We start from the raw sequence: 144,179 nt of genomic DNA on the forward strand, positions 1-144,179 counted from the left end.
GGTCCTAAAATTTCAAGTGAGATCCTTGGGTCACTCTTCTACTCACCCATAAGGCTAAAAGGACTGGACTCCAATATCATGGAAGCATGTAAAAGAAGGATCCTAGATCCTCGAGAGAGCCACCCAACTTGCATGGAACTGTGATGTGAGTGGGAAATAAATTTTTATTGTGTTAAGCCACGTGGTCATTCAGATTGTTTCAACATATAACATAAAGTACTATAACTGATACAGAGAGATCTGCTGTGAGGGCTTCTGGACAGGTATTCAGCTCCTAAAGAGACAGAAGAGGGGGGCACCTGGGTGGCTCTGTTGGCTAAGCGTCTGCCTTCAGCTCAGGTGATGATCCCAGGGTCCTGGGATCGAGCCCCATGTGGGGCTCCCTGCTCAGCAGGGAGTCTGCTTCTCCATCTCCCTCTGCCACTCCCCCCACCCCACTCGTGCTCTCCCTCTCTCAAGCAAATAATCTTTTTTTTTAAGATTTTTTAATTTATTTAACTGACAGAGAGAGACAGCGAGAGAGGGAACACAAGCAGGGGGAGTGGGAGAGGGAGAAGCAGGCTTCCCGCCAAGCAGGGAGCCCGATGCGGGGCTCGATCCCAGGACCCTGGGATCATGACCCAAGCCGAAGGCAGACGCTTAACCAACTGAGCCACCCAGGTACCCCGCGAATAATAAATCTTTTCAAAAAAAGAGACACACACACACAATGAGGAGAAAGTCCCCTTTCTGGCTCTGGACCCTAATGTCTCTAGACGTCTTCCAACCACAAAAGGGAGCTATAGCCCCTGTGCTGAAGAAGGCAAAGCAAAAATGTGGGAAGAGACTGAATATTTGATGATGCTAATGAGCTGCTGAATCAACCAGCCCTCTCATCGGATTTTATGTGAACTAGTAAGTTCATTACAGTCTAAGACAGTGGATCCCCATTTTCTGTTGTTTGCACTCAAAAACATCTTCTCTGATACTTAAATCAAAAACTCATCGGTTTTCCCCCAGCCTGCTCCTCCTCTGGTGTTTCCTATTTTGGTAAATGGTTAACACCATCCAACAAGTTATGTAAGCCAGAAACCTGACTCAACCCTGACGCTTCCCTCCATCTTACTGTTTTCCCCCTTGTGTCTAATCCATTACCACCTGCTGTTGTATCTTTCTACTTCATCAACACCACACTGATCGGAACCAACACCATCGATCTCCCAAACCACCCCAGTAACCTCCTGGCTGGTCCACCTGCTTCTCCTCTGGCTCACCTCTAATCTTTTCTTCACACCGCAGCCAGAGCAGAGGTTTCCAAAATTTTAGTCTGATCATATCATCCCTCCTCTCTATTGCTCTCTGTTAAAAAATATTTGAGGGACTTCATCTTCCCATTGCTTATAGGATAAAGATGTAACATCTTAAAAACCCTGGCGGTCAGGCCCCCACCTGTCTCACTGGTCACACCTTACAATGAACACCTACCACACGGGAGCTTCTACTGGCCCCTCATCCTTGTCTCACTCTCTCTGGCCCAGGGATCTTTGTATATGCTGTTTCCTCCCTCTGGAAACGATTCTCCCTGCTTCATCCCCCCGTTAACTGCTTCTATCACTTCTCCAGGAGGTCTTTCCTGGTCTCCAGTGTGGCCTCATAGCTTCACGTACCCTCTTTTTAGCACTTGTCACTTGTAATTTTACATAGATTCTATCTGTCTCCTACTAGCCCCTAAGCTCTATAAGACAAGGACTGTATTTGCTTACCTTGGTGTCCTCAATAGCTAGCAGAATGCCCAGCACACAGGAGCTTCAATAAATCTGATCAAGAATCAAGTGCTATATATGAAGAAAGGGTAAATATATGATACAAGATGCTCTTAAGTGTCTAGAACACTGACCCCTGATCTTGTCTAAATGGTTAGAGAAAGTTTCCCTGTGGGAATTACTGATTGAATTTTTTTTTTTAAAGATTTTATTTTTAAGTAATCTCTACACCCAACATGGGGTTCCAACCCACAACTCCAAGATCAAGAGTCTCATGCTCTACTGACTGAGCCAACCACATACCCCTGAACTGAGTTTTGAAGGATGACTCGGGAGTTAACTAGATGAAATAGGAAAAGAAGCCCAGCAATGGGTATGCACATGCATGTGATGCAAAGGAGCAGGGCACGCTCAAGCCACTGAATAAAGGGCAGAATGGGTGACGCTTACTGAGTGAGGCAGAGAACAGAGTGGGAGACCAGAGGGCCAAGCAGAACCAGACGACATAAGGAGTCGTGGGTTGGATAACCACATCATTTAATGTCAATACTGGAGCACTTGCTTTTTCAGCCTTTTACATATTAGTTTCCTACGTTTTCATTTTCATATCATTTCAAACAATGAGAAGTTACAAAAATAGTTCAGAGAAGTCCCATGTACCCTTTCCCAATTTACTACTTATTTACCTTTTGTCTTATTTGCTTTATTATTCTTTCTCTCTGTTTATATAAATTTTTTTTCCCCTGAATCATTGGAGAGAAAGTCAGAGACCTCCTGTCCCTTTACAAGGATATTCTCGTCCATAAATAGTGATCGAATCAGGGACTTGAACATTGATAAATCGCTGTTATCTAGTCCACTTTGCAAATTCACCTTGGTCAGTTGTCTGTTTTGTTCATTATAGCTGTTTCTATCCTGGTCCCACACCCAATCCCGGATCTCACACTATCCCATCAATTCATTTTGATATTCATCCAGGGTCGTCTTGGCAGTCAGACTCCTGTCGATAATTAGGCGGGGCCAACAGGCACAAATCTGGACTCTATCAGGCAAACCTAGCCCAGGGGTCATGCTACTTGCAGGATATGGTGAGGATTTTAAACTTTATAGCTTGTGGGTAATGGGAACCATTGAAGTGATTGAGCATAAAAGCAAGGAAGAAACTTGAGTAAGTTCATGTTTCAAAAAGACTACTTCCACTCCATTGTGAAGAAAAAATAACATGGGGGGCGCCTGGGTGGCTCAGTTGGTTAAGCAACTGCCTTGGGCTCAGGTCATGGTCCCAGGGTCCTGGGATCGAGCCCCGCAGCGGGCTCCCTGCTCGGCGGGAAGCCTGCTTCTCCCACTCCCCCTGCTTGTGTTCCCTCTCTCGCTGTATCTCTCACTGTCAAATAAATAAAATCTTTAAAAAAATAAATAAATAAAAAATAAAAAATAAATAAATATTTTATTTATTTGAGAGAGAGAGAGCGCACTAGTGGGGTGAGGGGCAGAGGGAGAAGCAGGCTCCCCACTGAGCAGGGAGCCTGACACGGGGCTCGATCCTGGGACTCTGGGATCATGACCCAAGCTAAAGGCAGACGCTTAACCGACTGAACCACCCAGGCGCCCGGAGCATGCAACTCTTGATCTTGGAATTCTAAGTTCAAGCCCCACATTGGGTGTAGAGACTATTTAAAATCTCAAAAAAAAAAAAAAAAAAAAAAATTATATACATATATGTATATATGTCCACCAATTATTTGATACCCCACCCTTCAAGAAGTGGAACTTAATCTTCCTCCATCTGAGTGTGCACTGGACTCAGTGACTTACAACAAATAAAATGTGGCAGAACTGATGGTGCGTCACTTCTGAAACTAGCTTTCTCCTCTCTCTCTCTCGGATACTGACTCTGGGGGCAGCCAGGTGCTATGTCATGATGACACGCACAGTGAGGAACAGAGGCCTCCTGCCAACAGCCATGTGAACGAGCCACCTTGGAAGAAGTCTTCCAGCCCCAGTCAAGACTTCAGTTGACTGCAACCGTGGCCAACATCTTTACTGCAACCTTGTAAGACCCTGAGGAAGAACCACCCAGTTAAGCTGCTCCTCAATTCCTGACCCAAAGAAACTGAGAGAAAATAAATTTTGTTATTTTAAACTACCAGTTTTGGGGTAATTTGTTACACAAAAGATAACAAATGCGGTGCATTTAGTTGAGGAGTCTATGATTCTCAGTAAAATTAATGACCTGAAAAGGGTAAGAATTACTACTGTAAAACAAGTACTGGATTTTTAAAAAACTTTGGTGCTCATCCTATAGCTTCTATGGGTCTATTTTTTATACAAGTTTGGGATTAGGTTCAACAAATGAGAAGATTCTATTCTCCAAACCACTGGAAGACTCCAAAGAACATTTAAAAATGCTGTAGGGGCGCCTGGGTGGCTCAGCCGGTTAAGCGTCTGACTCTTGGTTTCGGGCTCAGGTCATCTCAGGGTTGTGAGATGGAGCCCCACATCAGGTTCCACGCTCAGTGGGGAGTCTGCTGGAGACTCTCTCTCCCCCTTTCCTTTTGCCCTTCCCCCCACTCAAGCACTTTCTCTTGCTCTCTCTAAAATAAATAAATAAATCTTAAAAAAAAAAAAAAATGGAACCAGCTGAGAAAAGCAAACTTTACCTCAACCTATCAAACTAAGATCAAACAGAATATCCAGTAGAAATGAAGTACTTTTTCATTTTATAAGAAGAAACATCTACCGTTAAGACCTAACCATGATTCTGACATAACAATATATCCATAAATTACTGTTAAAGAAAAAAATCCAAGTTATAGAACATGATGTTCCCATTATAGATACAGTGTATTCATATATGTTTAGATGGGTAAGTCCAGAAAAACTTCTAGAAAGATATAGTATTAATCAGGGATTTTTCAGCTATAACCAGCAAAAACTCATCATGGCTATCAAAAAATAAAGTTTATTATAAAATTCTAGGGAGGGTCACAAAATTGAAGAGAGGGGAGGAGGATCAGGTTCTGCAAGTGGACAGGAAATGGCAGACAAAGGGCACCAGGGACCCAGGGCAGCCACAGGAATGGTCTAAGAAGAAGCTGCCCCCAAAATGAAGACACCATTTGGCCACAGGCCTCTTGATGCCACCACAAATATGCAAACTGACCCTTGACATGTGTTTGGTTCCACACCATTCTAAGTCCTTTGGCAGAATCATCCAAAAAACCAAGACTTTCTTTGGTAACAGACACTATTGGTATCATAGTCTACTTAGAAGACTTATTTCGAAGCTGTAAGAGATGATGACAGACATTCTTTCGGAGGAGACAGATTGTATGGATTAGATAGGTACGAGAAATCCATATTTTATAAAAATAAAATGGCAGAGAAAGGGAGTCTTCTGCCAAAAGTGGATATTTAAAATACTATAGAGCAATTTTACTATTGTTGCTGAAAAGAAAGAATTTCTGGATATTGTGAAGTGAGTTCTAAAACTGCTCATGTCCTACATATTGGTTAAATACAATCAAATACTGGTCCATGCAATTTTAAAAAGGCAGGAAGCAAGCCTACAACAGAACTGAGTGAACAGGACTGCTGAAGAGATAAGGACCCTTCCCTATCTTGACAACTCAAAGGTATTTCTTTGAAAGGCTAAATAAAAGCAAAAGATAAAATTGCAAATAAGGAAATGTAATTAAATGACTGATATTTCAAAATCAATTATATCATGGGGCGCCTGGGTGGCTCAGTCGTTAAGCGTCTGCCTTCAGCTCAGGTCATGATCCAGGGGTCCTGGGATCGAGCCCCGCATCGGGCTCCCTGCTCTGCAGGAAGCCTGCTTTTCCCTCTCCCACTCCCCCTGCTTGTGTTCCCTCTCTCACTGTATCTCTCTCTGTCAAATAAATAAATAAAATCTTTAAAAAAAAAAAAGTCAATTCTATCTTAAAATAAAATGAGTAGTCCCCTCCCCCCCAAAAAAGTTTAAAAAATGAGAAGTAAAGCAGTGATTTTTATTTCCTTGGGCAAATATGCCATGGTAGGTTGAATACTTAAAAATACCTCCTAAAACAAAGGATCTCACATGAGTTCATACTTCAACACTTAAAATAGAGCAGAGAGCCCAATGCGGGGCTCGATCCCAAGACCCTGGGATCAGGACCTGAGCTGAAGGCAGATGCTTAACCGACTGAGCCACCCAGGTGCCCCCAAATAAATACATTTTAAAGATTTTTTCCCTACATTCTTACAGGAAAAAAAGGTTCTATTATACGTGCCATGAATAATATTCGCGTGATCTACTGAGCTATTATGTAAACAGAGTCATAAAGTATATTTAATCTTTTCCTATCTTTCCCTGTTGTTTGAATAGCAAAATTAAATGTAGCAATATAAGCCAAACTATCAATGCCTCAAAGTCTAAAATTTCTGGATTTCTGGATAGCATATTTTCTTCTTCTTCTTTTTTTTTTTTAAGGGAGTAGGCAGGGGGAGGGGCAGAGGTAGAGGGAGAAAGAGAATCTTAAGCAGGCTCCATCCCAGTGCAGATCACGATCACGATGCAGGGCCTGATCCCACAACTCTTGAGATCACAACCTAAGTCAAAATCAAGAGTTGGATGTTTAACTAACTGAGCCACCCAGGCGCCCCTGGATGGCACATTTTCAATGTAAGAATTCACCTTCTACTATTCTATAGGACGATTCTGAATTCAACAACTGCTTTAGAGGCTGCTTAATGAAACAGAAACTCGCTAACATTTATTCATTCAACAAATATTGTATCAAGAGCCTACTAGCCCTGTGCTAAAACCGGAAATTTTATTCTTCTTGAAAACAATTCTATTCTCTAAAAATCTGAAGCAGGGAGAACTCTGAAACTTTTCTTCATTGGAAGAATCCTTCTCTCAAAACCACAACGGGATACCACTTCGCACCTAGCAAGAAACACTATTATCAAAAAGACAAGAGATAACAAGTGTTGGCGAGGATGTGGAGAAAAGAAAACCCTTCAGCACTGTTGGTGGGAATGTAAGTTGGTGCAGCCAGTGATGAAAACAATATGGACATTCCTCAAAAATTAAAAATAGAACTACCACATGACCCAGCAATTCTGCTTCTGCGTATATATCCAAAGGAAACTAAAACACTACCTCAAAAATATACCTGCACCCCTCATGTTCATCGCAGCATTTATGACAGCCAAGACACAGAAACCACCTAAGTGCCCATCAATGGATGAATAAAGAGTAAACAGTGTCTGTACACACACACACAATGGAACACTATTCAGCAACAAAGAGACAGAAGGAAATCCTGCTATTTGCGACAATATGTACAGACCTTGAGGACATTATGCTAAGTGAAGTAAGTTAGAGAAAATCAAATTGTGTATGATCTCACATATACAGGGAATCAACAACAACAACAAAAAAACCAAGCTCATAGACACAAAGAACATACTGGTGGTTGCCTGAGGTGCATGTCGGGGGTGGGTGGGGGAGAAGGCAATATGGGGGAAAGGAGACGAAAGACACAAACTTTCAGTTATAAGAAGTAAGAGATGTAATATACAGCATGGTGAAGACAGCAATACTGTATTGTATATTTGAAAGTTACTTAAGAGAGTCAATCTTGAAAGTTCTCATCACAAGAAAAAAAACACTTAACTGTGTGAGGTGATGGATGTTAACTAGACGAGAAAGGTCTGGGTATTGGGCCATTTAACAGGACAACTGGGATCAACTGTGGGAAGATTTGAAAATCTTCATTGACAACTCTTCCGATCAAGCAAATGCATGGACAATGGAGCTGGTCCAGGCTCCCCACGCCCCCCTCCCACCCGCCTCTCAGACAATGAGGTACTGAAACTCCCCCACCCCTCGCTCCAGCTGTCACCCTATTAATGCAAGGACATTGAGAGTAATGCTGGAGATTCTTGCTGTCAGTCTTGTTTTTAGTATCTCCCATATAGTCAAAGCTATATCCGTTACCAAGTGAAAAACCCAGAACAGGGCTATCTGGGATTTTTAAAAAGACTTTGTAAGACACAAAGCTTGCAATTAAAAAGTTATTTATTAAAAAATATTTCCTTCTAATTCTGATTCCACATCAAATTAAACATGGAGTGCTGTTACAAAGCAGTAAGTGATCAGCTCCGTTTGTACGGAGGCTGACAATGACCTCACGAATTCCTCAGAATATTCTACTAAATAGTGGAATACAAACTCAACTCATTCACTTCTGCACAAAGGGGAAATGTAATTGGTATACTTCATACCAAAAAACTTTAATAAAGCTTGTTTTCATATTTCAGTTTAGAGATTTAGCTAATATAAAATGATGCTTGCTAGCTTTGGCAGCACGTATAAAATGATACTTGCTTAAAAGAGCATCCAAGCAATGCTTTGGATTTTCCTTTCCTGCAAAATTCAAGGAAAACATGATTGTTTGGGAGGTTCTTTGCTGCTCACGAAGAACCACCTGAGATTCCTTTCTGTTTCTACTCTTCCACTCTTCATGTTTCCAGTGATTAAAACATGCTGGAAACATAATTTAGAGAATACTAGAAATGCCACAGAGATCCCACGGCTTAAAAGAGTTTCTGAGAGGTTTTGAAGTTTTTATAAACTTCAAATGAATGTACAGGATACGGGGATTTAAAAAATGACTTTTAGAAACACATACACTCCAAGGAAATACTTTAGTACTCTTTAGCATTGAACACTTGGGGCGAGAACTGGTCTCTCTCAATGGTTCAAGTAGTCAGTCTTTTCTCAACAGTTTCTTGATAAGCGACAAACCTTCTCAAATTCATCTTCACATTGTCGAGAACACACAGCTGATCTGGACTGTATTTACCTCTCCCTTCTTTTCGTATCTGCCAAAAAATCATACGTGATTTGGTATACATTACTAATTCCTTTAGATAAGAAAGCATTTGATTTGGGGCGTATTCTTTTCAGAACAAAGAGCTGCCAGAATTTGGTGAAAGATTTTCGCTTTCCAAGGTAAAAGAATACAGAGTGTGAGCCCTAAAGATAAATTAAGATTATGCACCTTTTAAAAATGATCGTTCCAAGAACGGCTGAATTGTAGACTTTAAAACAGTAAGTTTTACGCTATGTGAACTAGACTTCACCTCTAGTCTAGAGCAGCAGTTCTCAGATTTTAGCAACAGTATCATCTCTGGAAAGCTTGTTAAAAAACAGGGCCCACCCACCATTTCTGATTTTCAGTAGGTCTGGAGTTGGGCCTGGGCATTTGCATTTGTAACAAGTTACCAGGTGATCCTGATGCTGCTGATCACAGGGCATTCCTGAGAGCCAGTGCCCTGGAGAAGTTCTTCAGTAAAATGCATTGTATCATATTGAAATACAACTTGGGGCTAAAAATATACCTGACAGTCTCTAATGCAATTGTGGCTTCATTCACAGAAGAACATACGAAAAACTACAAGCTGCCATTCTGGCTAACAAAGAAATTTCATTAGGGCTTTAGACCTTTGAGAAAAGAAAAACACTTAGTGAAACATCATTACCATAGCAATGCATAGTAAGTAGGCAAATCAATCAGAACAGCCCTCCCAGTGGTTAGGGGTTGTTTTGCTGGTTCATAGTTTACATAACTCCTCTCCGAACACTTGCTTCTGCAGGCTGAATTCTCAACTATATCTGCTTTCCCTGCAGCTGCAGAGAAATAGGGCATATTTTCTCCTTACCGTGCAGACTCCTTTTTCAGATGTTCCAAGGGCCTGCCTGCACCCTTTAAGAACACTGTGGATACCCACCACGTACTGGTATGGAAATATCTCTAGGAGATAGTGTTAAGAGAAAACACACTAAGTACAGGATTGTGAATATATTAGGCTACCTTTTGGATAACAAAGGGGGGAAATACTAATGCACGTCTGTCTTTACGTGGAGAAACGTCACTCAATTTGGTTACCAAGGAGACAGAAAATAAAGGGAATAAAACCTCTCACTTCTTAAAGAACAGACAAACATGGATGAACAGAGAGTCAAAAGGCACAAACTTCCAGTTATAAGCTAAATAGGTCATGGGAATGTAATGTTCAGCATGGTGACTCTGATTGTATATTTGGAAATTACTACGAGTGTAGAGCTTAAAAGTTCTCATCACAAGAAAAAAAATTTCCAACTCTGTGTGGTAATGGATTTAACTAAACTTACTGTAGTAATTATTTCCCAATAGGTACATGTATCAAATCACTATGAACCACTAAAACTAATATAATGTAATATGTCAACTGTATCTCAATTAAAAAAAAAAAGCAAAAAAAAAAAAAACCTACAGGCTTGAACAAAGCGTAATTAAGGGTAAACTGTTCAATTGTTTACCCTAGACTTAAGTTACCTATTGGTGAATCTTAACTCAATAAAGATTAGCCACTATGATTACATTTTTTAAATATAAGACGCCCAAACATGAAAACATTAAAAACAAACCAATACTGATGTCCTTAAACCAACACTGACTTTAGATGTAACTACGACATGGAATGTTTATGGTTTGTGTTGCTAGTTTTCTAAAGAAAATTATTTCGTCCTTAAAAAAAACTTCAGAAAATTTAAGTTACTAGACATACAATCATATTCTCCTAAAAAATTATCACAGAGTTCTCTCCTTGAGAAATCAATTCTGCATTAGAAGCTTGTTAGATAAAAGAAATACATATTGGGGGCGCCTGGGTGGCTCAGTCAGCTAAGCTTCCAACTCTTGGTTTCAGCTCAGGGTTTTGAGATTGAGGCCCGTGTCCAGCTCCGCACTCAGCAGAGTCGGCTTGTCCCTCTCCCTCTGCTCCTCCCCCCGCTCTCTCTCTCTCTCTCAAATAAAACAAAAACAAAAACAAAATATACATATTGGAAAACAACAGAAGTAAGCTAAGTTTTCATCCAAACCTCTATTTTCTTGGCAAAGATTTAAAAACAAATGTTTAATTTGAAATCTAAAAGCAAAAAATACAAACATTTTTATTTCTCAAAATGACATAATTTAGAAATGGAAATTTTGTTTGTTGGTTTGTTTTTTAAGTAAACTCTATGCCCAACATGGGGCTTAAACTCATGACCCGGAGATCAAGAGTCATATTCTCCACTGACTGAGCCAGCTGGGCGCCCCTAGAAATAGAGATTTAGATAATTGGAGAATGGTAAACTTATAGACATAGGATTCAAGGCTGTTTCTAAAATTCCTGGTGCCTTCCCCTGGCCACCAAGTTACTGAAAATTACTTTTTGACTCAAAGTTAGCTTTGATGATTCTGGTGAAACAAAAAAATAAATAAAAGGGTAAATGAAGGGAGCTACATTCTCCGACAGAGACCAGCCTGGAGTTTGCCCTTTTTTTCAGAGCACCAAAGGGAAATATTCATAACACTGAAATCAAGCTGTAATGTATTAGCTGTAACGACATAAAATAAATTCACAACGTATACGAAAGTGCTTTGTAGGCCACAGACTGCGGTGCTTCTCCACAAGCACTGTGAGCATTACTGAACTCTTCTAGAAAGGGGACCGTGCCCACACCATTCTGGCCCAAGTCACAGTGATTCAACAGAAAGGCCTTAGCTCTGACTCAGCCAACAAGCATTCTTCAGTTCTGGGGATGAAGCGCTCTATGAATCACAGAGATTGCATGGAAGAAACTACAGGCCCCCCTTCTCGGAGGATGGTGAGACCTAAGCATTTACGCACAAAACAGCTACATACCTTCATTTTGAAGACTGGCTGGAATTCCTTCAGAGCAGGTAACAATTTAATCTGAACTGAGGCCCTTTCAGCTTCTTTACCATCTGCAAAAACATCGAAGAGAGCATCCAAGGCTTCTCCTGCCACCACAAGGGAGGGATCTTTGGTGGCAACTTCAAGCAGAAAGCACCCAATGGTCTGGAGACAACAAGGCACACTGTTATGTCCAATAGTCTAACATCAGTTTCCAAAATAAGTACTAACTTTAAATGTGGCAACAATTCACACATGGTATTTTAAAATTTAGAAATGCCAGAGACAAATTAAAACTCTGAAAGAACTAGGGGCGCCTGGGTGGCTCAGTCGTTAAACGTCTGCCTTCGGCTCAGGTCGTGATCCCAGGGTCCTGGGACTGAGCCCCGCATCGGGCTCCCTGCTTAGCGGGAAGCCTGCTTCTCCTTTTCCCACTCCCCCTGCTCGTGCTCTTTCTCTTGCTGTGTCTCTCTGTCAAATAAATAAATGAAATCTTAAAAAAAAAAAAAAAAAAAAAACTTTGAAAGAACTAAAGATTAAAGACTTCACATATATTTATAAATACACCAAGTATAATATCAACAAGATAAATTAATTATATTAGAGTTTATATTCCTAAATAAAATCAATTAAAATTCATAAATGATATATGAAAGATTGGTTTTGGAAATTAAAATTTCCCCTCTATCTCCCTCAAAAGGCTTTCCCTGTGGTGTCAAAATACAGATGTATATCTGCAACAAAAAAAATATGCTTTTAAAATTATATGAAAAAATAAAATTATATGAAAAACACTCTAGGACAATTAAAAAAACAAAGAGCACTTAATCTCTTTCTGATTCCCTGTGATGATCTTTAACACCCATCCACCCTGTGATGATTAGCTAGCTAATGAACAGGCCATTCCCAATCTGTGAGGAACTGTTCAAGAGTGAACTTACTTTGTTTTGGCTGTCCTGCTCCACCCTTTATGTCTTAAGGGTGATGTGCACATCTGGTATTATCGGTGGGAGAGTGGAAATGCTAAGAACAGCGAGTCCAAACTCCAGCTGTGACATAAATAACAGGCTGACCCTTAGAAAGTCCATTACCCGCTCTGGACCTCTATTTTCTTATCTGAATTTAAGTACTCTAGATAACATCTAGGATAGTATTTAGAGTTAATAACTTATAATAAAATACGAAGCACATACTGTCACCTATGAACTAGTCTTATTAAAAAAATTAACCTGAATCTGAATCTGATCCAGCCTTTAGATCTAACCTCCAGTTTGCAGAAAATACAGAGGATAAAGGAACAAGCTTAACACCACAAGGAAGCAATCAGACAAATCCAGAGGGTTGGATACTGTGAGACAACCACCCCCAGGAGTTGAGGAAAAAACAGTTGGTAGCAGAGGTGCCCAGCTGGCTCAGTCGGTGGAGCACGTGATTCCTGATCTCAGAGTCATGAGTTCAAGCCCCATGCTGGGCATAGAGCTAGGAAGGAAGGAAGGAAGGAAGGCAGGCAGGCAGGAAGGCAGGCAGGAAGGCAGGAAGGCAGGGAGGCAGGCAGGTAGGCAGGCAGGGAGGGAGGGAGGGAGGGAGGGAGGGAGGGAGGGAAAAAAAAAACAGGTGGTGGGAGGTAGTGCTAGGGAGAGAAGTTTCTAGATTGAGAAAAGCTTAGACGATCCAAAACCAAACATAACATGTAGACTTGACTTAGATGCTCGTTTAAACAAACGATCTGTAAATAGATGTTTTTGGAACAACTGGAAACACTTGAGGATGGGCCATGCAGAAGACATATTAAACAATGAGGGGGCACCTGGGTGGCTCAGCCAGTTAAGCGTCTGCCTTTGGCTCAGGTCTTGATCCCAGGGTCCTGGGATGGGGCCCTGTGTCAGGGTCCCTGCTCAGTGGGGAGTCTGCTTCTCTCTCTCCCTCTGCTCCTCTCCACCCAGTCCTCCCCTCCCCCCAACCCACAGCTTGTGCTCTCTCTCAAATAAATAAATAAAATCTTTAAAAAAAAAAAAAAATGGGGTGCCTGGCTGGCTCAGTCAGTTGAGCGTCTGCCTTCAGCTCAGGTCACGATCCCAGGGTCCTGGGATCGAGTTCTGCATCGGGCTCCCTGCTCAGTGGGGAGTCTGCTTCTCCCTCTGCCTGCTGTTCCCCCTGCTTGAGTGCTTGCGTTCTCTCTCGCTCTCTCACAAATAAATCTTTTTTAAAAAATTAAAAATTAAAATTAAAAAAAAAAGACATTAACAATGATGATTGATTGTATAAGGGTGATAATAGTGGTTATGTAAGAAACTGTCCTTGTTTTTTTTTTAAAGATTTATTTATTTATTTGAGAAACAGAGTGGGGGGAGAGGGGCAGAGGGAGAGCAAGAAGTAGACTCCCCACTGAGCAGGGAGACTGACAAGGGGCTCAATCGCAGGACCCTGAGACCATGACCTGAGCCAAAATTAAGAATCTTGACACTTAACCGACTGAGCTGCCTAGGTACCCCAAAACTGTCCCTATTTTTAAGACATGCATACTGAATCAACAGGGCAAAATACTATGCTGTCTTTAATACTGAGCTTTAACTTTAACATACTTTAACATACCCAGCAAAGAAACTGTGTGAAGTGCATATGATAGAATATTAATGATTGTTAAATATGCTTAACTAGTATACAAAATTCATTGTACTTTCTACTTTGCTTGGAAATGTGACTAAATAAAAACATTTTAGGGGCACCTGGGTGGCTCAGTCGGTTAAGCGTCTGCCTTCAGCTCAGGTTATGATCCTAGGGTCCTGAGACTGAGCTCCACGTTGGGCTCCCCGCTCGGTGGGGAGTCTGCTTCTCCCTCTCCCTCTGCCTCTCAACCTGCTTCTGCTCTCTTTCTGTCTCTCTCTCAAATGAATAAATAAAATCTTTACAAAAAACAAAACAAAAAAACATTTTTTTTTTTTTTTTTTTTAAAAGGTCGGTTCTCCATGGAAATAGCCATTTGATTTTTTTTTTTTTTAAGATTTTATTTATTTATTTGAGACAGAGAGAATGAAAGAGAGAGAGAGCACATGAGAGGGGGGAGGGTCAGAGGCAGAAGCAGGCTCCCTGCCGAGCAGGGAGCCCGATGCGGGACTCGATCCCGGGACTCCAGGATCATGACCTGAGCCGAAGGCAGTCGCTCAACCAACTGAGCCACCCAGGCGCCCCAACAAAAAAACATTTTAAAAATCACATGCTATGCCCGAGAAAAACTTGCGGCTCCTAAGTGGATCTTGGAAATTATAGTCTTAAGGGGCAGGAAGGGATTTAACATGCACATGCTCATCTGTATATGTGTACACAGACAGCAACACGGCGATATTCTCTCTCACTTATGTGTCTTTTCTTATCAAAAATTCCTAGAGTAATAGAGAAGAAAGGAGTCACAGTGGCTGTCTCTCTAGAGTCAAAGTGGGGGGCTGGAAAGCTAGCAATGGAGATGAGTCTTTCATTATATATTCTTGTCTACTTTTGTGAATGTTTTGTTACATGCAGGTATCATCTTTTTAAAATAAGGTTCTTAAGATTTTTTTTTTTTTTTTTTTTTGATGGAGAGAGAGACAGGAGACGGGGAACACAAGCAGTGGGAGTGGGAGAGGGAGAAGCAGGCTTCCCGCCGGGCAGGGAGCCCGATGTGGGGCTCGATCCCAGGACCCTGGGACCATGACCCGAGCCGAAGGCAGACACTTAATGACTGAGCCACCCAGGCACCCCTAAAATAAGGTTCTTAAAAAACATCAATCATTGGGGCCCCTGGGTGGCCCAGTCTGGCTAAGCATCCAATTCTTTTTTTTTTTTTTTTTTTAGAGAGACACAACAGGGGAGGGGTAGAAAGAGACAGGGAGAGAGAAGCAGACTCTTCGCTGAGCCCAACAGGGCTCGATCTCATCATCCTGAGATCACGACCTGAGCTGAAATCAAGAGTTGGCTGCTTAACGGACTGAGCCACCCAGGTGCCCCAAGTGTTCAACTCTTGATCTCGGTTCTAGTCTTAACCTCAGGGTCGTGAGTTCAAGCCCCATGTCGGGCTCCACACTGGGCATGGAGCCTACTTTAAAAAAAAAAAAAAAAGGGCGCCTGGGTGGCTCAGTTGGTTAAGTGACTGCCTTCGGCTCAGGTCATGATCCTGGAGTCCCTGGATCGAGTCCCGCATCGGGCTCCCTGCTCGGCAGGGAGTCTGCTTCGCCCTCTGACCCTATCCCCTCTCATATGTTCTTTCTCCCTCATTCTCTCTCAAATAAATAAATATAATCTTAAAAAAAAAAAAGTCATTGTTGTAAAGTTCTCAGCAAGTCCAATAGTCGGTTTATTACCCATTAATTAGTAATCAATATTTCAGCCATTATTATTAGCACAATGAAGGGTAATTTTACTACCACGGTCCTTTTAGTTACTAGTGATGCTGGGTCTCCAGCAGTGTAGTTCCTGAGCAACTGTGCTGAGATAAAGTGCTGGAAGTAAATATGCTGAGTGAGTTCCTAGGGCGTTTGCTGCTTAAAATTTACAGAGTGATAGTAGAGCGGACTGTGCAGTGTTGTTCAGAATGCACTTTAGCCTGGTGTACTAAGACAACTGGTGAGCTGATCCTTCATCAGTAGGAGCAGAGAATATGCACACAGTTTATGCAACAGCAAACGCAGAGGTACCTGGGACAATTCTGAACTTGGCCTTTCACTAAAGACAAATTTATATCTGAAAAGGTACCTCAGGAATAAAGTGGCAAAATGCAACTCAATTTTTCAAGTACCCACCTAATTCCTATAGTCAGATCAAGCCAAAGGGCATATTTTAATAATGTACCTTAGTAAGCAACTTCTCGATAGAATTTCTTCTTCTGATGTCCATAGAAGTTTTTAAAAATCCCACACCAACAGTTACTCTTCCCCCTGTTTCTAATGATTTAATGTTTTACATTGGAAGCATATAGTTTTACCTTAAGAGTTTCCAGTGTTCCATCTTCTTTGGCAAGGACGCTGCCCGTGATTCCTAAAATACTAACAACATTTACTCTAACCCCAGTATTACTACTATGAATGCCGGCTGTGCATAGTGTCATCAGCTGGTTGGGAGTCATACACTGTTGAAAAGGAAAAAGAGTATTTATAGTGTTAAACTCAACCAATTCCAAGAGCATGCACAACAGGACTGACAGAAATGTCAACGACAGAGAAGTTATTATATACTCTAATCACTCCTCAGTATAGCTGGTAATCCTGAATGAAGATGAGGCCTGTTCATGTCACTGTCATTACTCACTCTACCATAGCTGTTAAGCCTAGAAGAGGGGCTTCGTTTCCTATTAGTTTCATTTAAAGAAGACTTTTGGGAGGTACGTGGGCAGCTCAGTCAGCTAAGCGTCTGCCTTCAGGTCAGGTCACGATCCCGGGGTCCTGGGATCGAGCCCCACGTTGGGTTCCTTGCTCAGTGGGGAGTCTGCTTCTCCCTCTCTCTCTGCCTCCTCTCCCACCCCACTTGTGCTCTCTCTCTCAAATAAGATCTTAAAAAAGAAAAAGACAACTTTCAGTCAGATGTACACAAACTAAAGAGATCCTAATTTCTTTTTAACACTGATCATAAAATGTTTTGAAAATGTACAAAGAATATGTGGCTTTAATAAAAATTGGCTGAATCTGTACAAGTTAAGAACTCACCCTCAGATGTCATGCTGTTACAGTAAATTATTAGAGCTTGTAGAAACCATTAAATTATAGAGTGCTTCTGCTGCGTAGTGATAATTTTCATTCTAAACTAATCTGAACACACACATGGGTGCAGGTATCACCAGAGAATTCGAATATCGTGTTGCCAGGCTATCACAGTGTGGTGACGAAGGGCTTGGGATCTGACATCCTGGGTTCACACCCTGGCTCCTCTCCTTACCCCTCAGCAATCCTGCGTAAGACACCCCCCTGACAAAGGTCTCTCCATTTCCCCATCAGTGATACAGGGACAACGGTCACCATGCAGAGTTGCTAAAGGATTAAATAATGCATATCAAGAACTTAGTAAATATTAGATATTATTACATATAGAAATACTGAACAGTTCTAAATCAAACTCATTTCCGGATCATCTGCAGTGCTTCTGCCAATCGAAAGGTAACAGCTAATATGTGCAGGTTTCTTAGGAAATACTCTAATGGAAACAATCCCACCAACCCTGGCATTCCTCCCAGCCAGAACAAGGCTGCCAGGAATGCTGGAGGCATGCTGCTTTACTACCAGTATGAGTCACAAATGCAAGCTGCCCAAGGTGCACACACCGACAAGGCAGAGAACTGGACAGGGGAGCAGGACAGCTGCACTCCACTGTTGGTGCTGTTACTCAGCATCTCTGGTCCCTGGTTCCCTCTCCTTGTAAAGTATGAGAAAGCTAGGGTCCTTCTAATCCTCAAATTCCATGCTCATGCCCAATACACAGCCAACCTGAGAATTCATGGTCTTAATATATATGAATGCCCAGACATTAACTGAGCATGAGCTGGGAATAATTCTCTTTAAACGTCAGGCTGATCCAGTTAGCCACTGCTGAAGATCATGGAAAAATCAATAAAAATACTTTATATTCCCATAGGCCCTACGGTATAGGGTTTTCTAATCCTCCCATCATTATTACCATTCCCATGTCAAAGAAACTGAGGGTCAAAAGTTACGTTCTTGAAAAAAATTCTCAAATATACAAAGAAAAAAAATCGAAAGAGTATAGACTAGACGCCAACAGTACATACTATATTTGATAGTAAAGTACCAGAGGCATTCTCGTTAAACTGTGGACAAGATAAAGTTTGGGAAGCACTGCTCCAGGGTGTGGCCACGGAATGACTAAGGTAGAGAAGGAAGACCAGACCGTTGGAGAAAGGGAGGTCCAAGAACTTCAAAGCCAAGGGACTGGGGGGAGCATCTATGTGGATCTTGAAGTCACCTAGAATCATGACAGGACTGGTGAAGAGTAATAATGCCCAACAGCAGGAATCTTCAAGGAACAAAGAGTGCCCCAGGGCATGGTAGATGGCTATAACCAAGAGAAGTGGGTGGTACGGTCTAATGACATGTTAATCAAAACTGGAAGATTTTAGAAAGGAAGGAGCAAGGATGGTTTAGCACACGGGTCCCTCAACTTGGTGTGCATGCCCATCACCCAGAGAACTTGTTAAAATATAGATCACTGGGCCCCTCCTCAAAGTTTCTGCCTCAGTGGATTGGGGGCAAGGCCCTAGGATTTGCTCTTATATACAAAGAAAAAGACCACCAACCCAATAGCAAAACTGGCAAAAGAACCGTTACAGAAAAAAAAATGCAAAGGCCCTTAAAGCACATAAAGAGACAGACATCCAATCTCATATTGTAAGACAAATGCAAATTAAAATTGAGATATGTCTCAACTATCAAACTGGTAAAAATCTAACATTTTGACAACTCTGCTTCTGAAGCTATAGCAAAACATGGCACTCTCAAGCAATGCTGTAGGAAATTCAAAATGCCTCAAATTCTAAGGAGGGGACCACAGCAATTAGCAAAAATCACCAATCCCATCTATTCTCCAACTCAGCAAGCCCACTTCTAGGACTCACTCTCTCGAAGACACAATGGCAAAAACACAAAAAGCATCTGTAAAAAGGCTGTTCACTGCAGTTCTATTTTAATAGCAAAGGACTGGAAATGAGAACACCCATCAACAGGGCTGAATGAATAAGGAACACCTACACGATGGAGTAATAGAATGTGAAGCTGTAAAAAAGAAATGAGGAAGATACCTGTATACTACAATGATTAATAAGGGAGAAAAAGAAAGCAAGGTGCAGAAGCACTACTTTTAACAAAAGGGGTGAAATACACATGCCTACGTATTTGCTTATGTTTTCAAAATAAGAACAATGGAATGATAAATCAAAACACAAAAAAGGACGGTTACCCGAAAGAAGAGGGGCAAAGGGACAGAAGCTAGACTAAATATAAATAAATAAATAAAATTGTTTTTGGTAAAACTTGCCATTTTAACCTTTTTTTTTAAAGATTTTTATTTATTTGACAGAGAGAGATACAGCGAGAGAGGGAACATAAGCAGGGGGAGTGGAGAGGGAGAAGCAGGCTTCCTGCTGAGTCCGATGCGGGGCTCGATCCCTGGACCCTGGGATCATGACCTGAGCCGAAGGCAGTCGCTTAACCGACTGAGCCACCCAGGCGCCCCTCATTTTAACCTTTTTAAAAGAGATTTATTTATTTGAGAGAGAGAGAAAGCAAACATGAGCCAGGGTGGGGATGTGGGGGTGTGTGGGCAGGGGGAGGAGCAGACTCCCCACTGAGCAGAGAGCCCAGGAGCCCGGGATCATGACCTGAGCCGAAGGCAGATGCCTAACTGACTGAGCCACCCAGGTGCCCCTGAAATACCTTTATTATTAAGCCATTCTTAGCCACGATCTCTTGCCTGCAGCTGAAAACATTTTTAAGCGTCCAGTTCAGTGGCAGTAAGTACCTTCAGACTGTTGTACCACCAGCCATCACCACCATCCATGTCCAGAGGTTCTTCATCATCCCATACTGAAACTGTCCCATTCAACAGTACGTCCCTACTCCTCCCTTCCCCCAACTCCTGGCAGCCACTGTTCCACATTCTGTCCTTATGAATTTAACTATTCTAGGTCCCTTGTATATGGAATCATACTGTATGTCTCCTTTTGTGCTCGGTTTATTTCACTTAATGTCATGTCTTCAAGAATTCATCCATGTTGTAGTATGTATTAGAATTTCCTTTTTAAAGCTGAATAATATTCCATTGTATGTATCTACCATATAGTTCCCTGAATATATCTTGTTTCAATTTTAACTCTGAAACTGTGTAAATATTTTATATAATTAAAAAATAGAAATTAAAGCAAAAAAAATAAGTTTCTTAAAAAAAAGGAAAGCTAAAAAAAAAATGAAAGCTAAAACAACTGAAGCTAACTTTATAACAAGTCACAAAGAGAACTTTGTCAAGTAACTTTAAAACACAGCAATTTGCCTATACAGTCTTAGAGGGGTTGTGAGATCGAGCCCCAAGTCGGGCTCTGTGCTCAGTGGGGAATCTGCTTGGGATTCTCTCTCCCTCTCCCCCTCCCACTTGTGCTCTCTCTCTCAAATCAATCAATCTTAAAAACAAAACAAACAAAATAACCCCACAAGTTCATAATGATATTTTAAAAAAACCTCACTGGAAAAAAAAAAAACCTCACTGATCACTTTTAGAGATTGTTAAGGGCACTAATTTATTATTCTGGAAAAATCCTATCTTTTTGGTATGAACTTTATTTCAAAGTTACCAAATAACTGATGAGACAGAAAGTTCTTACTTAGAGAAGAATCACAGCTAATAAACGTAAAAGAAATGACAAAATTAAGATGTCTCCATTTTGCACCACTGATAAAATGGTGAATCCACTGATTAATACTTTTTTTTAAAAAAAGATTTTAGGGGCGCCTAGGTGGCTCAGTTGTTAAGCATCTGCCTTCGTCTCAGGTCATGATCACAGGGTCCTGGGATCGAGCCCCACATCAGGCTCCCTGCTCCGTGGGAAGCCTGCTTCTCCCACTCCCCCTGCTTGTGTTCCCTCTCTCACTGTGTCTCTCTCTGTCAAATAAATAAATAAAACCTTTTAAAAAATAAAAAAAGATTTTATTTATTTACTTGAGAGAGGGAGAGAACACATGAGTCAGGGGAGGGGCAGAGGAAGAGGGAGAAGCAGACTCCCTCCTGAACACAGAGCCTGATGAGGGACCCAATCCCAGGACCCCGAGATCATGACCTGAGCCGAAGGCAGCCGCTTTACCGACTGAGCCACCCAGGTGCCCTGAATCCACTGATTAATCTTAACATCACTAATTTATGAAAATATATAATTTGTGATATAAAAGTAAAAAATATATACAGCACTGTGAATTATTCTTGCCAAAAAATCTGATCCTGTTCCCAGTTTATAGGATATATGGACAAGACAGGGACATGTCAACAATACCATCGTGAGAAGCTAGCCAAATCTCATAATGGGAAAACTTCTACAGGACAAATGACAGCTTCTTCAATGAATAAATAATACAGGGAAAGGGAGGTTGGTGGGGGGAATATTTTAAATTAAGAGATTTAAGAATCTGTGAATATACTAAAAACCACTGAGTTGTGCACTTTATTTTTTTTTTAAAGATTTTATTTATTTGAGAGAGAGAGAGTGAGAAAGAGCACAAGCGGGGTGAGGGGCAGAGGGAGAAGCAGACTCCCCACTGGTCAGGGAGCCTGATGCGGGACTCGATCCCAGGACCCTGGGATCGCAACCTAAGCAGAAGGCAGAAGCTTAACCAACTGAGCCACCCAGGCGCCCCTGAATTGTGCACTTTAAATGGGTGAATTGTATGGTTGGTATGTGAATTAAATCTCACTAAAGCCGTTAAAAAATTTTTTTGGGCGCCTGGGTGGCTCAGTTGGTTAAGCGTCTGCCTTCAGCTCAGGTCATGATCCCGGGGTCCTGGGATGGAATCCCACATCAGGCTCCCGGCTCAGCGGGGAGCCTGCTTCTCCCTCTGACCCTCTCCCCTCTCATGCTGTTTCTCTCTCGCTCACTCTCTAATAAATAAATAAATAAAATCTTTAAAAAAAAATTTTTTTTAAACCAAAGTATCAACCAAAAGCATTTGGATTCTGATTTGAATAAAACAACTGAAAAAGACATTTTTGTGGCAATCAGAAAAAACTGAGCTTAGGCTGTATATCAAATGATAATTAAGCAATGTCTGTTAATTTGGGAGTAATGGTACTGTAGTTAAGTTTTTTAGAAGTCCATTTTCTGTCACAGACACATAATGAAGCATGTAATAAAATACTTATGAGTGAAGGAACATGATTTGCTTTAAAGCAGTCCAGGAAACAAAAACAAAAGTGTAAGGGAGATGAAGAGAACAAGAATGCCAGGATGTTGCCAACTCTGTGACCCTTGTGGTTCATGATACTATCATCTGTGCTTTTAGAGACGTCTGAAAATTTCCTTAATAAAAAGTAAAGAATACAAGTGGGAAAGTACCTATCACAGAGATGCCGATGGATCACTGTGGAGGGTCAGTGGGCATGCTTGATAATTTCTGTAAAATGTTACTGAAGAAGACAAGTGACATTCAGAGAAAATATTTATGACAGGTATGTCAAGATAAAAAAATCTGTGTGTTAGTGGCAATGGTGGGAAGAAGCAAAATATTTTATTTTTTATTTTAAGCATTTTTGCTTTCTTTTTACAAGGATCATACATTACTCTTATAATAGAAATAAATACTTAAAAAAAAAAACAGTTAAGTAATGAATTTTGCTTCCATAATACGGAATCTTTGCGGGTTTCATATAAAATTTTTTAAAAATCTTACCTGAGAAATGTTCTTGGAGGCCATTGTTTGCAAAAGGGCCCTCAAGGCACTACTTATGGCTTCTAGAAAGTCAACATGCTTAGCAAAATCTAAAACACAAAAGTGAAATATAAATTTGTCTTTCTCTAAGACAAGTTATTTTGTAAAAAAAAAAAAAAAAAAAACACCGCAATGTTAAATGTTAATATATGCTATTATAATTAAAACATTTTTTTTAAAGATTTTATTTTTATTATTTATTTGACAGAGAGACACAGCGAGAGAGGGAACACAAGCAGGGGGAGTGGGAGAGGGAGAAGCAGGCTCCCTGCAGAGCAGGGAGCCCGACGGGGGACTCGATCCCAGGACCCCGGGATCATGACCTGAGCCGAAGGCAGTCGCTTAACCGACTGAGCCACCCAGGCGCCCATAATTAAAACATTTTTGATGTTAAGCCAAGACTTCTGGTTAACAGTCTCCTGTGAACTGAATACTTGACTTTGAAAAGATGTCCACAATTGAAATAACTGTAACAAGGGAGCGTTCTGCAGACAGTCCTTGCCTTCTAGGCACTGGATTTTCATTTACCTCGCTTTTTTTTCTTTTTAAGATTTTATTTATTTATTTGACAGAGAGAGAGATAGCGAGAGCAGGAACACAGGCAGGGGAGTGGGAGAGGGAGAAGCAGGCTTCCCGCTGAGCAGGGAGCCCGAAACAGGGCTCGATCCCAGGACCCTGAGATCATGACCTGAGCTGAAGGCAGACGCTTAACGACTGAGCCACCCAGGCGCCCTTTACCTCGCTCTTTAGCACATGATACACCTGAGCTAGCTTGCGTAGACAGAATTCAGCTTTTCACAGATTGCCATCACGGTGCTGGGCAGACCTCACATGGCAATGTCTCCCAAATCAGAGTTCTTCCTGGCCAACCCAAACCCACTGCCTAGCCAAGAACTGTTGCTTGCGCAGGGCTGGGCCACTATACCTCCGTGGTTTCAGTGGCTTCTACGGTTGTATTTACTGACCCAACTTCCCCTTCCCATTCCTGCTCATTTTTACTCTTTTCTTTCTTACCCCTTTGGTGGGAAGGGAAAGCAATGGACTTGCCGTGGTAGATTATATTGTCCAAAAATAACCACAACAGTCTATTTCCCCACCCCTTGAATCTGGGGGTACTTTGTGACATCAACCAACAGGACACATGAACATGACATGCTAAGTCATGAAAGGCAACATGATTCGCACCTAACTCACATGTGTTTGCTCTCTTCTCTCAACTCTTGCCCTAGGTCACATGGCAAGGTCATCTTGTTCTGGCTGACAGCCCCTGTGAGCCAACCATCAACATGAACAAGACTTCAGATGATTCTGGCTCCTTGTTTTCCAGCAGAAGCCCTAGGGTAGAGTTTTCTCAACCCTACCACTATGGGCATTTTGGACAGGTAATTCTTTGGGATCCCCTGTACACTATAGGATATTTAGCAGCATCCCTGGCTTCCATCCTCTAGGTAACAGCAGCAACCCCGAAGTTTTAACAACAAAAAATGCCTCTAGACATTTCTAAATGGCCCCGGGGGGGGGGGGGGTTGCAGTGTCGGAGGGGGGGTTGCCCCTAGTTGAGAACCCCTGGCCTAAACATTGTGGAGTAGAGACAAACCATCTCCACTATGCACTAAATTCCTGACCTATAGAAACCATGAGAAAACACATGATTATTGTTGTTTTAAGCCTTGGCTTTCTGCCCCCTTGGTGCCTGGGGCCTTATGAAGATTCCAACGCCCCTTTTGGGGCTGCCTGCATGAGAATGAGGCAGCTTCCACACAAATCTAAATCAAAGCTTATTATATTTTTTGCCTCTCAGGACCAGATATACATTATGTACTGAAGTAGGGAATTCCTGTAAATTTCACAGAACGGATACTAGGATAGCTTTAGGATCAGACAGACCTGGGATGGAATCCTGCCTCTGACATTATGTGACCTCTCCTTCTGGCCTCTGGTCAAATGTCACCTCTTCAGACAGCCCTTTCCACATGAACCCATCTAACAGGCCCTTGGAACCAGCCACCATGTCAACCAATTCTTTTATTTTTTTCTTCCTAGACGAAATTACATTTACATCTTTATTCATCTGAGATTGTAAGCTCCTGAGCATTCCGGTCTTGCCTATCTCATTCGCACCTGTATCCCTTGGACCTAGAGTGGTGTATGGCATAGAGTGGTCAATAAGTATGGGCTAGGGGTGCCTGGGTGTCTCAGTTGGTTAAGTGTCAAGCATCTGCCTTCGGCTCAGGTCACAATACCAGGGTCCTGGATCGAGGCCTGCATCGGACTCCCTGCTCAGCGGAGAGCCTGCTTCCTTCTCTCCCTCTGCCTTCCATTCCCCATGCATGTGTTCTCTGTCAAATAAATAAATAAAATCTTAAAAAAAAAATATGGGCGAGAGGAATGAGTGCCCCTGAAGGAGTTCCTCAACCTCTTTAAATGCCAGCTTCCTTACCAGGAAGCTGGAGTAATAATGCCTCACTCATAAAGCCTAGTACCCAAAAGTACTCAAAAATTGGTGTGAAGTTGTTACTACTAAAATTCAAAAAGTAGGTTATATTTATATTTATATTTGATTACAGCTATGAAGTATAGCCCTAGAAATTCATGAAGTGCACATAAAACAATGGAACTATATCATGAAGAAATCATTCAATACGAAATAGAACACACTCAGAAGCATTTTTTTGGTCTTGCATTCTTAGAAAAATAACCATTACCTTAGATTCAAAACCCTAATCTAAATCACGTTACTGTTTTACATTATGTGTAATTCATACTCTCCCTAAATTAAGGAAAACATTCGGGTGATTTTTATTGAGTTCACATTTCTGGTCATTTATCCAAACTTGGGAAAGAAGCTTCAATCTACCCTGCCTTTCTGACAAATTCTCACTAAAAGGTCAACACATGTGGTACTGTTAAAGAAATTAAGTAAATGTCAACAGAAGTTAAACAAAAGAGGTGACTGAAAACATTTTTCCCCTCAACAACTTTGTACAGCATGTAAGAATCTGTAGCACACCTAAATGTAGGTAAACAGTCAACCCACAAGTAGCCAAGCAGCAAATTTTTATTTAGGTGACTTTTTCAGACTGATTCCAATGTTCTGATATAGAATAGGAAACATATTCCAGAATGGGTGCTACTATCATCCTAATTATAGTGAAAAAACAGCTTTCTGCTTTCCCAAATGTGGGAAAACAGGGAACCCTAAGTGATTATAGAACCCATGCAATGGAGCAAATGATAGACTGACCCAATCTGAAAACACAACATTGCTAAAATTTTCTTGATGGTTTGAAGATCCATAGTTTTTAATGAAGGAGACAAAGATATTAATGTACTGAGAATGCAAGGACCAGAATCTACTAACAACTTTCTCCTTTTATCTCTGATGGCAGCCACAAACAAAATGTATCTCAAATTTTATAACTATTCAGAAAGAGATTTATTTATACTTTTAATTTATTTAATTTATTTAATTTAATTTATACTTTTTAATTTTAGCATTAAAATACATTAGCATTAAAAGTAAAGCAAGTTAGGCAGAGTTGTACGATCCTCATACATTTAACGTTCAAACATGGTAACACAAAAAGCTAGAAAAATTTGGCCCCATCCTCCCCAGAAAGTTCTCCAGTAACAGTTCACACTATCCACATAGACCCCACAAGATTACGTTATTTAATAAATCTCAATGTGCCAAAGGAATTTTAGAATACCATCTCTAAATATAAGCAATTCTCCTTTATCGAAAATTTCATTCTGATAAGAAAAGGTTCTCTCAACAATACCCATGAACTTGGAATTTACGTAAAGTGTTTAATTATATGTTCCCACAATTGAGAAACTTTCCATTATTTCTCCAAGGCCGAGCGTGGTATCATTTTCCTGTGATCATCCAGGTGATAAATGTGCAAGCATCAGTGACCACGAAGAGCCAGCTGAACCGGGAGGAACACACCCACGTGTTTTCTGTACAGCAGAGGCACAGAACGTGTGCGCTTTCCTGCAAGTGCAACAAACTCTATGCTGGTTGGAGATGGGAGCTTCTGGTACCTTGCCTGGGACTCCCACCGAAAAATGGCGATTTGTTCTGCCACTGAGGCAGACAGGATTCCCTCAGGGTAGGCACGTCCTGGAAACAGTGATAGGCTAGGCCTGCTCACCTAGGGGCCTGGCTGTGCACAACCCCGTTTGGCCCAGCAACCTACCGGGAGCCCACGTGAAGGGGTGGAGGGAGTGGGCCTGAGCAATAGCAGCCCTCCCCCTCCTCCACCATGGACATTCGGCTGGGTTGGTGGGAGCCAGAATGTTAGCAAAAGTCAGATAAAACATCCCCTCTCCAGTAACCGCCCCATCCCCCCCATGCCATCCAGATCTCTGCCTAGTTTATAAAGCTGGGAGACAAATACATAAAGCTATAGTTATCGGACCGGCTCACAGCAACAAGCCACCTCTGTAGCCAGAGCTTGCCCAGTCTTGTCTATATCCTGTCTTAGGTGTGGCTGGGCACGGTTTTCACATGATCACACCAGCTAAAGAATGCACAGTCTGAGATCACTGGAAAACTGTATCTGCTGACGGACAAATGCTGGAAGGTTGGCAGAGACAGAACAATAACTATATATGGGTTTCTGAACATTTACTTCATTTTTAAAAACTGACCTAGAACTTCTGAAACATGCACTATTAAGTGCACAGTACCTTGTATTAACTTGGTAAGAGTGCAAAATAGGGATGCCTGGGTGGCTCAGTCAGTTAAGTGTCTGCCTTCAGCTCAGGTCATGATCCCAGGGTCCTGGGATGGAGCCTCATGTTGGGCTCCCTGCTCAGCAGGGAGCCTGCTTCTCCGTCTCCGTCTGCCCCTCCCCCCTGCTTGCTCTCTCTCTCTCTCTCTCTCAAATAAACTCTTAAAAAAAAATAGGGCGCCTGGGTGGCTCAGTCATTAAGCGCCTGCCTTCGGCTCAGGTCATGATCCTAGGGTCCTGGGATTGAGCCCTCCATCAGGCTCCCTGTTCTGCAGGAAGCCTGCTTCTCCCTCTCCCACTCCCCCTGCTTGTGCTCCCTCTCTCGCGGTCTCTGTCAAATAAATAAATAAAATCTTAAGAAAAAAAAAAAAAGATGTCTAGAAGAACTGGGGAGTGGGGCACCTGGCTGGCTCAGTCGTTACAGCGTGCGACCCTTGATCTCAGGGTCATTGAGCTCGAGGCCCACACTGGGTGTAGCGATTACTTAAAAACAAAAAAAAACACTTAAGGAAAAAAAAAAGAACAGGGGAACAACTCCTGAATGAATATTTGTATAGAAGCTTGTATTTAGTCAAAAGCGACCATATTTTGATCTTTTAAGAGTTTCAACTCTTTTTTTAAGTTTTATTTATGTAAGTAATCTCTACCTCCAACATGGGGCTCAAACTCAGGACCCTGAGATCAAGAGTCATGTGCCTCTCCGTCTGAGCCAGTCATGTGTCCCCTAAGAGTTACAACTCTTGACTTAATGTGGCGTCTTAGAAGAAGAAAAGTTAAATAGTTTACAATGAGATATATGAATACTACGCTGAATGTTACACAGTGGAGTTATAGCTTATTTGGTGATGAAATTTTAAAGTTAGTGCAGAAAGCAAGTATTACATATCTTCAAGCTTACCTTCAAAAACTCCCTGAAGACACTCTGAAATTGAGGAGCTGAGAGCAGCAGATTCTTATCTCTCAATTACCCTCACTGCAGACATGCATGCTGGGTAGGTAATGTGGAGAATTTTCCTTTACTACATAAAATACTATTTTTCCCTCCCTCTCAGTCTCTTTCATTTGGTTTGAGCTGCTATAATTCGATGTGGCTAAGTCAAATGAGATTCTACTACCACAAACTATGAAAACCTGGTAGAGGAGCACGCAATAACCCTTGTACAGCTAGGCCATTTAGAAAGAATAGTTAACTACATATACTATCTAAGTTTCTGTGTACAAATGAAATTAATCCATATTAGAGACCTTAGTAACATCTCTTACCATGCAAAGGTGCTTGAAGAAAGAAATGTTAGAAAAAAGCAGGGTACAATACTCTATGTCTGGTAGTCTACCATCTGCCTTAAGAACACACATGCATACTTTTTATACTGAGAATCTCTCTGGAAGAACACACAAGAAACCGTAACAGCGACTGACTCAGGGAGAGGAACTGGATGGTATGAGGAAGAGGAGAGAGGCTTTCCACTTTACACCCTCTAATAACTTGTGAATTCTGTAATACATGTACGGATTAGCCAATCAAATGTAAATCAAATGGTTTTATGTTTAAGAAGAAAAATAAAGACTAGAGAATTAAGCAAATATCTTCATGGGGCCTAATACTTATGATAGTTGTGATTCAGCCTTATTGGCCTGACATAACTGGATGCAGTTTTAATAAAAAATAACAGTATAACCCACAGACCAGCTTACGTATGTTGTTTGGACTCAATGCCACTGGCAACTATAAATCTGACTCTTAGTGCTTGGGAAAGGTTTCTGCAGGCTGGATGACAAGCACGACACAATGCCAAAGTCCAAGTTCCTCACCCTTCAAAACTCTGCTCGATCCAAATAGTCTTTCACAATGAGGCCTAAATGTTTACCTGGCTGAGCAAAAAGCAGCTGGGACAGATGTTGTGCAAGTGTCTGCAGGGCTGCAGGTCCCCCGAGATGGTCCACATCCAGGAGGGATACAAGACTCTGGAGACACACGAGGGCTCTGCACTGAATAGTGTTCATTCTGGATAGGAAGGCAAAGAATGCGGTGTGTTTCTCTAACAGTTACCCAACAGAATTCAGTATTCACTTTTAACCTAAGCTTCAGGCTCTGACTGGGGATATCTGAACGCAGAAGATGTATGGCTATTAACAAAGAATCTTAAGGTGACCTGATTATCTACCTCATCAAAATGCTTGAGCACTCAGGGCCTGAGGCACAGCTCACTTATGAGTCATAAGGAATTTATTTAGAAGAATTTTTATGCATGGCGACATTGGCAAAACAATTCTGAACTGTGAAATAGGACATTATACATAAAGTGTTCAACGCACATACAGAGTTTCATAGTTTATAAAGCGAACACCGTGCCCCAAGATAAGAAACACGGCTAACACCCTCACAGCGCATCTATCCCTTCCCTATCTTGCCCCACCTTTCCGACCCCTAAAAGTCACCACTATCTGGACTTTTATGGTAAACAGTTCCCTGCTCTACTACCTACCTATGTATCCTATTAACTACCTATGTATCCTAAAACAAAATAGTTAAGCGTTGCCAGTTACTGAACTTTGTAAAAACAGAATCAGTGTATATTCTTTTGTGCTTTGCTTTCTTGCTCAATGTTCTAGCTCAGATTTTTTTTTTTTAACTGCTGTATATATTCTACTGTGTGATTATGTCAAAATTTATTTCTCGACTCTGCCACCGATGGACACTGAGGTTGCTTCCTGGTTGGGGCAACTAGAACCACATTGCTATTCACGTTCTCATGGCTTAGTGCACATATGCACACATTTTCCTAGAAAATATGCACAGGAACAGAACTCTTGAATCTGGGGGAAGTCAGCTTCTTCTAGTTAGTGGTCCATCCTTTCATGTAATAACAATGACAAAGAGTTTTGAAAACAGAAAAGTTCTTACTTTCTGACCAAAGATTTCCAAGTGGGACTCCTAAAACATATGTCAACTGCAGTGCTGTTTGGAAAGGCAGTTTTCTCAAAAATCTAGATTCAAGAAAGGCAGTAAAGCAAAGGTTAACGACTAGCATCCTTTTACACACAATCCCTTTATCAAGCCCCAACCTACTGCCTCTAAGTGAAATGGTTAGGCTTGGGAAGGATCTACTTTCCAGCGTACTCCCACTACTGTTAGTTCTAGCTTCTTTCTTACCAATTACCCACAGTCTGGAAGTGCGAGCAAACCTCTTTTGCATACACGGTGAATAGCTCTCTCAAGCCCTTCCCATGCTCCACAATGAAGCTGGACTTGAAACAGACTACCTTCTTTGGGATGAGGTAGTTGGTGAACGCGGTGTGAACCTCATGGGAGAGGCAAAGGGGAGACAGCAGCTGCCCACCGCACTCACTGAAGGAATTCTCCATAAATGCATCGCTCTCATCACTGCTAGAAAGCTCTTCCCACTCATCATCAGAGGGATCTGGGAAGATTGCAAACCACATGTAAGTGGAATATTTAAGAAAACTCATGGAAGCTACCCTTTCAGTCCAGGGGGAGAATGTCTAAACGTATAAACTGGTAACAAACCTTCACTGCAGCACATGTTGACGACAATTTCCAGAGCAGTCTGCTGAGCCGTCAACAACGCTATGGTCTCTCTCAGTTCCTTGTCAGTGGGCTAAAAAATAAATAAATAAATAAATAAACAAACAAACAACTAACTCTCAATGTTTGGGAAAGTATTTTCACGTGAATGTCCTTAGCTAGAGCCTACTGGATGATTTTTACCCTTGGAATAGAATGCATGGGGGATGGGGCAGCCAGAAGAAAAGTCATAACGTGCTGAAGCACAAACAAGCATTATGATTGCTCCTGGCACTGAGCAGCAGGCCGCGTTAACTGGGCTTCCATCTATCTGCACAGTTATTTTAGGTAGCTGGAGAGAAAAGATAAATATTCCGGAATTCTGAACTGAATTCACCCTGAAACTTAATCCAGTGTGTTAAGAAGTAGCTCAGAACACTAAGATTAACACAAGAGCTCATTTCAGAGACCAGCCACTTATACACAACAAACCAGCTTTTAGATGCTTAGACGTCTCGTTGGAAAAGACTGCATTAACAAGAACTACTAACGAGCCCTTATGTGACCAACAGAGCTTGGCTAAGGTGCAGACAGGCTTGGCTTCCTGGCTTTCTCTGAACCCTGCAAGAAAGCATTTCTTTGGGGTGCCTGGGTGGCTCAGTAGGGTAAGTGTCGGCCTTTGGCTCAGGTCATGATCTCAGGGTCCTGCATCGGGCTCCCTGATCAGCAGGGAGTCTGCTTCTCCCTCTCCTCCCAGCTTGTGCTCTCTCTCACTATCTCTAACAAGTAAATAAAATCTTAAAAAAAAAATAAAAGGCATTTCTTTAAGACTGAAGAAAGGGGCCTTCGGCTCAGGTCATGATCTCAGGCTCCTGGGATCGAGCCCCGCATCGGGCTCCCTGCTCAGCAGAGAGCCTGCTTCTCCCTCTCCCTCTGCCTGCCACTCTGCCTACTTGTGCTATCTGTCAAATAAATAAATTAAAAAAAAAAAAAAAAAAGACTGAAGAAAGGGGAGAACTTCCTTCTCTGGAAATAATTAACATGAACTTAAAATGGGTTGTAGAAATTCACATAACCTTAATTCTCAAGTTACCTATGAAAAGTGAAATAGCTATGTTGATATTCCAGAATAGTTCCTAGGCTAAAAATAATGCGTATTTTATCATCTGAATGTTTCCCCCTTTCAACAAGCTTCTAATTGTCTTTTAATGCCTGTACAATATTCCATTAAATGGATACACTATCATTTAATTTGGAATATTTCAAATTACCTGGATTTCTCATTTCCTTAGATTTACTGGGTCAAAGGACTACCTATAGATCCTGTGACATGTTCCTATTTTCCTTTCCAGAATGTTCATACTGATTTATAATCCTCCAGCAACTTCTTGTGTAACAATTTGACTGCAATTTTGAACCATGTTCAAAGTTATTATTAAAAAATAATAAGGGTTCTAGAGGGGAGGGGGGTGGGAGGATGGGTTAGCCTGGTGATGGGCATTGAGGAGGGCACGTTCTGCATGGAGCACTGGGTGTTATGCACAAACAATGAATCATGGAACACTACATCTAAAACTAATGATGTAATGTATGGGGATTAACAATAAAATAATAAATAAATAAATAAATAAATAAATAAATAAATAAATAAACAGGGGCACCTAGCTGGCTCAGTCGGGAGAGCATGCGACTCTTGATCTCGGGGTTGTGAGTTCAAGGCCCACACTGGGTGTAGGGATTACTTAAAAATCAAATCTATAACAATAACAATAAAATAATAATAAAAATAAATTTAAAATAGTAAAATTATTATTAAAAGATAATTTTTTTTTTAAAGATTTTATTTATTTATTTGACAGAGAGAGACAGCGAGAGAGGGAACATAAGCAGGGGGAGTGGGAGAGGGAGAAGCAGGCTTCCCGGCGAGCAGGGAGCCCGATGCGGGGCTCGATCCCAGGACCCTGGGATCATGACCTGAGCCAAAGGCAGACGCTTAACGACTGAGCCACCCAGGTGCCCCAAAAGATAATTATTTTTGATAAAAATTATTTTAAAAGCAAAGTGCTCATTTAAAAGATGTAGCTTAGGAATGTTATTTGTATTCCTTTTACTGCTGGGAAGAAGATATATAAAAACTATTCCTACCTGCTTTGTGTGTGTATGATATTCAAGTAAACAAAAGTTTATTAGAGACTCAAAGCTAAATGAGAGATGTTGCTGAGCTCTCATCCCCTAGAGAAGTATGAAAATCTGGCTCAGAAGAACCCTGAAATTAAGTTCTACTTCTTTATAACTCTCCTGATCAGAACCGTTCTCTGCTTCTTATTGTCATCAAATGAACATAAAGAACCAATCTCGATGAAATGTTATGACATCTTGGGCGCCTGGGTGGCTCAGTTGGTTAAGCGACTGCCTTCGGCTCAGATCATGATCCTGGAGTCCCTGGATCGAGTCCCGCGTCGGGCTCCCTGCTTGGCGGGGAGCCTGCTTCTCCCTCTGACCCTTCCCCCTCTCATGTGCTCTCTCTCTCATTCTGTCTCAAATAAATAAATAAAACCTTAAAAAAAAAAAAGAAATGTTATGACATCTGAGATTTGCTCCAAAATATGCAAGGTGGGGAAATAGATGAAATAAAACAGACTATGATTTGATCACTGGGTAACAGTGGAAGCTGGGCAAGGGACTCCTCTACTTCTGCATACGTTAAAATGACAACTTCGGTTGGTTCTCTTTACATATTTGTGGTTGTACTTTCTTACTTTAAATTATGCAAATTAAAGGTTGATTCCGAAGGCCTCCTGCACCAGCCACCAGGCAGTGGGAAGACCAGAGCTGTCGGACATTACATTTGTATTCCAGGCAAATACAGGCACCGTACAGGCACTTAAACATTGGCTGACTGACCATCATGTTAATCATCTGGTCTACTCAGTTATGTTAAGAGACTTTAAAAAGCAAGCTTTCCTTATGAGAAAACGCTGCATTTTATGAGCAGCAATGTTCTATTTTTAAATAATACGAAGAAAAGTAAATACCTAAATGACGGTTAATTTTCAGTACTTTTTACACGGTGGCACTGAATCTTGGTAGATGTGGATCTCAGTCCCCACCTTCTCCCTATAGGAGTCCCAGGGGGAGCAGTGGAAGGACGCAAGTGTTCCGCTCTCCCCCTCCCTGCAAGGGATTTCAGACACTTCAGAGTTCCCTTACAACCCAACTGTACTCCCCGCTCCTGCTGGTGGGAAGTCGGCGTGGTCAGTCACGGTACACGTGTTTTCGGTCGGGCCAGTCCATGCAAGACCACAGCTGCAGAGCCTCCAAGCCCTGATCAGTCACATCCTGACTTTCCCTCCTGGGGCGGGGAGGGGGAAGCACGTCTGTCCCAGATCTGTAACTCACCCTTCCAATGTCAAACTGCAGAGAAAATACTGTTAGGGCTCTGCCTTTGTCTATCTTGTTTTACTTATTTTAAATTTTACTCAGACTATAGAACAAGCAGTAAATTGGGCGTTCAAATATGTGCCCGCCCACACCAAAAGCAGTGCTATGATTTTGACGCAACTTTATGACTTGCAAGCAGCTCAAGGGTGGGGCAGCCTTCTCATGTTTATATTCACCCCAGGACTTAACAGGATGCTGTGCACCTAAGGGCTATCTATCCATGGGGGCTGGGAAAGTAGTTCTCATGACAACATTATGATTTCATTAAAATACCACCAATTCATGCTTTACAACACTTTGTGAATCCAGGAAAGGAGCATACTGTTATATTTCTTTTCAGGTATATTCCATTTAAAGAACTCTTATATTGGGCATAAACTTCTCAAAACTCTTAAGACTCTGAATGAAGACAGCTCTTAGTTTCAGTTCAGGATCAGGAGAGGCCACACCTGGAAGTGCAGAAAGCCTGCGAGGACAGGGCTAGGGTTCCTGCAGTTCAGCCTCCGTCATCTTTCTTCAGAATGCCGTCAGTGGCCTAACCCATCTCCCAGCCTCCAGGCCCCCTAACGACACTAACCTGCTTTCACCACGCTGCTCCCATCCCATCCTTTAAGACAGCTAGGTGTTCTATCCAAAAAGCCTTCTCTGACAACCTCAGCCTCTCCTCTCCCATCAAGGCTGTCTATGCGGCGTGCCTCGCTCTACAAACTACTCCCTCAAAACTCTGTGCGCAGCCCTATCCCCGCTCTCAGCACGAGCACCGTCATGTATCCTAATTATGAGTCTGTCCTCCCAAGACAGAAAAGGTCCCTGAAGACAATAAAAATGTCCTAATCGTCTTTCTAGCATCAGCATTCGGCACAGTGCCTGGCACACACCAGGAGCACAGAAAATGTGCACCTGAACGAATAAAGCCAAGTCATTGTCCTCCCTGCCTTCCCAACTACTCGTTGACCTTCTTTGGGGGGAAACATCGTCCCAAAGCATGGCTCCATCTCTGCTGACTGGCTCCACTGAAATGCTCCCTGCCCCTGAGCTTGCTCACCTTTACTCCAACACGAGTGTGTCGGTGAACATGAACAACCACCAGTTCTCACAAGCACCCAACCTTCTCTGCTCAGCAATGGTGGGCTAATTAATGCGGGCTGAGCCTACTATTTTGGTAAGGATAAATATGAAAACAAAAGAGACAAGAATGCAAGTACCACCGGAGCAAAGTACAAACTCCTTCAGTAATGAAGACTATCTGGCCGAGAGTGTGTAACTGAAGAGGGGAGACACAGGAGTTAGGAAGATGACTGCACGTTTCTCAAGTGTTACAGAAGTACTGGTCTCTCCCCTCTTGGAAATCCTCTGTATAGAAAAGTTTCATTTTAGACAGGAGATGTTTTCTCCCCCTCTGGGAGTAGATTTCTAAAGCTGCAATGAGAGCCAATGGGGAAACATGACGGACTGTTACTGAATTGCACTTTGTAATAACTGTACCGTGACAGGGTTCTACAAAGCTCAGGATACCTATTAGAAGAAAGTGGCTGTATGAATCCAGGCTTGCATGCATCAGTCTGACTTACTGGAAGCAAATCAGAAATGAAGGTTTTCCTTCTGACTTTTCTTTTGTGCGGGATCTCTTCCATTTCATCATCTTCCATCAGAGAGCCACGGCTGGTGCTCTCCAGCACGTCCTCCGTCTCTGCAGCAGCTTCTAACCTCTGCTTTTCGGCTTCATGCATTCGAATTACCGTCTCACCAGCGTCCACGTCCAGAACGTCAGACAAGATCTTCAGTATGGCATTTATGATTTCCGCCTGACTCTTGGATGGAATAATGTCCTTTAGGTTCCAAATGGTGCCTGGGGGGAAAAGGCACGTAAGGACAAAGGACTCGCCTGTGAAAACTTTTATTAAATACAGTTTCCACAAGATTGGTTCTTTTAAGCTCAGGTGTAATATAAAAAAAAAAAAATCTCCAACCCTCTGCCTGTGTTCAGTTTTTATTAAATGTCAAAAAAAAAAAAAAAAGGCTTCGCACAGAGGCGGCTCCCTTTATTACAGTCCTGCATGATCATCTCTCTTCCTTGGCACACAATGCCTCTCTCAGACACACCGCACAGCAACAGACCGAGAGAACGCTGATCAAGTTTCACTTGAAACGACAAATGAAGCTGCCTCGCTCTCTTTCATCTTAACCTGAGCTGCCCTCCTAGGCACCTTCTTATATTCCAAGAGAGAAACGAAATGCACAAAAATTCCAAGGTTTCTGGACAAACCAGACAGCAGGTTCTTGGTTTTTTGCTTATCAAAACAGAACAGGAGGGGCGCCTGGGTGGCTCAGTTGGTTAAGCGACTGCCTTCGGCTCAGGTCATGATCCTGGAGTCCCGAGATCGAGTCCCACATCGGGCTCTCTGCTCAGCAGGGGGTCTGCTTCTCCCTCTGACCCTCCCCCTCTCATGCTCTCTCTCTTTCTCTCTCTCAAATAAATAAATAAAATCTTAAAAAAAAAAAACAAAAACAGAACAGGAGCTACCATTAAGTAGGCAGACAAACTAATTGAAAAAAACAAAACAAAACAAAACAAGTCACTGTTAAAATAAAAATACATCCTGGATATGGACCCAAAAGAATTGAAAGCAGGGACTCAAACAGATATGTGTCCACCCATATTCACAGCAGCATTACTCAATAGCCACTGACCCGAGTGCCCATCTGCTGATGAGTGGTCAAATATATACACATAGTGGAATATTATTCAGCCTTAAAAAGGGAGGAAATTCTGACACACTACAAGGACGAACTCTGAGGACATTATACTAAATGAATTAGTCATAGTTCGTACAGCATGCAACTCTTGATCTTGGGGTCATGAGTTTGAGCCCCACATTGGGTGTAGAGCTTACTTAAAAAAAAAAAAAAAAAGATTTAAAAATAATAAAATAAATGAAATTAGCCAATCAGAAAAAGAAAAACACTGTATAATTCCACTTAGATGAGGCACCTAAAATAGTCAAGTTCATAGAGACAGAAAGTAGGATGGTGGCTGCTGGGGGTGGGAGGATGGGAAAATGGGGAGTTGTTCAATGTGTGCAGTTTCACTTTTGCAAGATGAAGAGTCCTGGAGATTGGTTGCACAACAATGTGAATGTACCTAATATTACTGAACTATACACTCAAGAATGGTCAAGACGGTAAACTCTATGTTACATGTACTTCACTACTAAAAAACAACACCTCTCATGATAAATTACCTCTGGAAGAGCAGGAAGAAGATATATACAGAAAATATATAAATTACCCATTACTCAACAGATCACCAGATTATTTTTTACCTCTACATTTAGAAATCCCAAGGAGAAAGGAGCTGGGGGTAAAGAATTTACAGAAAAGAGAGTGGTCACGTCATGCCCATTTCTGAACTCACTGGTTCATAACAAGAAAGGATCCTGACAATAGCACTTCTTTTTTTTTTATTTATTTATTTTTATTTATTTATTTTTTTTAAAGATTTTATTTATTTATTTGAGAGGGAGAGACTGAGAGAGAGAGCACATGAGAGGGGTTAGGGTCAGAGGGAGAAGCAGACTCCCTGCCGAGCAGGGAGCCCGATGCGGGACTCGATCCCGGGACTCCAGGATCATGACCTGAGCCGAAGGCAGTCGCTTAACCAACTGAGCCACCCAGGCGCCCAGCATTTCTTTATACAAAGACAGTAGCTTGTTAAATTGAAAAGAAACCTATTCTAGAAGGCTCCACAACTATGCATAACCTCTTGAATTAAGGATCTCCACTTAAATATTACAATTTTCAGAACAGACATAAGCACAGAAGGTCATTATGTGGTGAAAATGAACGAGTGACTGAATTTTGGCCTCCATCTCTACCCATTACAAATTACTAAAAAAGCACACTGCTGGGGCGTCTGGATGGCTCAGATGTTAAGCATCTGCCTTCGGCTCAGGTCAGGATCCTAGGGTCCTGGGATCGAGTCCCACATCGGGCTCCCTGCTCAGCGGGAAGCCTGCTCCTCCCTCTGCCTCTGCCTCTGCCTCTCTCTCTCTCTCTCCCTCCCTCTGACTCTCATGAATAAATAAATGAAACATTAAAAAAAAAAAAAAAAAAGCACACTGCCGCCTATGGCTAAATTTTACCTGCCACCAATGTCTTTAATAGAATGTACTCCATGGAACTGACAGGAGAAAGCATTGCTGATTCCAGTACATGCAATGCTGGGGCACTGAAAGATTTCAGCAGCTCTGGGTTATCTTCGGTCACTGTCTGCAAACAATATGCTATAAAGATAAAAATTAAGTATTAAAACACAAATGAATTCTGCTAGGATAATTTATACCAATTTAATTCATCAGAAAACATTTGCATCTTTTTTTATTTTGTATTTAAATTCAATTTAGTTAACATATACTGTATTATTAGTTTCAGAGGCAGAGTTTAGTGATTCATCAGTTGCAACCCAGTGCTTATTCCATTAAGTGCTCACCTTAATGCCCATCACCCAGTCACCCCATCCCCCCACCCGCCTCCCCTCCAGCAACCCTCAGTTTGTTCCTTATAGTAAACAGTCTCTTATGGTATGCTACCCTCTCTGTTTTTATCTTATTTTATTTTTCCTTCCCTTCCTCTATGTTCATCCTTTTTGTTTCTTAAATTCCACATATGAGTGAAATCATATGGTAGCTGTCTTCCTCTGACTTATTTCACTTAGCATTACACTCTCTAGTTCCATCTAAACATTTGCATCTTTACAACTCCTTCAGACACAGACAGCTTTTGTAAAGTAAGTATGCTTTACTTAAAGGATGGTACGTGCAAACGGGGCTTCTCAAATTGTCAGTGCAATGAAAGATTTTTTTTTTCTTTTTAATTTCTAATTCTTTACAAAATAAACTTTTACAAAATACAATTTAAAAGGCTCTTAAATGGTGTGACAATGTGAAATTACTATGAACATTTATTAAGGTTTCTCCTCAATTTCTGCACACGTCGGGGACCAGTGGCAAACAGTCTACGGGAGAGACAACGCTTTTAGCAGTTCCGTTATCGAGAACAAGCCCTGGACTTGGGGACATTCTGGCTTCCTTTAAATTCAGCATGACCTTAAAAGTTAGGGCTATTTCTGGTAAAACAGTATTTCTTAAGAAAAAAAAGGGGAGGCGGCGCTTGGGTGGCTCAGTCGTTAAGCATCTGCCTTTGGCTCAGGTCATGATCCCAGGGTCCTAGGATCAAGCCTCACATCAGGCTCCCTGCTTGGCCAGGAGCCTGCTTCTCCCTCTCCCACTCCCCCTGCTTGTGTTCTCTCTCTAGCTGTGTCTCTCTCTCTGTGTCAAATAAATAAATAAAAATCTAAAAAAAAAAAAAAAGAAAAAAGTATTTTACATAAAAATGAGTAAATTAAGAGATGGCTATGATATTAAAAGACATATGATCCCTTTAGTGCTTAACTCCTCCCTTGAGTTAAACAAGACAATGGATTACAACTCGCAAATCAGAAATAATTAACTGAAAGTATCAAAACAACTGGGATTGCCTGACAGGTTTGACAGAAGAACCTCTGAAGCACAAAAGAGGAAGCAAGCCCAAATGTGTTTTTCTTAGTGTATTCCAAACAAATCCATTTCTTTCCAGGTCTCAAAATTTCAGTCAATCATGATCATCCAAATTAGTCAAAATATATGCTACTGCTGGGATCTAGTTTGGTTCCCCAAATACATGTGTATACAAATCCACATATACGCATATATCCAAATGTAATTCTTTTTCATTAAGAGACTAATTAAATTCACTTTAGCAAAAAGCCAAGAGAAACTGAGGTTGCTACCATAAAGTCAATACAAGAGCAAAGAAAGCCATATTAATATATAGGATGGAATCTCAGAAAGTTCACTTTACTGTATGTAAACCTTGCTTGATTTTCAAACCAAAGTAATTGGACATTTGTTTAAAAAATCACGAATCTAGCTAAATGCAAAAAGAAAACATTATTATACAATGCAAAATTACTTTATTCTGACCCATTTTTTTTTTTTAAGATTTTATTTATTTATTCTACAGAGAGAGAGGGAACACAAGCAGGGGGAGTAGGAGAGGGAGAAGCAGGCTTCCTGCTGAGCAGGGAGCCCGATGTGGGACTCGATCCCCGGACTCTGGGATCATGACCTGAGCCGAAGGCAGATGCTTAACGACTGAGCCACCCAGGCGCCCTCAGACCCATTTTTTTTACAGTTTATTACAGGACAAAAATTAAAAACAACTAAACCTACAAGACTAAAGACACAAAATAGAAGTGAAGTTTTTCTTTTAAAAGCTATTAACTAACTTTTGTGAATTTCCCTAATTGTGAGAAAAACTGTCCTCTGAGATTAAAAGCCACCTACCAATTTCCTAGTTCAACCATTTTTAAAATCCACATTTACTCATAAATCACCCTTCTGCCAAAGATTCCATTTTGAGAAACTGATTTTTTAATTTTTCCCAGTAGTATTTATTCCACTGTTTTCTCCTATTCTCTTGAAAGTATCCATTAGAGCCAAAAGAAGCATCAGTAAGGGGAACACACTCAGTCCATGCCAGGAGAAATGCATAATTAAATAAAAGGACAGTTGGATGCCTGGCCATTATAATGGGTAGAAAAGAAATGCTTTTCATCAATTATTTCTCCACTCTCCCCAGAGTTCTGCTGGGCCACCCATCCTCCAGTCTGTCTCTCCAAATGGACAAGGGCTCCCCACTACGGCTCTCTAACCGCACAGCGAGAACACGAGGGAGTCAAGGCAGCTGAAGCTGCTGAGCTCTGCTTGCCCTTTCCCACAGAAGGGAAGCAGGCCTACATGAAATTTCAATCACTTATTTTCCTCTCTCAAGAAAAGCACAAGTTATCAGTTTTCTGCTGGGAGTATGAGATAGTGGTACAAGACATTTAAATAAGTCTAGATTCCAATTAACTTTGGCTCAGAGGCCTGGTAGTTGTGGGTTACTGTTTCTCAGTAAATGGGAGATGAAAGCTTCAAGAATTAATAAAGTGTTCTAAGAATGATAATAGACTGCTCACATAATTACCTTCCTCCCTTTCAGAGTGAAGAGCAGGAAAATTGTATGAGTAAGTAAAGTATTAATCATAGATTTTAAAAGATTCAGAACAAACAGAACTCAGTTACACATTTATATATAAAATGAGAAAAAAGAAATCACTCCTATAGAACAAACATGCTATGTTGGAACAAAAATTTTTGAATAAGGCCACACATACTTAATAAATCATCACTTTTTCTTCACTTACCTACTGAAATAGCCAGGTCAACATTGGTGGGAAACCTACTTAAATACTTTAATACAATCTCCAAACACCCTTCTTTGTTGAATATAGATACTGCTCTACCACTGCATTCACTAAATTGAAGGAGGAAAAAGAAGTTTTACTATTCACATTTTAACATTAAGAAATCAACCACAGAAATTCATGAAAAGATAAATTAGGCTTTATAAAAGAAAAAAAACAAAACAAAAACAAGAATTGGAGTCAAACACCCACCATTTTTATAGATGAAGAAACCAATGCCCATTCTTATTTACTGTACACAGACAAAACTGGCTATCTGTATTTTTATTTCTATCACAGTAGAACATTTTAGCCGATCTCTTTACCTGCATGCCAGTTTCCTTATACGAGGCTGGAGCTGGGAGAGGGCTTAGAAATCATTTAACTTCTATTCCTCGTCTCATACATAAGGACACCCAAGCCCCAAAAGGTGAAGTGATCTACCCAAAGATCGCACATTTCGTTAGTGGTGGTTCCTTGGGTCCAGCCTATGGTTCCTTCCACTACATAACAGTAAGTTAAAGTGAGGATAAAAGGCCTCTACACTTACACAAAAAGCACTAATTTAAAAGAAAATAAAACGGATTTTATTTATTCCCTCTAGACTGCTATTATAATTTCAACAAGCAGAATTTGCAGTCTACAAAAGAGAAATTACTAGATACATTTGAAACTACACTACCTTGGGGTGCCTGGGTGGCTCAGTCGTTAAGCATCTGCCTTCGGCTCAGGTCATGATCCTGGGGTCCTGGGATCGAGCCCCCGCATCGGGCTCCTTGCTCAGCCGGGAGCCTGCTTCTCCCTCTCCTACTCCCCCTGCTTGTGTTCCCTCTCTAGCTGTCTCTCTCTCTCTGTCAAATAAATAAAATCTTTTAAAAAAACAAAACAAAACAAACTACACTACCTTTTAATAAAAAAGTCAGAATTAATGTTAAGAATGTTAATATACATACTAAATACAGGGTAAACAGAACTGATTTTAATAATCTGATCCATGTTTCCAGAGAAAAGTAATCCTCCGTACATATCACATATACATGACATACTAATAGAGCTGACCAGATTATTAAACAGAGCTGACTAAATTATGAAATTCAATCCTGTTATCTAAAGATAAACTATTCTCTGCCTGCCTATCTACCTAACTAGTTACTACAACACTGCTATGAACCTACCCTCAAGATGCCCACAGTAAAGTCAGGTATAGTCAGGAAGATAAGGCATACATGGGTTAAAGTAATTGCAAATATATACATGTGTATGCAACTTAAATATATATGACTTAAAATATGAAGTATAAAACAAAAACGTGAAGAGCTAGGACAACTGGAAGTGATATAGATAGGGCTCACAGGCATTCAGGAAAGAGTGTGTGGAGAGTACTTTTTCAGGCTCTTTTCAAAGAAAAATTTTTAAAACTTCTAAGTCCAACAATTAAGTAAATTAAAGTTATCTGGTGCACAGGAAAATGTACCCACCGGCTTGCTCAAGTGTCATTTCCTCAGACCTGATCTCTCCACTTTTTCTGGTGGAATGCACCCACTAGTTTGAAATGATATCACAGGCAAGTTCAGACTGCTATGTAGGCAGCTTTTCAGGATCCAACTTGGTCCTGTGTTCTAAGATATACCTGTGCTTTTAGGTCAGAAGTTATTGTTACTGCTGACTAGAAAATAAGGAACTGTGGCAGAATTCTGCTAGAAAGGTGGGACATACAATAGGGTAGGAAAAACTAAATCCAGGTAGTGTTTCTAGCCATTTCCATTCCTAGCTGCAAGTCCACTCCAGCCTACCACCGTCACAATCATGGAGAGTGTGGCCTTCTTCCTACCAGGGCCGAGGGAACTCTTCTTAGGCATCTCTTCCCTGTCAAATGGCAAGTGCCAGGGTAGAGGAGTAAAGCACCAGCCGAGGGCTGTGGCCCGCATCTCATTCCAGGTGCCAGACCAAAGCAGCTACTGCTCGGAGGCCTGACCAGCTTTAACACAGTGACTGCTTAAGGTTGCGCAGGCACTGGGGAAGAACTGGGGTGCAGCAGGTGGTAATGGCCACGATTCCTCTTATTTCTGTCAGCAGCAATGATGGGAGAGAAGAGTTATAAAGCAAACAAAGCGGTAGTGATGCTATGAGGAAAAGGGCTTAGGAAGGAAGGTTGATTTTAGGTCACTTGAGACTACCTCCTACCAAGCATTAACATCAGGGATTTATAGCCCCACCAAGGAGAACAGACACTACAGTCTGACAGAAAAAGCCTGAGCGATGCTGTAGCAGGAGGCTGTTTGGAAAGTTTCTTACCATATATTCCACAGCACATTCATGGCCTCATTGGCTATGTTCTCAATAGAATTTCTGTTCTGATCTTTTTTTTCCTGTGGAGACATCTCATTTGAATCCAGGCCAGCACTACACTGTAACCAAATATCATGATTAGTACCCTGGTTCAAAAGAATAATTAAACAAAAACGCTAATGGTAGTGAAGAATCACAAAAACTAAACATCAGAAATTATAGTGGTTAACGAGCTCATCAAATTCTCACAAGCAGTACCCTTCCGACAATCCTGCTCCCTTCTGGCAAGAAATATAGACAAAAAAAGTTCACAAGTCATTGTACAAACTGGACACAAAGCATTTAACGTTTTAAAATGTAAAATCAATACAAAGTATTTCATCTAATACAATAAAGATAGTAAATCGGGCACAGAAAGGCACCACTCTAAGCACTTTCCATTAAGTCATTTAATCCTGACCACGCACCTGTGAAGCAGATGAACTATTCTCCCCAGTCATCCACTACAAATAGGAAACTGAGGTACAGGGAGATTGCTGAAGGTGTAGCTTAGTACACGGCAGAGCTAGGATTCAGACCCAGGTATTCCGGCTGTAAAGCTGGTGCCCGGTACCACTGCGGTCCTGCCCCTCTAGCATAATCCACGGCAGCCTCTGAAGCGGGGCTTCTCAATCTCAGCACCACCGACACTTTGGACTGAATGATTCTTTGCTGTGGGGGCTGACATGTGCATTGGAGGATGTGTGGCAGCATCCTGGCCTTCTACCCACTGCATTTGCCAGTAGCAACAGCTACCCTCAAATCAAAAATGTCTCCAGACATTGCCAAACGTCCCCTGTGGGGCAAAATCACCACCAGTTCAGAACCAGACTCTAAACAGAGTAAGACTGATGCCTCTCAGCAAAACTGGATATTCTTTATAAAGACTTAAGTAAAAATTATCCATCAAGGGACGCCTGGGAGGCTCGGTTGGGTGTCTGCCTTCGGCTCAGGTCATGATCCCATGAGCTGGGATCAGAGCCCCACATTGGTTTCCCTGATCAGCGGGGAGCCTGCTTCTCCCTCTCCCTCTGCTGCTCCCCCTCCTTATGCTCTCCGCTGTCAAATAAATAAATAAAATCTTAAAAAAAAAATTACCCATCAATACAGAATAGTGGACTAACAGCACCTTAGCTGCTGTTTTTGTTTTTTTTTTTAAGTAGGCTCCACGCCAGGCGCACAGCCCAGCGTGGAGCCCAACGTGGGGCTTGAACTTACGACCCTGAGATCAAGACCTGAGCGGAGATCAAGAATCGGTCACTTAGGGGCGCCTGGGTGGCTCAGTCGTTAAGCGTCTGCCTTCAGCTCAGGTCATGATCCCAGGGTCCTGGGATTGAGCCCTGCATCGGGCTCCCTGCTCAGCAGGAGGCCTGCTTCTCCCTCTCCCACTCCCCCTGCTTGTGTTCCCTCTCTCGCTGTGTCTCTCTCTGTCAAATAAATAAAATCGGAAGAAAGAAAAAAAAAAAAAGAATCGGTCACTTAACTGACTGAGTCACCCAGGCACCCTGATGCATATGCGCCATCATGCAGTAAGGTTGGCATGATACTAAATTTGAAAACGTAATGTAATCTTCATGGCAAATTATGCCTCAGCTTTCTCATCTGCAAAACAGGAATACCACCTTCCAAATAGGACTGATGCAAGGATTAAATAATACATAAAACACCACTGACACAAAAACAAGTAATCCATAAAGACTAATTATTTTTATTTACAAAATTTAAGGTCTAAAGGAATCAGTCTATAGTTTTAGGAAGGTCTTTTCCAACTAGCATATAAGTAAAGATAGTAGGGACAAAATAACAGAGATTTGTATGAATGATGAGAAATCAATGTTTCTAGGAAAAAAAACAAAATTCCCATAGAATGTTCTGAGGGAAGACAAAATAATACCAAAGAGCTAAAAAAAAAAAAACAAAAACAAAAACTAAGGGTGCATACAAAAAGCTACAGTTAAAAAGTACCATGAAGCTACTTTAAAAACCACATACCTCTTTCAGCAGTGCAACCAGAGGGGTCATGATATCCTTAGTCACCATGTCATCACAAACTTCAAAACCTCCACAAGCACTGAGGTTTCTACACAAAAAGTTTAAAATGTTTTACTTTCTCAGAGCACATGTCACAAAACACTTTTAAGCTGTCAAATTTAATCTCTCCCCATACTTGTTTTCCAGATGAAACTGCTTATGATTTCTGCAAGATGCTACAGAACCAATCCACAGATTTCCATCAGATCTGTTCTGATCCTGGTTCCACGTAACAACTTAATTTTGAAGTCTGAGACAATACACAGGTGCATGACAACAGGGAAGGGAGAGGGGAGAAGACTTTTCCTACTTAATGAACAAATCACAGCATGATCTGATATGAAGGGACATTTTCTTGGGATCAAGACTTCAAGGGCAGCAAAGGTGAGGCTGAATGACAGCGAGGCCGAAGGAACTCTGGCGAAACTGAATTTTAATTGGGAAGACACTGCTTGCTTGCCTTCTAAGTGCACAGCACTGTACCAGGCACTGAGTATATGGAGATGAATTGGAAGATGTCCCCACAACCTTCCAGGAGCTCCCAGGATATGTAAGCCTCAGGGAAAGGGTAGGCCTTCCTACATGCAATTTCCTCCAGCATGTGGCTAATCCCCATCCCTCCCTTAGGGTTTTCTTCCCTGAGCCCCCAGTTATATCCTCTCATAGCACCCTCTGTAATTATCACTGGTTGTAATTATACAATTGTGTGATTATTTTGGTTAATGCCCGTCTCCCTCAATACTGTAAGATCCATGAAGGACAGAAATTATGTCTGTCTTGTTCACTAACACATGCCCACAGCCTATCCAGCCCATTGCCTAGTGCACAGAAGGCACACAAAATACACTTGCTAAATCAATGAATCAAGCGTAATGTAACACAGTTGCAAGAACTGCAACCATTAACTTCTACTCTTGCCCCCTCTACAGTCCATTCTCTGTACAGCCATCAGAGGAGCCTTTTCAAAAGGTAAATTACATCAGGCCACTCCTGCTCACAATAGGTCCTTCAGCCCTACACTATCGAGGACATCACTCCAACCTCATCTCCTATGATACCCACCCTCTACTATGTTCAGCCACACTAACCCTTATGTTTCTTTTTCTTTTTTAAGAGCTTATATATTTGTCAGAGAGAGAGAGAGGAAGAGCGAGCGAGCACAAGGAGGGGGAGCAGTAAGCAAAGGGAGAAGCAGGATCCCCGCTGAGCAAGGAGCCCGATGCCGGACTCGATCCCAGGACCCTGAGATCATTACCTGAGCTGAAGGCAGACGCTCAAACAAATGAGCCACGCAGGTGTCCCAAACTTTCTGTTCTTTAACCATGTCAAGCCCTTTGCTGCCTCACTTCTTTGCTGTTCCCTCTGCCGGGAATGCTTTTCCCCTGGATTTTCATGTCTGGCTCTGAGGCATCAGGTCAAGTGTCATCTACAGATCGGAATTTAAAGTAACTTCCCACCTCCGGCTCATCATCCTCTTGGTATTCTCCATCGCCCTTCTCACTACCTCCTATTACCTGTTTTACCAGTTTCCTGGCCTCCTGTCTCCTCAACATGGGTTCTGTGAAGGCAGGCATCTCGGCGCTCTTGCTCAGCGCTCTGCCTGTTCAAACCCCCTGCACCCAGAACGCCTGCCACACACACTGGAAGAGCCCACAGGACCTCGGGACTTTGGAGGGTTCTTGGAGAGACCGTAAAGGATGTTAGGCCTTGCGGGGAGGATCCCTGCCGGCTGCTGCAGCTGAAGCAGCCCGCTGGACAGACGGAATGCGTGTGGCCCCCGGGCGGCGTGGGTTCCTCTGGAGTCTGCAGGCTGAGTTCAAATCCCCCCTGTGCAAATGGGAGACCCTGGGCGGTCTGGGTCTCCCGAGCTGCCGCAGGCAAGTGCACCGTGACAGGCGACGGGGCATGGCACGCACGGGCGCGCCGGCTGGCCGCCGCGACCCCCCCTCCCGGCTCACCTCAGCGCGCCGGCCGCCGTCTCCCTCACCGCCAGGCTGGGGTCCAGCAGCAGCGGCCCGAGGCGGCGCACGGCGTCCCGACGCGCCAGGCCGGGCAACGCCGGCCGCTGCTGCACCAGCCGGGCCAGCCCCGCGCAGGCGCACTCGCGGACCTCGGCGCTCGGGTGCTGGAGCTGCGGGAGGGGACCAAGTGTCAGAGGCGGCGCAGAGCGCAGGCGCGGGGGCCGCGGCAGGGGCGCACCGCGCTGCCACGGGGCTCCCCGCGAGCCCCGCCCCTCGCGGCCCCTGCAAGCCCCCGCCTCACCTTTTCCAGCAGCTCCGCCGCCGGCCCGTCATCCTCCTCTCCCTCCGTCCCGTTCGCCGCCCCTGCCGCTTCGGCCTGACAGTCGCCCGTAGGGGAGAACTGAGGTCGCTTGAAGCGCTTGGTCCGGCTCTTGCCCATGAAGATATGCGCTGCGGGGAAAGTCCGAGAGAGAAGGGCAACAGCAGGACGGTGGAGGCTGCTGAGCTAGGGGCAAGGTCCTGTTACCGAGGGGGTCTCGGTGTCACTGCTCAGGCGGGCCTGCTGACGGCCGGAGCCCACATGGGAAAGAAGTGCGCAGGCGTGCCGCGTGTCGGCGGGGAAGAGAGGGCTGGCGCGGGGAGTGCGCAGGCGTCATGAGAGTGGGCGGGGCCAGACCTGGACGAGGGGCGGAGTCCTGTGTTTTTTCCCCCGGGAAGTGGGAGGCAGGACTTTGATGGGACTGCTGACTCCCACCAGCGGCACCGAGTGCGCTTCTCACCAGCTAGTGACGTTTATTGTTACTGAGCCTTGCCAAACGTTTATTTCCACAATAAGCAAATGCGATTAAGGGTACCTAACTTGCAAGGTTATTGTGAGGCTTACCCAAAATTGTGTGAAGTGCCTAACACCAAACCTAACATATTTAATTTGTAGGTGCTCAAAATTATTAATCACGATTTTTTTGTGTCCCTAGGGCCTAGCACAGCTCCTGTCATAGTCAAAAACCCAGTTAATATTTTAGAATGAATGTACATCTATTTTTTGGGGGGGGGGAAGGGGCAGAGGGAGAGGGAGAGTCTCAAGCAGACTCTGCTCTAACCACAGGGGGCTGGATCTCACTACTGGAGATCAGGACCCAACCCAAACCAAGAGTCAGTGGCCAACCGACTGAGTCACCCCAGTGCCCAAATGTACATCAGTGTTTGATAAGATGGACTCCCTAAGTTAATCTTCCTGCCTTGGTTTCCTCATTTGTAAAAATGGGAACACCAATAATATATCCCTAATGGAGTTGGTATAAGGATTAAATGTGTTAAGTGTGTTTAAGGTGCTAAGAACATTCACTGGCACACTATAAATATTGCATACATTAACAGCAAAATGATTCTTTGACAAGTATTTATTGAGCACCGGACACAGTGCTGAGCAATGGAATAAAGCAATAACCAAAACAGATTTGGTCCCTCTCCTTTGTCTTTGTCCTTAGGGGATTTACAGTTTAGAGAGAGATGTCTTAAACATATAATTATATGAATAATTCTAGTTGAATAATTGTAGTATAGCACTAAGAAAGAAGGAATTATACAGGAAGATCTTCTGTAGTCTTTACAATTAAACATGTACATATTGAGCACCCCCAAAATGCATAGCTTTCAGGTCAATATTGTATGGGAGAAAAGTTCTACCCTGTGGCAACCCCCTCCTCAAAGAGTGGACTGTCTAGTAAGGTAAATAACGTTAATTACTACAGCATATTTTGGAAAACAGTCACAGAGGTGTAGCTAAGCTTGTACAAAATTTCTGGCCTATCAAAGACCACTGTAAGTACAAGGAAAACTTGGAGCTCCAAATGCATATTGGTAGATTTTACTTCCTACTTCTGTCTATTTGGCCAATTTTGTCCTGCCACCTCCCCAGTCCGAGCTACTGTCTTCTCTTGCCTTGACCACAGGGGCTTCTGGTCTTTCTTTTTCTACTCTGCCTATACATAAGAGTAGCTAGAGTGATTTTTTTCCATCCTTCTCATATTCACTCCCTCGATTAAAACGTTTCAGTGGTCGGGGCGCCTGGGTGGCTCAGTTGGTTAAGCGACTGCCTTCGGCTCAGGTCATGATCCTGGAGTCCCGGGATCGAGTCCCGCGTCGGGCTCCCTGCTCAGTGGAGAGCCTGCTTCTGCCTCTCTCTCTGCCTGTCTCTCTGCCCACTTGTGCTTTCTCTCTGTGTGTCAAATAAATAAATAAAATCTTAAAAAAAAAAACAACAAAAAAAAAACACGTTTCAGTGGTTCCCCTTTCTCTTAGAATGAAGATCAAAATCTTACCAGGTAGCAGGAAGTAGCAAGGCCAGATTCCACCTTCATCTCACATTACCTCCTACACTCTGGCCCTTAGCCACCCTCCATAGGGTTGAGATCTCTTCTGCCTAAGGACCTTGAAAAGGCTCAGTCCCCATCCCTGTCCTGGTGAATGCAAGTGTCATTTTTTCATAGGTAGCTCCTCTGATTTCAAAGTCTGAGACAGAGCTCCCTTGAGACTGCACTTATCTTGTTCCTTTGCTTCAAAGCACAGCTCCAAATTAGTTAACAATTTAATTTTTTTTAAGATTGATTTAGTTGAGAGAGTGCGTGGGGCGGGGGGCAGAGGGAGAGGTAGAGAGAGTCTTTTTTTTTAAGATTCTATTTATTTATTTGAGAGAGACAGAGAGACAGTATGAGCAGGGGGAGGGACAGAGGCAGAGGGAGAAGCAGGCTCCCCGACCCTGAGATCTTGACCTGAGCTGAAACCAAGAGTCTGATGCTCAGCTGACTGCGTGCGCCATCCAGGTGCCCCTTAACTTTATTTGTGTATAATACTCAGACATATCCACACAGTCTCTCCAACTGCTCACTAAACCCTGTGAGGACAAGACTGCCTATCTACACGGATCACCGTACTCCCAACACTGGCCCAACAAGGCCTATCTGGCACAGAATAGGCATATGCAATTTCTTTTTTTTTTTTTTAGATTTTATTTATTCACTTGAGAGAGAAATAATGAGACAGAGCATGAGAGGGGGGAGGGTCAGAGGGAGAAGCAGACTCCGCGCCGAGTGGGGAGTCCAATGCGGGGCTCAATCCCAGGACTCCAGGATCATGACCGGAGCCAAAGGCAGTCGCCCAACCAACTGAGGCGCCCAGGCGTATGCAATTTCTTGAATGAATAGAGACCACATAGTCAGGAAAGAGTAGGGCATGACACCCAGACAGAACAGGAGGAGAGTAAAAAAAAAAAAAAAAAAAGATTCCTGCTGTTTCTCTCACTGTGGGGATGAGCAAGAAAAAATGGTCCAAAACCTTAGTTAGGGGAGAACTCTGTGATCTGTTTTCATTAGTTACTCTTTCCTGGGAGAAATGAACATTTCTGTTAAAATGAATGATAAACTTTACTCAATGAACTTAAGATCCCCTCTGGGAACCAGAAAGATAGCAGTTTTAGGAAGAGCCCGGTGACCTTTAACTAGTCTAATAATCTGTAACCAGTCACTTTTTAAAAATCCAGTCAAGCAAAGGTGCCTGGGTGGCTCAGTCATTAAGCGTCTGCCTTCGGCTCAGGTCATGATCCTGGGATCCTCGGATCAAGCCCCGCATTGGGCTCCCAGTTTGGCAGGAAGCCTACTTCTCCCGCTCCCGCTTCCTCTGCTTGTGTTCCCTCTCTCGCTGTCAAGTAAATAAATAAAATCTTAAAAAAAAAAAAATCCAGTCAAGCAATGATTATCCAACCATCCCTTTTTCCTACAAATTATCTTTGTTGAGAGGGAGTTTTTGAATTAGACTGCGTAGAACCTCTTTCCTTGAGACAATAAAAATGCTTATAATCAATTATTGGTCCCATATATTTTAAATAGGAGCTAGCTGTTCTCACAGATTCCTGTTTCTCTCCCTGCATATTTTGTAAGGTAATCTTCCTGAAGAAAACACTCTGATCAGGGCACCTGGGTGGCTCAGTCAGTCAAGCGTCCGCCTTCAGCTCAGGTCATGATCCCGGGGTCCTGAGATCGAGCCCCACATCGGGCTCCCTGCTCAGCGGGAAGCCTGCTTCTCCCTCTCCCGCTCCCCCTCCTCTGTTCCCTCTCTCGCTGTCTCTCTCTCTGTCAAATAAATAAATAAAATCTTTAAAAAAAAAAATCTTAAAAAAAAAATTGTACCAAGAAATGTACTTTTGTTGAGTGGACTGCTTACTTATGGGCCTGGCCTCTTCAACATTTGATATTGAATTATAGATTAATAAGTTGCAAATAATTTTGTCCATTCAAGATACAAATTATTTCTGTCCAGTAGAAAATATAACCTCAAAGGATACAATTCCATTGCCTTGGAGAACATCACCAATTTGATATCTAATCTAGGAATCTTAGTTAAGCAAATGTTTCCTCACTGACTATATACATTTCTGTTTCTCCTTTAAACCGTTTTTACTGGGGCGCCTGGGTGGCTCAGTCGTTAAGCATCTGCCTTCGGCTCAGGGCATGATCCCAGGGTCCTGGGCTCCAGCCCCGCATCGGGCTCCCTGCTCCGCAGGAGGCCTGCTTCTCCCTCTCCCACTCCCCCTGCTTGTGTTCCCTCTCTCGCTGTGTCTCTCTCTGTCAAATGAATGAACAAAATCTTTTAAAAAAATAAATAAATAAACCAGCTTTACCATTCTCCTGGCTCCTTCATTAAGGAACTGGCACATACCTACTATGTTTATCCGAGTCAATTTTTTAACTTGTTGCCCATCATCCTTTGTTTATTCATAGGGTAAGGAAGTTGTTCACCAGGTACTATGAAGTGAAGAGGCAGGTCACAAAGCAGCATATATAATATAATCCCATTTTTGGAAAAACACAGAGGAAATATCTATGAGAGTATACATATCAGGACACCTGGGTGGCTCAGTCGGTTAAGTGTCTGCCTTCGGCTCATGTCACGATCCTGGGGTCCTGGGATCAAGTCCCACATTGGGCTCCCTGCTCAGTGGGGAGCCTGCTTTCCCTCTGCCCCTCCCCCTGCTTGTGCTCTCTCTCTTTCTCTGACAAATAACTAAATAAAATCTTAAAAACAAACAAAAAAAGTATACATATGAAAGTGTTAACTGTGTTGGCCTCTGGGTGGAATTAAAGGAGAATTTTTAAAAATCTGATTATTGGCCTGTTTTATTTGGGGGGGAGGTTTCTAGAATGAGCAGATAGTATTTGCATTATTTTTTAAGCCATGAAAAAAAGTTTTAAAGAAATACAGTATAATTCTTCCCTCCTCGGTGTGGCCCCCGTTTCCTGTTACCCTCACACTCCCCTATCACTTGTCAATGTCCGCCCTTGATGCCCGGAAGACTCTGCTGTAAGATTTAGGACTCCTGCCACAGCTTTAGGGTCTGGATCAGCAGTTGATTTTTTTTTTTTTTTGACAGAGAGAGACAAGTGAGAGCAGGATCACAAGCAGGGGGAGAGGGAGAGGGAGAAACAGGCTTCCCGCCGAGTAGGGAGCCCAACGCAGGGCTCGATCCCAGGACCCTGGGATCATGACCCGAGCCGAAGGCAGACGCCCAACGACTGAGCCACCCAGGCGCCCCAGCAGTTGATATTTTGTTCATAATGTCAGAGTCATTCATCTAGATATTGTTGGATGTTGTTTGCAGGTTATTTGCAGCACAAGAGTTTCATGTAGCAAAATCATCTTACATTTGTAGAACTCATAAAACTATCCACTTAAAAAATTTTTTTTCAGGCGCCTGGGTGGCTCAGTTGGTTAAGCGACTGCCTTCGGCTCAGGTCATGATCCTGGAGTCCCTGGATCGAGTCCCGCATCGGGCTCCCTGCTCGGCAGGGAGTCTGCTTCTCCCTCTGACCCTCCCCCCTCTCATGTGCTTGCTCTCTCTCATTCTCTCTCTCTCAAATAAATAAATAAAATCTTTAAAAAAAATTTTTTTTTTTTCGAAATAGGCCCATTTAATATTGCAGAGTATTTCCTTTGCTCCCAGGTGGGCAGCATTGCCTCCCTATTGGTAGTTTCTTACTCTTCTTGCTCAGGTCTCAGCAAACCCTGTCTGTCAAGGTAGTTCTTCTGGCTCTTCAGTGAAGAGCTGGTACCTTCCTATCTGGTTTTAATTGGGCATGTCAAGGCTGGCTTTGGGTCATCCAACGATTACTACAGGATTTCAATACTCCTTTTATTTTTTTTACTTTTTTTCGGAACCAAAAGAAATTTACTTATAAAATTTTCCAGTTGACCAGTGGTGAGAACCAAGAAAGAGTCAACCCCACTAATAGTCTTTAAGCCAGTGTGTACAAGAGAACAAGCACAGTAGCTCTTGATGAGGAGGCTGGAAAGATGTCCCTTCTGCAGGTCTTCCGTTGCATGAGGACATATACTTAACCACAGGGGTCATTGCAAGTAGCATCATGGTATCCGGAGACTCAGCTGAGCCACTGCTTCTAGAGTGCTATTTCTTGTCTACCTTACATAGCTGTTTCACGACTTTTGTTCATTTCTTTGTTGGCTTCTTTTCTTTTCTTTTCCTTGGTTGGTTTTCCACTTCTTTTTTTCAAAGATTTTCTTTATTTATTTGACAGAGAGAGAGAGAGAGCACAAGCACAGGGAGCTGCAGGCAAAGGGAGAGTGAGAAGCAGGCTCCCCACTGAGCGGGGAGCCCGATGCGGGGCTCGATCCCAGGACCCTGGGATCATGACCTGAGCCGAAGGCAGACGCTTAATGCTTAACCGACTGAGACACCCCAGGCGCCCCAGGTTTTCGACTTTTTCTCTGTGTCTCCTTTTCTTTCTGCTCTTCTATGGTCAGCTCCTTTCTTTCTGCCATGGTTGCCTTCTTCCTCTTCTTTATCATGAACACTGGTGTAAACTGCTTTGTGATAGCCTTCCCGGTTCCAAGCGATTTCTTTTTTTTTTTTAAGCTTTTTTTTTTTTTTAAGATTTTATTTATTTATTTGACAGAGAGAGAGATAGCGAGAGAGAGAACACAAGCAGGGGGAGTGGGAGAGGGAGAAGCAGGCTTCCCGCTGAGCAGGGAGCCCGATGCGGGACTCGATCCCAGGACCCTGGATCATGACCTGAGCCAAAGGCAGACGCTTAACCGACTGAGCCACCCAGGTGCCCCTCCAAGCAATTTCAATGGCAAAAAAATTTTATCCCGGGGGCAAAGATGGTGTTCTCCTCAGTGTAGCCCTGCAACCAATCCAGTCGCAGCAAAGGATCGTAGCTGAAGTATTCTACAATCCGGTCAAACTTGAAGCAGAATGACCTCCACTTCTTTTTAGCTGATTCGGATTTGAGCTCTTCTGAGTCCAACAAACACATCAGGCCTGAGTTTCTCAAAATTGTCCCAAAACTCAGAATAGATTTGGTCATCTGCTTTGGTGAGTTTCAGGAACTGTGTGGGTCAACTGACGAAACCAGCTTGTAGCTGTCTCCGCAGGCTTCATTGCTTCCCTGGCCCAATCCATCTCCGTATCAGGATCGTTGCCATAAGACACGGCTGGCAGCATGTGCCACTGACACCAAGTCCCCAGAAACTGGCTCAGCAGCCCCACCAGTCACCTCCATGACTCCATGCACCCCACAAAGCGAGTGCCCATTTCCCGGAAATGACTATTTGTGTGCTCTTTCTGTAGCTGGTTGGAAAGGGAGGGTTCGTTTTATTTATTTTAACCTAATATCACTTTGGTTTAAAAAAAAACAACCATCAACGATCACACATTTCTTTTCTTTTTTTTTTAAAGATTTTATTTATTTATTTATTTGACAAAGAGAGACACAGTGAGAGAGGGAACACAAGCAGAGGGAGTGGGAGAGGGAGAAGCGGGCTTCCAGCCAAGCAGGGAGCCGGATGCTTGTGCGCTCTCGCTCGCTCTCTCTGTCTAATAAACAAACAAAATCTTAAAAAACATTTTTTTCTTTTTTTTAAGTACGGGATTTTTTTTTTTTTTTAAAGAATGCTAATATCTAGTAGTCATTGCCTGAAATGAGCCAAATCAATTTTGTGTTCTAGGATATTTACATCTTTGTCCCTGAAATCTATTGCCTGCCTTGTTGGCTGTTTGGCTCAAAACAAAACAAGACAAAACAAATAAAAACACCGTGAAAAATACCTAGGTTAAAACAAGTCACTTCTGGGGCACCTGGGTGACTCAGTCGTTAGGCGTCTGCCTTCTGCTCAGGTCATGATCCCAGGGTCCTGGGATCAAGCCCCACATCGGGCTCCCTGCTCGGCAGGAAGCCTGCTCTCCCTCTCCCACTGCTTGTGTTCCTGCTCTCGCTATCTCTCTCTCTGTCAAATAAATAAATAAAATCTTAAAAAAAAAAAAAAAAGTCACTTCTACTTGGTGAGATTTAATCCTAATACAGATTGCCCTAAATCCCATCTAACCCACCCAACCTCTGGAAAGGGATAAACCTTAAATGGCTATGATCAAAACAGGCAATCCTGTCCCCAAATGCTGAGAAACATCTTAAGGGCATATTATTTACCCAAAAAGTCAACAAAACCAGTTGTTCTATCTATATCTTTGCCCAAACCAGTATTTTCAGTATTTCTCATTTTAGCCATTTCAGTAGGTGTATGGCAACTGGAACTCTCAAACAGTGCTGGGGGGAATGTAAAATGGGGCAGCCACAGGGGTGCCTGGCTGGCTCAGGGGGAGGAGCATGCCACTCTTGATCTCAGGGTTGTGAGTTCGAGCCCCATGTTGGGTGTATAGATTACTTAAAAATAAAATCTTAAAAAACAAAACAAAAAAACACCATGGCAGCCATTTTAGAAAAAGAGTTTGGCAGGTTCTTGTCAAGCACTCAGTTCATAATCCAGCCATTCCACCCCAAGGTAGTCCCAAGAAAAGTTAATATACCCACAAAGACTTACACATGAATATTCATAGCAGCTTGCACATGAATATTCATAATAGTCCCAAACTGGAAACAACTAAAATGTCCATCACAGGTAAATGAAGAGGGGCGCCTGGGTGGCTCAGTTGGTTAAGCATCCAACTCTTGGTTTCAGTTCAGGTCATGCTCTCAGGGTTGTGGGATTGAGCCCCGTGTGACACTCTGTGCTCAGTGAAGAGTCGGCTTGAGATTCTTCCCCGTCTCCACCTCCCCCTCTTTTTCCCCTCTGCTCACCACCTGCCCGATTGCACTCTCTCTCAAATAAATAAATAAAATCTTTAAAAAAAAACACCAGTTAAGGGACGCTTGGGTGTCTGCCTTCGGCTCGGGCTGTGATGCCGGGGTCCTGGGATCCAGTCCTGATCAGGCTGCTTGCTCGGCGGGGAGCCTGCTTCTCCCTCTGCCTGCCGTTCCTTCTACTTGTACTCTCTCTCTCTGACAAATAAATAAATAAAATCTTAAAAAAAAAAAATCCTAGATTATCTGCTCACTGAGTGTTTAAAAAAAAGTTAAAAAAAAAGTTAAATGAAGAAACAAAAAAGGAACAAAAAGGGAACGAATTATAGGTACACATACTAACATACATAAAATCTCAAAAACGTGGAGCAAAAGAAGACACGACAGTATTGTACTGTATGATTATACTATAATTTCATTTATAGTGAAACTATAGAGAAAACTCTAGAAACCACAGTGATAGAAGCCAGACAGTAGTTGCCCAGGGCCAGGGGCTGGGGATAGGAATTGACTGGGAAGTGGTACAAGGGACCCCTTGGGAGTGATGGAAATGTTCTGTATCTTGTTCGTGGTGATTGTTACATGGGTGTTACATTTATCAAAATTTATCAAGGGCGCCTGGGTGGCTCAGTTGGTTAAGTGACTGCCTTCGGCTCGGGTCATGATCCTGGAGTCCCAGGATCGAGTCCCGCATCGGGCTCCCTGCTCAGCAGGGAGTCTGCTTCTCCCTCTGGCCCTTCCCCCTCTCATGTGCTCTCTCTCATTCTCTCTCTCAAATAAATAAGTAAAATCTTAAAAAAAAAAAAATTTATCAAACTATGTAGCTAAAACTGTATTTTATAATAATAAGAGAATTATTATCTGTAAATTAACCTTAATATAGTTTATTTTTTTAAAAAGCCTATAGAATTTATCCCTGTTTTGATCATTTCCCTAGATTCACTGGTGATTGTAATGGGTTCCATTCCCTATTTGGAGAGTGAGAGTCCCATTGACAGTATGTATGTATGTATGTATTTAAATTTTTTTGAAGATTTCTTTTTTAAGATTTTTTTCATTTATTTGTCAGAGAGAAAGAGAGCACAAGCAGGAGGAGTGGCAGGCAGAGGGAGAGGGAGAAGCAGACTCCCCGCTAAGCAGGGAGCCTGATGTGGGGCTCGATCCCAGGACTCTGGGATCATGACCTGAGCCGAAAGCAGATGCCTAACCGACTGAGCCACCCAGGCGCCCCTTATTGACAGTATTTATTGAGCCACTGCTATGGACACTGCTCCAAGAGCTTTGTGTGTATAAGCTATTTAACCCACCAACAAGCTCATGGGATGTTGATATCCCCACATTAGAGACAAGAGAACTGAGGCACAGAGAAGTTACTTGCATAAGAGCACATGATTTTAAATGACAAAGAGGAGATTGACCCTCCACAGTCAAACTTGAGTTGGCTCGTAGTAACTGCAGTATATTGTCTCCTCCTGGTTTTTTTTTTCTTGAAAGTAATCTCGGGCGCCTGGGTGGCTCAGTTGGTTAAGCGACTGCCTTCGGCTCAGGTCATGATCCTGGAGTCCCTGGATCCAGTCCCACATTGGGCTCCCTGCTCGGCAGGGAGCCTACTTCTCCCTCTGACCCTCCCCCCTCTCGTGTGCTCTCTGTCTCTCTCATTCTCTCTGTCTCAAATAAATAAATAAATAAATATCTTTAAAAAAAAAAAGTAATCTCTGCACCCAACATGGGTCTTGAACTCACGACCCCAAATCAAGAGTCACATGCTCCACTGAATGAGCCAGCCAGACGCCCCTGTCTCCTACTGAAATTGCTGGTATTTATTGAAGAGCTAGTAAATTGAGGAAATCAAAGTTTTAATGGGAAACACCAGGTAAAGGAGAAACATGGAAAAAGACTAAGAGCAGAACAAGGGTTCCCAAATTAGGCAAAAGGGTCCCTATACCTGTTTTTCCGCTTGTAAAATGAACTACTCCATCTAGGAAACTCATATTTATTTAGCTACCTCACTGAAAGGAAGTATTTCATGTGCATACATGATTTGAAAAGTCATAAAAGAACAGCAGTCCCTGCTTTACTTCTTCCCAACCCCAAGCCCTCTCGAAGAAGCAAACACCCTCAACCTTTCTACCTGTTTCTACTATTATTATCTTCATATTCCCAAATGATAGCTAATATGCTTTCTAATTTGTCAGTATATACATTATTTCTTGACTTCTTGCCCCAATAGGTAAGGATGTAGCTCTCCTATACCTCCTCCCTATTTCTCCCTTATCCAACAAAACTGTCCCACAACTCTTTTTTTAATGTATTTTTTTTTTGAAGACTTTGTTTATTCTTTTAGAGAGAGAGAAAGAGAGTGCAAGGAGGGGAAGGGGAGGGAAAGGGACAAGCAGACTCCAGGCTGAGCACAGAGCCAGACACGGGGCTCCCACAACCCTGAGATCATGACCTGAGCTGAAGCCAAGAGTGGACACTCAACTGACTGAATCACCCAGGCGCTCCTCCCACAATTCTTGATTAAATCAACAGTCGCTGTGTAAAGTGCTAGGACAATGCAAACACTGCACACTACTGAACTAGGAAATACACTAAAACCACAGGAGGAGATTATGCTAAGTGAAAGAAGTCAAGCAGAGAAAGTCAATTATCATATGGTTTCACTTATTTGTGGAACATAAGGAATAGCATGGAGGACATTAGGAGAAGGAAGGGATAAATGAAGGGGGGGAAATCGGAGGGAGAGATGAACATTGAGAAACTATGGACTCTGAGAAACAAACTGAGGGTTCTAGAGGGGAGGGGGGTGAGGGGATGGGTTAGCCTGGTGATGGGTATTAAAGAGGACATGTACTGCATGGAGCACTGGGTGAATTGTGGATCACTACATCAAAAACTAATGATGGGGCGCCTGGGTGGCTCAGTTGGTTAGGCGACTGCCTTCGGCTCAGGTCATGATCCTGGAGTCCCCGGATCGAGTCCCGCATCGGGCTCCCTGCTCGGCGGGGAGTCTGCTTCTCCTTCTGACCCTCCCCCCTCTCATGTGCTCTCTCTCTCAAAAAAAAAAAAAAAAAAAAAAAACTAATGATGTATTGTATGGTGACTAACACAACATAATAAAATAAAATTTAAAAAATTAAATAAATAAATAAATAAAATAAAACACCTAAGTGTTCCATAAAACAAACAAACAAACAAACAAAAAAACCCCAAAAAATCCACAGGTTCTTTCTTGTACAATCCTTCATTTTTTGTGGAGTTAATAATTGCCTTTTTCCCCCCATCATCCTGGTTTCCCTCAGTCTGTCATTATTTTTTTCCAAATTACCAACATCTTTGTCTATCAAGAATATTGCCGGGGCGCCTGGGTGGCTCAGTCGTTAAGCGTCTGCCTTCGGCTCAGGTCATGATCTCAGAGTCCTGGGATCGAGCCCTACATCGGGCTCCTCGCTCTGCGGGAGGCCTGCTTCTCCCTCTCCCACTCCCCCTGCTTGTGTTCCCTCTCTCGCTGTGTCTATCTCTGTCAAATGAATAAATAAAATCTTTAAAAAAAAAAAAAAAAAGGGGCGCCTGGGTGGCTCAGATGGTTAGGCGTCTGCCTTCGGCTCAGGTCATGATCTCAGGGTCCTGGGATCGAGTCCCGCATCGGGCTCCCTGCTCCTTGGGAGCCTGCTTCTCCCTCTGCCTCTCTCTCTCTGTCTCTAATGAATAAATAAATAAAATATTTAAAAAAAAAAAAAAAAAAAAAAAAAAAAAAAAAAAAAAAAAGAATATTGCCCATATGTTCAAATGTATCAATTCAAGTTTCTTCCCTGGGATCTTCCTCCCTATCCTCTGGCCCTTATCTGGACTGGGAGTTCTCTAAGGATGCTGCACAGCAGTCCAGCTGGACTTTCACTGGGGCTTTTGTGTTGGACTCCCCTTTTCCTATGTGGTTCCTAGTACATGAAAAGACGGTAGTGGTGGTCATTATGATAATGCTGTTTACAATGAAAGCTCGTGGCAGCAGTCACTCTTTATAATTAATGGGAAAAGCGTTCTATAAGCATAAGTTAGGTTTACAAATGTAATCAGATATAATTTATACACAGTGATTTCACTGAAAAACACAGCTGGAGGTAGCAAAATTCCAGACTTCAAGTTATATTACAGAGCTAGAATGATCAAAACAGTATGGTACTGGCACAAAAATAGACACATACATCAATGGAACAGGACAGAAATCCCAGAAACCAACCCACAATTATATGGTCAATTAATCTTCAACAAAAGAAGTAAGAATAGGGACGCCTGGGTGGCTCAGTCAGTTGGGCGTCTGCCTTCGGCTTGGGTCATGATCCCAGGGTTCTGGGATCGAGTCCCAAATTGGGCTTCTTGCTCAGCAGGGAGCCCACTTCTCCTTTTGCCTGCAGTTCCCCCTGCTTGTGCTCTCTCTCTCTGACAAATAAATAAATAAAATCTTTTTTTTTAAAGCTTTTATTTATTTATTTGACAGAGAGATAGACAGTGAGAGAGGGAACACAAGCAGGGGGAGTGGGAGAGGGAGAAGCAGGCTTCCCGCTGAGCAGGGAGCCCGATGTGGGGCTTGATCCCAGGACCCTGGAATTACGATCTGAGCCGAAGGCAGACGCCCAACTGACTGAGCCACCCAGACGCCCCCAAGTAAATAAAATCTTAAAAAAAAAAAAGAGGTAAGAATATACAATGGTGGAAAGACAGTCTCTTCAACAAATGCTGTTGGTAAATTTGGACAACAACATGCAAAAGAAGGAAACTGGACCACTTTCTTACACCATATGCAAAATAAATCAAAATGGAGTAAGGACCTAAATGTGAAACCTGAAACCATAAAAATCCTAAAAGAGAGCACAGGAAATAATTCTTCTGATACTGGCCATAGAAACATTTTTTCTAGATATGTCTCTTGCGGCAATGGAAATAAAAGCAAAAACAAACAGACAAACTACTGAGACTATATCAAAATAAAAAGCTTCTGCACAGTGAAGGAAACAATCAACAAAATTAAAGGACAACCTACTGAATGGGAGAAGATATCTGCTAATGACATTTCCAATAAAGGATTAGTATCCAAAGTATATAAAGAACTTACACAAATAAACACCCAATATCAGAATGGATATAAAAACAAGACCCATCTATATGCTGCCTACAAGACACTCATTTTAGACCTAAAGACACCTGCAGATTGAAAGTGAGGGGATGAAGAACCATTTATCATGCTGGAGTAGCCATACTTATATTAGACAAACCAGATTTTCTACCAAAGACTGTAACAAGAGATGAAGAAGGGCATTACATCATAATCAAGGGGTCTATCCATCAAGAAGGTCTAACAATTGAAAATATTTATGTCCCAAACTTGGGCACAATCAAATATATAAATCAATTAATAACAAACATAAAGAAACTCATTGATAATAATAAAATAACAGTACGGCACTTTAACACCACACTTACAGCAATGGACAGATCATTTAAGTGGAAAATCAACAAGGAAACAATGGCTTTGAATGACACACTGGACCAGATGGACTTCACAGATATATACTGAGCATTCCATCCTAAAGCAACAGAATACTCATTCTTCTCGAGTGCACATGGAACATTCTCCAGGATAGATCACATACTGGGTCACAAATCAGCCCTTGACAAGTACAAAAAGATTGAGATCATACCAGGAATATTCTGAGGCCACAACACTATGAAACTAAGTCAACCACAAGAAAAAAATTTGGAAAGATCACAAATACATGGAGGTTAAAGAATATCCTACTAAAGAATGAATGGGTCAACCAGGAAATTAAAAAGTACACAGAAGCAAATGAAAAGAAAACATGACAGTCCAAAACCTTTGGGATGCAGTAAAGGCGGTCCTAAGAGGTTAAGTGTATTACAATATAGGCCTACCTCAAGGAGCAAGAAAAGTCTCAAATATACAACATAACCTTACACCTAAAAGAGTTAGAAAAGGAATAGCAAATAAAGCCTAAAGCCAGCAGAAGAAGGGAAATAATAAAGATTAGAACAAAAATAAACAATATAGAAACAAACAAAAAACAACAAAGAAACAAAACAGTAGGATAGATCAACGAAACTAGGAACTGGTTCTCTGAAAGAATTAATAAAATTGATAAACCCCTAGCCAGACGTATCAAGAAGAAAAGAGAAAGGACCCAAATAAATACAGTCACGAATGAAAGAGAAGAGATCACAACCAATACCACAGAAATACAACAATTATATGAGAATATTATGAAAAATTATATACCAACAAACTGGGCAATCTGGAAGAAATGGACAAATTCCTAGAAAAATACAAACTACCAAAAATGAAACAGGAAGAAATAGAAAATTTGAACAGACCCATAACCAGCAAAGAAATTGAATCAGTAATCAAAAATCTCCCAACAAACCAAAGTTCAGGGCCAGATGGCTTCCCCGCGGAATTCTACCAGACATTTAAAGAAGAGTTAACATCTATTCTTCTCAAACTGTTCCAAAAAATAGAAATGGAAGGAGAACTTCCAAACTCCTCCTACGAGGCCAGCATTACTTTGATTCCAAAACCGGACAAAGACTCCACTAAAAGGAGAACTCCAGGCCAATATCCCCGATGAAGATGAATGCAAAAATTTTCAACAAGATACTAGCAAACTGAACCCAACAGTACAAGGAAAGAATTATTCACCACCATCAAGTGGGAATTATTCCTGGGCTGCAGGAGTGGTTCAATATTCACAATCAATCAATATGATATACCACATTAATAAAAAAAGGGATAAGAACCATATGATCCTCTCAATAGATGCAGAAAAAGCATTTGCCAAAATACAGCATCCTTTCTTGATTAAAACCCTCAACAAAGTAGGGATAGATAGAACATCATGAACATAAACATCATAAAGGCCATATACGAGAGACCCGCAGCAAATATGATCCTCAATGGGGAAAAACTGAGAACAAGACAGGGATGTCCCACTCTCCCCATTACTATTTAACATAGTATGGGGAGTCTTAGCCTCAGCAATCAGACAACAAAAAGAAATAAATGGCAACCATATCATCAAGGAAGAAGTCAAACTTTCACTATTTGCAGATGACATGATATTCTATGTAGAACCCGAGAGACTCCACCAAAAAATTGCTAAAATGAATACATAAATTCAGCAAAGTCGCAGGATATAAAATTAACATACAGAAATCTGTTGCATTTCTTACACCAATAATGAAGCAGCAGAAAAAGAAATCAAGGAATTGATTCCATTTGCAATTGCACCAAAAATAAGATACCTATGAATAAACCTAACCAAAGAGGTAAAAGATCTGTACTCTGAAAACTATAGAACACTTATGAAAGAAATTGAGGAAGACACAAAGAAATGGAAAAGCATTCCATGCTCATGGATTAGAAGAATATACATTGTTAAAATGTCTATACTACCCAAAGCAATCTACATATTTAATGCCTTCCCTATCAAAATACCACCAGCATTTTTCACAGAGCTAGAACAAACAATCCTAAAATTTGTATGGAACCACAATTACTCTGAATAGCCAGAGAAATTCTGAAAATGAAAAGCAAGGCTGGAGGCATTATGATTCCAGATTTCAAGCTCTATTACAAAGCTGTCGTCATCAAGACAGCATGGTACTGGCACAAAAACAGACACATAGATCAATGGAACAGAATAGAGAGCCCAGAAATGGACCCTCAACTCTATGGCCAACTAATCTTCGACAAATCAGGAAAGAATATCCAATGGAAAAAAAAGGACAGTCTGTTCAATAAATGGTGCTGGGAAAACTGGACAGGAACACACAGAAAAAATGAAACTGGACCACTTTCTTACCCCATATACAAAAATAAATTCAAAAGGGATGAAAGACCTAAATGTGAGACAAGAAAGCATCAAAATCCTAGAGGAGAACACAGACGGCAACCTCTTTGACCTGGGCTATAGCAACTTCTTGCTAGACACATCACCAGAGGCAAGGGAAACAAAAGCAGAAATGAACTATTGGGTCTTCATCAAGATAAAAAGCTTCTGCACAGTGAAGGAAACAAACAATAAAACTAAAAGGCAGACTATGGAATGGGAGAAGATATTTGCAAATGACATATCTCATAAAGAGTTAGTATCCAAAATCTATAAATAACTTACCAAACTCACCCCAAAAACAAATAATCCAGTAAAGAAATGGGCAGAAGACGTGAACAGACACTTTTCCAAAGAAGACATCCAGATGGCTAACAGACACATGAAAAGATGCTCAACATCTCTCATCATCAGGGAAATACAAATCAAAACCAGGAGGAGATACCACCTCACACCAGTCAGAATGGCTAAAATTAACAACACAAGAAACAACAGATGTTGGCGAGGATGTGGAGAAAGGGGAACCCTCTTACACTCTGGTGGGAATGCAAGCTGGTGCAGCTACTCTGGAAAACAGTATGGAGGTTCCTCAAAAAGTTAAAAATAGAACTACCTTATGATCCAGCAAATGTACTTTTATTTACCCAAAGGACACAAAAATATAGATTCAAGGGGTAGGTGCACCCTAATGTTTATAGCAGCAGTATCAAAAATAGCCAAACCATGGAAAGAGACCAAATATTCATAGAATGATGAATGGATAAAGATGTGGCATATATATATATATTGGAATATTATTCAGCCATCAAAAAGAATGAAATCTTACCATTTGCAATGACATGGATGGAGCTAGACAGTATTATGCTCAGCAAAATAAGTCAGAGAAAGACAAAAACCCTATGATTTCACTCATATATGGAATTTAAGAAACAAAATAGATGAACATATGGGAGGAGGAAAAAAGAGAGAGAGAGAGAGAGAGAGAGAAGGAAACAAACCATAAGAGACTCTTAATGACAGAGAACAAACAGGGTTGATGGAAGGAGGTGGGAGGGGCATGGGAGATGGGTGATGGGCATTAAGGAGGGCACTTGTTGGTGCGCCTGGGTGGCTCAGTCGTTAAGGGTCTGCCTTAGGCTCAGGTCATGATCCCAGGGTCCAGGGATCGAGCCCCGCATCAGGCTCTCTGCTCGGCGGGAGGCCTGCTTCTCCCTCTCCCACTCCCCCTGCTTGTGTTCCCTCTCTCGCTGTCTCTCTCTCTGTCAAATAAATGAATGAAATCTTTAAAAAAAAAAAAAAGGAGGGCACTTGTTATGATGAGTACTGGGTGTTGTAAGTAAGTGATGAATCACTGAATTCTACTCCTGAAACCAATATTGCACAGTATGTTAACTAGAATTTAAATAAAAATTAAAAACAAAAAGCAAAAAACAAAAAACCTGGGTAGCTCAGTTTGTTAAGCAGCCAACTCTTGATTTCGGCTCAGGTCATGATTTCCGGGTCCTAGGACTGAGCCCCACGTCAGGCTCTGTGCTCAGTGGGGCTGAGTATGCTTGAGGATTCTCTCTCCCTCTGCCCCCACCTCAGGCTGGCTCTCTCTCTCTCTCTCTCAAATAAATAAATAAATAAATATTTAAAAACAAAAACAAACACCCAAAAAACAAATAATCCAATTAAAAAATTGGCAGGAAACATGAACAGGCATTTTCCAAACAAGACATTCAGGTGGCCAACAGACACATGAAAAGATGCTCAACATCACTCATCATCAGGAAAATACAAATCAAACCTACAATTGAGACATCACCTCACACCTCTCAGAATGGCTAAAATCAAAAACAGAAGAAACAACAGGTGTTGGTGAGGATGTACAGAAAAAGGAACACTCATGCACGGTTGTTGGGAATGCAAACTGGTGCAGCCACTCTGGAAAACAGTATGGAGGTTACTCAAAAAGTTAAAAATAGAACTACCCTATAATACAGCAATCACCCTACTGGGTATTTACCCAAAGAATACAAAAACACTAATTCAAAGAAATACATGGACCCTTATGTTTACTGTAGCATAATAAAACCAATAGCCAAATTACAGAAGCAGCCAGCCCAAGTATCCATCAATTGATGAACGGATAAAGAAGATAATAGTATATATATACAATGGAATATTACTCAGCCATAAAAAGAATGAAATCTTGCTATTTGCAACAACATGGATGCAGCTAGAGAATATAATGCTGAGCAAAATAAGTCGGTCAGAGAAAGACAAATACCATATGACTCCACTCACATGTGGAACTTAAGAAACAAAACAAAGAAAAAAAACAACAACAGGAAACAGACTTAACTATGGAGAACAAACTGGTGGTTGCCAGAGGAGAGATGGGGGGGGATGGGGGGGATGGGTGAAATAAAGGGGATTAGGAGTACACTTATTGTGATGAGCACTGAGTAATGTATGGGATTGTTGAATCACTAATATTGTACACTTGAAACTAATATAACATTATATCTTAATCATCCTGGAATTAAAAACAAAAAAATTTTTAAAATAGTGATTTCAGAAACCCAGCCCCAGCTCCCGCGTTGTGTTTTTCCAAACTGTTGCTATTCAAGTTCACTTTATCTGAATCTTGATTCAAACAAACCAACTGTAAAAGAGGTATTTATGAGACAACTGAGGAGGTATGAGCTGTATATTTTATGTTGTGGAAATACTGTTAACTTTTTAGGTATGATACAGCATTGTGGTTATGTCCTTCTCTTCTGGAGAAATTTACTGGATTCACAGGTGGAAAATAAAATACATGGGATTAACTTTAAAATAATCTTTTGTGGGGGGTGAGAAAGGAAGTAGAAATAGGGCGTAGATGAGATTGGGTACGTATATGCTAATTGTTGAAGTGAGGTGATGGGTACCTGGGTGTTCATTATACTGCTCTCTTTACTCTTACATGTGTTTAAAATTTTCCGTAATAACAATTTGTTGGTTTTTTAAAAGATGGTTTTCAGGGGAGAGCAGGGGAAAAAAATAAGTCTAATGATACTGATGCATAATTTTAGATAACTTAAAATTTCTTTATTTTTTAAAAAGATTTTATTTATTTGAGAGAAGGAGAGAGAGAGGGAGAGATCACGAGCAGGGGAGAAGGGTAGAGAGAGCAGCAGACTCCCCACTGAGCAGGGAGCCCTATGCAGGACTTGATCCCAGAACCCCGAGATCACGACCTGAGCTGAAGGCAGAAGCTTAACCAACTGAGCCACCCAGGCGCCCTGATAACTTAAAATTTAAAAAGCAACTTCTAACAAGGATATATTTCTCATTTGAGTTAATGAAGTTATAGTAAACTAAGTTATTTTAGTTCTTCTACTGTTATTTAAATGACAAATCTTAGGGGCTCCTGGTTGGTTCAGTCAGTGGAACATGCAAGTCTTGATTTGGGATCATGAGTTCGAATCCATGTTGGGTGTAGCGATTACTTTAAAAAAAAAAAAAGGTGGGGCAACTGGGTGGCTCATCGGTTAAGTGTCCCACTCTTAATTTTGGCTCAGGTCATGATCTCAGGGTTGTGAGATCTTGCTTAAGATTCTCTCCCCCTCTCCAACTCCCTCTCTAGGAAAAAAAATAAAAAGGAAAATCTCAGCATTTAGTCTTTTTTTTTTTTAATTTTTTATTTATTCTTTTGAGAGAGAGAGACAGAGAGAGCACAAGCAGGGGGAGAGGCAGAGAGAGGGAAAAGCAGACTCCCCACCGAGCTGGGAGCCCAACACGGGGCTCGATCCCAGAACCTGGAGATCATGACCCGACACCTAACCATCTGAGCCACACAGGCGCCCCAGTCTTTTTTTTTAGATTTTATTTATGGGACGCCTGGGTGGCTCAGTCGTTAAGCGTCTGCCTTTGGCTCAGGTCATGATCCCAGGGTCCTGGGATCGAGCCCCACATCAGGCTCCCTGTTCTGCAGGAAGCCTGCTTCTCCCTCTCCCACTCCCCCTGCTTGTGTTCCTGCTCTCACTCTATGTCAAATAAATAAAAATTAAAAAAAAAAAAACTTAAAAAAAAAGATTTTATTTATCCACTTGAGAGAGAACGAGAGAGAGAGAGAGCTCGTGCAAGCACGAGCAGGGGGAAAAGCAGAGGGAGAAAGGGAGAAGCAGACTCCACTGAGCAGGGAGCCCAATGTGAGAGTCGATCCCAGGAACCCAGGATCATGCCCTGAGCAGAAGGCAGATGCTTAACCGACTGAGCCACCCAGGCATCCCTTTACTCTTCTATCTTAAGAACCTTAACCAAAACCAGGGGTCCCTGGCTGGCTCAGTCAGTGGAGTGTGCAACTCCTGATCTTGGGGTTGAGTTCAAGCCCCATGTTGGGTATAGAGATAGTTAAAAATATTTTTTAAAAAAGTAACCTCCAGAGCACCTGGGTGGCTCAGTTGGTTAAGCAGCTGCTTTCAGCTCAGGTCATGATCCCAGGGTGTTGGGATCGAGCCCCACATTCGGGTCCCCGCTCAGCAGGGAGCCTGCTTCTCCCTCTGCCACTCCCCCTGCTTGTGCTCTCTCTCTCTCTCTGACAAATAAAATCTTTAAGAAAAATTAAAATTAAAAAAGAGCATTAAAAAAAAAAGTAACCTCTCCCAAAACTAGATAGGCAAATTATGTAAGGAAAGTGATTTTTTAGTGTAATTATGCACAAACCCAATTTCAATACCAAAATCAAGATTCATTCATTCAACGGATAGTCACTGAGCATCTTGCCAGGGGCTCTTGGGTACTGAAGATCTACATATGCCAGAATAGGGACTTAAAATAAAAATCTGTTTGTAATAAAAACACCCAGGAAGTTATATATCTTACATACATTATTTCATTTAGTCCTTACAACAGTTCTGCAAGACAGCTACGAATAGGCCCAAATGAGGACAGCAAGGTTCAGAGACAATGAGTCACCGGCCCCTAAGTGGCTAGTGGATGAACCAGGATTATAAACCAGTCAACCCGCCGCTGGGGCTCTTCCACTACACATGGCCTGAAGTCCCCTAACCTGGCAGACGACATCATGCTTGGTTTGAAGCAGTGCCTGAGTCCTCTATACAGATCAACTCTCCTCAAACCGTGCTCCTTGGAACACTGCTTCTGTGTGGGTCAGGGGCTTAGTTGCAAGTAGGAGAAGCCAACTTTGGTTAAACAGAAAACGTATCACTGAAAGGACACTGGGTAACTCAGAGAATTTGGGGGAGGTCTACAGAGACCAGTCTAAGACTAAACTTAGAAAAAAAAAAATGCCCAAACTCATGCTATCCAACTGGCCTGATGAAACCGGGGCCACCACCAGCAAGCACCACTGAGCACCCTGAAACAGAAACGCAGCTCTCCAGCCTCCCCGCATGGCCACTTCCCAGATGCAAAGGAGTCAAGGGTGTGTTCTAGGTTGTGTGGGAGAAGCTGGACTGATTTGGCTGCTATTCCCAAACCCAGCAAGAGTACTCAACAGGAGCTTGGTAAAGAGAAACCAAGCATCCACAGTGAGTGCTAAGTTATGTCACAAAATGGCAGGGAAACAGGGCGCCTGGGTGGCTCAGTTGGTTAAGCGACTGCCTTCGGCTCAGGTCATGATCCTGGAGTCCTGGGATCGAGTCCCGCATCGGGCTCCCTGCTCGGCGAGGAGCCTGCTTCTCCCTCTGACCCTCCTCCCTCTCATGCTCTCTGTATCTCATTCTCTCTGTCTCAAATAAATAAATAAAATCTTAAAAAAAAAAAAAAAAATGGGAGGGAAACAGGCAGAAGCTGTTTCTCTACTGCAGGGCTTCTTGGAGCTTCTAATAAACTTTGGAGCATGGGGAATTCCAAGAGGAGGATGTTCCCAAAATGCATGATCACAGAACCTTTATTTCTGTAACAGGATACATGGGACGAGAAAGGGTGATGGGCTTCAGGCTCAAGTGCTACCCCTCTCTGGCTCCCACTGGGCCTCACTCGTGTGACTTCCAAAAGCTCTCACTCCTCTGGTCCCCCTTGCCGAACTCTAGCTCAAGAGCCCACACGTGTCCCCTGGACTGTAGCAGCAGCTCCCAGGCCATGTCCCTTCAGTCCACAGTAGTCATCATCATCAAATGCAAACCCAGTTGTCACCGCGCTACTCAAAACTCTCGGTGGCTTCCCACTGCCCTTGCAGTAGTCCCGACCCCTGGTTCCTACTTGCTGCCAGTCTCATCTCTCGCCACAACCCCTCTCCAACTCCATGCTGCCAGCCACATTCAAAAACTGCCTGTGTGCGCCCCCAGTGACCCTTCAGATCCATTTGGAAAGAACTTCTTTAGAGAGCCCAGTGCAGGCTGGACCCCCTTCCCCTGGGCATCTACACTTACCTGGCATAGCATTTAAAAAACATGGTAACTGCTGGATCATTGGTCTGCATTCCCCACTGGTTCTGAGAGGGCAAAGAGTCTACCTCACACATTTTTCATACCTTCATACCCAGCAAAGCACTTGCCACGCACATAAAAAGCAGTCTGCAAAAATGATACTTGCCGGTAAGACATCCTTTTACTCTCATTTTTGTCTCTCACACAATCAGACTTGCATAGCAATTAATCATACATTAAAAACATGTTTTTAAAATGTGTTTCATGATGCAGACAAGATGCGCTCCCAATTTTTAGAGGGTAAAAGAAATTCTACTTACTCAGTGCAAAAGCATATAGAAAGTGTAGTCTGAAGGAAGAATAAAACTTGAGTTTCTATGGTCTTGGCAGGAGGAAATGACAGGGGAGCTGCTGATAATGAGGGCAGAGCATCTTCAGCTAGAACAATTCTTAGCCCAGTCTCCATAAAATGTCAATCAAGGGGCGCCCGGCTGGCTCAGCTGGAAACACATGACTATTTTTTAATGTTTGAGAGTGCAGGTATGCATTGCGGGGGGGGAAGGGCAGAGGGAGGAGACTCCCCACTGAGCAGGGAGCCCGATGTGGGGCTTGACCCCAGGACCCCGAGATCATGACCCAAGCCAAAAAGCAGACACTTGACTGAGCCACCCAGGCGCCCCAGAACACATGACTCTTGATCTTGGGGGCTTTAGTTCAAGCCCCATGTGGAGTATAGAGATTACTTAAAAAAACAAAACAGAAAAACAACTTAGGGGCACCTGGGTGGCTCAGTCGGTTAAGCATCTGCCTTCGGCTCAGGTCATGATCTCAGGGTCCTGGGATCAAGTTCCGCATCGGGCTCCCTGCTCAGGAGGGGAGTCTGCTTCTCCCTCTCCCTCTGCTTGTGTTCTCGCTCACTCACTCTCTCTCTCAAATAAATAAAGCCTTAAAAAAAAAAAACACAACTTAAAGAAAACATCAATCAAGAGTCCAGTTCTAAAGGAGAAAAGAGCTCCTCAAAAAACAGCACAATCGGAGAGTCACAAGCCTTGATGTTTTCAGTGAGGCTGCTTAAATGGGAAACACCTAGAACCGTTTTAGGTTTCTTAATCATTAGGGGCCAAAAATCCTTTCTCTTTGTATTTAGTTCACTATTCAAGAGTTTGCTTGATTCAAAAGATAAGCAGAATTTCCGCATGGTTATCTCAACTGAGATGTTGACACTGGGTGAAGTTCCAACAATGAGTTGTTTTCTTTTAGGATTTAAACTAGATTTACAGAGTACGGCCTCTGTAGCGTACTTGACATAAACCTGGGTGGTTGGCATTATGTCAATTTTATAAATGAGGAAACTAAGGTTACATAATTTGCCTGAAGTCACAAAACAAGCAAGTAGTACATCTGAGATTCAAATCCAGAAATTCTGGAATAACAGTCTTTTTTTAAGATTTTATTTATTAGGGCGCCTGGGTGGCTCAGTCGTTGGGCGTCTGCCTTCGGCTCGGGTCATGATCCCAGGGTCCTGGGATCGAGTCCCATATCGGGCTCCCTGCTCAGCAGGAAGCCTGCTTCTCCCACTCCCCCTGCTTGTGTTCCTGCTCTCGCTGTCAAATGAATAAAATCTTAAAAAAAAAAAAAGATTTTATTTATTAGGGGCGCCTGGGTGGCTCAGTCGTTGGGCATCTGCCTTCGGCTCAGGTCATGATGCCAGCGTCCTGGGATTGAGCCCCGCATGGGGCTCCCTGTTCAGCGGGAAGCCTGCTTCTCCCTCTCCCACCCCCCTGCTTGTGTTCCCTCTCTCGCTGGGTCTCTGTCAAATAAATAAATAAAATCTTAAAAAAAAAAAGATTTTATTAATTTGAGAGAGGGCTCGAGTGGGGAGGGAGGGTCAGACGGAGGAGGAGCAGCAGACTCCCCGCTGAGCAGGGAGCCCAATGCGGAACTTGATCCCAGGACCCTGAGATCATGACCTGAACCAAAGACTGACACTTCACCGACTGAGCCACCCAAGCGCCCCAAGAATCTACATTCTTAATCATCACATTCTAATGGCTCCTGAATTAAGTTCAACACACACACACAAACATCGTTTCAATCTGAGTCAAGAGACTTGGATCCTGGTGCTAGCTCTGTCTTTAATAAGTTGTGGAGAGCCATAATAAAGGCACTCTGAAAATCTGAGACTGTCTTTCCCACCTGTAATATGGGGCTGGACTCAACAGTAATTTCCAGATAGTGCAGAAGGGGGCATGAGAGGGTGATACTTTGTCCATTTCAACTAGACCGGACTTTTTTGGAAAATGTTCTGCTAGAAGTAAAGGGATGAAAAATCTTTGGAACCAAAGTTTCTTTCTTGGAGTGAGATTCCAAGCAGTCTAACATCAAGAAATCCTTGAAAGCAGGGCGCCCGGGGGGCTCAGTTGGTTAAGCATCTGCCTTCGGCTCAACTCATAATCTCAGGGTCCTGGGATTGAGTCTCCCATCAGGCTCCCTACTTGGTGGGGGGTCTGCTTCTCCCTCTCCCTCTGTTCTCCCCACCCCCGGCTTGTGCTCTCTCTCTCAAAAAGAATAAAACCTTTTTTTTTCCCAAAGATTTTTATTTATTTGGCAGAGAGAGACAGACAGTGAGAGAGTGGGAACACAAGCAGAGGGAATGGGAGAGGGAGAAGCAGGCTTCCCACTGAGCAGGAAGCCTGATGCAGGGCTCCATCCCAGGACCCTGGGACCATGACCTGAGCCGGAGGCAGACGCTTAACGACTGAGCCACCCAGGTGCCCTGAATAAATAAAATCTTAAGAAAAAAAGGAAGAAATCCTTGAAAGCATGCCAAGTATATGTACACACACAGGTCTATTTTTCTAGGGGAAAAGATTCAAGGCTTTCATTAAATATTCAAAGTACTTGATTATTCCAAAAAGGATTAAGGACCTATAAAATCCTTCTTCTGCTTTACATTCTTAGAGCAAACAGTCAATCCAAATTTGTAAAGCACAATGGAGGAAACCTGCATTTCCTGATTAGGAGCCAAATGTCATTACACAATGATGAGTAAGACAAATTAAAGGTAATCACAGCTTAATAAACTGGAGGTCTATAACTGCTACTTGAAACTTGCTCTTATAGACAGAGTTAAAGGGAGATATCTCATTTGGAACTAGCGTGTATCTGACACGTGGTATGTTTTTAACATGAATCAAGGAAAAAAGCCCGATCACTAATTATATATAAAGTATTTATTTTTATGCACATATTTACCTACAAAATTTACAGAAAATCAAACAGTGCCGAATATATAGAATACCCTCTGATGACTCTGTAGGAGCAGAGGGTCTTATTGCTGCAGTTTCGAGAATAAAATCTTACACAGGTGAAAGCCAAGATGAACACAGTTAAGTTAAATGGTAGCCTTGTTAAAAAGTTTTTGTCCTGTGAGTGAATTTTCAGCTTTCTGTTAAGTGGAATTTAAAAGACTGCTCGTGAAATAATTTAAACCTTTTCAAAATCTTCTAATAAACAGGTAAAAGGCACCTCCAGTTCTTTAAAATATTTACAGCAATCCCAATAGTTTAAGATTAAGGGCAATTATAGTACAGGCGGCTAAAATGCATACACAGTATGTCATCAGCACTCTCGGAACAGTGAGAACTGTGGACTCTAGTTGGGGGCGCCGCTCCCAAGCCAGCCCGTGATGGCGCGGCCGATTGCACCCGAGCAACACCAGTCTAACGGCACGCCCACCATGGCTACTATGCAATGGTCTCAAACGAGGACTATCAAATTCCCAGACGGTACATAATTTATACCTAAACGTGGATATTCAGAAGCTTTTGGAGTGTTCTTAAAATTATTAAAAAAATATAAAGTATATTTAGCATTGAAGGAAAAGAACAAACTGGAAATGGTTACCACGAGAGTGGCTGAAGTTCACTATCTGGTTTAACAAGAATGGTTTCTCAGAACATCTACTGATTTCTCACAACATAATGGAGATGAGTCTTCCTCAGTTCACACTCAATCCGACGTTTTTCTTGCATTATGATTAAAACAGAGGGGTGGAAGAATGACAGGCACAGCTATGTGAGACAGCCGGGTTCAAAGAGCCGTGGGGACGGCAAGCATGCCCCTATGATACTGTGCAGGAGAACAAAGTCCGCAGGACGCTTCCCTCTTTGACATTGGCATTGATTTGCTATTTACAGTAGTTTGCAAAAATACATTATAAAAACTGGATGAGGTTCTGTTTCTAAGTTTAACTTAGTAACGTACAGATATACTTCATCTGCAAAAGTCTCTGCAGGGTCTGAAGTACTAAAGTGACAGTAATACTGTATGTAACACAGATAATCAAGGTACCAGCACGGGCGAGGCCAGTCACCATCATTGAGACCATCTGGGTAAATATTGCACACTTCTTGTCAGCTGTTGCTATGACCTTCACATATCCGACTGTAAAAGGAATCCTTTATGGCTTTTTGCTGTATCACTTATTTGAAGAAAGGCTGTTTTAGGTCCCATAACAATGAGTGCAGATTGTCACTGAACATGAGGCCTAGGTTTCAAAATGAGTTTTCCTGTCTGTAAAAATGGGGGGGAAAAAAAAGTTTTTTCAATACACAGTTCCATTAAAAACATCACCACCTATCCATAAACCTTGACGTGCATCTGAAGGGTACCAGAACACCCCTCTATATGAAGTAAAGGTTAAGCAATTAATAGTTATGTTTTCAAAGTTTTGTGTGGAGCTTTCTTCCTAAAATCTTCGTTACTTTTTTTTCAAAGATTTTATTTATGTATTAGAGAGAGGGAGCGAGCAGGGGGAGCGACAGGCAGAGGGAGAAGCAGCCTCCCCGCTGAGCAAGGAGCCTGATGTGGGGCTTGATCCCAGGCCCCTGGGATCATGACCTGAGCCGAAGGCAGATGCTTAACCAACTGAGCCACCCAGGCGCCCCTAAAATCTTCATTACTTTAAAACAATCTATTTGATGAACTCCCTGTCCACTGGCTACCTAAAAATCTGCCAATCAATCCTATGAATAAAATCCCAACATGTATAAATTCATGCTCCTTGTCAAAGGAAGTTTATAAAACATAAATAAATGTATTTGAGCAAAAACATTTTTCCTTTACCAACATTAAATTTTTATTTCCAGGTGAAAATGTAAACCAATGATTAAGCATGCTGATGTTTAGTGTTAAGTGGATACAACTCTTGTAAGGCCAACTATTTTGTTTTTTCAAAGTAAGCTCTAGGGATGCCTGGGTGGCTCAGTCAGTTAAGCGTCTGCCTTCAGCTCAGGTCATGATCCCAGGACCCTGGGATCGAGCCCCACATCGGGCTCCTTGCATAGCAGGGAGCCTGCTTCTCCCTCTGCCTGTTACTCCCTCTACTTGTGCCCTGACAAATAAAATCTTTTAAGAAAATGAATAAACAAATAAATTAAGCTCTAGGGGCACCTGGGTGGCTCAGTCAGTTAAGTGTCTGCCTTTGGCTCAGGTCATGATCCCAGGGTCCTGGGATCGAGCCCCACATCGGGCTCCCTGCTCGGCGGGAAGCCTGCTTCCCCTCTCCCACTCCCCCTGCTTGTGTTCCCTCTCTCGCTGTGTCTCTCTGTCAAATAAATAAAATCTTAAAAAAAAATTTAAAAAATAAAGATTTTATTTATTTGTCAGAGTGAACACAGAAACAGGGGGAGCGGCAGGCAGAGGGAGAAGCAGGCTCCCTGATGAGCAAGGAGCCCAATGCAGGACTCGATCCCAGGGTCCTGGGATCATGACCTGAGCCAAAGGCAGACGCTTAACCGACTGAGCCACCCAGGCATCCCTCAAGTGTCCAACTCTTGATTTTGGCTCAGGTCATGATCTCAGGGTCACGAGATCGAGCCCCACATCAGGCTCCGTGCAGAGTCTGCTTAAGATTCTCTCTCCCTTTGCCCCTCCCCCTGCTCGTGTGCTAACTAAAAATCTTCACACACACACACACACACTCACACGCGTGCACCACATAGCCACCACCCAGATCAGGCTACAGAACATCACCCCCACCCAGAAAGTTCCTCCACTCCCCTTTCTGGTCAATGGCAGCCCCACTCCTTACATAGACATAACCTCTTCCCATAAATTTTGCCTGTCTCTGGCCTTTAAACAAATGGAATCATAGACTATGTGTTCTTCTGCATCTACTTCTTTCACTCAATGTGTTTCTGAGATTCATCCATGTTACTATGTTCCAGTAGTTTGTACCATTTTATATTGTTATTACGATAAAAAATATACAGTATTCCACTGTGTGAATAGACCAGTATTTGTTTTACCCATTGTTTAAATCTATTTTATACTTTTAAATTACATGAATAAGACATTAATGTAATCTCATTATTAAAAAATCAAATACAGGGGCACCTGGCTGGCTCAGTCGGTGAAGCATGACTCTTGATCCTGGGATTGTGACTTTAAGCCCCATGTTCGGTATAGGAAAGCAAACAATTTAAAAATTTTTCAAATATAGGTAAGCTAAAATCTTTCCTTCCATCTATCTGGAATTCTAGCCCTCTTACAGAACCCAGTTTTAGCGTGAATTCTTCCAAATTGTGTCCTATGTGTTTACATTCACATATATAAAAAATAAAAATCTGATGTTTCTGAGCTGCCTGACTCAGTCGGTTGAGCATCCAAATCTTAGTTTCAGCTCAGGTCATGACCTTGGGGTCGTGAGATCAGCCCTGTGTCAAGCTCTGTGCTCAGCGGGGAGTCTGCTTGAGATTCTCCTCTCTCTCTGCTCCTCCTCCCCACTCTCTCCCTAAAATAAATATATAAATCTTAAAAACAAATCTGGTGTTTCTAATGTGCTAAAATATCTGAAGGTAAAACATACCACTTGGGATTTGTTTCAAAATAATCTGATGGAGGAAGGTGGGCAGGGGTACACATGAAATTAGAATGGCCATGAGCTCGTTATTGTTGACACTAACCAATGGGTACACAGTTCATTATACTCTTCATTTTTTTGGTCTGGAAATTTTCATAATTAAAACTTTTTTGGGGCGTCTGGGTGGCTCAGTCACTAAGCGTCTGCCTTCGGCTCAGGTCATGATCCCGGAGTCCCGGGATCGAGCCCCGCGTTGGGCTCCCTGCTCGGCGGGAGGCCCGCTTCTCCTTCTCCCACTCCCTCTGCTTGTGTTCCCTCTCTCACTGAGTCTCCCTCTGTCAAATAAACAAATAAAATCTTAAAAACTTTTTTATGGATAAAGAAAATGTGACACACACACACACGCTGGAATATTTAGCCATAAAAAAAAATGAAATCTTGCTATCTCCACAACTACATAGATGAAGCTTGAGAACGTAATGCTAAGTGAAACAGAGAAAGACAAATACTGTATAATTTCACTCATATGTGCAATTTAAGAAAAAACAAAAACGAGCAAAGAAAAAAAGACAAATCAAGAAACAGACTCTCAACTGCAGAGAACTGATGGTTACAGGAGGGGAGATGGGTGAGGGGATGGGGGGGATGAGGCAAACAGGTGATGGGGATTAAGGGGTGCACTTGTCATGATGAGCACAGGGTGATGTATGGAAGTGCTGAATCACTACATGGTACACCTGAAACTAATATAACATTGTATATTAACTATACTAGAATTAAAAAGAAAATGGTACCAGGGGAAAAAAAACTTAAAAAAAAAAAAGATAGCAAACTGAGTGTATCGTTTGGTAATTTACTTCTTGCACCGAACATGTCTTGGAGATCCTTGCATGCCCGCATTTACAGATTTACCTATGGTTTCCTATGACGTGGCTATACCACAGCCTCTTTTAAATACCATTCCCCTGGGCGCCTGGGTGGCTCAGTTGGTTAAGCGACTGCCTTCGGCTCAGGTCATGATCCCAGGGTCCTGGGATCGAGTCCCGCATCGGGCTCCCTGCTCTGAGGGGAGCCTGCTTCTCCCTCTCCCACTCCCCCTGCTTGTGTTCCCTCTCTCGCTGTGTCTCTCTCTGTCAAATAAATAAATAAAATCTTTAAAATAAATAAATAAATAAATAAATAAATACCATTCCCCTTGTTTTGGGAAACATAAAACTGGTTTCCATTTTTTCCCTACTGCAAAGGATGTTGCAATGAACGACCTCATACCTGCCTCCCTTGCATGCATGTGATGGTCCCCACTGAGGGTAGATGGAGAGAAGTAGAATGGTTAGGTCATGAGACATGCCAATTTTACATTTTATAAGAATGATGGAAACTGCCCTCCACCATGACTATCCCAGTGTATATTCTCAACAAGCAGTGCATGGGTTCATCTGCTTCACCACAGTACTGGACTTTTAACTTCTGCCAATGTGAAGGTAGGGAAGACAAATGAAAACTCAGTTTAGGGGCGCCTGGGTGGGTCAGTCAGTTAAGCATCTGCCTTGGGCTCAGGTCATGATCTCAGGGTCATGGGATCCAGCCCTATGACGGGCTCCCTGTTCAGTGGGAAGTCTGCTTCTCCCTCTCCCTCTTATTCCCCCGCACCGGACCGCCCACTCATGCTTATTCTCACTCTCTCTCAAATAAAATCTTAATAAAAAAAAAAAAAGAAAAAAAAGAAAAAAAAACTCAGGTTTACTGTGCATTTCCGCAATTACAAATGAGGCTATTTATATTCCCACTTCAGTGATATGACTTAACTTTTCCCACATTTCAAATGTACTATTTTTTTATTGATTTTTTAAAAAATATTTTATTTATTTATTTGACACAGGGCGAGAGATCACAAGTAGGCAGACAGGCAGGCAGAGGGAGAGGGAAAAGCAGACTCCCCGGTGAGCAGGGAGCCCTATGCGGGGCTTGATCCCAGGATGCTGGCATCATGACCTGAGCCGAAGGCAGATGATGCTTAACAAACTGAGCCACCCAGGCATCCCCCTTTTTTCTGATTTTTTAACAGGTCTTTAAATATTTTGTATTCTATCCTCTATTAGATATCTTACACTTTCTTCTTCTTTTTAAATTTATATTTTTCAGTAACCTCTACACCCAACATGGGGTTCAAACTCACAACCGTGAGATCAACAGTCCTATGCTCTTCCAAATGAGCCAGCCAGGCGCCCCACAAATACTTTCTTCTAATCACCGCTCATTTTTTGCCTTTTGCTGTACAAAATTTTCAAATGTTGGTACAATTAAAGGTATCCAACCTCTTCCATTATGGCGTTTTGTTTTGGGTCTTAAAAAGAAGTTTTTCTAGCCAAGATCATAAACATATTCATCTCTCTAGGGCACCTGGGTGGCACAGTGGGTTACACATCCCAACTCTTGGTTTTAGCTCAGGTCATGATCTCGAACCCCATGTTGGGCTCCACACTGAGCAGGGACTCTGCTTGGATTTCTCTCTTCCTCTACCCTTCCCCCAACTCATGTATGTGCGTGTTTTATTATTTATTTATTATTCTAATACATAAATCTTAAAAAACCAAGAAACATTCATATGTATTTTCTTCTAATATTTTAATTACGGAATGTCTTTTTAAATATATTTAAGACTTTATGTGGAATCTAGTCTTTTTAATTGATGCAAAGCAGAGAACTAAATTCACCTTTTTCCAAATGAAAAGCCAATTGCCTCAACACTATTAGCCCATTTCTTCCCTTTTGACTTGAAATACTATCCTTATCCGCTAATTTTAAAAAAAATCAAAGTGTTTAGTCTTTATTCTCTTCATTGATCCAGTGGCCTTCCTGGCTTAGTATCTTTTTTTTTTTCTCTTTATTCTAATTTCTATACTGGGTTAAGTATTATTTGATAGTTTTTTAACTTGAAGGTAAAAATACCTTTGTAAGTAACATAAGCGAAACAAACCTGTGAGATACTCTTAATGTATCAATACAGGATTAACTTTTAAAAACACAGTTGGGGGGCGCCTGGGTGGCTCAGTTGGTTAAGCGACTGCCTTCGGCTCAGGTCATGATCCTGGAGTCCTGGGATCGAGTCCCGCATCAGGCTCCCTGCTCGGCAGGGAGTCTGCTTCTCCCTCTGACCCTCCCCCCTCTCATGTGCTCGCTCTCTCTCATTCTCAGTCTCAAATAAATAAATAAAATCTTTAAAAAAAAAAAAAACACAGTTGGTTTATTGTGCATAGTCTGTCAATTAATTTGAGATCTAATTTAAAATCCTACATAAATGGCACCTGGTGGCTCAGTCAGTTAAATGCCTGCCTTTAGCTCAGGTCATTATCCGGGGTACCTGGGATCAAGTCCCGCACCAGGCTCCCTGCTCAGCGGAGAGTCTGCTTCTCCCTCCGGCCCTCCCCCCCCACTTGTGTTCCCTCTCGCTCAAAAATAAATAAATAAAATCTTTAAAAAAATCCTACATACCGAATACCATGAGATAAATAACAGTTTACAAATTTAACACCCAATAAGCCATTTTTGGCCAATAAGAACCACTGTATATTGAATTTAAGACGGCTTTAATCATAAGACATATCATGATTTTATGTCATTAAGAAAGATTAAACTGGGGTCACCTGGCTGGCTCAGTGGTAGAGCATGTGACTCTTGATCTCAGGGTCATGAGTTCAAGCACCATACTTGGCACAGAGCTTACGTGCTTAAAAATATATATATATATATATATGTATATTATACTCTCAACTCTACCAGTTGAACTGTACGATACTACAGATTATTAGATGCATCTCAATTTCTGAGATGTAAATATGGCTCTTAGGATCAATACTATAAGGAACATTTCCCACTATTAAGCCATGCAATTTTTTTTAAAGATTTTATCTGAGAGAGCGAGCACAAGCAGGGTGAAGGGCCGGGGGAGAAGCAGACTCCCTGCTGAGCAGGGAGCCCGATGTGGGGCTGGATCCGGGGACTCCAGGATCATGACCTGAGCGGAAGACAGATGTTTAACCGACTGAGCCACCCAGGTGCCCCATGCAGACAATTTATTAATGTCTGCTTTATTTAAGCCGAAACATGTCAGTCCTTTCATGCACGTCTATAATTTTCTAATGTAAAAGATACTCACATCATCACAAGACATATTGTATTCTGCTAATACAGTTCGACATCGAGCAGCTATACTGAAAAAAATGTGGTCAAAGGAAAATTTATCATATGAAGAATAAGCTTTTAAAACAACACCTAGATGATCAAGAAGGTGCTTTAATTTCATTCAAAGAATAAAAGTCAATTCTGGTAAAGGATACATTGATGGTGCAACGACCCTCTTGTGTATTCCAGCAAAGAACAAGCCTATTAGAGTGATACAGCTAATGGTGAAAAACGGGTGATTCCATAATGATGTGAAGAAGGACACCTGGAAAAGAAGAGTTTGAAATATAAAAACGTACAAAATCTCAGAACAATACTAATTCTTACCTCCCCACTTATGCATAAATATATGTCATCTGAAATATGAGGATCTGAAGAATTTAAAATAATCCTACTTCTGTTTTGCTGTTCCACAAAAATAAAAATATATGTTCCAAATCCTTAATGTAGCAAGATAATATAGCAATATTCCTTCCATTCATTTCAAAGACTTGAACCATTAAAAATTCATTCTTACAATCAAAAACCATCCTACTGAACACTTCCTGGTAAAAAAGAATTTAAAAAGCACAAGATTGGGGGCACCTGACTGGCTCAGTTGGTAGAGCATGTCTCTTGATCTCAGTGTTATGAGTTCGAGCTCCATGTTCGGTGTAAAGATTACATACATACATACATAAACACGTACATAAAAGCAGAAGACTGTAAATTCCACAAGAGTAGAGACACTGTCTTGTGCATCTCTGTTCTCCCAATATCTGAAATAGTGCTTGGCAAACATAGGTGCTCAATCAGTACTGTTGAATGAATGAAGATAAGGTCTCTGATCTGAGAGTCAATGAAAACACAGGTCAAAAGTGATCTAGTTATTAAAAACCTTCCTTGTAAGAGTCGGGTAGACTCTGCCATTCATTGCCTGGTCCCAGTCTAACCATCCCCTGCTGTACCCACACACACACAAGGTATTCCTTCCCTCCTCTCCTACGTGGCCTCGTAAGATTCAGTTCCAGTATCATCCTCCCCTCTCTGTGGACGCAAAAAGTAAGTTTGGTTCTGAAGCTACTGAGATTATTTTTTCAAAATATTTTATTTATTTGACAGAGAGAGAGAGTACAGCAGGGGGAGCAGCAGGGAGAGGGAGAAGCAGGCTCCGCTGAGCAGAGAGCTCGGCGTCGGGCTCGATCCCAGGACCCTGGGCTCACCTAAGCCGAAGACAGACGCCTAACCAATAGCCACCCAGGCACCCCAAAGCTACTGGATTTAAATGGCCAGACGACACTCAAGAGGGAAAGATGATTAGTACCTACCTATAAGGAAGGGGAGTTTAGGGGCACTTGATCCTGGGGTTGTGAGTTTGAGCCCCACATGGGGTGTAAAGATCACTTAGATAAAACTTTAAAAAGGGGGGGTGCCTGGGTGGCTCAGTCAGCTGAACATCCAGCTCTTAGTTTCAGCTCAGGTCATATTCTCAGGGTTGTGAGATCGAGCCTCATGTCGCACTCAGCTGGGAATCTGCTTGAGATTCTCTCTCTCCTTCCGCCCCACCCCCCGCTTGCAGGCTCACTTTCTCTCTCTCAAATAAAGACATAAATCTTTAAAAAAATGAGCGTTTAAGAGAAACAAAGAGCTAATTTCAGATCTGGGCATAATCAGATGATAGCAGGAAACAAGACAATGTGAGTATGTAGAGACAAGAGTCCAGGATCCAAGACTGGAACAAGAGTGGGCACTGAAGCCAGACTAGTGGGGAATAGCACTGTAGTTTAAAGAAGGAAAGATGTGTTTAGAGTCTGGAAAAAGAAATCAAACGGACTAGGAACTAAATGGGAGAAACAGAATTAATCCAAAGGCATCTATACTCCACTCTTATACCAAGAGATGCATACATATTTCAAGACAGAGAACTAAATTTGCAAAAAGCACCAGGTAGCTGGCCTAGCATGCTGTTGTTAAATAAGTCTGTCAAATGAAGAAACGAGAGGTTGAAAACATCAGGAGAGAAGAAGCTCCCAGAAGGATGAAATTCTGAAAAAAGGTTAATATTCCAAAGGAATGTCTTCTTAAAACCTTCAAGGACAGGGCGCCTGGGTGGCTCAGTCGGTTAAGCGACTGCCTTCGGCTCAGGTCATGATCCTGGAGTCCCGGGATCGAGTCCCGCATCGGGCTCCCTGCTCGGCAGGGAGTCTGCTTCTCCCTCTGACCCTCCCCCCTCTCATGTGCTCTCTCTCTCCTCTCATCCTCTCTCTCAAATAAATAAATAAAATCTTAAAAAAAAAAAAAAAAACCTTCAAGGACAGTTTAATTCCCACAGGCCAGCTAGATTTCATGCGGCCTGCACAATGTAACCACATATAATGTCTTATGCGTTAATTTTAATTAGACCAGTCAACATCAGCCTTCTTTCCTCCATGGCAATAATCAACTGCATCTAAATACCGTTCAGGCATTCATGTACTTTCCAGCTTGCTCTATTCCTTCTCTCCTTGGGTTCTTCCAGATAGTCATGCACTGGCTTTTGAGTCTGCAACTTCTGCTACAGACAATTGCTGTTTAAAACCCCTATCAGCTTTGAGGTTATTAAATACTGAAATAAAGAGTTAACCCTTAGGCTAATAGTTATATTCTCACCTAATTTAGAAAATTACATTAACTACAGAGTTTTGGGCCTATTTCAAATTACATTTAATTCTGTGTTTTATTAAGATCTCAACTAGCTAAAATCAGCTTATATTTTTCCCAATTAGAAGTCAGATTCATTTCCCAAGATAGGCTTTTCCAATCTTCTTGCCAGTCTCTTCACTCTTCCCCTGAAGATGAGCACCAAGCACAGCCTTAAGATCTGACTTTTATAAATGAACACACAAGAGAGTTTCCTATCTGCCATAAAAACCCCTCTGTTAACGTAAAATTCCATCACCAACGTCCCTTACCTCCTATTCTTTTATATCTCCACCCCAATGGATAAAGTCAGGGAGACTACATGCTAAATAAATCCTGGCTACCTGAATTGCCATTTGGACTGCTGACAAAAGCTTTGCTATTAGGTTTTTCTTCTGTATAACCTAACAGATTATAAATAAAGCGACTGGAAGTAGTCTACCTAATTAACAGTTGAAAAAGGGATGTGGGTTTGAGATTTGAGAAAATTACAACATCATTATTACCTAAATAAAGCTGCACTGAGGCAAAAAAACTTCACTGAAAAATTGGGAGACTACTGCTTCTCTAATAAAAAAACCTTAGTTTGAAATTAAGGCACAAGTTAGTAGAAAGCAGCAGAATTTTGAGAAACATGTTATCAGATTTGATCAAAGGATGCTTCGAGAAATAACATTATGAAATCTTTTATTGCATCTGGTACAGGGATGTTCTTGTACAGTGCCCAGTGGGAGCTCTCTCAGTGTTTCCTATATTAAATTTCAGGCAGGAAATTTTTTTTTTTTTTAAAGATTTTTTTAATTTATTTGAGAGAGAGAGAATGAGAGAAAGCACATGAGAGGGGGGAGGGTCAGAGGGAGAAGCAGACTCCCTGCCGAGCAGGGAGCCCGATGCGGGACTCGATCCCGGGACTCCAGGATCATGACCTGAGCTGAAGGCAGTCGCTTAACCAACTGAGCCACCCAGGCGCCCAGGAAATTTTTTTTAAAGATAAATGCGAATAACAAAATCTCTGCTAGCTTATGGAACTCATACATGTGTTCTTTTCACAGAGAGGAAAAACAATGGAACTAGCTGTGACTTTATTGATTAGGTAACACAGACTAATTTATAACTCATTTCTGGCAAGTGTGGTGGCCCACATGGCCTTGTCTGTGACCCGGTTTCCTTCCTGTTTTTGACCCTCTAGTCTAACCTTTTCTTCCCCCCCCCCCCCCGATCTTGACATTTTATTACATTAAAATTTTGCTGTTTTATCATATTTCCTGCAAAATCATTTCAAATGCTTTGTGGGATGACGAAAGTACTACCAAGATAAGTCATAGAAGAAAATGTTATTTTGGGTGCCTGGGTGGCTCAGTGGGTTAAGCGACTGCCTTCGGCTCAGGTCATGATCACAGAGTCCTGGGATCGAGTCCCACGCCGGGATCCCTGCTCAGCGGGGAGTCTGCTCCCTCTGACCCTACCCCCTCTTGGGTCCTCTCTCTCACTCAAATAAATAAATAAAATCTAAAAAAAAAAAAGAAAGAAAATGGTATTTTATAATTTTTAAAAGCTGGCACAGAAGATATTAAATGAACAACGGAGATGACAATTTTTACACTGAAATATGTACAAACTGTGAATATGAAATGTAAAAAGATATATAAGAAGTTCAGAAATGAATGAAAAGTAGTGTAAGGGGGTTATTTCTTAGGCCTTTTCCCTGTAAGATACTTAATCTACAACAGACAATCAAAATTTTTCTTAAGCAAATTAATGTAAGGCATATATTTAATATAATGATCAGTATCACTACTAGAAATAATAGGTAGCATTTAATACTTTACAATGAACAAAGCACTGCTACATTATCTCATTTAATCCAGTAAAGATTTTAAATAAAAACTTCTACCTTTTGTGTCTCGGGATCTATTAACCAGTTCCAGGCACCAGTAGCTGTACAGACAGATACCACTATAAGCAGCACTGATGAAAGATAAACACGAAATTAGTAAGGAATTAACTGTTAATAAATTTATACTAATACCACCAGTTCCCAATCAATGACAGCCAAAGGATGCAGCACTTTATTAAATAGAAAATGCATTTGACTGAGGAATTAGGAAACCTGCTGTACGACTTGAGGAATTCTCTTAAATACTATGAACCTTAGTAAGTAAGGATGATACTGTCCCCATTAGTACTTTAGTGAGAACTTACGAAGATAAATAAAATTAAGAGCAGCAGGAACTTTCAATGTGCTCTGTGCTGATTTTGCAGATCTTATAAATTCAAATTAAAAAACAAAAAAACACCTCTCATTTTCTACCATAAACAAACCAAACAATGACTCTTTTATGAATGCACTGAGAAATCCTGACTGGAGGATTTTGCCTTGCAGACAACTGCCTGCTGTTCAATTAAACAACGGCTGGTGTCAAGAACGTGGAACACACCAATCAGTACCAAGTTTTCTTCAGAGACTTAAAGGAAGATCAGGGTAGGAATTACAGAGGGTAGAACTCAGAGAAGTTTTTCTCCCCATTAAGCTAGAATTATTTTAGGAATTCTAAATAGATCCTAAATAAAACTTAAGAATGAATGACACAGAGCGCCTGGCTGGCTTCGTTGGTGGAGCGTGTGACTCTTGCTCTCAGGGCTGTAGGTTCAAGCCCCACGTTGGGTTTAGAGATTACTTTAAAACCTTAGGGACACTGGGGCATCTGGATGGCTCACTCGTTGCGCATCTGCCTTCGGCTCAGATTGTGATCCCAGGGTCCTGGGATTGAGCCCCTTGGCGGGCTCCCTGCTCGGCGGGAAGCATGCTTCTCCCTCTCCCACTCCCCTGCCTGTGTTCCTGCTCTCCGTCTCTCTCTCTCTCTGTCAAATAAATAAATAAAATCTTAAAAAAAAAAAAAAAAAGAAGAATTTAAAAAATAAAATAAAATCTTAGGGACGCCTGGGTGGCTAGGTTGGTTAAGCGGCTGCCTTCGGCTCAGGTCATGATCCCAGGGTTCTGGGATCGAGTCCCACATCAGGCTCTTTGTTCAATGGGGAGCCTGCTTCTCCCTCTGCCTGCAGCTTCCCCTGCTTGTGCTCTCTCGCTCTCTGACAAATAAATAAAATCTTTAAGAAAATGTTTTAAAAAAATAAGTAAACTCTTAAAGAAAAAAAAAAATTAAAAAAGGAATAAATAGTACTACTAGAAAATAATAAAGGGGCACCAAGACCTAGTTAATATTCTGGATATCAAGGTACTGTCCTTCAGTTAGGATACATACAGTTTTAAAATATAAAAATCAAGATTCACAGAGCAATAGAAACGTAAAACTTTATCTAGAATTCCTTGCGATATACTTTTAGAATAGGCAAATCACAGGAAAACAATTTCGTTTTAGTTATTTAAGTATAGAATCAAAATTTCAAAATGACGTTCTCAGCTCAGAATAGACTAAACTCAATTCCTTATAATGCTGTATTTCCAATAAGAAACAGTCATCCTACGTGGATTTTTCCTTTGGAAAATGAAGCAAAAGCAAAATCAAACCCACTGGCAGGGACCTCATACACAAATTTTTGACTGGTACGTTAAACAAACTGATGTCATTTATATGTAAGCACTGAGACCATGAATCACAGAAAAAGTACATTCACTATAAGATACCACAGCATCATACACATTTTAAAAGATTTTCAAGTAGCAGTGAAATAAGTTTTTAGGGGTAATTCCTCCCTTAAACCAAAGAATCTGAAAATATCATTACTTGTAAATTCTGACCAACCAGAACTCTCGCAGCATACAAATAAAACTTTGCAGACAGATCTAATAAAAATATCATGAAAAATCTTGACACAGAAAAAGACTCCTAACTTCAATAGTGCTCTCTGGTCCCACAAACTGAATTACACTTTGAAATAAAACATGTTTTCAACATGTGCTGTTGTACTTCCCTCTTGGCAGGAATTAAATTTTAGTAATACACATCCAAGAAACTAAGACTGGTCCCAGCATAAGTTAGCAAAGCATTTTGTTTGCTGAGGTCATCACATGTGCATTTATTTGCATTTCCTAAGTATTTCCACAGGGCAATAACCACCCTTCTTTCAAATCATACTTTGTAGTACTCATGACATTTTGAACAGTTATAATGCGAATTTATTACAATAGGCTGCAAAGCAACACAATCATGCTCTGCTAAAATCGACCAAGGGTAATTTCATAACTTTTGCAAGTATATGTTAAATATGATTTCCCTCAACAGAACTTTATTTCGATAGTTTATAGGCAAATTGTAAAACTGCTAAAGAACCTCCTGAAATTATTATGTGTGTCGTTTATCAATATTGTAGTACTTAATAAAAAGAAGTGCATGGGGCGCCTGGGTGGCTCAGTTGGTTGAGCGACTGCCTTCGGCTCAGGTCATGATCCTGGAGTCCCGGGATCGAGCCTCGCATTGGGCTCCCTGCTCGGCGGGGAGTCTGCTTCTCCCTCTGACCCTCCCCCCCTCATGTGCTCTCTCTCTCTCTCTCTCTCTCTCATTCTCTCTCTCAAATAAATAAATAAATAAAATCTTTAAAAATAAAATAAAATAAAATAAAATTCCTTTCTCTTGGGCGCCTGGGTGGCTCAGTCGGTTAAGCCACTGCCTTCGGCTCAGGTCATGATCCTGGGGTCCCGGGATCGAGTCCCGCATCGGGCTCCCTGCTCGGCAGGGAGTCTGCTTCTCCCTCTGACCCTCCCCCGTCTCATGCTCTATCTCATTCTCTCTCTCAAATAAATAAATAAAATCTTAAAAAAAAAAAAAAAAAGAAGTGCATGTATTTTAATGGAAAAATGAAAATCAACCACATGAAATACTGTTCTTTTAGCATGACCAGTTCCTTTTCTTTAGGATTTCTTTGGTTGGGGTGCCTGGCTGGCTCAGTCGGTAGAGCCTGCAACTCTTGATCTCAGGGTTGTGAGTTCGGGCCCCACACTGGGTGCAGAGATCACTTAAAAATAAAGTCTTGGAAAAGTTTTTTTTCTTTAGGATGCACTGTTTACAAAGTTAAATAAATTTAAAAATTGTCAAAACAAAAGGAAATCTTACGGTTTAGTAAAGTGTTTGTTAGTAAAAGATTTTACACAAAAGCAAATCATTGCCAGGCAGGGATAAAAGTACCAATTATCCGTTTATTTTCCCTTAAAGAAACATTCAAGAACTTACTTCTCCAACGTCCAGTGGCAGGTTGCAAACAATGAATATATTCTGTAAGTCTCCTCTCAAAAGCCTTGAGATCTAGGCAAAAAGATTTCAATTTTCCAATTAGCCACTCTTACTAGTTTGCATCCATTAAGATGGAATTTTAGATACTCTAACTGCTTCAGGTCTTACACACCAACTTACATGTATCACTGCACTGTTTACTTCCTTTACTATGACAGCTTTAAGCACTTGACAAAAACATTAGGTTTCTTTAATTCCAATTTCACATATAAGGAAACTGGCTGGTTCACTTTTAGAAGCTTCGCAAAATGGTATGTGGAAAATCAGCAGCAGCCTCAGCCGGCGCCAAAAGCTAGAATTTTGGGGGTTGCAAATAAAAGGATCAAAATCAGGTCGAGTTTTAATTCTGTTGGAACCAAGAACTTTCTATTAGACGACGTATTCCCTAACATCAAAGTCTTCGAGGTCTGTTTGACCGCAGTGACCCGATTCCGATTTCTAGCCCTTATGTTTAATTAATGGCTACGCTTTCCGTCTGGTCCTACCGGATTTCTGATTCGGCTAACGGGTGGGTGTGGACACTCCCCTTTCCCCCCTCCCACAGAATGGGTTACAGGTGATCTTCGGGGCACTACCGGAGCTCAAGCTCGGAGGCCTTCTCAAAGGGGCGTCCAAGGTGCTCCTGAGTGAGCACGGTGGGCTATCATTCCACAGTTGCGTCTTCTGAACTTTAAAAGGAGATCAAGAGGCCCTCCCTTACTGTGGCAGTTAACCAGAAACCACAACAGGCATGAGGATACAACTCCCGGGGTTATCGAAATAAAATAAAGTGAATTAGCATACACAAAGCGCAAAATGCTTGCCAATGAATAAAAGACAAAGTAGCCCAGGCGAGGGGCTCCCGCTCGGAGCTGGGGGGATGGGAGAGCTGACGCAACGTCCCCCAGCGCCCGCGGAGGCCGCGCGCGCCGGAACCAGAGTCCGGCCGCCTCCGGCCGCCCCTCGGCCCGGCCCCCGCGGCCCCCGCGGCCCCCGCGGCCCCCGCGGCCCCCGCGGCCCCCGAGGTCCCGGCCCCTTCAGTCCATCCTTCGCGGCCTCCTCTCCCCGGGGCGGGGTCTCCGCGACTCCAGCCCCTCCAGAGCCTCGCCGGCTTCCGGGAGGAGCCCGGGACTGCCCGGGCGACCCAGGAGACCCACTCTACCTTCCGCCTGCTCCAGCGAGTTCATGTCGGGCGGCAGCTCCGGTCACCGCCGCGGTGCCGTCCGCATCGCAGCCCCGCGGCCCCCGCCCGGCCCGCAACGCCAACTCCCACCTCTAACGGCTTCCCTCCGCCCCTCCCCGTCGCACCGCCCCTTGCCTACACCCGCTACGTTCATTGGGCATCTCTGCCGGACCCCACAACTAAGACGGCCTTCTATTGGTTAGCTACTGCACCGGCCGCGGGGCCTAGCGTTGGACGGTCTGCCGGAGGGACCAAGAACTGCCGGCGGCCGGGCTGGTGTAACTCTGGCGCCGCCTCCTGCCCCGGGGAGGAACTGCAGCCTCTCCGAGCCAGCTCGCTCAGAAGTATATTCTTCGTTTCCTGTCTGGTTCTTTCATTCCTCAAATATTTGAGCGCCCTTTATCTTCCGGGCAGTGTTCTGATCGCTGACGAGGAGTACAGAAAGGAAGGAGCTAGCTCGCCCCTCTAGGATTCAACGGAGTACAGAACTAATTAGAGCCCAAACCATTGATTTAGGTTAGATTACCTCTTTCTTTGATAACCAAACTCCTTAACCCATTTCTCCCTTGGTTACTTTTTTCTCACGTTACCCAATTTTCCCCAAGTTACCAACTTTCATAAATCATAAAGAAGGCAAACAAAGGGCGCCTGGGTGGCTCAGTTGGTCAGGCGACTGCCTTCGGCTCAGGTCATGATCCTGGAGTCCCGGGATCGAGTCCCGCATCAGGCTCCCTGCTTGGCGGGAAGCCTGCTTCTCCCTCCGACCCTGCCCCCTCTTATGCTCTCTCTCTCTGTCTCATTCTCTCTCTCAAATAAATAAATAAAATCTTAAAAAAAAAGAGTGCTTACTCCCAAGAGTGGTTTGGGCAATTAAATGAGACAATAAGTATAAAGCTTGGCATGTGCCTAGCACCCGGGAGGAGAGACACTATTAAAAAAAAAAAAAAAAAAGGCAAGCAAAGTATGAGCCCCAGTACCTAGAACTTAAAAAAAAATCTGTAAGGTACTGACTACCTTTATATTTAGTCAAAATGCTTCTTGTTTATTTCCTTGTGGTCATTCATTCATTCAAGAACTACTTATTGCACGATGTTCTAGGCACTGTATTTTATCAGGATACAGTTATGAGCAAGATAGAGGAGATCCCTGTCCTATTATAGCAGGCAATAAACATACAAATAAGTAATGCAACTCTTGATCTTGGGGTCCTGAGTTTGAGTGTGGCGTTAGGTGATAGGGGTACGGTTTACTTAAAAAAAATGCAAATAAGTAATTGTTTTCAGATAAAGATAGTTGTATGAAGGAACTAACAGGGTAATGCCATACAGTGAGCTAAAGGAGGGGTAAATAAATTTAAGCCCTAAGTCAAACTATCAATTTTCACTTCTTGCTCAATGCTCCATTTCTCCATCTCCAAGTCTTGTTCATCACCTCTCCCTTTGGCACCCAGCACTGTTAGAGAATGGTTATTGAATATCTGTTATAGGCTCTCCTGGGCAAGATCCTGGGGAGATGAGGAGTGAGGCAGACTGATGAATAGGACAAGTACAACGTATTGTGATAAATGGGAGCTTTGCTAACTTGCCTTCAAAAGAGACCTGTTGGGGCACCTGGCTGGCTCAGTAGGTGGAGCATGTGACTCTTGATCTCGGGTTGTGAGTTTGAGCCCCCACATTGAGTGTAGAGATTACTTAAATAAATAATCTTAAAAAAAAAAAAAAAAGCCAAAGAGACCTGCTAACTGCAGGTCTTCTGTTTGCCTGATGGGGTATGCAAGTTTCTAGCAAGAGCCTGGGACAACAGAAGGAAGACCAATGACTATCTCATGGGTGCTCCCTCTCCTCTTTCATTTTCAACTGTGCTCAAATAAATATTGAGCGTGTCTTTGAAAGGGTATACATTCTTAGCTTGTCACCAGCATCTACGTGCATGGATTATGGGGGTTAAGTGGCAGTAAAGGAGGAGAGGAAGAAAATGGGCCTCATAGTCAGGTTAAGAAATTTGGAACCCAAGGTATTGGGGAGACCAAAGGATAATAGATTTGTAAAAACATTGTATCAATGAGATTTGGCAAGAAGATAGTCAACAAGTACTTAAGTAATACATGTTCAGGCACTGGGACATAAACTGGGAATGCAAAGATATCTACAACTAACTCTTGCCCTCTGTTAAGAGTAGAGTTCCGTGTAAAAACAAGATAAAACACCAGCTCCTGAAAACATTAGGGATGAGATGAAGATCCATTTTGAAGAGGGAAGTCCAGGACAATAGCTAAAGTTTGTTATATTTTCCTAGGGGGTCTGGCATGACACCTTTTATAGTTCAGGAGTGTTATAGCTCCTTTAAACCCTATACCACAGCTCTGAGTCCAAGAGTGTCTATCAAACCCGTTTCAGAGATGAGTTGATAGATGAGCAAATAAATAGATCAACTCCAACCCTGTAGCTGGAGTTATTATTGACCTTTCTCTCTCTCTCCTTCTGCAAGGTACATCAGATCACTTAGCAAACCTTGTTGGCTCTGCCCTCAACTTATATTTAAACTAAAACCACTACTTCTACTAACTACATCCACTCTGGTCCAGACCATCATAGAACCTGGGTTTGCTTCAATGATCTCAACTGTTCCCCTGCTTCTACCCTCATCCCAAGCAGTGGTTTGTGAAATACTGAAACATCACATTATTCTTGTGTTCAGAACCTTCCCATGGCTCCTGAAAGTAACTGCAGTAATAATCTTCATAACTTTTCCATGGCTATACCTTCTAAAATGATTCTGACAAGTTATATGCCTCTTCATACACTTTTATTTTTTAAGGTTTTATTTATTTTTAAAGTAGGCTCTACACCCAATGTGGGGCTCAAAATCACAACCCTGAGACCAGGAGTTGCAAGCTCTACCTACTGAGCCAGCCAGGCACCTCATCCTCATACTTTTTTTTTTTTTTTAGGATTTTATTTATTTATTTGAGAGAGAGCACAAGCAGGGAGAGGGAAAGAGGGAGAGGGAGAAGCAGACTCCTCTGCTGAGCAGGGAGCCCAACGTGGGGCTCAATCCAGGACCCTGAGATTATGACTCAAGCTGAAGGCAGACGCTTAACCGACTGAACCATCCAGGACCCCCTCATACATTTTTATTTATTTTTAAAAATTGGGGCACCTGGGTGGCTCAGTCAGTTGGGCATCTGCCTTCGGCTCAGGACATGATCCCAGGGTCCTGGGATCGAGTCCCGCATCAGGTTCCTACTCAGCGGGGAGCCTGCTTCTCCCTCTGCCTGCCGCTCCCCCTGCTTGTGCTCTCTTTCTCTTGGTCAAATAAATAAATAAAATCTTAAAAAAAAAAAAGTTCTCTTTCTCACTGTCTCCCTCTGCCCCTCCCTCCCCAACCCCCTGCGATCCACTTTCTCTCTCTCTAAAAAAAAAAAAGATTTATTGTCTCAGAAATTTCTAGTATACAATACAGTATTATTATTGTTATTATTTTTTTTAAGTAATAACCCAGCGTAGGGCTCAAACTCAGACCCTGAAATTAAGAGTCCCACGCTCCGGGGCGCCTGGGTGGCTCAGTTGGTTAAGCGACTGCCTTCAGCTCAGGTCATGATCCTGGAGTCCCTGGATCAAGTCCCGCATCGGGCTCCCTGCTCAGTGGGGAGTCTGCTTCTCCCTCTGACCCTCCCCCCTCTCATGCTCTCTGTATCTCATTCTCTCTCTCTCAAATAAATAAATAAAATCTTAAAAAAAAAAAAAAGAGTCCCACGCTCCACTAACTGAGTCAGTCAGGAGCCCCCAATACAGTATTATTACTTATAATTGCCATGCTGTACATCAGATCCCCAGGACTCATTCATCTTATAACTGGACATTTGTACCCTATCCTCAACCCTGCTCCATTCCACCTCCAGCCCCTGCTACTATTTAAACAAATAACTGTCACTGAGGATGTGGAGAAATTGGAACCCTTGTTGGTGGGAATAGAAAATGGTGCAGTTGCTGTGGAAAACAGTATGACAATTCCTCAAAAAATGATCCACAATTGAGGCACCTAGGTGGCTCTTGATTTTGGCTCAGGTCATGACTGCAGGGTTGTGGGACTGAGCCCCATGTCGGGTTCTGCATTCAGTAGGGAGTCTGCTTGTCTCTCTCCTTCTGCTCCTCCCTTGCTCTCTCTCTCTCTCAGACAAATAAATAAAATCTCAAAAAAAAAAAGATTCACAATAGCCAAAAGGTAGAAACAACCCAGGTGTCCATTGACAAATGAAAGAGTGAGCAAAATGTCATGTGTATATATACTTGGAATATTATTCAGCCTTAAAAAGGAAGGAAATTCTGACTGTGCTATAAGATGGATGAACCTTGATGACCTCACACTAACTGAAATAAGCCAATCACAAAAAGACAAATACTGTATGTTTCCACATAAACGAGGTACCTAGAGTGGTCCAGTTTATAGAGGCAGAAAGTATCTGGAGATGGATAGAATTGGTCATTGCACAACAGTGTGAATGTTCTTAATACCACTGAACTGTATACTTTCAAATGGTTAAGATGAGAATTTTATGTGTATTTTACCAAGATTTCAAAAATAAAAAGGGGTGCCTGGCAGGCTCAGTCGGAAGAGCATGTGACTTGATCTCGGAGTCATGAATTTGAGCACCATGTCAGGTGCAGAGATTACTTAAATAAATAAAACTCAAAAAAAATTTTTAAAGTATAATAACTGATGTGGGAAACCAAGGCAGAAGAAAAACTATTAAATTCCCTTATCACTCACAGCCCACTGACAAGTCCCTACAACAGGCAGAATGACATTCCTCCAGGAGCTCAGCTGCCTCCATCCTAATACCTTGCTAAGGGCAAAAGGCAATCTTATCCTGACACCCCCCCCCATGCACCCCACCCCTGCCCAGGATCTTGTAAGTCTATTTTAACATATTTAACAAATTCTTTTGGAAACTTCCTTTATCTCTACCAACCCCCCACCCCAAGATATATGTTGGCAGTCATCCCCCAAGCATATGGCCCACCAATATACATCTGAAGGGTCTCATGACGAAGGTTTTCTTAGTAATAAATGACCCTTTCCCAACAATAGCTAGCCCCTTTAAGGTCCTGGAAATCTTGCTTCCAAAATTCCTTAGAGACTTACGCTATCCCTAATCCCCTCCCAACTTGAAAATACATAATGGGCCACTCCTCAAGACCCCGGTGCTGCTCTTCCTGCCTACGGGTCCTGTCCCCGTGCTTTAATAACGTCACCTTTTTGCACCAAAGACATCTCAATAATTCTTTTTTTTTTAAAGATTTTATTTATTTATTTGACAGAGAGAGATAGAAAGAGAACAAGTAGGCAGAGAGGCAGGCAGAGGGAGAGGGAGAAGCAGGCTTCCTGCGGAGCAGGGAGCCCGATGCGGGGCTCGATCCCAGGACCCCGGGATCATGACCTGAGCCGAAGGCAGCTGCTTAACCAACTGAGCCACCCAGGCGCCCCGACATCTCAATAATTCTTTCTTGGCCGTCGGCTTCGAACCCTAATGTCTTTCCTACATCATATGGCTCCCGAATGTGGGGCTTTGAGTCTAGTCTCATCTAGACTCTGAGCCTCAGTGCAAAGTTGGTATGAGTACTTTTTCTCCTCTTCCTTCACTCTCATTCCAGGGGTTCTTCAAGGAGTGTGGTCTTATTGGAACACTTTCATGCCGATTGCTCAGGCTGCAACCCTCTAGCCCGTGGCTACTCTATAGGGAGGAGAAAGCTTGCCTTTCTGGCTGGAAGTTAGTACCCTGTCCGGGATGGTAATAAGACCCAGGAACTTGATGCCCTCTCTTTATTCCTGTCCTTAGACAAAGTTGTCTGTCTTGGGCACAGGACGGCCACCTAAGTCTCCAGGATGGCTGCCAATCTTAAGACTCCTGTGTGAGGTTTCCCCCTGATTGATCTAATGTGATCCCCTTCACATCCCTGGCTTAGCCGCTTCTGGCCCCGGGAACTCCACTGGGAGCCGGCCGAAACCAGTACCCGATGGAATTAAAACCCAACCGGGGATCGTTTCCTAGGGAAGCTGGCTGTAAGGACTACAAGTGTTGGAATGTCACTTAGACCATGATGGATTTCCATCTTTACTGTTTTCCATCGATGTCCTCTATTAACTACTTAAATTACAAAATTCGATAATTTCCCCCTTGTAAGACTTTTCTAGTGTTTTCCATGGGTTAAAAATGGCAGGGCAGTACCCAACCGTCAGGTCATGTGATGGCTCGGCATGGGTATTTCAGTCCATTCACCAGGCACCCATCGTCAGCCTAGGATACGATGCCAGCATCCCTCCTACAGGGCCTTTTATTACGGCAGTAATGTCTTCAGGGGAAGGCAGGATGGTGATCAATAGCGAGTCTGATTCTTTGTTTGAGGGACGCCTCTGCTTTTGACACACAGGAACCTCTGACATATCCGTGGGACGCCACCTGGGAGTTGGGGGGAATTTGGTAATGGACCTTCTTTACTTTTCTGGGTGCATGGCCTCAGTACTAGGCTTCTTAGGTTCCCAAGGACTCTCCCTTGGGTGCCTTTTTTTTTTTTAAGAGGGAGGGAGAGAGAGAGAGAGAGGAGGAGGAGAGGGAGAGGGACAAGCATACTCTGTGCTGAACGCAGAGCCGGACTCGGGGCTCGATCTCACGACCCTGAGATCATGACCTGAGCTGAAATCAAGAGTTGGACGCTTGGGGGCGCCTGGGTGGCTCAGTCGTTAAGTGTCTGCCTTCGGCTCGGGTCATGATCCCAGGGTCCTGGGATCGAGCCCCACATCGGGATCCCTGTTCATCAGGAAGCCCGCTTCTCCCTCTCCTACTCCCCCTGCTTGTGTTCCCTCTATCGCTGTGTCTCTGTCAAATACATAAATAAAATCTTAACAACAACAAAAAAAGAGTTGGACGCTTAACTGAATGAGCCACTGAGGCACCCCTTGGGGTGTCTTTTAACCCACTGGAAACAATTGGATTGCAAAATTTAGGAAAGGACTCATGTCCTGTAACACTGCATGGCCTCAGTAGGATCCGTCAGTTAGATCTCATCTGCAGGAAACAGGGCAGAAAGTGTTTGCCTGAATGTGTCTGGCTAGTAAACCCCCTCCTGACATATTGGATGATAATTATCTAAACAGGCCTCCTCGGGTGCCTGGGTGGCTCAGTTGTTAAGCGTCTGCCTTCGGCTCAGGTCATGGTCCCAGGGTCCTGGGATCGAGCCGCATCGGGCTCCCTGCTCTGCAGGAAGCCCGCTTCTCCCTCTCCTACTCCCCCTGCTTGTGTTCCCTCTCTTGCTGTGTCTCTCTCTGTCAGATAAATAAAATCTTAAAAAAATAAATAAATAAACAGGCCTCCTCCAAATAAACCCAGGTTGCTGGAGGAAACACAGGTCCTCCCTAGCAAAGGGGACTCTGACTCTCTCAGTTCCTTCTCCTCATTGTTGTGGGGACTTCTCCCTCGCTTGTTTCCCAGCTTAATGGCTATAACTGGAGCCAACTGTGGTTAGTCTCCCTCGGCACGGGGACTTTAAGGAATATTCCCAAGCAGCTGCCAAAACTCCCTTTGTTTCGGGGAAGTTCCCTGTCTTCTCTGGCCTGACATGGACTGTCTATTCCCCCTTGTTGGCAGGAAAACATGGTGTCTGCGTCTCTGTTGGAGCTGATGAGCTCTAGACCCTGGAACCCTTTCTCTGCCTTCTGGCAGCACTTTGCCTCTTCTGTTTCCCCCTCCCCTTTCTCCTGTTTCTGCACCACCTTGGGTCCGGCCTGCCTAACTGGCTTCTGTACCATCCTCCGTGCCTCAGGCACCATGGCTCCTTCTTCCCTCGCTGTCAAGGATCAAGAAGAGCACCCCCTGGACTAACACCACCCACTCCAGATTTCCCCGCCAGGGTCTCAGGTAAAGATTGACAATGGGGAAGACCCAGGTGGAACATAATTCAGTATGTAAACTAAGTTAAGTTTGTTCGTTTAATTAAGATAGACGTGTCTTTAAAATTACCAGCACTAAATGTGAAACTTTCATTCTATCAAGGTTCAGGGAAGGTCAAATAAGCACATATTATCTCTGTTGCAGTTTGTTAGCGAAAAGATGACTTAAAAGGATGGTTAATCTTGTCCGTCTCAAAGTTTTCAAAGGGTAATTAAGATAGCTTTCGAAGTCTTTGGGAACTGGAAACTAAAGTTTTGCTTGGATAGTAAATGGGATTAAATTCCTTGGACATCTAGGTCTTTTCCTAATAGGATAAAGTGCTAAAGCATTGATTACTGGATAGAGGGTTGTGCTTTTGACTTCTTATTACAAAAAACTAAGGATATTTGGGTCTGTTGGTAAACATGCTTTGTGCTTAACCGGTTCATAAATTTGCCATCTAAAGAATTCTGGTAAAAAAAAAGAATTCTGGTGTGAGGTGCTTGGGTGACTCAGTCAGTTAAGCGTCTGCCTTTGGCTCAGGTCCCGATCCCAGGGTTCTTTTTTTTTTTTTTTAAAGATTTTATTTATTTATTTGACAGAGAGAGAGAGACAGCGAGAGAGGGAACACAAGCAGGGGGAGTGGGAGAGGGAGAAGCAGGCTTCCCCTGGAGCAGGGAGCCCGATGCGGGGCTCAATCCCAGGACCCTGGGACCATGACCTGAGCCGAAGGCAGACGCTTAACGACTGAGCCACCCAGGTGCCCCACAGGTACTCAAAATCTTTAAGATCACAACTGAAATGGGTAAGAATTTCCAGAACTAACTAAAAGCTGCATTCAAACTGAACAGGAATTAATAACATGGGACTAAATGAACTAAAGAGATGATTACAGTTTTGTGACTCTTGTTTGAAACATTGCTGGTTCTCTAATGTTTGCTCTTCCAGATTAAGTAAACTTTCTCATAAGATATCTATGACTTACAGAAACGTGATAAAGTATTCATTTGTGAACAAATTGAACCATTTAATTTTTCTCTCTACCTGAACCCTCTGAAATTAAAAAGGTCTCAGTAAATACTCTTTCTTCCATGGCGATCATAGTCATTTGCAGAAGTTCAATGAGAATCTGCTCTCCTTGTAACAGGACACCATTGGAAATGTTGGTTATTTTACCAAGGCTTTGACTGGAATGTCATATTTGAGAGAGATATGGATAGACTCAGATATGACCAAAGTTTTGAGGAACTAAGGTTGACTTTATGAAACCTGGAGCCATAAAGCCCTTTGGAACTGTTGGCCTGACACCTTGCTTACAGGTTCCCAGCAACCTCACCAGGTGAGTAAAGAATGTCACTTCCTGGCAGGTGCAGGAAACTCAGGATATATTGGAGACCTCATAAAGAGGAATCCACCCACATCTACAGGTATTGCAGGCATGTCTGATGGCAAGCACTTGGCTTGGCTTCCGACCTGGAGAGGCTACTAAGAGTTCAATCTAGAGATTCTTTATAAAAGTTCCAGCAAAGCAGAGTCTAAAAGAGCTATATGATCTCACTATTCTTGCTGGCTTATGTAAGTCATTAGGCCAAGTTTGTTAAAACTGGACTTGTTTTTCAAATAAAGTAGTTCTGATTTACCTATCTCTGATTAAAAATGAGGGTTATTTTAGAGAGAAAAATTATCTTTCAATAACACACCTTTGTGGATGTTGAATTCTAGAGCTGATTGTCTTTAAATGTTTGTGGTTTACCTAAGATAGACAACTTGAGGTAAGCTTCAGAGAAATTACCACAGTAGCTCATGTATAGACAATCTTCTTGCTTGTTATTCTGTGGGGATAATAACAGGACCCCATGGCCATACGATTATTTGAACAACTGGGAAATGGGATCGATTCCCCAATGATTGTATAACTCAACTAGCAGCTTGACCCATTCTATGTGGCTGGGATGACGAAATTTTTTCCTAAAAGCCAGAGCATACCCACTCTCTGGGGTTAACTATGGACTTGTGGAGATAATGGATGACCCCACTTTTCCTATGATCAGACTGGATGATGCACTTAGGGATGCCCTTATCTCCTGAAACAAGTCTTCTCCCACTTGCCAGTGATTCCTCATAATTAAGATATTGTTAAGGCTGGACCTCAGACAAAGAAGGCTTCTTTTTTTTTTTTTTTTAAAGATTTTATTTATTTGACAGAGAGAGACACAGTGAGAGCAGGAACAGAAGCTGGGGGAGTGGGAGAGGGAGAAGTAGGCCTCCCGCCGAGCAAGGAGCCCGGTGCAGGGCTCGATTCCAGGACCCTGAGATCACGACCTGAGCCAAAGGCAGACGCCTAACGACTGAGCCACCCAAGCGCCCCCAAAGAAGCCTTCTTGGTAGTATTATCCCTTAGTCTTATTTATCCTAAAAGCCACCTCTGTTGATGTACGATTGCAAACAAAGTCTTTAGCCAAGCATACAACAGTTCTCCTGGTAGGTGTCTCAAAGCTCACTATGGGACAGTCCCTGAGTGTAATGACTTCACATCAGGTCCAGAGTGTCTTAGAAACCAAAGGCCGCCAATGGATGATGGGAGACTGACTTATTAAATACCAGGCTACACTTATAGATATGCCTGAAATAATACTTGAAACCTGTCAAACTTTAAATCCAGCTACCCTTATGCCTGGACCTGACCGTCATCCTTCTATAGAGCATAACTGTTCAGAGGTTATTGATCTTGTTTATGCTAGTCGACCAGATTTAAAAGATGCCCCTATTGAAAATACAGATGACAGTTGGTTTACTGATGGCAATAGTTTTATGGAAAAAGGAATAAGAAAAGCTGGGTACGCAGATTTTCAACGAAGAATTCATGAGCTTCCCCCTCCCACCTCCCCCCACCCGCCAGGATCTCTATACTTTAGTAGGGAACCAAGAAGTTCCTAAATATTGCTAATGCATTTCTTATTTGTAGTTTAGATATGATAAAGAGTGGCAAATTCCTTCTTAAACTACTTGAGACAGGTACATGATTTAAGCTCTGATTGGCAGAGGATTTGCATGAGGAATCTAGTCAAAAGTACAATTAATAAGAATGATAGATTTTTAAACTTTTTAAAAAAATGCTGTCACCAGTGTTTCCTTTCTCCAGGAAGACCTTTGAATAAAATAAACATTTTTAAGTAAACAGGCTCTGGGGTGCCTGGGTGGCTCAGTCGTTACGCGTTTGCCTTTGGCTCAGGTCATGATCCCAGGGTCCTGGGATTGAGTCCCACATCGGGCTCCCTGCTCGGCGGGAAGCCTGCTTCTCCCTCTCCCACTCCCCCTGCTTGTGTTCCTGCTCTCGCTATGTCTCTCTCTGTCAAATAAATAAATAAAATCTTAAAAAATAAAAAAGTAAACAGGCTCTGCTACCAAGTGAAGGCCAGAACATTCTAAGATGTAATGGGATCTGGGTATTTAACTCCAGTTTAATTTGTTACTTGATGATGATAAAAATAAAATTAACTTCTTGTTAAAAAAAAAAAAAAGAAAAGCTGGGTACGCTATAGTGCTCACTTGTGCTTTGCAATCACCAAAGCATTAAAAATTATTTATTCTGACTCCAAATATGCTTTCCTAGTCTTACATGCTCACGGAGCCATTTGGAAGAAAAGGGGATTATTATCAAGCCATAATTCCCCAATCAAATAGGGGTCTGAAATTATTACTCTTCTTAAGACTGTATACCTACCTAAGGAGGTAGCTGTAATTCACCTCATAGGACATCAAACGATATGACCTTAGGATCTAGAGGAAACACTTTGGTAAACCGTGCAGCCAAGCACGTAGCACAAAATAAACAAATATTAAGTCTTTTTTTTTTTTTTTAGATTTTTTTTTTTTTTAAATTCATGAGAAACAGAGCGAGAGAGAAAGGCAGAGGGAGAAGCAGGCTCCCAAGGAGCAGGGAGCCCGATACGGGGCTCGATCCCAGGACCCTGAGATCATGACCCGAGCCGAAGGCAGACGCTCAACCATCTGAGCCACCCAGGCGCCCACAAATATTAAGTCTTAGAGAAACTGTCGATAGATTTGGACTCTTGTGTCCCTACAAAGTAACAACGGACTGTCTTTTATTACACAAACTCAAAAGATGGCCCTCCAAAACTGAATAGCCCCTGATACCTTGACTGCATTTAAAGGGGCCCAGAATTATATGACTATCTCCTAATGGGACCTTAATGGCTATGCGGCTCTAACTTGTGTTCATGGCTTCCCCCAGGCTGGACAGGCCACTGTACTCTGGGTTTTGCCTAGATGCACGGATGCATGATTAAAACCATTCTCAACCTGGTCAACCTTCCAAATTTAAAATGATGTTGGACACGTTCTGTGTCTCATTGGTATGACCAACTAACATCCATCTTTGTTCCCTCTTTGGGACTGGAGGGTGTTGTTTGGCACATGAAAGCTCTTAATGAGTACAGGTCAAAGCCCTAAGTGATACTCAAAAGAGCATTTCTCTACTAAATACTGAACTAACGCAAATGCTTAAAGCAGTTTTACAAAATAGAATGGCATTAGATGTTTTAACTGTTACTAAAATGAAACGTGCGCTATTATAAAAACAAAATGCTATGTATATGTTCCAGATTACCACAAAAAATTCTGGGATTCTGACATGAATACTCAAATTGGAGCTTTATTTTATTTTATTTTATTTTATTTTAAGACTATTTATTTGACAGAGAGAGAGATAGAGACAGAGCACAAGCAGGGGGAGCGGCAGCTGGGCAGAGGGAGAGGGAGAAGCAGGCTCCTCTCGGAGCAGGGGGCCCGATGCGGGGCTCAATCCCAGGACCCTGAGATCATGACCTGAGCTGAAGGCAGCTGCTTAACCGACTGAGCCTCCCAGGCGCCCCTCAAATTGGCACTTTAAACAATCTCGCTCTTTCCTTTAGTGATTAGTTAAACTCCTGGACTAGAAGAGGATTTTTTGTCAACTACCTAAGGACTCTTATTCAGGCTTCTTTTTCTTTTTGTTACACTAATCATGTTTTGCTGTTTTCTCCCATGTCTCTCCATTTGGTGCCAAGACTCCTTTGCTGCCATAACTTCAAGCGAACAGATGATCCTTTCCACTCAGGAAGATCCACACATGCAATCTCCCTTGGATTCAGCTTCCTCTGCCTTTTTAATTCCTATATCTGTGTAAGCCCTAATTGACCAATGTTGACCCATATGTAGGGACATCTCTACGCCCCTATTCAGCAGGAAGAAGTTACAGATGAGGCCTTCTACCCTCAGCAACCTTAAAGATTTAAGGGTCAAAATTGTTCAGGGGGGAATGATGTGGGAAACAAAGGCAGAAGAAAAAGTATTGAATTTCCTTACTATGTAGACCCATTGGCAAGTCCTGGAAAAAGGCAGAGTGACCTTCCTCTAAGAACTCACTGCCTCCATGTTGACACTTTGTTAAGGGCAAAGGCAATTTTTTTTTTTTAAGATTTTATTTATTTATTTGACAGAGAGACAGCGAGAGAGGGAACACAAGCAGGGGGAGTGGGAGAGGGAGAAGCAGGCTTCCTGCTGAGCAGGGAGCCTGATGCGGAACTCAATGCGGGGCTCGATCCCAGGATCCTGGGATCATGACCTGAGCCTAAGGCAGATGCTTAACAACTGAGCCACCCAGGCGCCCAGGGCAAAGGCAATTCTAGCCCGACACCCTGACCCTCCCATCCTGTAAGCCTACTTTAACATATAAACATTCTTTTGGAAACTTCCTTTATCTCTAAACCCTCCAAGAGACGTGTTGGTAATCATCCCCCAAGCATGTGGCCCACTGATATACATCCAAAGGGTCTCATGACTAAGGTTTTCTTAGACTGTAATAAAATGACCCTTTCCCTGTAATAGCTAGCCCCCTCAAGGTCCTGGAAACCTTGCTTCCAAAATTCCTTAGAGACTTAAGCTATCCCCAACCCCCTCCCAACTTGAAAGGATATAATGGGCCACTCCTTAAGACCTGGGTGCAGCACTTTCTGCCCACGGGTCCTGTAAAATCACCTTTTTGCACCAAAGATGTCTCAAGAATTCTTTCTTGGCTGTCGGCTTCGAACCCTAATGTCTTTCCTAAATCAATAACCTATCATCAAAAAATACTGTATTGCTCTCTCACTGGATTAGGTCCTTCTTAGGACTGTGGCAACTTCCTCTTTTGCAAAAGGATTTCTCACTCTGTCCTTAGACCCTTCTCACCTCCTGAGTTTCTGGAAAATGTATCAAAAAGTTTTTAGTAAGAGTTATCACATGAAAGCTAATTTTATGTGGTCTTTTTTCACTTATAGACAACTTGCTTAACTCAACACACTCAAAAACGACTGGGAAACATTGTAATGTTAGGAAATTTAAATACCTCTTTGCTAATTCTTTTGCTAATGGTTTTTGAAAAGTAAAAAAGCTTTTATCTTATAACACACCTTAAATATATTTTCATCAGAAGCTGGAAGGAACTGATTGAACTTATTTAATTTTTTTTTTAAGATTTTATTTATTTATGAGAGAGAGAGAGAGAGGATGAGCAGGGAAAGGGGCAGAAGGAGAGGGAGAAGCAGGCTCCCCACTGAGCAGGGAGCCTGATGTGGGGCTCGATCCCAGGACCCTGGGACCATGAGCTGAGCCGAAGGCAGTTGCTTAACCGACTGAGCCACCCAGGCGCCCCTGCACTTATTTAATTTATAGACATTCTTCACTGTCTACTCTAATTGCCCAAACCGGTCTTCATCGTAAAACCAATCAGTGAAATCACACTTTGTTTCTGCCAGAAACGTTACTTCCTTTTTCAGTGCAAATCCCTGAGAAAATCAACAGGAGCCAAAATTGCTTGTATCCGAAACAGTACTTCACTCTAACAGAAATATGTACAAGACAAGAAAGCCAGGAGTGTAGGATGGATTTAATGCGCCTTGTTTTAGGAGGCTTCCGAGGTGCCCCATTTCAAATGAGGGGTCCTGGGGGCACCCGGTTGGCTCAGTCAGTAGAGCATGCGACTTTTGATCTCAGGGTTGTAGAGATTACTTAAAAAAAAATCTTTAATTAAAAATAATATATACGGTGCCCTGATTGTCCCCCCCACATACACACCCCGTCTTTTCCCTGCCAGGGCCCTGCTCCGTTGTTAATTCAGAGTGGCTGGAGATGGGGCTTTGTTTTGTAAAGTGAGCTTTGGGGGGGTGGGGTGGGGTGCCGGAGAGCAGAACCGCAGTCCCAGAGCAAGGGAATGGGCTTCCAGGTTCTTTGCAGCTTCCCTCCCTCGCTGTCTCAGTCTGAGGGCTAGGGGACCTCTCAGAGGACGTGCATTAACTTGGATCCTCCCCCAAACCTGCTGTTTATCCATCTTCACCATTTTAGCAAACAGCCCAGCATCCGCTGGGTGTTCAGCCAAGAACCAGTGGGTCATCTTTGATTTCTCTCCTGTCCCCTCCCCCAACACTCCTTAAGCCCACCCATCAAGTCCCATCACTTTTTTTTCCAAATTGAATCCCAAATTTTCTCACATCTCACCTCCACCTCTACCACCCAAGTCTGGGCCACCATCACCCTTGCCTGGGAGATTGCAAGATCCTCTCAACTGTCTTCCTTTCTCCTGCTTCCCGTTCTGCTAGTCTTCCTCCGGACTGTAGCCAAAAGGGTCCTGTACCTCCCTTATGTAAAACTTTCCATTGCTTTCCTTTGCACTTAGCAGAAATTTGAATAATATTACTTTCAAGGGTGACCAACTTGTTCTGGGCCAAACCAGGACAGCTGATCACTTTCACGGCTCGGCTTGGTGGGCTCTGACCCTGACAGCCTCCGTGCCTACTTCTCAAGACTTTCCTGCCACCTCCGTCCCCTCCCCCATTCCCTCACTTCTCTCTTTGGTTTAGATGGCTCCAATCACGTGGGCTCTTTGTTGTTCCTTGAGAGGCACATGTGTCTCAGGACCTTTGCACTGCTCTTCCCTCTCTGTGGAACTCTTTTGCCCTTGGCTTGCTCTTGCATGTTGGCTTCAACTCAATGTTCCCTCCTTAAAGAGGCCTTGGATCACTCCAGCTTTTACCATGATTTTCAGGCCCCCACCTCTCCCTAGTTACTCACTGTGGAATGTGAAACTCTCGGTGCTTCACTTTTTTCCCCACAAAATGAAGACAGGCATTATCCCCAAAGGGCTGGAGTGGTGGGTACAATGAGATACCCCTTGCTCGGGTCTCAAATCACTGCTGAAACATAGTAAATGCTTCATAGCAACCATGATTATTGCCCTGTCCTGTTTTCTTCCTAGCACCGGTCAATATTCGATACAATCACATTTATGTAATTACTAATTTCATGTTTATTGTATGCCTTTAACTAGGATGTGAGCTGCATTCAGGTGAAGATCAGGTTTATGTCCTTCAGTGCCTAGAATACTTGCCTGGCACACATCAAAAGCTCAAGACCTGTTAAATGTGAATGAAGTTTGATGTTTGCTCACAATGTGAGTGTACCTAATGCCACCCAGTTATACACTTAAAAATGGCTAAAATGGTGTATTTTACCACAATAAGAAAATGTACACTAATGCCACATAATACACGTTTGATAGCTTTGTTAATTATAAAAAAAGAAAATGGAATGACGCTAAGTCAGAGCATCCTAGGAATGGTTAGCCCCTTTCTGCAGGGGCAGTTTGGGATTGCAGTTTTCAGGGACTTTTTTTTTTTTTTAACATAACACTCCGCCTTTTCATTAGGCTCATCAGCATGCATGCCCTCCTGGGGAGGTGAGCGGAGGTGGGGACAGGAAATCCCGGGAGTCCTGCCTCCGAGATTGAAGGCCCTGAGAAGAATCTGGCTTTCTTCATGTAGTGCTTTTGGGGACCCCTCTGCAGGCTGAGCTCTACACACGGGTTTTGTCACTTTTCCATGGACAGAGTTTTTGCAGCCGATCAGTAAGTACTGTGCCACTTACCCGCTGCTTGATCTCAGGTAAGTTACCTGGGCTTCCTCTGCTTCTGTTAATAACAATAAGAAAAGCTCTCTTACAGGATTGGTGTGAAGGCTGAGCGCGATAAAGCATGCAAAATGCTTAGAGAAGTCCCAGGCTGTTCATAATAAGTGTTATGGAAATGTTAGCTATTAATATTTTTATTATCCATCCAGTTACTTAAGCCAAAAATCTAGTTGTTCATGCCCTTTCTTTCCCCCATTTTCAGTCTTCAGAATGGATCTTAGAGCCATTCACTTTTTCTTCTAAATATTCTCAAGTTTTGACTTTCCTTCTCGTCTTCAGCTTGTTCAGAGACATATCCAATATCTCTTCGTTTCTGTGTGGTCTACCAGTTGTTCCAGCACCATTTACCCATAACTCATCCTCTTCCTTGTTGATCTGCCTGGATAGTGCTGTGCTCTAACAAGTTTCTATGTCTGCAAGGGTCTGTCTTTGGAGTCTGTTCCATTGGCCAATCGTTACTGATTTTCCTTCCTCATCCCTTATGGGCACCCCATCAGCAAGTCCATCCTACCTCTGAAACACTTTTCAAATCTGTCTTCTCCGTGCATTGCCACACCACCATCATTTCTCAGAGACAATCGCAATGGCTCCGATCTACTGCCTACCCTCCCCTTTCCCTATGGAACTCCCCTACCTCCAGCCATTCTCCTTAGTGATGTAGGAAGGATGTTAGAGGTTTGAAGCTGATGGCCAAGAAAGAATTCTTGAGACATCTTTGGTGCAAAAAGGTGGTTTTATTAAAGCACGGGACAGGACCTATGGGCAGAAAGCTGTACCAGGGTCATGAGGAGTGGCCCATTATATACTTTCAAGTTGGGAGGGGGTTAAAGATAGCTTAAGTCTCTAAGGAATTTTGGAAGCAAGGTTTCCAGGACCTTGAGGGGGTTAGCTATTGTTGGGAAAGGGTCATTTTATTATCATCTAAGAAAACCTTAGTCATGAGACCCTTCAGATGTGTATCAGTGGGCCACATGCTTGGGGGATGATTGCCAACATGTATCTTGAGGGGGGTAGAGATAAAGGAAGTTTCCAAAAGAATTTTTATATATTAAAGTAGACTTACAGGGTCTTGGGGGTAGGGCTAAGATTTCCTTTTGCCCTTAGCAAAGTATCGATATCCAGGCAGTTGAGTCTCTAGAGGAATATCACTCTGCCTGTTTCAAGGACTTGTCAATGGGCAGTGAGGAAATTTAACAATTTTTCTTCTGCCTTTGTTTCCCACATCACTTAGTGCAATCCAAGATATCACTTTCCTCTTTTAAAATGACACAATGTTTGATACGTACAAAAATATAGAAGGACCGCATGTGGAAGTTAAGAAGCATGACCAAAGAACAATCTCTCTGAGCCCACCTCACTACCTAGGAAATGGAACAGTAGTAAATCCTTTGATGTCCTGAGTGTCCTCAACATTACTGGGAACTTTTTTTTGTTGTTGTTCTTTTAAAACTATTCCTTTGCTTTCTTTTATCTATCTATCTATCTATCTATCTATCTATCTATCTATCTATCTATCTATCTATCTATCTATCCAAGTAATCTCTACACCCAACGTTGGGCTTGAACTCATAACCCAGAGATCAAGAGTTTCATGCTTTTCTGACTGACCGAGCCAGGCACCCCACCCATGCTTTCTTTTATAGTTTTACCACATATATATGTATTCCTAAGCAATTTATTATTTCCTTTTGGTTGTAAATTTTACAAAAATAGTGTCATGTTGTGAATAATCCTCTGAGAATTGGTTGGCTTATTTACCAGTACTAATTCTAAGATCCATTTGTGTTGATGCATGTAGCTACTGGACAGTCATTTCTGTTGCTACTTAGTAATCCAATGTAGGATCCATTATTTATTTATTCCTGTTACTACTGATAGACATTTTGATTGCTACTTTCTCTTTTCTCTCTTATTCCTATAATGAACAATGCTTGTACATGTCTCCTGGTGCACTACTATAGGGGTTTCTTCTAAGTAGTGGCCTTCATTTTTTCTCCTCTATTCCTCTCCATGCTTTGTCATGACCCAGTACACATAGACACATATATTTATCCTGCTTTTGGTGATGCACCTTCACATTTTCTATACTATTCTATTTCATTTTTTTAAAAAGGTTTCATTTATTTATTTGAGAGAGAGAGTAAGAGAGAGAGCATGAGCAGGGGGAGAGGCAGATGGAGAAGAAGAAGCAGGCTCCCCGCTGAGGAGGGAGCCCCATGAGATCCCAGGACCCCAGGATCATGACCTGAGCTGAAGGCAGACGCTTAACCAACTGAGCCACCCAGGTGCCCCCCAATTTATTTATTTATTTATTTATTTATTTATATTTTAATTTAATTTTATTTTTTAAAGATTTTATTTATTTATTTGACAGAGAGAGAGAGCGAGAGCAGGAACACAAGCAGGGGAGTGGGAGAGGCAGAAGCAGGCCTCCCGCTGAGCAGGGAGCCCGATGCGGGGCTCGATCCCAGGACCCTGGGATCATGACCTGAGCCGAAGGCAGACTTTTAACGACTGAGCCACCCAGGCACACCTATTTATTTATTTTTAAAGATTTTATTTATTTATTTGACAGAGAGACACAGCGAGAGAGGGAACATAAGCAAGGGAAGTGGGAGAGGGAGAAGCAGGCTTCCCGCAGAGCATGGAGCCGGATGTGGGGCTTGATCCCAGGACCCTGGGATCATGACCTGAGCCAAAGGCAGATGCTTAACGCCTGAGCCACCCAGGCGCCCCTCATTTTTTTTTTTTTAAATAAGCTCTAAACCCAATGTGAGGCTTGAACTCATGACCCCGAGTTGTATGCGCTACCAACTGAACCAGCGAGGTCCCCTATTTTTAATTAAAAAGGTTTATTAATTAAAAGTAAATATTTTATTTATCTTAGAGAGAAAGAGCATGAATGGGGAGAGCATAGGGGGCAGAGGAGGAGGGAGAGGGAAAGGGAGAGAATCCCAAGCAGATTCCCTGCCAAGCTCTGGAGCCCAACTTGCATGCAGAGCTTGAACCCAATACCCTGAGATCATAACCTGAGCTGAAACCCAGAGTCAGAAACTCAACTGACTGAGCCGTCCAGTCATTCCTCTTATTTTTAATTTTTTGAGGAACCTCCAATACCATCTTCCATAGGGGCTTCACCAATTTACATTCCTACCAGTGGTGCATAAGAGTTCCATTTTCCCCACATCTATACTTGTTATTTCCTGTCTTTTGATACTAGCCATTCTCACAGATGTGAGGTGGTATTTCATTGTGGTTTTGATTTGCATTTCCCAGATTAGTAACCTTAAACATCTTCTCATCTAGCTGTTGGCCATCTGTATATCTCTTTGGAAAAATGTCTATTCAGATCCTCTACCTATTTTTATTTATTTTATTTTTATCTTTAAAAAGATTTTATTTATTTATTTGAGAGACAGAGAGGGAACCCAAGCTAGGAGGAGGGGCAGAGGGAGAGGAAAAAGCATACTCCCCACTGAACAGGGAGCCCGATGCGGGACTTGATTCCAGGGCCCTGGGATCATGACCTGAGCCAGAGGAAGACGCCTAATGGACTGAGTCACCTAGGCACCCCCCACCCCGCCATTTTTAAAAATACTTATTTAAGTAAATTTTACACCCAATGTGGGGCTCTAACTCATGATCCTGAGATCAAGAGTTGTAGTCACATGCCCTTCTGACTAAGACAGCCAGGTGCCTTGCTCTACTTAATTTTTTTTTTAATTTTTTTTTCAAGTTCTTTTTTTTTTTTTTTAAGATTTTATTTATTTATTTGAGAGAGAATGAGAGAGCACATGAGAGGGGGGAGGGTCAGAGGGAGAAGCAGACTCCCTGCCGAGCAGGGAGCCCGATGCGGGACTCGATCCAGGGACTCCAGGATCATGACCTGAGCCGAAGGCAGTCGCTCAACCAACTGAGCCACCCAGGCGCCCTTTTTTAATTTTTTTAAAAAAGATTTTATTTATTTATTTGAGAGAGAGAATGAGATAGAGAGAGAGCATGAGAGGGGGGAGGGTCAGAGGGAGAAGCAGACTCCCTATTGAGCAGGGAGCCCGATGCAGGACTCGATCCCGGGACTCCAGGATCATGAACTGAGCCGAAGGCAGTTGCTTAACCAACCGAGCCACCCAGGCGCCCCAATTTTTTTTTTTTTTAATTAAGTAGGTTCCAAGCCCAGCGTTCCATGCCTAGCCCAATGTGGGGTTTGAACTCATGACCCTGAGATGGAGACTTGAGCTGAGATCAAGAGTCGGATGCTTAACTGACTGAACCACCCAGGCGGCCCTCTGTCCATTTTTTTTTAATTAAAAGATTTTATTTATTTATTTGACAGAGAGAGACGCAGCGAGAGAGGGAACACAAGCAGGGGGAGTGGGAGAGAGAGAGAAGCAGGCTTCCCGTGGAACAGGGAGCCCCCCGATGCGGGGCTCGATCCCAGGACCCTGGGATCATGACCTGAGCCGAAGGCAGACGCTTAACGACTTAGCCACCCAGGTGCCCCTTCTCTGTCCATTTTTAACCAGATTTTTTCCCATTGAGTTGTGTGAGTTCTTCATATATATTTTGGACATTAACCCTTTATCAGATATATGATTTGCAAATATTTTCTCCCACTCCATAGGTTGCCTTTCCATTTTGTTGATATTTTTCTTTGCTTTACAGAAGCTTTTTAATTTGATGTAGTCCCACTTGTTTCTTTTTGCTTTTGTTGCCTTTGCCTTTGGCATCAACTCCCAAAAAAATCTTTGCCAAGACTGATGTCAAGGACCTTACTTCTTATGTTTTCTTCTAGGAGTTTTATGGTTTCAAGTCTTAATATTCAAACCTTTAATCCATTTTGAGTTGATTTTTGTGTGGTGTAAAATAGTGGTCCAGTTTCATTCTTTCACATGTTATGTTTTCTTCTAGGAGTTTTATGGTTTCAAGTCTTAATATTCAAACCTTTAATCCATTTTGAGTTGATTTTTGTGTGGTGTAAAATAGTGGTCCAGTTTCATTCTTTCACATGTGGCTGTCCAGTTTTCCCAACACCATTTCATGAAGAGACTATTCTTTCCTCATTGTACATTCTTGGCTATTCTTTCCTCATTGTACATTCTTGGTTCCTTTGTCATAAATTGACTATATAAGCATGGGTTTATTTCTGGGCTCTATTCTGCTAGCTCTGCATTTTTTTAGATCTTCATTAGAAGATCCTTCAATAATGATTTGTCTTTTCTCCGTAGGGTAGATTTAAGAGAGGGTTGTAAAAAAATGTAAATTAGATCTTCTCCCTTCCCTGGTTATAACTTGATAATGGCTTTCCATTGCCCTTGAAATAAAGCCAAATTCTTTACCTGAATACATACAACCTGGCCCTGTCTATCTCTTCAATTTTATCTTATAAACCAGGCACCCTCACCCAGAGCTGGCTGGTGTCACGGGCTTCTGGTCGGTTCCTCTTGCTTACCTCAAGGAAGTTGCAATAGTCAGTCAGTGTTTCCCCTCTGCTAGGAAGGCTTCCCATTGCCCCACTGTCTACCTGCTGCCTGGCTAGCATCCAGCTCAAATCTCTATTTCATCGAGACCGTTTTTGAACATCCTACTCAAAATCATTGTTATGCCCTTTCATAGCCAGAGAGAGTGCCCTGTTGTTTTCCCTTCCAACTCTATTGTCTTTGGTAGTTGCTTGGTTCATTGTTTGTCTGTGTGAGGTCTGGTTTCTTTCTTTCTTTTTTTTTTTAAATTTTTTTCTTTAAGATTTTATTTATTTATTTGAGAGAATGGGAGAGAGAGCACAAGCAGGGGGAGGAGCAGAGGGAGAGGGAGAAGCAGGCTTCCCACTGAGCAGGGAGCCCGATGTGGGGCTCAATCCCAGGACCCTGGGATCATGAACTGGGCTGAAGGCAGACGCTTAACCGACTGAGCCACCCAGATGCCCCCTGAGGTCTAGTTTCTTTTTTTTTAATTCTTATGTTAATCACCATACATTACATCATTAGTTTTAGATGTAGTGTTCCATGATTCATTGTTTGTGCATAACACCCAGTGCTCCATGCAGAATGTGCCCTCCTCAATACCCATCACCAGGCTAACCCATCCTCCCACCCCCCTCCCCTCTAGAACCCTCAGTTTGTTTTTCAGAGTCCATCATCTCTCATGGTTCGTCTACCCCTCCGATTTCCCCCCCTTCATTCTTCCCCTCTTGCTACCTTCTTCTTCTTCTTCTTTTTTTTTTTTCTTAACATATATTGCATTATTTATTTCAGAGGTACAGATCTGAGATTCAACAGTCTTGCACAATTCACAGCGCTTACCAGAGCACATACCCTCCCCAGTGTCTATCACCCAGTCACCCCATCCCTCCCACCCCACCCCCCACTCCAGCAACCCTCAGTTTGTTTCCTGCGATTAAGAATTCCTTATATCAGTGAGGTCATATGATACATGTCTTTCTCTCTTTGACTTATTTCGCTCAACATAATACCCTCCAGTTCCGTCCACGTCGTTGCAAATGGCAAGATCTCATTCCTTTTGATGGCTGCATAATATTCCATTGTATATATATACCACCTCTTCTTTATCCATTCATCTTTCGATGGACATCTTGGCTCTTTCCACAGTTTGACTATTGTGGACATTGCTGCTATAAACATCGGGGTGCACGTACCCTTTCGGATCCCTACTTTTGTATCTTTGGGGTAAATACCCAGTAGTGCAATTGCTGGAGCATATGGTAGCTCTATTTTCAAATTTTTGAGGAACCTCCATACTGTTTTCCAGAATGGCTGCACCAGCTTGCATTCCCACCAACAGTGTAGGAGGGTTCCCCTTTCTCCGCATCCCCGCCAACATCTGTTGTTTCCTGACTTGTTAATTTTAGCCATTCTGACTGGTGTGAGGTGGTATCTCATTGAGGTTTTGATTTGGATTTCCCTGATGCTGAGCGATATTGAGCACTTTTTCATGTGTCTGTTGGCCATTTGGATGTCTTCTTTGGAAAAATGTCTCTTCATGTCTTCTGCCCATTTCTTGATTGGATTCTTTGTTCTTTGGGTGTTGAGTTTGATGAGTTCTTTATAGATTTTGGATACTAGCCCTTTATCTGATATGTCATTTGGAAATATCTTCTCCCATTCTGTCGGTTGTCTTTTGGTTTTGTTGACTGTTTTCTTTGCTTTGCAAAAGCTTTTTATCTTGATGAAGTCCCAATAGCTCATTTTTGCCCTTGCTTCCCTTGCCTTTGGCGATGTTTCTAGGAAGAAGTTGCTTTGGCTGAGGTCAAAGAGGTTGCTGCCTGTGTTTTCCTTTAGGATTTTGATGGACTCCTGTCTCACATTGAGGTCTTTCAACCATTGGAGTCTATTTTTGTGTGTGGTGTAAGGAAATGATCCAGTTTCATTCTTCTGCATGTGGCTATCCAATTTTCCCAACACCATTTGTTGAAGAGACTGTCTTTTTTCCATTGGACATTCTTTCCTGCTTTGTCAAAGATGAGTTGACCATAGAGTTGAGGGTCCATTTCTGGGCTCTCTATTCTGTTCCATTGATCTATGTGTCTGTTTTTGTGCCAGTACCATACTGTCTTGATGATGACAGCTTTGTAATAGAGCTGGAAGTCCGGAATTGTGATGCCGCCAGCTTTGCTTTTCTTTTTCAACATTCCTCTGGCTATGCGGGGTCTTTTCTGGTTCCATACAAATTTTAGGATTATTTGTTCCATTTCTTTGAAAAAAGTGGATGGTATTTTTATGGGGATTGCATTGAATGTGTAGATTGCTCTAGGTAGCATTGACATCTTCACAGTATTTGTTCTTCGAATCCATGAGCATGGAACGTTTTTCCATTTCTTTGTGTCTTCCTCAATTTCTTTCATGAGTATTTTATAGTTTTCTGAGTACAGATCCTTTGTCTCTTTGGTTAGATTTATTCCTAGGTATCTTATGGTTTTGGGTGCAATTGTAAATGGGATCGACTCCTTAATTTCTCTTTCTTCTGTCTTGTTGTGGGTGTATAGGAATGCCACTGACTTCTGTGCATTGATTTTATATCCTGCCACTTTACTGAATTCCTGTATGAGTTCTAGCAGTTTTGGGGTGGAGTCTTTGGGGTTTTCCACATAAAGTATCATATCATCTGCAAAGAGTGAGAGTTTGACTTCTTCTTTGCCGATTTGGATGCCTTTGATTTCTTTTTGTTGTCTGATTGCTGTGGCTAGGACTTCCAATACTATGTTGAATAGCAGTGGTGATAGTGGACATCCCTGCCACGTTCCTGACCTTAGGGGGAAAGCTCTCAGTTTTTCCCCATTGAGAATGATATTTGCTGTAGGTTTTTCATAGATGGCTTTTATGATATTGAGGTATGTACCCTCTATGCCTATACTCTGAAGAGTTTTTTTTTTTTTTCTCTGAAGAGTTTTGATCAAGAAAGGATGCTGTACTTTGTCAAAAGCTTTTTCTGCATCTATTGAGAGGGTCATATGATTCTTGTTCTTTCTTTTGTTAATGTATTGTATCACATTGATTGATTTGCGGATGTTGAACCAACCTTGCAGCCCAGGGATAAATCCCACTTGGTCGTGGTGAATAATCCTTTTAATGTACTGTTGGATCCTATTGGCTAGTATTTTGGTGAGAATTTTTGCATCCATGTTCATCAGGGATATTGGTCTGTAATTCTCCTTTTTGATGGGGTCTTTGTCTGGTTTTGGGATCAAGGTAATGCTGGCCTCATAAAATGAGTTTGGAAGTTTTCCTTCCATTTCTATTTTTTGGAACAGTTTCAGAAGAATAGGTATTCATTCTTCTTGAAATGTTTGGTAGAATTCCCCTGGGAAGCCATCTGGCCCTGGGCTTTTGTTTTTTGGGAGAGTTTTAATGACTGCTTCAATTTCCTTAGTGGTTATAGGTCTGTTCAGGTTTTTTATTTCTTCCTGGTTCAGTTTTGGTAGTTGATACATCTCTAGGAGTGTATCCATTTCTTCCAGGTTATCTAATTTGCTGGCATAGAGTTGCTCATAATATGTTCTTATAATTGTTTGTATTTCTTTGGTGTTGGTTGTGATCTCTCCTCTTTCATTCATGATTTTGTTGATTTGGGTCATTTCTCTTTTCTTTTTGATAAGTCTGGCCAGGGGTTTATCAATCTTGTTAATTGTTTCAAAGAACCAGCTCCTAGTTTCGTTGATCCCTTCTACTGTTCTTTTAGTTTCTATTTCACTGATTTCTGCTCTGATCTTTATTATTTCTCTTCTCCTGCTGGGTTTAGGCTTTATTTGCTGTTCTTTCTCCAGCTCCTTTAGGTGTAGGGTTAGGTTGTGTACTTGAGACCTTTCTTGTTTCTTGAGAAAGGCTTGTATTGCTATATACTTTCCTCTTAGGACTGCCTTTGCTGCATCCCAAAGATTTTGAGTAGTTGTGTTTTCATTTTCATTGGTTTCCATGTATTTTTTAAATTCTTCTTTAATTTCCTGGTTGACCCATTTATTCTTCAGTAGGATGCTCTTTAGCCTCCATGTATTTGAGTTCTTTCCGACTTTCCTCTTGTGATTGAGTTCTAGTTTCAAAGCATTGTGGTCTGAAAATAGGCAGGGAATGATCCCAATCTTTTGGTACTGGTTGAGACCTGATTTATGACCTAGGATGTGATCTATTCTGGAGAATGTTCCATGGGGACTAGAGAAGAATGTGTATTCCGTTGCTTTGGGATGGAATGTTCTGAATATGTCTGTGAAGTCCATTTGGTCCAGTGTGTCATTTAAAGTCTTTATTTCCTTGTCGATCTTTTGCTTAGACGATCTGTCCATTTCAGTGAGGGGGGTGTTAAAGTCCCCCACTGTTATTGTATTGTTGTCGATGTGTTTCTTTGCTTTTGTTATTAATTGCCTTATATAATTGGCTGCTCCCATGTTAGGGGCATAGATATTTACAATTGTTAGATCTTCTTGTTGGATAGACCCTTTAAGTAGGATATAGTGTCCTTCCTCATCTCTTATTACAGTCTTTGGTTTAAAATCTAATTTGTCTGATATAAGGATTGCCACCCCAGCTTTCTTTTGGTGTCCATTAGCATGGTAAATGGCTTTCCACCCCCTCACTTTCAACCTGGGGGTGTCTTTGGGTCTAAAATGAGTCTCTTGCAGACAGCATATCGATGGGTCTTGTTTTTTTATCCAATCTGATAGCCTGTGTCTTTTGATTGGGGCATTTAGCCCATTTACATTCAGGGTAACTATTGAAAGATAGGAATTTAGTGCCATTGTATTGCCTGTAAGGTGACTGTTACCGTATATTGACTGTGTTCCTTTCTGGTCTATGTTGCTTTTAGGGTCTCTCTTTGCTTAGAGGACCCCTTTCAAGATTTCTTGTAGGGCTGGTTTTGTGTTTGCAAATTCCTTTAGTTTTTGTTTGTCCTGGAAGCTTTTTATCTCTCTTTCAATTTTCAATGACAGCCTAGCTGGATATAGTATTCTTGGCTGCATATTTTTCTCATTTAGTGCTCTGAACATATCCTGCCAGTCCTTTCTGGCCTGCCAGGTCTCTGTGGATAGGTCTGTTGCCAATCTAATGTTTCTACCATTTTAGGTTACAGATCTCTTCTCCCGAGCTGCTTTCAGGGTTTTCTCTTTGTCTATGAGACTCGTAAGTTTTACTATTAGATGTCGGGGTGTTGACTTATTTTCATTGATTTTGAGAGGGGTTCTCTGTGCCTCCTGGATTTTGATGCCTGTTTCCTTCCCCAAATTAGGGAAGTCCTCTGCTATAATTTGCTCCATTATACCTTCTGCCCCTCTCTCTCTTTCTTCTTCTTCTGGGATCCCAATTATTCTAATGTTCTTTTGTCTTATGGTATTGCTTATCTCTCGAATTCTGCCCTCGTGATCCAGTAGTTGTTTATCTCTCTTTTTCTCAGCTTCTTTATTTTCCATCATTTGGTCTTCTATATCACTGGTTCTCTCTTCTGCCTCATTTATCCTCGCAGTTAGCGCCCCCATATTTGATTGCACCTCATTAATAGCCTTTTTGATTTCTACTTGGTTAGATTTTAGTTCTTTTACTTCTCCAGAAAGGGTTCTCTAATAACTTCCATGCTTTTTTCAAGCCCAGCTAGTATCTTTAAAGTGATGATTCTGAACTCTAGATCTGACATCGTACTAATGTCCGTATTGAGTAGGTCCCTGGCAGTTGGTACTACCTCTTGTTCTTTTTGTTGCAGTGATTTTTTCCGTCTTGTCATTTTGTCCAGAGGAGAATAGATTAATGAGAGAACAAAATGCTAACAGGGTAACAATGTTCCCATAAAATATACTCTAAACAAATCAGAAAAGACCTGAAGCAGTGGGAAAAGAAAGGGAAAGAGAGAAAAAAGAAAAAGAAAAAAAAAAGGAAAAGAAAAAGATAAAAACAAACAAAAACAGAAAAAAACAAACAAAAAAACAGAATATGATCAAATATTATCAGGCTGGTATATAGATCAGTGCCACACACTAGATTTTGGGTGTATTTGGTCTGTTAGAAGAAAGTGCCTCCCAAAATTTTAAAGAAAGAAAAACTTATATATGTACAAAAATAAGGGTTGAGATGATGAAGGGATGGAATATGACTGTAAAGATAGAAATTATAAAAAATTTTATAAAAGGAATTGATAAGAAGTTGTTTGAAAAAAGAAAGAAGAGCATTGAAAAAAAGAAAAAAGAAAAAAAAGGGAGAGAATGTGGTCAGGCAGGGGAGTAGAAAAAACCATATACTAGAGATATAGGGTATATTTTGATCTGTTAGAAGAAACTATCTCAAAATTTTAAAGAGAGAACAACTTATATATATATATATATATATGGCAAAAATACGGGTAACTACTATGAAGGGATAGAATATGACTCTAAAAATGAAAAATAAAAATGTTTTTTTAATAAAGGGATTGATAAGATGTTGGTTGAAAAAGGGAAAAAGAAAAATTCAAAGAAAAAAGAAAAAAAGACAGTTAAAAAAATAACTTTGAAAGACTAAAGAATCATGGTAAAAAAGCCGTGAATTCTATGTGCAGTAGTCCCCTAGCGCTGGAGTTCTGCCGTTCTCATTGATCGGTAAACTTGGTCTTGGCTGGCTGTTCTCGCTGATCTTCTGGGGAGGGGCCTGTTGCTGTGGTTTCCAAATGTCTCTGCCGGAGGCGGAATTGCCCCGCCCTTGCCCCCTCCCGGCTACGTAATCTGCTCGGGTTTGCTCTCCGGGGCTTTTGTTCCCTGCGAGCTTTCCGTACAGCTTTGGAGGCGGAGAGTGAAAATGGCGGCCTCCCAATCTCCGCCCCGGAGGAGCCGAGAACTCGGCCCCGCTCCTCAGTGAGTCCCCAGAGAAAAGCCGCCAGTCACTCCCGTCTCCCCGGTCTCCGGTTGCACTCCGTGCTCACCCGGCCTGTGACCACGCATTTCTATCTCTGGCACCCGACCCCGGGTGGGGTCTCCAAACCCAGCAGATCCCTGCGGTGCACTCCTGCGCGGCTCCTCCCGGGGGAGGAAGGTGAGTCTCCCCGGATCTGCCGCTTGTTGGGTCCCTGCTGGAGGATCAGTGGCCCGACTGTGCCGCGGATCACAGTTTATGGCAACCCCGAGCTGAGAGACCGCGACTGGGCTCCGCCTCTGCAGCCGGCTTCCCTGCTCCGTTACCTGGGAGCTCTGCCGCACTCAGGCGCTCCTGGTCTTTCTGTGACCCCGAGGGTCCTGAGACCACACTGTCCCGGAGGGTTCCACCTCCCGCTTAGCCACCAGAGTGACGTTCCTCAGCAGAGCAGACTTTTAAAAGTTCCGGTTTTGTGCTCCGCGGCTCTATCACTTGCCAGAAGCGGCCGACGGAGGCCCCTCCCCCGCCGTCTATCCTCCCGAATATCGCCTCGGATTCACTTCTCCGCACGTCCTACCTTCCAGAAAGTGGTCACTTTTCTGAAGAGAGTTGTTGCTCTTCTTTTCTTCGATCTCCTGTTGAGTTTGTAGGTGTTCAGAATGGTTTGATCCCTATCCAGCTGAATTCCTGAGACGAGACGAAATCCAGGTCTCTTACTCCTCTGCCATCTTGCTCCGCCCCCGAGGTCTGGTTTCTTGAACAGCCTGCAAGCTCCCTGAGAGACCTTGGTTTGTTGGCTCACCATGGCACCCGGTGCATTGTTTAGCACATAATGCATACTCAGTAAATAAGTGTCAAAGGACCAAAGGAAAGAAGAGAGGAAGGGAGAGAGGGACTTCTATCCTATAGCTTGGAAAGCAGAAGCAAAGCCAAATAAGGGATGCAAGGGGTAAAAGTGGGCTGGGTTTCAAGAAGGTAGTAGAGGGGCCTCTGGCTGGCTCAGTTGGTAGAGCATGCGATTCTTTTTTTTTTTTTTTTTAAGATTTTTATTTATTTATTTGACAGAGAGAGATAGTGAGAGCAGGAACACAAGCAGGGGGAGTGGGAGAGGGAGAAGCAGGCTTCCTGCTGAGCAGGGAGCCCAATGTGGGACTCGATCCCAGGACTCTGGGATCATGACCTGAGCTGAAGGCAGACGCTTAACGACTGAGCCACCCAGGTGCCCGAGCATGCGATTCTTGATCTTGGGGTCCTGAGTTCAAGACCCATGTTGGGTGTAGAGTTTAGTTAAAAAAGAAAAAAGGTAGTGGAATATAGGCCTTCATGGTTACAGGTTTTAAAAATCACGTCACTGGGGCGCCTGGGTGTCTCAGTTGGTTAAGCGACTGCCTTCGGCTCAGGTCATGATCCTGGAGTCCCAGGACTGAGACCCGCATTGGGCTCCCTGCTCAGCGGGGGGTCTGCTTCTCCCTCTGACCCTCCCCCCTCTCATGTGCTCTCTCATTCTCTCTCTCTGAAATAAATAAATAAAATCTTAAAAAAAAAAAACAAAACTCTGGAGCTGATGGGGCGCCTGGGTGACTCAGTCGGTTAAGCGACTGCCTTTGGCTCAGGTCATGATCCTGGAGTCCCAGGACTGAGACCCGCATTGGGCTCCCTGCTCAGCAGGGAGTCTGCTGCTCCCTCTGACCCTCCCCCATCTCGTGCTCTCTCTCTCATTCTCTCTCTCAAATAACTAAATAAAATCTTTAAAAAAATCATGTCATTTATGCAATATGGAATATATTATAGTTGTCAAAGCTTCAAATGATAAAGAAATATAAGGAATATACATTTAAGTTTCTCTTCACCACCCCCTCTTCAAACCCATGCCCCATCTCCAGGGTAGCCACTTTTATTGCTAGTTTGGTAAATATCTTTATAGCTCTTTTTTTTTTAAAGATTTTATTTATTTATCTGACAGAGAGAGAGAGACAGCGAGAGAGGAAACACAAGCAGGGGGAGTGGGAGAGGGAGAAGCAAGCTTCCCGTTGAGCAGGGAGCCCGATGCGGGGCTCGGTCCCAGGACCCTGGGATCACGACCTGAGCCGAAGGCAGACGCTTAACGACTGAGCCACCCAGGCGCACCTAGCTCTTTTCTATCTACTTATACATTTTTGCATATATACCAAATACATTTATACACATACAGATTTATTTTTCTTTTTTACAATCATGGATAGAATCATCCTTTACTAGTTGTTGTGTGAAATGCTTTCTTCATTTAAAAATATGATATGGAAATCTTTCCATTTCATTTTAGATAGATATTTAACCAGCTCCCAATTGGTGGACATTTAGTATGTTGAAATAGCTCACTATTTTAAACAAGTCTCAAGTGAATGTGCATTGTATTAGTCAGAGTTCTCCAGAGAAACAGAACCAATGAAATATGCATATAGACAAAGTTTTATTTTAAGGAATTGGCTCATGTGATTATGGAGGCTGGCAAATCCAAAATCTACAGGGCAGGCTGTCAGGCTGGAGACCCAGGGAAGATGTTGCATTAAGTCTGAAGGTCATCTGCTAGGGTAACTCCCTGCTGCTTAGGGGAAGCCAGTCTTTTTGTTTTATTCTGGCCTGGAGCTATAGGTATGGTGGGGGCCACTCACATTATGGAGAGCAATCTGCGTTACTCAAAGCCCACCAATTTATTTTATTTATTTTATTATTATTTAAAATTTTTATTTATTTATTTCAGACAGAGAGGGGAGAGAGAGAGAGAGAGCATGAGCGGGGGTGGGGAGGGGCAGAGGGAGAGGGAGAAGCAGACTCCCTGCTGAGCAGGGAGCCTGACAGGAGACTCAATCCCAGGACCCTGGGATCATGACCTGAGCCGAAGGCGGACGCTTAACCGACTGAGTCACCCAGGCGCCCCAAAAGCCCACCAATTTAAATGTTAATCTCATGTTTGATCAAGTATTTGGTCACCTTGGTCCAGCCAGTTGACACAGAAAATTAACTGTCACATTCATCAACATATATCTCATATATATATATGTGTATATATACACATACATATAAATATACGTATATATCTTTATATATCTCATATAAACTTTTTTTAAGAGGGGATAGGGGCAGAGGGAGAGGGAGGGAGAGAATCTTAAGAAGCCGCCATTCCCAGTGGGTGAGCTGGTGTGAGCCATTCGTGGGGCTCGATCTCACGACCCTGAGATCCTGACCTGATCTGAAATTAAGAGTTGGATGCTTACCTGACTGAGCTACCCAGAACCTCACTCCCCCTCCTTTTTTTTTTTTTTTTTTGGTTAAAGATTTTATTTTTAAGTACTCCTTACACCCCATATGGGGCTGGAACTCCCAACCCGCAGATCAAGAGTCTCAGGCTCTAGTGCCTGAGCCAGCCAGGCGCCCCTTGTATAAATTTTTACATGAACTAGATTCCTAGCAACATAACTGCTGTTTTGAGGAAAATGAACCATTTAAATGTTGATAGGTAGATGAGGCCACATTATGCTCCTAAGAAGTTACAGACTAGAGATTGAAAGGAGTCTCTTCAAAGCGCTCCCCCTCCCCACCTTGCCCCGCCATAATCACAGGTGTCTGCTCTTGGTCCTGACTCTTGTTTTTTCTAGGTAGCGGTGCCCTACATTCTCGGGAAGTAGGCCCCAGCTATGAAACATATTCTCTGGCCTGACCACAACCCACATCCTGGACAGAGTCCCTTTAAACCCTGCCACCTCCCACTTTCCACTGCCAGGCATTGATCCCTTTCCTCACACCCCAACTGTGGGCGCCATGGCAACACTCTCGCGCTTAAAAACCCCTTAAAGGGCCCAGCCTGATGGGAACTGGGGCTGACCTATCTCCCGATGTCTGGCCGTCTCCTCGCTTGGAGGGTGCATAAACTCTGTCCTGCTTGTGGCTCTTGGTGCAATTCTTTGCCACTCGCATCACTGACCAACCTAACAGAGATGCAGGCGCTCTTCAGTTGTATTTGAAGGTGAGTTCGGGCCTGCTTGTGTGTGGTCCAGGGAAAATCACTTTGCGTATGTGTTCCTCTAAATCTCTGCTTTTTCTGCTTCAGGGCCTTTGCACATGCTCCTTAACAGCCTGGAATTCACTTCTTCCCCACAATGCTGGTTCTTAGTTATTCCTCTACATATCTTTCCCTCGACCCCTGACCTGGATTAGGCCAACTTCTCCTGTTGAATGCTCTTTCCTCACAGCTTTCTGTTCTTCACTGCAAGAGTTCTCTCTGTCCCTAAGGTGCACTGGGCCTTCTATTGGCTCCCTGCACATATTAAGCCTGTCCCGCCTCAGGGCTATTGCGTTTTGTGTTCTCTGTCTCTCTCTTTTTTTTTTTTAAAGATTATTTATTTATTTATTTATTTGACGGAGTCACAGCGAGAGAGGGAACACAAGCAGGGGGAGAGGGAGAGGGAGAAGCAGGCTTCCCGCCGAGCAGGGAGCCTGATGCAGGGCTCGATCCCAGGACCCTGAGATTGTGACCTGAGCCGAAGGCAGACGCCTTACGACTGAGCCACCCAGGTGCCCCCCTTTCGTGTTCTCTTTACCTGGGTCTCTTTCCCCTCTGTTCTTCAAAAGGCTGACAATTTTTCATCCAAAACTTCACTTACATGTTACCTCCTCAGAAAAGTCTTCCTGTCCATCTAAAATATCCCTACCTTCCAATCCCTCTTCATTTCCTAGGGCTCCTCTAACAAATTATCGCAACTTCAAACCACAGCAATTTATTTATTCTCATGGTTCTGGAGCTAGAAGTCTGAAATCAAGGTATTGGCAGGGTGGGTTCCTTCTGGAGGCTCTGAGGGAGAATCTCTCCCATGCGCCTGCTTGCTTCTGGGGGCTGCCAGCTATCTTTGGCATTCCTTGCTTGGCTTGTGGTTATAACACCCCAATCTGGGCCTCTGCCTTCACATCACTTTCTCTATGTGTCTTCTCCTCCTCCCTTCTCCTATAAAGATATTTGTTACTGAATTTAGAGCCCACTCAGATAATCTAGACTAATCTCACCCAGAGACTCTTAACCTTAATTACATCTGCAAAGACACTTCTTTTTTTTAAGATTTTATATATTTGAGAGAGAGAGAGAGAGAGTGCATGAGCAGAGGCAGAGGGAGAAGCAGGCTCCCCACTGAGCAGGGATTCACCACTCGGGACTCGATCCCAGGACCCTGGGATCATGACCTGTGCCGAAGGCAGATACTTAACCAACTGAGCCACCCAGGCACCCTGCAAAGGCACTTCTAAATGATGCTCCTAAATGTTGAGCTTATCTTGTCTTATTTTTTTCTGCATTGGGTCATTCCATTTCCTCACAGGAGCCATTTTAGGACTCTCTGATGAGGTGCTCAGATTTGAAACTTTTTCTCCTTGTTGGAAAGCTTCCTTAGTACTAACACCATTACTGTGTGATTACTATCTCTCTCTTTCTCTCTCTCTTTTTTTTATGTTTTATTTATTTAAGTGATCCCTACACCCAACATGGAGCTCAAACTCAAGAGTCGTATGCTCTTCCAACTGAGTCAGCCAGGTGCCTGGATTACTATCTCTTATCACTTTTTATTGTGAGAGTCTATAAAAGAAAGTTCATAGTAAAGAGGATGGACGTGGGTCCGATTAGTCTGCTCTTACGCTCCAGACAATTTTATTCCTGGTGAGAACTCTCTTCCTGGCTTGCAGACAGTTGCCTTATCGCTATGTCCTCACATGGCCTTTCTTTGGGGGGGGGGGTGTGTGTGTGTGTGCGCGTGTGTGCGTGTGTGTGCGCTAAGCAGAAGATGGGTGAGTGGGGGCTAGGGGAGAGAGAGGGCGAGCTCTCTGACTTATTATAAGGACACTCATCCTATAGGATCCAGGCCTCACCCCATGACCTCATTTAACTTAATTATCTTCTTAAATGTCCCATCTCCAAATACAGCTACAATGGGGGTTAGGCTTCACGTATGAATTGGCCAAGGCAAAGGGAGCACATTCAGCCCCTAACACACAATGGAATATTATTCAGCCTTAAAAACGAAGAAAATTCTGACACATGTTACAATATGGATGAATCTTTTTTTTTTTTTTAAAGATTTCATTTATTTTGACAGAGAGAGAGAGAGAGAGAGCGCGAGAAAGGGAACACAAGCAGGGGGAGTGGGAGAGGGAGAAGCAGGCTTCCCGCTGATCAGGGAGCCCGATGTGGAGCTCGATCCCAGGACCCTGGGATCATGACCTGAGCCCAAGGCAGATGCTCAACGACTGGGCCACCCAGGTGCCCCAATATGGATGAATCTTAAAGATATTATTTTAAGTGAAATTAGCCAGTCACAAAAAGATAAATACTGTATGACTGGACTTAAATGAAATACTTAGAGTATCGAATCCATGCAGACAGAAAGTAGAATGGTGGTTGTCAGAGGTTGTAGGGATTGGAGGAGATGGGGACTTAGTGTTTAATGGGTACAAAGTTACAGCTTTATAAGAAGAAAAGTGTTCTCGATGGGGGTGACAGTTGCACAACAGTGTGAATGGGCTTCTGGGCCAAAACTGTATACTTAAAATCTGTCATACATTTTATATTATGTGTGTTTTACTATAATTAAAAATAATTTAAAAACCCATACTAAAAGTGTATAGATTCCCTTGTATTCAAAGTGCTGGAGGAGGGGTGCCTGCGTGGCTCAGTTGGTTGAATGTCTGCCTTTGGCTCAGGTCATGATCCCAGAGTCCTGGGATCCAACCCGTCTTGGGCTCCCCACCGAGCAGGGAGTCTGCTTCTCCCTCTGCCCTTCACCTCTCTCCTGTGCTCTCTCTCTCTTTCGCAAATAATAAAATCTTTTAAAAACAAAACAACAACAAAAAACCCACAAAGTGCTGGAGGAATAGAAGGTTAAAGTTATAAAATGAAAAAAAAACCTTACAGATGAATTTGAAATAGTTCTAGGAAAATTTTTTTAAGATTTTCTTTTTTATTTATTATTATTTTTTAGAGATTTATTTATTTATTTTAGAGGGGGTAGGGGTAGAGGGAGAGAGTCCTAAGTAGATTCTGAGCTGAGCATGGAGCCCGACGTGGGGCTCAATCTCACAACCCCAAGATCACGACCAGAGCCAAAACCAAGAGTTGGACGCCTGTGCCACCCAGGTGCCCCTTTAAGATTTTATTTTATTTTATTTTTAAAAAGATTTTATTTATTTATTTGGCAGGGAGAGCACAAGCAGGGGGAGAAGCAGGGAGAGGGAGAAACAGACTCCCCACTGAGCAGAGAGCCGGACATGGGGCTCGATCACAGGAGCCTGGGGTGAGCCACCCAGGCGCCCCAAGATTTTATTTTTAAGTGATCTCTACATCCAATGTGGGACTCGAACTTACAACCCCGAGATCAAGAGTGACAGGCTTCACCGACTGAACCAGCCAGGCACCCCTAGATCTATATTGATTAGTTTATATGTTGGTTAGGTGCTTGGCTGCAAAAATTGGATAGAAAAGTTACAGTAAAAAAGCCCTGCTGTCTTAAAAGATGAAATGGTCAGTGATTTTACTAGTCAAAATGGATTTATTTGGGAATGGCAGGGAACTGCAATTCAGGACAAACAAAAGAAAGCAAAAACCATAAGCTAGCCCAATAAACAAAGGAGAAAAATGTTATTTTATGGAGAAGAAGGAGGAGGTTGGGAGGAGTTGTTTTGAGTGAAATCCATTGGAGAAACCCAAAAGTTCAGGGTAATGATGGTTTCTCATTGGTTGAGTCGTTGGGGTAGTCGATTTCTTGTGGGAGATGCAACGTACATCTTTTTCCTTTGGGGGTTAATCACTCTTTCCTGTAATTGACACGGAGTGTATGGCTCCCCCTTCTGGCCTCCTGAATTTATTTTAGGGAGGGGTCCCTTTATTAATTTTCACATTGCCTTCTTTTGATCCAGATCTTTCTCTGAAAGCATCACTGATCAAGAGTCATGTTTTCTTAATTGACTGACCTTTTGTCTTTTGTGCCAGGAAGGGCCTTTCTTGTGTGTCATGTCCCATGCTGGAGGGAAATTGTACAGGTTAGAAACCTACTGTCACCCAGGACACCTGGGTGGTTTAGTCGTCTTAAGCATCTGCCTTCAGCTCAGGTCATGATCCCAGGGTCCTGGGATTGAGCCCCGCATGGGGCTCCCTGCTCAGCGGGAAGCCTCCTTCTCCCTCTCCCTCTGCCTGCCGCTCCCCCTGCTTGTGCTTTCTCTCTCTTACAAATAAATAAATAAAATCTTAAAAAAAAAAAAAAGAAAAGAAACCTACTGTCACCTTTGTGCAAAAAGGAGGGGTAGGAGGGAGAAGTCAGGCATTTACCATGTATTGTCCGTATTTATCAAGATCGTAAGCACTGGAGATAATCTTCTCGGGCACATCATTTTTACAAAGGTTTGACAGGCCATAAGTACAGAATTAAAAGTAACACGACAATTCCAAATCATATGATGGTTCTAAGCCAGGACCCATGGTCTGAAAGTAGCCAATTGAAAATATTTTATTGACACTTCTCCTGATGTGGAGGAGAAAAGTTCTCCCTCTGACTCCAGGCAAACCCGGAGTCGTCTATACCTCCTGGAAGTCCCTGTTTAAAGCAGCCATGTAAGCAGAATAATGGGTACTGTAGAAGCGCACCAAGAGGGGCGCCTGGGTGGCTCAGTCGTTAAGCATGTGCCTTCGGCTCAGGTCATGATCCCAGGGTCCTGGGATGGAGCCCCGCATCGGGCTCCCTGCTCCAGGGGAAGCCTGCTTCTCCCTCTCCCACTCCCCCTGCTTGTGTTCCCTCTCTTGCTGTGTCTCTCTCTGTCAAATAAATAAATAAAATCTTAAAAAAAAAAAAAAAAAAAGAAGTGTACCAAGAGAATTCAGTGAGTGCAGGTAGGAAGATACAGTGCAGGTATAAACATGAAGTAATAGCTGATGAACCTTTTGCAAAACATCAACACTTCAAAGACATTTTAACAGTATTGTTAGCTTAAAATAACTGGAATCAAAGGTGTAATCAATAATACATCCTGTAAAGTTTGTAAACTTAGAAATCATGAATTTGGATAATAACACAGAATCAGGAAGCACGTGGGTGGCTCAGTTGGTTAAGCGTCTGCCTTTGGCCTAGGTTGTGATCTTGAGGTCCTGGGATCAAGCCCCGTGTTGCGCTCCTTGCTCAGCAGGGAACCTGCTTCTCCCTCTGCCTCTGCCCCTCACTGCCCAAGCCCCTCCTGCGCTCTTTCTCAGATGAATAAATAAAATCTTTTATTTTTTAAGACCCCGTTTATTTATTTGACACAGAGAGAGAGAGAGAGAGAGCATGTGCTCAAGCAGGGGGAGCAGCAGGCTCCCCACCGAGCAGGGAGCCCAACGTGGGGCTCCATCCCAGGACCCTGAGATCATGACCCCAGCCGAAGGCAGGCACTTAAACGACTGAGCCACACACGTGCCCCAACAAATGAATAAATAAAATCTTAAAAAAAAAAAAAAATGAACCCAGAATCAGGTAATAGTCCAGTTGAAAAAGACAGACTTCTTTGAATCCTGAACCTTGTAACCAGCCTGGTCTGGATGTTTTGGGAAAACTATCTTGTCAGATGTCATCTTACCAGATGTCTTTTTTTTTTTTTAAGATTTTATTTTTTCGTCCCGCATCGGGCTCCCTGCTCAGCGGGGAGCCTGCTTCTCCCACTGACCCTCCTCCCTCTCATGCTCTCTGTCTCTCATTCTCTCTCTCTCAAATAAATAAAATCTTTAAAAAAAAAAAAAGATTTTATTTTTTCAAGTACTCTCTACACCCAACGTGGGGCTCAAACCCAAGACCCCGAGATTAAGAGTTGCACACTCCACCAACTGAGCCAGCCAGGTACCCCATCATCAAATGTCTTCAATTCTGGGACATACTTACTTTTAGGTCACCAGATGGTGTGCAGGACCAGTCAGGGTTTGGTACTTTCCTTAACTGTCTCATGCAAATCCATGAGTCTAGTTCCTGGAATTTGGTGGCACAAGGATTGGTTAGCAGTACCTGATGGGGCCCTTCCAGTGAGTTGAAGAGAGTCTTTTGGAGGTGTCTTTAATAGATAAAATCTTCGGGTTGTAAGGTGTGATGCTTTAAGATCTCCGTCTTCTGAGCACACTGTAAAAAGACTCATCTACCAAAGCATTTTTTTTTTTTTAAAGTAGGCTCCATGACCCTGAGATCAAAAGTTGCATGCTCTAGGGGTGCCTGGGTGGCTCAGTTGGTTAAGCATCCGACTCTTGATCTCTGCTCAGGTCTTGATATCAGGGGCATGAGTTCAAGCCCTGCATTGGGCTCCATGCTGGATGTGAAGCCTACTTAAAAAAAAAAAAAAAGTTTCATGCTCTACCGACTGAGCCAGCCAGGCAACCCAGCATGGTTTTTTTTTTTTTTTAAGATTTTATTTATTTATTTGACAGAGACACAGCGAGAGGGGGAACACAAGCAGAGGGAGTGGGAGAGGGAGAAGCAGGCTTCCCGCCGAGCAGGGAGCCCCATGCAGGGCTCCATCCCAGGACCCTGGGATCATGACCTGAGCCGAAGGCAGACGCTTAACGACTGAGCCACCTAGGTGCCCCGCAGCATGGTTATTTTTAATAGAAGCAATTAGGCTTTTACACTATTGAAGTATATCTTTTATTAGCTGAGGCTCAAAGGAGGCAGGGACCAAATGCTTTGGGTGTCCTATGACTGTCTCAAAGGATGAGACTCAGTGAGTTCTAAAAAATGTGGATCTGAGATTTAGAAGGACCAACAGCAATGCTTGTGGCCAAAGTATTTGTAGGATTTCTTTTTTTTTTTTTTAAAGATTTTATTTATTTATTTGAAAGAGAAAGAGAGAGTGTGAGCACGAGTTGGGGGAGAGGCAGACTCCCCACTGAGCGGGGAGCCAGAAGTGGGGCTTGATCCTGGGACTCTGGGACCATGACCCGAGCAAAAGGCAGACACTTAACCGACTGAGCCACCCAGGTGCCCTAAAAAGTATTTGGAGGAATTTTGCAAATTTTGCCAATTGAATCTTGATGGTGCTATTAGTGCATTCAGCTGAACTGGAAGATTAAGGATGGCATGCACAATGAAAGTGGTGTAAAACTGGCTGAATAGCACAGATTTATTGAAGCCCCTGACCGATAAAATGGGTTCTCTGATCACCATGAAGTGCAAGAAGGGTTCCCCAGGTAAGTATAGTGTTTTTTAATTTATTTGAGACAGAGAGAGAGAGAGTGAGAGAGCAAGAGAGTGCATAAGTGGGGAGGAGGGTCAGAGAGAGAGGGAGAAGCAGACTCTCCGCTGAGCAGGGAGCCCGATGCTGCTCGATCCCAGACCCTGAGATCACGACCTGAGCCAAAGGCAGACACTTAACGACTGAGCCACCCACGCAGTGACCCATTTACATGTGAAAGCTTTGGACCAGTGAGGAAACATACGAACTATGACTGAAACATGTTTATATCCACGAGATGGGAGGAGCTGTATAAAATTGATTTGCCAAAGCTCGAGTGGGCCATTGGCAGTTCAAAGTGTCCGCATGCAGATTGAACAGGTTTCCTTGGATTGGACTTTGGACAGGTGGGACAAGAGAGGTGGGCACTTTTTGCAGCCTTATTAATATTTCTCCACCATTGGGACGCCTGGGTGGCTCAGTTGGTTAAGTGACTGCCTTCAGCTCAGGTCATGATCCTGGAGTCCCGGGATCGAGTCCCACATCGGGCTCTCTGCTCAGCAGGGAGTCTGCTTCTCCCTCTGACCCTCCCCCCTCTCATGCTCTTTCTATCTCATTCTCTCTCTCTCAAATAAATAAATAAAATCTTTAAAAAAATTATAAAAAAAATATTTCTCCACCATTATTGGTTCAGAAATGCTATCATGTTGTCAGTAGACCAGTGGTTTAAAGCACATACAGTAGTAAGTAGTGGGAATTTTAGAATTTCTGGAAGGGCTGGAGTGGTATTTGGTCCAAACCCAAGTTCTCCCTTTTAATTGAACCAACATTTATTAGATTTCCAATATTGTTTTTCCTTTTCTGGGGCCAATTGTTGAGTGTCATTTGTCAATTTTTTCAAATTGTCATTTGAGAGAACATCCCTCCGGACCATGACAGAGGTTGGACTCTCGGTTTCCTTGAGAACAGAATTTTGGCTGGAAATATCAGTGAGGTGGTTTCCTCTGGCCTCCAGGGAGTTGAGTCTGCAACGTCAAGGAGAGTTAATAGCTGGAACAGCCGGCAAAATTGTGGCATCTAATAAATTTTGGATATAGGAGCCATTTTAAATTTCATTCCTGTTAGAGGTAAGGAAACGTCACTGTTTCCATACCATTCCCAGGTCATGAGCTACCCCAAAGGGATATCAACTATCAGTATAAATGTTTGTGTTTTTACTTTTGTCTGAGGTACAAGCCTGAGTAAAGGTGTATCACAGTCCATTGGGTGAAGTAGCCAAAGGCAAATGTACCGCCTCATTGACATCAAATAGAGTTGTAATATCATGCCCAGCACAATATTTAGCATTTTCATCCTTTAAATAAGACCCATCAGGGGGCGCCTGGCTGGCTCAGTCAGTGGAGCATGCAACTCTTGATCCTGGGGTTGTAAGTTTGAGCCCCGTGTTGGGTGTAGGGATTACTTTAAAAAAAAAAAATCTGAAAAAAAGACCCATCAGTAAGCCATGAAAAATCTGCAGCTAGAGGAGTTTTCTATAAATTATCAGGGGGAGGCAAAAGGTGATGAGTCAGCATTAAGCAGGCATGAGGGGTCTCATCTGTGGAGGCCGGGAGTAGAATAGCAGGGTGAAGGCTATTGTTGCAAGAAGAGTTATAGGAGGGGCAGTTAGTGGGAAGATGTCATAGGTGGGGTGACTGTCCCCAAAGTGTTGAGTGATGAGAATTCAGGAGGCCTTCTGCTGCAGGGTGCACAAGGATGGTTAAGAAGGTCCCGTGGCAATTTCTTCAGTCACCTTAACTAATAGGGCAGTGGCAGGAATGGTTCTAAGGCAAGGGGGATGTCCCTGAGCCCCAGGGTCCAGTTGTTGCCCTGTAATGCCGTATGGATTGATGATGGTCCCTGCATTTTGGGGTGAGCACTCCAAGGGCATGTCCTTCCCTCTCACATAAAAAAAGGAAATAGGAGCTGATAGGATGGCCAAGGGCAGGGGGCTTTATTTAGATTTTTCTTTAAAGTCCCAAAAGCTATGTCATCCCGATCTTCTAAATAATAGGGTCAAAGTTTGTTGTTTCTTAGTAAAGCGCATAGAATTTGAGCCATAAGACAAGTTTGGAATCCAGTTTTGACAGAAGCCAGCTAGTCCAAGAGAACCTCATAATTAGCGCTTAGTTTTAGGTTTGAGGAAGTTCAGGATGCTGTGAAATCTGCCTGGTTCCAAATGTAACCCTTGTTCTGAGATCAGGTGCCCTAAGAATCAAACCTGAGATTGAGCAAACTACAATTTTTCTTTGGAGACTTTATATGCTTTTAAGACCAAACATTTATTTTTTTATATTTTATTTTTTAAAGATTTGTTATTTTAGAGAGAGAGCATGAGCAGGGGGAGGGGCAGAGGGAGAGGGATAGAAGCAGACTCCCCGATGAACGTGGAGCCCTATGCAGGGCTCGAACCCAGGACCCTGAGATCATGAGCTGAGCTGAAATCAAGAGTCGGATGCTTAACCAACTGAGCCACACAGGCACCATAAGGCCGAAAGTTTAACAGGTGGACTGTCTTCCTGTGAAGAGGCTTGAAAAGTGGAGCAGAGAAGCAGTCTATGCATTGTATAAAGTAGATGCTGCAGAAGACTGTACATCATTCAAATCAGCTTGTAAGATTTGTGAAAAATAAGGACTCTCTGAAACCTTGAGCCATCACTGTGCAGATGTATTGCTGTTCTTCCCAGGTGAAAGCAAAAAGAGATTGACTATACTTATCGACTGGAATACTAAAAAATGCCCTGTGTTGATCAATGACAGCAAAAAATGCACTTTCAGTGGCAGTGGAGATCAGTAGCAGATGGGGCTTAGGAACAATGAGGTGCCAAGGGATAACAATGTTATTTATTACTCGGAAGTCCTGGACAAAAGTTCATTCTCAGTCATTGGGTTTTCTCACGGGTAAAATTGGGATATTACAGGGGTGAGTGCAGGGGATAATGAGGCCCTGAATCTTGTAATCCTCTATTATGGGCTTGATACCTTGAAGGGGTTCTTGATTTATAGAGTACTGACTAGTTCTGGGAAGAGGTTTTGATTGATCTATGGGAGATGCACTGTGGATTCTGCCAATATCAGTTGAAGATTTTGCCCATAAATAGGAAGGTAGCTTATCCAGTAAGGACACATGATGAGTGTCCCCCACTCATGTATAGTGCTGTCAGAGATAGAGCAAATAAAAGATGTTGAAGCGTTAATTCACCCAGTTGGCTATTTTGATTACTACTGTCAATTTCTAGAATTATTTACCCCTTTTGGGAGAAAGAAATTCCAGCATGATATTTTTCTAAGAAATCTCTGTCCCACAAAAATAGGGGAAGAGGAACTAAGGAGAAAAGGATGGGTATCTTAAGGGGCCTAAACGAAAGGGAATGGGTTCAGAAATAGGAACCTGTTGAGGTTTATTAGAGACCCCCACTATTGGAACTATTTTAGTACTCTGAGGCAGGGCCGGCTTTATAGCAGTGGGGTGAAGCCCTGACTGTGTAGTTCTGGTGTCGATAAGGACAGAGAGAGATTCATTCCTAATCTGGAGAGTTTTTTTCTCCAAGCTGAGTAGGAGGGAGGATTGGGAAGATCCTCAATAGTTCCTCAGAACCCCATCATTGGGAATTAGGAGGCCATTGGAAAGGCTGGCTGGAGGGCTGAAGGTGCCGTAAGTTGGTAGCAATCCTTTTTCCAATGTTCTGGCTCTTTGCAATAATAGCAGAGACCATGAGGTTTTTCATTTTGTTTAGGGGCCTCCATTTGTCAAAGTTAAGAATTTTAGTGGTCTTTCTTTTAGGTGACTCACCTTGCATGCAGGTGAGCTGCTTTGCCAAATTAACTCAGTCTGGAGCAGACAGTTTCCCATTTAATCCTTGTTCTTTATTATTATTTTTTCAAGTTTTATTTTTTGTTTTGAGACAGAGAGCACAAGCAAGAGGAGGGAGAGGGAGAAGCGGACTCCCTGCTGAGCAAGGAGCTGGATGTGGGGCTCGACCCCAGAACTCTGGGATCATGACCTGAGCTGAAGGCAGACACTTAACCAACTAAGCCACCCAGGCGCCCCCATCCTTGTCCTTTAAAAGAGAAATTTCCTGGTTCAGCCCACTAATAAATATGGAGTTAAAGGCTACCCAAGTGGATTCAACATCTGAAGGAAGACCAGAATTTTCTTTGAAAACAATCTGAAGTATAATAGTCATAAACAGGTTCCTCAGATTTTTGTGTGCAAGCTTGAATTTTGTTCTAGTCAACAGGCTTAGAGAAAGCTACTGCAATTGCTTGGTGGAAGTTTTCAGCATGTGTTTTTAGTTTTTTGCCAAAAGTTAGGGGTTTGTTTTTCTAAATCCTGTTCAGCATGCTCCCATGGGCAAATTTCATCCAATGTTTGGGTTGGCTGTCACCAACTAGCATGTGGGCTAAGTGATATAAATCTGAGAAACCAGGTTGGTAAATTTGAGTAACTATGTTAAATTCTTCAGCAAACCTATGGGGGTCCTTAGTCACTTTAGGAAACTCTTTTTCTATGGCTCACATCCAGCTTTAATCCAGGGAACATAAGAAATTTGGGATTTATTTGATCCCCCAGAAACCTTTTTATCTTTTTCTAATTGTTTGCCTCACTTAGTCTAGAAATTGTATTTTGCAGAGAGGCGATTTTAGATTCCTGATAATGTTAGGAAGCTTCAAACTACCAATCAAAACAGGCATCCCATCCAGCTTTGACAACTTTAAAACCAGGGCTGTCCAATTCAGTTTTAAGAAAAGTAATTCTGGGGAGACTGAAGTTTACCTATAAGGGGCATTGGTGTTTGGAATTATTTTTGGTTAAGTCGGTCCATTTAGTTAGAAAATAGTTTCTATTTATTTATTTATTTATTTCATTAGTTTTGTTTTTTATTTTTTTAAAAGATTTTATTTATTTGAGAGAGAGACAGAATGAGTGGTGGGGAGGGGCAGAGGGGGAGAGAGAAGCAGACTCCTTGCTGAGCAGGAAGCCCGATGCAGGGCTTGATCCCAGGACCCGGAGATCATGACCCGAGCTGAAGGCAGATGCTGAACAAACTGAGCCACCTAGGCACCCATATTTATTTATTTATTTTTAAAGTTGATATATTTTTAAGTGATCTCTATACCCACTATGGGGCTCGAACTCACAACCACGAGATCAAGAGTCACATACTCTCCTGCCTGACCCAACCAGGCACCCCAAGGGACCACAGTTTTTTTTTTTTTTTTAAGGTTTTATTTATTTATTTCACAGAGAGACACAGCGAGAGAGGGAACACAAGCAGGGGGAGTGGGAGAGGGAGAAGCAGGCTTCCTGCTGAGCAGGGAGCCCGATGCGGGGCCCAATCCTAGGACCCTGGGATCATGACCTGAGCCGAAGGCAGACGCTTAATGATTGAGTCACCCAGGCGCCCTGGACCCACAGTTTTATATTTATTTTTAGTTTTTATTTATTTTTTAAAGATTTTATTTATTTGAGAGAGAGCACGCATGCATGAGCAGGGGGGAGGGGCAGAAGGAGAGGGAGAAGCAGGCTCCCAGCTGAGCAGGGAGCCTGATGCGGGGCTCGATCCCAGGACCCGGAGATCATGACCCGAGCTGAAGGCAGATGCTGAACCAACTGAGCCACCCAGGCGCCCCCAAAATTTTATTTACTTGAGAAAGTGAGAGCATGAACGGGGGGTTGGGGGAGGTAGAGGGACAAGCAGACTCCCCACTGAGCAGGATACCCAACTCAGGGCTCCATCCCAGGACCCTGGGATCATGACCTGAGCTGAAGGCAGATGCCCCACTGACTGAGCCACCTAGGCGCCCCATTTTAACTATTACTAAGTGTACAATTCTGGTGCATTAAGTACATTCACATAGTTGTGTAACCATCACCACTACACTATCATCTCCAGAATACTTTTCATCTTGCAAAACTATAACTGTACCCATTAAACACTAACTTCCCCTCCCCCCAGTTCCTGGTGACCACCATTCTACTTTCTGTCTCCATGATTTTGACTTTAAGTACCTCATGTCAGTGGAATCAAATTGTATTTTGCCCTTCTATGAATGACTGATTTCACTTAACATTTGGTCCTCCAGGTTCACCCACATTGTCATGGATGTGTCAGAATGTGTCAGAATTTCCTTCCCTTTGAAGGCTGAATAATATTCCTCTGTATGTATCTATCACATTTTGTTATCCATTCATTACCTTTTGACAATTGGGCTGCCATCTGAAGATTCTCAGAATCCTCTAGAAGCAAACAGTATGAGAAGAAAAACAGCTACTCCAGGGCCATCAGACCAAGTAGATGAAGAGTACTTTCCAAATTCTGAATCAAACTCTCAGCTTGTCTTTCTGGTTTTGCTCTTCAAATCTTCTTAGGCTTATTCTAGTCATGCTGCTCTTCATTCTCTGCCCATTTGCTGTAACATGAAGATAGAAAGAACTGCTTTTTTTTTTTTTAAGATTTTATTTATTCATTTGAGAGAGAATGAGATAGAGCACGAGAGGGGGGAGGGTCAGAGGGAGAAGCAGGCTCCCCGCCGAGCAGGGAGCCCGATGCGGGACTCGATCCCGGGACTCCAGGATCATGACCTGAGCCGAAGGCAGTCGCTTAACCGACTGAGCCACCCAGGCGCCCGAAAGAACTGCTTTTATGTTAACCTTTTTTTATGTTTATCATTTTTTTTTTCTGGGTATGATATTATAGCTGGTTACAAATGGCTCATTCAATATCCAATCTTTAGAGAAAACTAATCACTATGCATATTTCCATTTTGCTCTGTATGCTAGTCACTTTCCAATATTCCCCATTTCATAGCCAAAACAAGAAAACACCTTTTCAGAGACAAAAACATGGGGGAATATGACTTTTTTGAAAGTCGATACAGTCATAGAGCTAAGGAACACCAGCCTAATTCCTGTTATGATGTGGTTTGCAGAAAAGAAAAATGTATTTGGGGAAATGGGACCCAACTTTAAGACCCAAGGTTGGCACTAAGAGTGCAAGAGAAGTTATATTTAGGTTTCCCTGCCAGAAGGAAAGTTTACTTATTTCATTTTTTAATTTTTTAAAAAGATTTTATTTATTTATTTGAGAAAGTGAGAGAGAGAGGGCATGAGCAAGGGGAGGGGCAGAGGGAGAGGGAGAAGCAGACTTCTGAGCATGGAGCTCAGAGCATGGAGCCCATCGTGGGGCTTGATCCCACGACCCTGGGACCATGACCTGACCTGAAGGCAGACACTTAACTGACTGAGCCACCCAGGTGGCCCCAGAAGGAAAGTTTAATTGACAATGATCAGCCAATCCATGTGGCCTGCCTCTCCTCATCCCTATTCTTTCTTTAGCTCAGAAGAAAGAACTCCTTATTTTCTAAATAATCCAAATGTGGAGGATTTTTTTAAAAAGATTTTATTTTTTTAGTAATCTCTACACCCAGCATGGGGCTTGAACTCGCAATCCCAGAATCAAGAGTCACATGTTCTATCCCCTGACCCAACCAGGTGCCCTCAAATGTGGAAGATTTAAGTTGGTCACATTCTTTGATAATCCTTACATCAAGAGATGGGGTCTGCTCCCCTTTCCTTGAGTCTGGGTGCTCTCTGCTATTGCTTTGACCTGTAGAATACAGCAAAAATGATGCTGTGCTCAGTAAGATAAGGCTATAAACCAATAAATAATTGGTTTAGGAATTTGTTCAAACCTATTTTTCTGGACAGTTTGCAGGATGGGCTCTCACACTGGGAATCCCATCAGGGTTGCTCATCTGGGAAAACAAGTTGCCTATCAAACAGCAGTTTTACTTATCGAGACTTGCTTTAAAGCCCTTGCCTTGCTTTACGAATCCTAAAATTTATGTCAAGACATTTGCCCAATTCCAAACAATCCCTGTTTTTAAAAATAATTGAAAAATTTATAATTTATTTAGTACATAAATATCAAGGAAATTACATTTAACATTTCTTTAAAACTAGGAGAATGGGGTGCCTGGGTGGCTCAGTCGGTTACATGTCTGCCTTTGGCTCAGGTCATGATCCCAGTGTCTTGGGATCGAGTCCCATATTGGGCTCCCTGCTCAGCGGAGAGTCTGCTTCTCCCTCTCCCTCTGCTCCCCCTTCCCTCTCATGGTTTTTCTCTCTCTCTGAAATAAATAAATAAAAATTAAAAAATTTAAATTAGGGGGATGTTTTTCCTTAAAGCTATATTATCATGGGGTGCCTGGGTGGCTCAGTTTGTTGGGCAACCAACTCAGTCTCAGCTCAGGTCTTGATCTCAGGGTTGTGAGTTTGAATCATACCTTGGGCTCTGTGTGGAACTTAAAAAAAAAAAAAAAAGGCAGGGCACCTGGGTGGCTCAGTTGGTTAAGCATCTGCCTTCGGCTCAGGTCCTGGCATCCAACCCCATATCGGGCTCCTTGCTCAGCGGGGAGCCTGCTTCTCCCTCTCCCTCTGTCTTCCGCTCTCCGTGTTTGTGCTCTCTCTCTCTCTCTGTCAAATAAATAAATAAATTTTTTTTTTATAAAAAAAGCATATATTACTAAAGAGGAAGTTCTATAGCCTTGACTCAGTCATTGATAGCTGATAAACTAAAGGAAATAAAAATACCTTTCTAAAATTCAATCTTTCCACCTGCTTTGTAACATCTTTCTTGCCTATTAGAGTCTCATGGATTCCCAATCACTTCTTGTCTTGAAAGACCAGCTTGAACTACCCAAGCCCAAACCCCAACCCTATACATTTCCTTTCCTTGTCCCCCCATTCTGAGATTCTAACTGAGATTGTCAAGGTAGCATTCTCCATTACTGCAGGAAGTCCAACAAAGTTAGTTGTGCTTGGTCACAAGTTTTCTAGTTGTCTTTTGAGGAGCTGCCAATCAACAAGGTAAGTACTACTCTGTGAAACTTGAGATTTAGGGGCGCCTGGGTGGCTCAGTTGGTTAAGCGTCTGCCTTCGGCTCAAGTCATGATCCCAGGGTCCTGGGATCGAGTCCCGCATCGGGCTCCCTGCTCGGCGGGGAGCCTGCATCTGCCTCTGACCCTCCCCCCTCTCATGTGCTCTCTCTCTCTCTCATTCTCTCTGTCTCAGATAAATAAATAAAATCTTTAAAAAACAAAAAAAACCCTTGAGATTTAGTTTTATTGGGGGGTGTGTGTGTGTAGGTGTACTGGAAAGGGATGTAAAATGTGTTGCATCTGTGGGCGGGGATAACAAAGTTGGAAAGCCACTCATTTGTTGTCCTCTTCTACAATGTAAGCTGATGGGCACAGGAATTTTGTCTTCTCTGCTTTATCCCCAGTGAGCAGTTTCTGGCACACATTTAATTGTTTTTTGTTTTGTTTTGTGTTTGGCGCACACATAATTGTTATATGTAAGAATGAGTGAAAGAACAACTGTGTGATTGAAAACATGAAAGGCAGGGCGCCTGGGTGGCTCAGTTGGTTAAGCGACTGCCTTCGGCTCAGGTCATGATCCTGGAATCCCTGGATCGAGTCCCGCATGGGGCTCAGTCTGCTTCTCCCTCTGATCCTCCTCCCTCTCATGCTCTCTGTCTCTCATTCTCTCTGTCTCAAATAAATAAATAAAATCTTTAAAAAAGAAAACATGAAAGGCAAAGAAAAGGCGAGGGAGGGAGGGAAGGACGGGCAAGAAGGGACGCGCAAGGAAAGGAAAAGAGGAAAAGGAACAAGGAAGGAACAGTCAAGAAGGCGGTGCGCGGGCCTGCGCCTCCCAGCCCCCAGAGGCGCTGTGGGCACCGCCCCGCCCCCCGCGGTGTGGAGGGCGGGGCCTGCTGGGGGCGGGGCCGCGGGCGCGCAGAGCAAGGCGGGAGAGCAAAGGCACGAGTCGCTGCGTGAAGGAACCTGGGAAGAACACTTTGGTCAGGCCACGTAAGTGCCCCGCCAAGGGCGGGGGGGGGGGGGGCCGTCCTGCCTCATTGCAGCCCCTTTGCCCCTAACCACCTGCCGGCTGGAGAGCTCGGGGAGGCTGAGGCAGGCCGGTGCCTCAGAACCTGTGTTCTGGCTCCTTGGGGGGGGCCTCAGTTTCCCCAGTTGGGAAGTGGGCAGGGGGGGGGGCTGGACGCGTTACCTGGGGATGAAGCGGGAAGCCCCAGCGGCCTCTCCTGCCTCCTTTACAGCCTCCCTGCCCGTCTTCTTGCCTTCCCGCCTTGGCGTGTCTTCGTCACCAGCAGGTCGGTGCTCCGTGCATTAGCCCTGCCCCGGCCTCCCTTTACCTCCTTGGGAGAACTCTTGCTAATGTGCTGTGGCTGTCTCCAGTTCATTCTTTCCTCCAATATTTACCGAGGCAGCGGATTTGGTGATTACACCAGGCTTCTGGAGTCAGACCCGTGTGTGAATCTGGGACCACTGATCCGCTGTGTGTCCCTGGGCAAGTTACCTTACCTCTCTGTGCCCACTTTCTCATCCCCCAAATGGGGTAATGATAGAACTTACCTTATAGGATCTTTTGATGGTTAAATGAATTAATATGGATAAAGATTTAGAACAGATATAGTCTCCTATTGCACCATTTCCTTTTTTTTTTTTTTTTAAAGATTTTATTTATTTATTTGAGACAGAGAGAATGAGAGACAGAGAGCATGAGAGGGAGGAGGGTCAGAGGGAGAAGCAGGCTCCTCGCCGAGCAGGGAGCCCGATGCGGGACTCGATCCCGGGACTCCAGGATCATGACCTGAGCCGAAGGCAGTCGCTTAACCAACTGAGCCACCCAGGCGCCCCTATTGCACCATTTCCAAAGTGCCTCCGCTTCCCTATTATCACACAGTTGTAATTTTGCTTCAGTGATTATTTAATAACTGTTTTGACTGCGTGATGTTTGATTAATAAATTATTCCCAGGAGGGCAACGCAGTCCTCTTATCTGCTCGCCCTGTGTTCCCTGCACCAAGCTCAATGCCTGAGTGGGGGAGTCTTGAGGCCGGGGTTGGCTAGGCTGGGAGTACAGGGGTGATCAAGAGGGTGGTGCCCTCTGTCTGAAAGAGGCACTTGAGCAGGTATGGCACGGTTGGGCCTTCTTTGGGAGTTCAGTGACTGGGAAAAAAATGAGTTAGGTTCAGTATTACTCTTAAAGGAAGGGTGCCTGCTTCTCCCTCTCCCACTCCCCCTGCTTGTGTTCCCTCTTTTGCTCTGTCTCTCTGTGTCAAATAAATAAAATCTTTAAAAAAAAAATTCATACATGGTGTAGCATGTGTCAGAATTTCCTTCCTTTTTAAGGCTGAATAATATTCCACTGTGTGTATATACCACATTTTGTTTATTCACTCTTCCACTGGATGGACAGTTGGATTGCTTACACCTTTTGGCTATTGTGTGTGAACTGTGCTGCCATGAATATGGGTGTACAAACATCTCTTGAGAACCTGCTTTCAGTTCTTTTGGGTATATACCCAGAAATGGAATTACTGAATGATATGGTAATTTTGTTTTTAATTGTTTGAGGAACTGCCATTCTGTTTTCTGTAGTGGCTGCACCATTTTACATGCCCACCAACAGTGTGCAAGGGTTCCAGTTCCTCCACACCTTCACCAACATTTATTATTTTCTGTTTTTTGATAGTGGCCATCGTTATGGGTGTGATATCATTGTAGTTTTGATTTGCACTTTCCTTATGACTGATGATGTTGAGCACGTTTTCATGTGTTTTGTGCCATGTGTACATCTTCTTTGAAGAAATGTCTACTCAAATCCTTTGCCCATTTTAGGGGTACCTGGATAGCTCAGTTGGTTGAGTGTCTGACTCTTGGTTTTGGCTCAGGTCATGATCTCAAGGTCTTGGGATCAACCCCCTAGTTGGGCCCCATGCTCAGTGTAGAATCTGCTTATCCCTCTCCCTCTGCTCCTCCCCCCTCTTGTTCTCTCTCTCAAATAAATAAATAAAATTTTAAAAAACCAAGAACAAAT

The 144,179-nt window shown here is 42.9% G+C and overlaps 2 protein-coding genes across 28 annotated transcripts; both read right to left on the reverse strand.

The window, feature by feature from the left end:
• Positions 1-7,794: 7,794 nt before the first annotated feature.
• HEATR3 (HEAT repeat containing 3) lies at positions 7,795-48,861 on the reverse strand. Of its 12 annotated transcripts, none has more exons than XM_045870017.3 (15): positions 48,573-48,861; positions 48,269-48,441; positions 46,272-46,359; positions 44,247-44,359; positions 41,913-42,022; positions 38,770-38,910; positions 36,199-36,476; positions 31,190-31,280; positions 30,925-31,082; positions 30,566-30,648; positions 29,529-29,665; positions 22,883-22,971; positions 16,435-16,578; positions 11,469-11,645; positions 7,795-8,618 (listed from the first exon to the last, which is right to left on the reverse strand). In XM_045870017.3, the coding sequence occupies exons 1-15, from the start codon at positions 48,708-48,710 to the stop codon at positions 8,496-8,498; spliced, it is 2,043 nt and encodes a 680-aa protein (XP_045725973.1). In that variant the 5' UTR covers positions 48,711-48,861; the 3' UTR covers positions 7,795-8,495. The 12 variants fall into 12 exon arrangements, with proteins under 12 accessions (XP_045725973.1, XP_045725974.1, XP_064437053.1 ...); XM_064580982.1 differs by lacking the exon at positions 7,795-8,618 and adding an exon at positions 8,899-9,550; XM_045870020.3 differs by lacking the exon at positions 7,795-8,618 and adding an exon at positions 12,422-12,529 and having other exon boundaries at positions 11,474-11,645.
• A 561-nt stretch (positions 48,862-49,422) lies between these two features.
• CNEP1R1 (CTD nuclear envelope phosphatase 1 regulatory subunit 1) lies at positions 49,423-91,915 on the reverse strand. 16 transcript variants are annotated; one of them, XR_010408135.1, is made up of 7 exons: positions 91,776-91,915; positions 90,575-90,646; positions 87,280-87,353; positions 83,416-83,555; positions 82,883-82,992; positions 82,702-82,756; positions 49,423-50,489 (listed from the first exon to the last, which is right to left on the reverse strand). XR_010408135.1 is itself a non-coding variant. In XM_064580990.1 (6 exons), exons 1-6 carry the CDS (start codon positions 91,798-91,800, stop codon positions 50,427-50,429), a joined length of 399 nt encoding a protein of 132 aa, XP_064437060.1. In that variant the 5' UTR covers positions 91,801-91,915; the 3' UTR covers positions 49,423-50,426. The 16 variants fall into 16 exon arrangements, 9 of the variants coding, with proteins under 9 accessions (XP_064437060.1, XP_064437058.1, XP_064437061.1 ...); XR_010408140.1 differs by lacking the exon at positions 49,423-50,489 and adding an exon at positions 54,894-57,618 and having other exon boundaries at positions 82,702-82,751; XR_010408136.1 differs by lacking the exon at positions 49,423-50,489 and adding an exon at positions 54,894-57,618.
• Between the last annotated feature and the right edge of the window lie 52,264 nt (positions 91,916-144,179).

This window comes from Mirounga angustirostris, unplaced genomic scaffold (genome assembly GCF_029215605.1).
Source record: "Mirounga angustirostris isolate CCGP_5_RB_7025 unplaced genomic scaffold, mMirAng1.0.hap1 SCAF_16, whole genome shotgun sequence".
NCBI lineage: Eukaryota > Metazoa > Chordata > Mammalia > Carnivora > Phocidae > Mirounga > Mirounga angustirostris.

Excerpts from the sequence above, each read along its gene's own strand:
- CNEP1R1 (XM_064580988.1), bottom strand. The coding sequence starts at position 91,800 with ATGAACTCGCTGGAGCAGGCGGAAG. Across the intron at positions 82,993-87,279 it reads TAGATCCCGAGACACAAAAG|GTGTCCTTCTTCACATCATT; the intron begins GTAGAAGTTTTT and ends CTTCTTTTCCAG. Across the intron at positions 50,516-82,701 it reads ACAATATGTCTTGTGATGAT|ATTTTATTTATTTATTTGAC; the intron begins GTGAGTATCTTT and ends TTTTTTTTTAAG.
- HEATR3 (XM_045870017.3), bottom strand. The coding sequence starts at position 48,710 with ATGGGCAAGAGCCGGACCAAGCGCTTCAAGCGACCTCAGTTCTCCCCT. Across the intron at positions 38,911-41,912 it reads TGACCTGGCTATTTCAGTAG|CATATTGTTTGCAGACAGTG; the intron begins GTAAGTGAAGAA and ends TTATCTTTATAG. Across the intron at positions 30,649-30,924 it reads ACTACCTCATCCCAAAGAAG|ATTTTTGAGAAAACTGCCTT; the intron begins GTAGTCTGTTTC and ends TCTTGAATCTAG.